We start from the raw sequence: 123528 nt of genomic DNA, 5'->3' as shown, positions 1-123528 counted from the left end.
TAGGGAGGGAGGGAAATATGGGAAGGAGGGAGGAAATATAAGATGTTTTAGTTGGGGGGGTTGAGAGAAATAGACTAGATATGTTTGTAATATGTTAACAATTGTAAACAGTTTTTGGTTTCTCTCATGTTATTATTTAAAATCAATCAATATAATTATATAAAAAAGAAATAATACGCTACCTTTCGTTATATTGCTTTTTTAATACTTTAAACAGTCACTATTTGAATTTAGAGGCGGGGTGAAGGGGAACTGCGTCCTTGCCACAGCCCCGCCCAGGAATGCCCCGCCCCTGGAATGCCTGGCAATGCCCCCGTCATGCCCCGCCCAGCCCCATTGGCGCTACACCACTGTTTGAATCCCACCACCATCGGAACCTGTTACTAAAATTTTTGAATCCCACCACTGTAACTCAGTATATTTCCCAATACAAGTAAGCAGTACACATGCAAGACACAGACGGGGCAGAAACAAAGTCCAGTGTTTGGCTTTTATTGAGACACAGCTTTCTTCCTTTCATATAACTTATCTAGTTAAAATATTCATCTCCATAGTTACCACAAAAAAGTAACATAGAAAATTGTTATTTACAGTCAGGGACCAAAATACAGCTGTAGTTCGGCATTACCTTTTCCTCATAGTACACCAAAAAAAATTGACTGTTTTTTTGTAGTGTAGCAGTGAAAACAGTACTTATTTTAAAATGTTCTGCACACCCAAAGGAGAATCAGCAGTGGAGTGGTTTCACTCCCTAATGGATCCCACTTGGGCACCGTCTACCCCTTAAAAGGAGGTTCATAATTCTTTCAAACCAATTAATTTAGAATCTGGCTTTGAGAGAGGAAGATCTCACCTTCCCAAGTAGTGAGGGGCACAACAGCCCCTTCTCCTGCCTCTGCAGAGGGCCTGCTTTATCCATTGAGAAAATGTTTTCCATTATAACAGTTAGAAGTCATAATATTTGCACTGCAAACTTCCCTCAGCAAAAAATCCACCACCAAACTAGTCCAAAATACTGACAGGTGGCTGAATTTTCAGATATCAAGATCCAGTTTCAGCGGAGAAATAGACCTAATGGTATTGATAATGGCAAGGCTGCACATTCCGCTAGACAATACCCAAATATTGACCTCAGACCAGAAACGTGGCACTAGCAACACTCAGACACTGGGGGAGGGCAACCTGGTGGAATAAGCCCAGCCTGCCCCTTGATCTCCATTGCTGAGTCAAGGAAACTTGAGATCCTGTCCTTCTAGCCTAGCAGCAGCTACAATATGCACTGTGAAGGGGTGGAACTATAGAAACCTTTGACCCGCCCCACCTGGCCCTTGTGTGGAATGATGACATTCCAAGAGCCAGGTTGAAGAGGCTTCAGTCAGGTAGTACTAGTTGCCATTTCAGGTCTGCAATCCCTCAGCTGGGGCTGCAAAGGTTTGAGAGACCTGACAGCTTTCTACTTGCAATTTAATGGGCAGGGAGGAGGGGTGTCTACTAGGGTCAGACCTTAGGTATCCAAATTTAACACAACCTGGGAATCCTATGGATGCATCCAAATACTCTTTCCTCCCTGGCCAACCCATTGGTTTCTGAACCTTTCTATTTCCCTTTCCCTATCCCAATTATAAAAAGGAGAAAAAACACCCACACACATTAAAAAGCACGACAGGAGGCAGATAATATAATTAACTAAATACAGCAAAATTAAATACAGCAAAAGCAAGAAAGGAGCACAATTTCTTTCTTTTTAAAAACAGCACGACATGCTTTGAAATGCTACACGATGTCATTTAAAGCTTTCTGGGGCCTTCGATCAGCTTGGAGCAGACCCCCGAGAGACCCATTTTCAAACACCTTTATTAAAAACTGATAGAAAAAGGAGTTGGAGTAGCATTGGACAAAGAGACATCAAGAGGACTTTTCCTACCTTGCATGGCACGTGAGTCACGGGGGGGGGGGGGGGAAGGAAAGAAAGAAAAAGGTCCCATTCTGTCCCAAATGTTGAGGGACTATCAGTGGAAAGGAGGAGGAGGGTCTTCTATTTCATGAACACCAACTGCCTCCTAGTATAGATGTGGAGCATTCTTGCAAAATTCAATGCTACAGGACTGGAAAATCACAGAAGATTTCCCCCCCTCTCTATGAATCAGTCTCTCCTTCATAAGTCTTCCTAAATTCCTTCAGCCTTGGCACCAGGAAACACAGTCATGCTTCCCAAGACACACCTCTCTACACCCATCACTATCGTGATAAATAGTGTTTTTATAACCCAGCGTCCCCTCCTCCAGAATTTTAAAGAAGTAGCCAAGCAACACATTTTCCTCAAGCTCTCCACAGATGGGTGAGACCAGAGGCAACTCCCAGCACTCTTGGGTCTCTTGTGATGAAAATGTTATACTGCACCTAATCCAGGGGCAGATGGTCCAGAGAGACAGAAAACTACAGTTTGCCTGCTGCTTCTTTCAACATCTGGCATCCAGGATTCCTGAGTAAGAGCGATTTCACTGGGGGTGGGGCGGGGGAGGAGATGTCTTTTTCCCATCAAGTGACCAGACATGACAAACTAAAATTCTAAAGTGACTGTATGACTCCCTTGAAGTATTTTACAAGGGATTTAGTGAACCTGAAGCAGCTGCATAAAAACAAACATCCTTTGACCAAAATCCAGGAAGGAGGGGAGAAACGACAAATCTAAAATCTTCAAAGTTATAAAAAACACAAAATGAACACACACAGACACAACCCCTCCCCCCAAACCTAAACACTAATGCCTTCACTATTCATTTTAAAAACAAATTTGGCTTCCAAATGTCATGATCCATTAAAAAACAACAGCCGAGTACTGAAAATTTAGATTTGTGCATATTTTTTTCTTCCCCTCAAAAGATTCAGGTGCTGTTTTTCCCCCCTATGACATTTAAAAAGGAGGGTGGGAGGGCTCCCAACCATCACACAAAAACACATTGTTTTCAAATGAGCAAAACACAGAATGGAGAGACATCCCCAGCAGCTAGATAAAGCCTACTGCTCCCAATCTGCACGAGGGTTTCAACAGAAGAATGTTTTGAAACGTGGGATTTAAAGGGAGAAGGAATCATGAAAGGGAGGTTCCGGAAATGGCCTGATAAAATGCTGGAAAACCCTTTGGCAGGATCTAGGGATTGCAAGGTGGGGCTTGAAAAACAACAGGCAGATTTGGAGTAAAGGCTTTTCTTCAAGAGAAGAGCTTCCGAGGCACAAGAGCTCTGGACCCTTAAATTGGGGTTGAGGAGAACACTGTAGGTGGGGGGGGGGGAGGTATTCCTCACCATTCCATCATTCAGGCAGGGAGGGGGAGAAAGAGAGATTAAAGGCCAAACCGCTGTCTGTGGACTTGCTCGTTTCCACACACATCCAGATTTCACATTTGCAGATCCCAGGCAACAGGAGCAGAGGATGGGACCGGAGGGCTGCTTCAAACAATACTGTGCTGTTGGTCTTCCACTGGGGTTGGGGTAGTCTTGCCCCCCCCTCCTGTTTGCCCACAAAATTCTGCTTCTGAAGAGAAGAGCTCTCTTCTTCTCCCTTGCTCATGGGTACCTTTTATCTTCGAGAGAATCTGTTTTTGAACGCTTTAATAGTCTTTGCCATCATGGGTGCAATTTCTGAAAAGGGGGAGAAAGAAAAAATTGAGAAGGGGGCAAGCATGCACAAGAACATCACACCATGACATTCTGAGTTCCTATCTGAGAGCAAGTTCTAAATTCCTATCTGAGAGCAAGTTACAAGTTATGAAATTAATGAGAAATTGGAAATTGGAAATTAATGAGAAATTTGGATCCTTATTTCCACTTCTACGATGGCCCTTTCCATTGCAGGAGCAGTCTACAGGTACTGGGTACTTTCACTCATGCCAGATAGATGGCTCTCAGGGAAGTAAAAAGGGCCCAATGTTAGAGGAATGTTGCCCATAGCAGAGGATCCTTCCCCCCAAAGGACAAAGGAGGTGAAGCGGAAAGGAGGCTTAGGATCCAAGCTGCTCTGTCCTGTAGGCAAGGCCTGTTGAAATTCTCAAACAAGAGAGGTGGGCAGAATAAGACTGCCTGGGGCTAGAAGGCGGAGCTGCTCCCTTGACTCACCAAGCCAAAATTAAACAAACTTTTACCATACATGTTAGAACCTTCCTCTGTAATTCCTATTCACACTTATTATTAACCATTAGTTATTAATATAGAGAACCATTTCAAGTTTCAAGGCAGATGACTGGATGTAAAACCATACAGTAATGCAACAGTATAAACATTGTTTCAAATATTCAATTTGAACGAAAAAGGATTTGCCACAACCCGAGACTTGCAACCCCATCAATCTTTAATACCGAACTCCCACTCCTAAAAGCCACTCCCCATCTCGGAGGCCCCCTTCTGAGGGGGTTACAGTTACATTTTAACTCTCTCTCTCACTCCATATTGGAACAAGATTAACTTCCTTTGGACCTTGATTCTTTCTCCACAAACTAAAGGGGAATAAGGTTTAAGATATCAAAAGGAGAAGGCCAAATCCTATTTCCCAAACTGCGTATGAGGAGTCAGCCTGAGGAAGACCACTTCAGCGTCACAGTTCAACTTGGGTCTCCCGAGATCACTGTATGTTGCTGAGGGTCTTGGGCATAGTCTGAACTGGGGCACAGACTTAAGGTCTTACATGTCTGGATCTTGCAAAAAAAAAATCTGCTAACACAAAAAGGGAGATTTTCAGCAACTCCTCCCCCCATACTGTTCTGGTCCCCAAGGAGCAGCATTTCAAAGATTAATTTGGGCTGCCACCGAGAAAGGAATAGGAAATATCCATCATTCTACTGATAAGACATCCTGACTGTCAGCACAGATATGCCGCAGGAGCAAGGCTAGACCAGCTTAAGGCTTCACTGTGCAAACTGAGTCCGTGTTTCAGAATGAACTACCCATCTCCCTACTGAAGAAAGCCACATTATAAGCTTCCAGGAAAACCTATACTAGGGCTCCCTGAAATATAAGTTAAAAGACACTGCTCTAGCCACTTGGCACTCGGTTTAGGATGGCTTCTCCCCACTCCCCACCCCCGCCATTGCCCCTTTTCTTCTAGATATGCAGCAGCTCTGATACAACCCCAGACATTCCATATCCCGTGGCAGGAAATTCAAGCCAGACACGATCGCCGGCAAAAGTGATACTGGAGTATCTCCAGTCACTTACTCTTCACGGGGGGCCTCCGAGGGTCATAGCTAACGGAGGAAGTGCTGCCTGCAGATGGACCCAAGTGACCGCTGCTTGTGCTGGGCCCTTCATAGGCCTGTTCCTCTTCCACTTGAACACTGCTGCTTTTTCCCGGGGAGAAGAGAACTGGCTTTATCCTGAGAAAGAGAGAGAGAGAAAGAAAGATCCTAAATGATAGAACCACTTGGCCCACGTACAAGGATGACCACTTAGCAGCTTCAGTAAATCTGAACATACATATGTTTTTATATATGAAAAACAGAAAAAGGAGATTCCTCTTGAACAAGATGCTTGACTTCCATGCCCCCCCCCCCCCCCCCCCGGGGGGGGGGGGGGCACTGAACAGAGTGGATATGGCTTGAGACTCACTTGATCTTCTCTGGGACGACTGCTCCTCCAGTGCCAAATTTCTCCTGTCTTCTCCGCACGTCCCGGGGGGGCTTAGCAGCAGAATTGACAAATGCCATCTTAGCTACTCTGCCTAGAGTGGGAGAGAAACTCAGGTTAGCCAAAGGAAGCTGGTCCATTCAAGCTTCAAAGACTGGCCAAGCTGCTCTTCCCATAGAATCAGTGAATGAGAGAAACTCAGGTTAGCCAAAAGAAGATGGTCAAGGCCTCAAAGACTGGCCAGAAAGCTTTTCCCCTAGTTCACAGCAGTCGGCCGACATCTTCACTGAAGGCAGGTACCCTCCCCACCCACCAGGCCTCATCTGCACCTTCTTTCTCCAAGTTCCAACAAGTTCCCTACAACAATTTCTTTTCTACAGCCAGCCGTGCATGGGCAGAACAGAAGCCTTTTCTAATCAGCAACAGCATGTCAAGGGCTTTACAGGACAGGTAACACATTACATCCAGTTGCAGCAAAGACAGGAACCATTAACAGGGGCTATTTGTCCCTCTGCCACATGGCATAGAAACAGCAAAACCTATGGAACCTCTGGTTATGCTATGCCCCAAAAGTAACAGGAAGGTTATTAGGAAGGTTGAGAATCACTGCCTTAAACACATTGTTTGTTTGTTTGTTATATTTATATACCGCCCTCCCCGAAGGCTCAGGGCGGTTTCCATCAACAATAAAAGTTTAAAACATCGTATATATAATTTATCTATATATACATGTGTTTGCATGTGTTGGTCTGTTCCCCCCCCCCATACCCCCTCCCCCAGTCCTATAATCTCAGCCCAAATGCATCATGTTGTCTTACTAGGAATATCTGCTGTTAGATTCAAATATTATCACATATTGAATTCTGTGTATTGATTGGCTGCAAAGTTTTCTTGATGTGCTTGTGATCTGCCTTGGAACCCACTGAGAAAGGCCAATTGTAAGTGAAAATATTATTTTTATTAAAATTACTGCTACTACAGTAACATATTGAGCCTGCTCTGTTGCTCTTAGCAACGGCCAGATGTGCAAAAATGTAGCAAAGCAAAGCATCCAACATAGAAGTACTGTTAAAGGCAAAGAGAAGGTCTAAAACAAAAGCTAGCGACCTGATCCCAACTGCCTTTCAGAACCAGCAGAAGATGAATGGTGCCTCTACATCTCATGCTATCTTTGGGTCCAGCTCTCCCCTTTACCTTTGGGCTTATTGGCTTGAGCCGAGCGGATGTTCTGGGTCAGCATGAGCAGCCGTTGCTCTCGGGCATCGTGTAGGCGCAGGTACATCTCCCGCCATGACTCAAACTCCTCTGGCTTCTCCTTCTTGAAATCACGGATGCAGTGATTGTGCCACAACTCATTGGTGTCCTCAATTAAAAACTAGAAACGAAAAGCACAAAAATGAGCTTGGGGGTATAAAGGAATCAGAAAGCAGCTCAGAACCATTGATGCAACCCCCATCAGATGTTCTGAAAAGCTGTTTTCATAACATGGGTTTAATCAAACTCCTGGTTAGCTGGAACGTTGTTTGTCAATTTGGGTTTTCTCTGTTGACACCAATTTGGGATTTCAAACTAGGGTTTGCAGCTGGCTTGTTAACCACGGTTGTTATTAATTGTGGTTTACGGAGATGTCTGAATGCAGAAACCACCCTTTGCTGAGTAGCACAGTCTCTCATTGGTGCCTGGCTAGAGATGACCCAGCAGGAAAAATGGCTTCAGAGCTGGAGAGGAAGCAAGAAGTAGACTTTAGAGTTCAAGCACCAGCCAGGATTTGTCACTAACATCCAGAATACTAATCAGTTTGTTGCATAAATACTGTGATGTCTGAATGCAGTCACTCTAAATCTCAATAGATGATCAGTCCTAGGTTCAGACTGTTCAGGAAACTGACACTGTTTTAATTACGAGATTAGATGATCACTCAACACTTTATAAAGTATACTTTGTTAGATGGACCTCCACACTTCAGGAACAAAAATAATGACATTTCCTGTACATATTATTGCTTCCTTCCCCATGGATGAGAGTCTTTCTCTCGCCAACGGACAGAATTAATGCTACCAAGGAGTGTGGCTTGGACAGTTAGTTCACATTTTGTACTGCTATTTTGAATGCTTCCTTTCTCAAATTGATGGACACCAATATTCATGCTTGGATTGATCCTCTTCTTTGGATATTGTCATATGAAATACCACAAATTGGTTCAAAAAGTAGTATTTTGCATTTTTTTAAGCTGCTCAAAATCTCTTCAGGCAGAGCAGGTAATAAACAATGCAAGAGAAATGATACAAAGATTACATCTGGCTCCTATCCTTCCTCTAAGGATGATATATAGCCTTTTTCTACCCTCCCCTCGCTCTTATTCTCTCACACAGACAACCCCCGCCCTCTCTTGCAATTAACCCACTGAGGCTGAGAGATAGAAATGGCCACCCAGGGATCTTACCAACCCCAGAGAATTGGAACTTAGATTTCCCAGGGTAGGCCACACACTACCCACTACAACTCACTGCCTCTCACATGTGAACCGCAGCAGTTCTGTATAATCTGTTTGGCAAACTGGTGAATAGCCTTTGAAGTCACACCCTGGCCTAATGGGTGTGAAGAGCCAACTGCCATGGGAAATCTCCATTTTTGCAAGCAGCGATTCCTAGCTCTCGTGGGCATACAGCAAGCTTCTACAGAAATGTTTCTGCACTCTTCCCTTCCTTCCATTTCCCCTGCCTGTGGCCAATCCACATCCTTGCCATGCATTTTTATCACACAAATCAAAACCAGTAATAACAACAACAGAAGAAAGTACATGAAATATACTGAACCTAAGCACTGAACAGAATACTGGTATGTTACATAGAATGCATAAAGTTTCCATCTTGCAGTCGTCCAGGGATTTGCCAAAGGGCCCTTAATGAAGAGCTAGGTGCATGCTAGCAAACCCTGCCAACAGAGTCATTGCTTACATAAAGTTCTCTTTCCTGAATCCCGCTGTGTGAGCCCAGGAGGCCATTTGCTCCAGCTGCTCCCAGGCTCTCTCAAGACAGGAAAAATTACACTGTTGTTCAGCGTGTTTTTCTTTCCAAAGACATGTAGGACCCCTGGCTTTTTCTACCCCAGAGGCTCATTTGCAACAGAAACAGCTGGCAACTGGTGTTGTGCTGATCTGCAGCCCACCTGAGCCACTGAGCATCACTCAGTAGACAATGCTCAGCTCCCGTTCCTGCCCACCTATAATTGTGGAGGAGCACTCAACCAGCTGTATTTTAAGAGACCTAGAAAAACAAAAGGATAGTCCTGGGATTCTCAAACTGAAAGCCTATACGTAGCACCAAGGATTCTTAGAACATACTTGGCATGACGTTGATCACAAATCTTGCTGCTTCAGAGTTGCACACATCCTGTTCAAAACTTTGTGCTTGAAAAAAAATGTTGATCAGCTCAGAGCAAACCCAGATGACACTGGCTTCTCTTCCCAATTCAAAATCTGAATCAGAAAACCTGACTTGAGTCCTTTGGCTTTCTTCAGCAGAAGCAGATGGCTTTGGGGAGGGTCAGTTAAAGCTTGAGGGATACTACTGGAGTGAAAGCAAGGCTTGGTCTTGAGTAAGAGGAATCTTGCAAAGGCCAGACTCCAAGCAACAAGTAAGATCTCTCTCTGCATACAGCTTACACACCATCATGAAGACAGACATATTTATAATGATTAATGATGCTTTTTTTGAATTGCTTCTAATTTTTGCAATCCTGGTTCCATTGCATTGTTTATTGGACGGCTCAGACTGTTTGATCACAGTTTCCCACTGTGTGATTCACCTCACGTCTCAGTGAGAATGGTGGGCTATACATTCAGTAATTAAATGCAAAGAAAATAAACCAGGCACTTCTTGTTCAGAGCTCAGCTGCATTACTGCTACACCAAACGGCTCTGCCAATCCGAAGGTACAACAGTGGACTTGCATCAGGGCCACAGCCAGGGATGCTGGAAGTCAGGCCAATAACAACAGAAAAATCCCCCATCCCATTCTCCCAGCACTCACATGATTACACTCCTCTATGCGGCATAACTGCTCTGGGGTGCATCGCTCCAAGACGGGTTCCAGGACAGCAAAAGGAACTCCACCCACTTCATAAATTGCTATGCAGAAAAGGGAAAAACATGTGTTGGGGCAAAAAAAACCCAGAGGGTCACAAATGTATCACGAGCAAGTATGGTATTAGTGGTCAGAATGTCCAACTAAGACCTGGGAGAATCTTGCTGCAACTGCTGTTATCTCACACCTACGGTAATGAGAGCTTGTCAGCTTCTAACAATGACTGGCGAGACAGTCTTAAGATCTTGACCTGGAAATTTTGCTTTCTTCCTCCTTCATTAAAAAAAACCCCATCTGGCCTGGGAAAGAGTTTTGATAAGCTTCTCACAAAAAGGTGTTACATGGATTAAATAAAAAGGTGTTGCATGAATTTTTTTTCTTGTCCTGGATTTTTTCAAGGGCCAGTATGGCTGTTTACAATGGTCTTCAGCCTGTGTGTCTCAGTCCAGAACCAAATATGGCTCCTTAAAAAAGAATATGAAATCCTGCAGGTTTATTGGAAAGGTGAGTGGGATGCTAGAAGAACCAACCTGTGAAAGGCAATGGAAACAAAATCTGAAGGGTTCTCTAGAGATGAAGGGGAAGGGGAAACGATAGACGTTAACAGCTGCCAGGAATTCAAAGGCAAGTCATGCGCTGATCTATGCCAGTGCACTAAAATCACTGAGCAGGGTGCTTCTGTGTATATTTATTACTACTGCATGACCCTGTGTGTACCAGTTCCGACCACCATTCGGGCTCCAGAAACATTATGGATTATGAATTACCATGTCAATCCTCGCTAATGTTACAATTAGTTATTACGAAATGGTCTTTCTTATACCAGCTCTTTGTTGACCACTTGCTCTGGTTTCCCATACTCTAGTTCTTCCATTGTCAAAGGTTGCTGACCCCGAGCGAGGGAAAAAGTGAGGCACGCACACAGACTTTCCCTCCCATACACCGCTTCTCCTCTCCAAATACCTGCATCTCTTTTGCCATTAGCTGGCAGACATAGGTAGTTAGAAAACTCACACTGCTGAAGTCTTAGAGCAACAGCAGTACAGAATTCAACCAACAATAGCCACCCGGAGCACCCAACAAGCAATACTCACAGTCGATATTATTGCTGAGGACTCGGATGCACTGTTCATACAGAGACATCATCTTTGGGAGGTAGGCGCTCTTGGATCCTGAATACACCTGCATCTTAGAATTCAGCCTGCGTCCTGTGAAACCTGCTTCATCCTCCTCTGTGGGGGAGGACAATGCTGCAAAACAAGAGAATAAAGTCTGTGTCTGTGTGTGTATGGAAGGGAGAGAGAGATGCATTACTGTCAAATCTCAAGATTCAGCACAAAGATCAAGTGCAGACAGTCAAAGGCAATCTGACAATGGCTGGATGACTGCATCCTCAAAGGATTAAAAAGGTTTCATTGGATGAGACTGAAATCTAACTAGTCCAGCAGTAGTCCGTTAAATGACCCCACGAGGCAAAACCCAACAACAAAAGGTTAAAGGAAGCAAGCTCATTTTTAACGGTCTTTTGAAAGCAAGCTCAAAAATTTCCATTCCAAGAGGCCTTTGCAAAGCAGCTGCACTTGGCCTTGCTATGCCGCCTCAGCAGGGGAAGTGCCATGGTAAAGGCCAGGCGCCTCCAAGCTTTTCGAGCCTGTGGGCACCTTTAGAACTGTGACACAAAACAGCGGGCACAGTCACAAAATGGCAGTCACAGGAGGTGGAGAATCACAAAATGACTGTTACAAGAAAACCACAAAATGTCAGTAGTGAGGTTATACAGAAACACATCCCTAACAGTAATTTGACATTTCAGGCAGAAGCCTTGTTTAACAAGATGCCTTTTCATTAGCATAGTCCAGTGGTGGCGAACCTATGGCACTCCAGATGTTCATGGACTACAATGCCCATCAGCCTCTGCCAGCATGGCCAATTAGTCAATGTGAAGCCCTCCTGGGCAAACGCCCCACCTAGCCCCTCCCCCTTTCTAAAAGCACTTGGTGGCACCATGGGAGAACCTTATCCGGTCAGATTTCAAAAGCAGAGCAGGGTGGGCCTCAGTCAGGACTTGGATGGGAGACTACCAGGTAAGACTGAGGTTGCTGTGCAGAGAAAAGCAATGGCAAACTACATCTGTTTCTTGCTTGCTTTGAAAACTGCTTGTTGGGGTCACCATATGTTGGCTGTGACTTGATGGTATTCACATGCATACGTACACCAACCTTTCTAGAAATCAGACTGTTACACATTACAGGAAAAGTCTGTACTTTAATGATGCCATTGTCAGATTCATTCAATATTTTCATTATTGTAAGCAGGAGTATTTGGTGGGAAGGGAAATAAATACATTCGCAAAAAGATTTTTAAAAAATCGATCCAACATCTCTCTCCTGCATCAAAGAACACTAAAAGAACTTGGTCAAATAGGTTCCATTTGATTCTCATCCCAAAAATTACCTTTCTTTTTTGGCTGGCTGAGGGGGAGCGAATCCAGTGAAGGAAGAGGGCGGTAGGAACTCTGGATCGGGGGCAAGGGTATGTCAGGGAGTGTTGGCACCACATCAATGGGGATCTGGAAGGGGGAAAAACAAGAGTTCACATTGTATAAACACAAGCCTTGCACCCACCTCCCAAAAAAGCTACCAGTCCACAAAAATATTTACTAGCCAACATTTCCTCTCTCACACAATTAGACAGTTTACAGGAAGGGGGGGAATCTCTTCCCATTTGCAAAAGTTTCTCAGCCTGATTGAACTGGGGGGTGGAGGGGGGGGGCTCAGAGGCAATTATTATTCACCTCAGGCAACCAACTGAGTCACTGTTTGCAAACATGGACAAAGGCAGCCAGGTACCAACAGATGATGTTCAGAAGAACAACACACTTCATTGGTTCAGGGGCAGGGGGAATTACAAAATCAACTTTGTTTTGCAAGTAATGATAGCCTGGCAAAATTTCAACAAATGCAGTAGAATTGAGCCATTTCCCAAGAATCCCTACTCAGAATCCAGGGCAAAGGTGTAACCACAACTATGCAACCATCAGGTTCATTCACTCTCAGGTGGAGACAATTTTATTGTAAGTCTGGTGATTTGGTTGCTTCTGCTCCTGGACCAGGGGTTGGAAAATATAACAGTCTACAAAATAGTGTTAAGGACGATTAAAATGTTAAGTTTTGAACAAGCATCAAATAAAAGATGGGATTGGGCAAGTGATCATAGTGCATGAATGTTGTTTTAGCCTTTTAAGGTACCACTGGACCCGTTTTGTTTTGTTACAATAGGGAGAGGAAAGGCAGCCTGGTATAGCCTGATCTTGTCAGATCTTGGAAGATAAGCAGGGTCAGTGCTTGGAAGGGTAACCCCAAGAACGACTCTGCAGAGGAAAGCAACGGCAAGCCACCACTGATTAATCTTTTGCCTTTAAAGTCCCTTGCTGAGGTTGCCATAAATCAGCTATGACTTGACAGCACTTTATGCACACCCAAGCTTTAGAGGCACAGATGTTACCTCGGCATCACCTTGAGCCTCCTTCTGTGTGTGTGTGTGTGTAAGTTGGACAATGAAGAAAGCTGACAGGGAGCAAATCAATTCCTTTGAAATGTGGGGTTGGAGGAGAGTTTTACAGATACCATGAACTGCCAAAAAGACCAATAAGTGGGTTCTAGATCAAATAGCGCCTGAACTGCCCCTAAAAGCTAAACTGACTAAACTGCAGCTGTCATACTTTGGTCACATCAGAAGACAAGAGTCATTGGAAAAGAAAACAATGCTAGGAAAAATCAAAGGCAACAGGAAAAGAGGAAAACACATCACGAGGTGCATTGACTCGATAAAGGAAGTCTCGATCCACAGCTTGCAAGATCTGAACAACTTATAGGACGTTTTGGAGGACATGATTCAGAGGGTTGCAATGAGTCAGATGTGACTTGACAGCTCCTTTCCTGCCCCACTCAGGTCATTCAAACAGCCATCCATCTTGCCGTCTTCTGGCAGCTGGGCAAATGGATATTTCCCTGCAGGAAGTTCATCTGTGCTCAGCTAGCAGTCTAAGTAGTTTATTACTCCCTTTTTCTAAGGAAAAGAGGATTTTCCTCTGAGATTTTGGTCCACTGGGTATAATTCAAAAGCATCTTACACTTCTCTGACACAATACCTTGAACAACCTGAACAGTCCCTCCCAAATGCACTTTCTCACACACACACACACACAGTTCTACAACCAAGCCACTTCTGGGCAAAATCTTTTCCCAGAACTCAGGTACACTGCCACGGCGCTTGGCTTACCTTTGTTGGTTTGGATGCCTCTGACTGCTTCTTCTCGCCCACCTGCTTGTGGGATTTTCGGCTGGAGTCGGAGCTCTTGGCGCTAGACTTGGACCCGTTCTGCTTGCCGTGCTCTCGGTCCTTGACAGGGGCAGATACCGGGGGCTTGACTGGCATCTTCTTCTTTTTCTTCTTGTGCTGCTGAGGCTGGTCATACATCAGGTAATTCTCAAAGGACATTGTCGGCTTCTCAAACTCATCTTCCCCTTCCCCTTCCCCAAAATCGGAGAGGGAGAAGCTGGCTCTTTTCTTGTTCGAATCAGATGATTTGGATTTGCCCTCTGTGGTTTTTACGCCGCCAGAAGCCATTTTCTCTTTATTCTTATTGGAGGAATCCTTCTCTGGTTTCCGCTTCTCCCGATCGCCGTGCGAGGCCTCCGAACTCTGCTTGGCTTTCTTGGGTTTGACTGGCTCAGGCTCCAGGAGCTTCTGCTTCTTGACGTGGTTGCCCAGAGCCTCCTCAAAGTCACCGTGCAGCGATTTCTCTTTCTTTGAGCTTCCGCCTTCTCTCTTCTTCTCTGGCTTGGTGCTGTTCACAGCCTTCAGCCTCTCCTTGCTGCAGCCGGCCAAAGAAGCGTCTCGGAGCGGCTCTTTGGAAGAACCCTTGTGAAGCCGCTCCGTACTAAACGCCAGGACCCTCTCCTCTGCCTTGGCCTCTGGCCTCTGCTTTTCCTTGTTGGAAGATTTATGCTCTCTGCCCCAGCTCAAGCTGGCTTTGTCCTGGGGCTCCCCGAGGGCCCGACTGTGACCCCCCTCTGGCCTGTCCTTGTTAGCCTTCCGGTGAAGGCCCTTCGGCTCCCGCTCCTCAACTATGCAGAGGTCTGGGGATAATTCCTGAGGGCTCTCGCTCAGCGTGGGTGAAACTGGGTGGCCGTAGTCAGAGCACTCCTGATCCGAGGAGAGCAGGGGAGACTCTCTGCCCCACGTCCTGCCCTCTGGTGTGCCACAGGTCACAGTCAGTTGGGGTCTCTCTAGCTTGGAGTACCTTTTGGGCTTCTTTGTCCCACAGTCTGGCTCATATGACTGGCTGCAGGAAGGCTGGTAGGCTTCTGGATAGTCCTGCTCGAGCTCTTCCTCTTCTTTGGGGGATGGGTCCCGCTGCCGTTTCCTAGAGCTGCTCCGGTCGTAGTTGCGTTCTTCAGGTTCAAGGTTATTCCTTGAGATGGGAAGAGAGGGTGAAAGAGACAAAGAGAGAGTTATTGGAACGAGATGGACAGGTCTACAGCAGGGGCGGTCTTGACGCTTCTGTGGTTCAGAATGGGCCCCAGAATCACTGCTGCCCCCACTAGGCTCAACCAAGGCGTTGCCCTGACTCCATGCACCATTGCTTCGATGGTAGCCGTAACCAGAAGCTGGCTGCCAGAGCCCTGGACAAGCAGTTGGCACTGAGCTGGCCACCCAAGTCCGAGATGGGGCAGGAGTAAGTGGCTGTTGCTGCAAGCGAGGAGTCCAAGCCCCAGACAGGGTGGGTACAAGCGGCGGCAGCAGGAGCCTGCTCTGTTGCGTCTTTTTCCCTCTCCCCTGGGAGTTGGGCTGTGGGTGGTTGAGGCCCGCTTCAGCATGGGGCCAAGGGCAGCTGCCCCTGTAGCCCACTGACTAAGACCCCTCTTAATCAAGAGAACCCAAAAGAAGGATTATGTGAACTCAGTGGGGAAGTTCATTCTACCCTGTTTGTTGGAGGCAAAGAATGCAGATGTCATCCCTCAACACAGAAGTCAGAACTACAGTCTTTGGATTTTTGAAACAAGGCTTCTAGCCCTCATGACTGAAGGTACACCTGGCAGATTTTCAAAAGTATCTATGAAAGATGCCAACCTTGATGAGCAGAACTTCCACCTTCCTTTACATTACCTAAAAACTGAAGACAGTCTATTTCTCCTACCCTTGAAGTTCCGAGTTACTTAAAATCTAAGAAACCAAGCTCTGAGTAACACTGGACAGCAAGCAAGTTTAAGCAAAACGCATACAAGTTCTATTGACTTGCAGAGCCAATGTTTTATATTATGTATTTTTTAAACTGTCTGGCACCACATTCTATGCATGGTCAAAAAAGAGGAAGTCCAGATGGCACAGCCCTATGTGGGTTTAGCTGTACAGCTACACCTCATTGATCACTGCCTGGAACACAAAGAAGGGGAGCTAGCCACAATTTCTGATATCCAACACTCACTCAATGCTTCTTAAATAGATGGGTGAGGTCCTTGGGAGGTACAGAGTAGACCAACATTGACAGGCACCCATCACCCAGCTCTATTTCTCCTTTATGTTTGGCACAATGTTGACCAGTCTATGCCAGGCAACCCTTGAAGATATGGGAGGCTTCTTCCATCTGATCCCTCCCATTCATTTCCATCTGATCTCTGTTCCAGGAGATCATCTGAACCCTCTATCCCATCCTAAGCTGCCTACTGAAATTCACAGAATCCAGATCTGACAAAAAGATCTTGAAGACCTGCCCACTACAGTCTGCTATGACCACTCGTTCCAAATATGGCAGGTATTATATGTCAGCCATAAACTGTAATGGTATTACTGATCTATTTTGTACCTCCTTTGAGAAACTCTGTTGGGGAAAAAACTGCCAGAGCCCTTATATAGAATGTGTCAGAGGATGACCTGAGAAACCCCACAGGTGACCTTGGATAAGTCGCACATTCTTGGCCTAATCTACCTTTTGCTGCTGTTGTGATAAAATGGGGAAAGAGATTTCTTGAAGAATGGGCATGATTTTAAAAAGTCTAAATATATAACACACATTTGATCAGGCCTGAAGCACAATGAAGAGAACACCAATCAGCTTCAGTCTTGTTTGCAGTGATTTTCAGTGCCTGCTCTTCTCTGTTATTTGGGAAATACAAGTTTCTGGACTTCAAAGCCAAGGATTTACCTGTCTGCTTCCTGGGCGACAGGCACCAGCTTCTTCCACCTCGCCACCAGATCCTTGGCAAAGTCTCCAACCAGTTCATGTTTCCGTAAACCATTCACAGTCTTCCCAACTCCAGTCTCCTGCACCAAGGTGTAGAAAACGTACTTATTTGAGAAGGATTGATACTTAAGTTTGAGAATAACTGATACCCAATATTAGTCTCTCTTTTAGCATGTACACTAAAATATCCCCAAAGGTTACGTTACATAAATGTTTTCATAAATAACCTGCTTGATCAGGTTAAACAAGGGGATTGGCTAGTATGGAACAGTTGTTAAGATCCTTCAAGCCCAAAGAGAGTTTGGTGGGGGCGGGGGCATAGCCTTTTTCAAGCTACTACTCCCACCCTGCTTCTTAATAGTAGCTTTCAGAGTGTCCTGGGCTGTTTCCACCTGGACCGCCTTGGCTTTCCTATGGCAACACAGTTTCGGGGTGCACTCACATGATATCATCCACTATTCATCCTGTTTCCACGAAACTAACCACCCCTCCGATGCTTTGCTGCAGTCTTTCCCAAACCTGGTTTGATGCAATCTGTTTGGAAAGACTGCAACTAAAGCTGAAGTCCATAGCATGAACAGGAAGGTCAGCGCCTACCTACCTTCAGTAGGTAGGGAGCCACAGTGGCATAGTGGTTAAGATCACTCTAATCTGGTGGAACCGGGTTTGATTCCCCGCTCTGCCACGTGAGCTGTGGAGGTTTATCTGGGGAATTCAGATTAGCCTGTGCACTCCAATGCCAGCTGGGTGACCTTGGGCTAGTCACAGTTCTTCTGAGCTCTCTCAACCCCACCCACCTCACAGGGTGTTTGTTGTGGGGGGGAGGGAAAGGAGTTTATAAGCCCCTTTGAGTGTCCTTGCAGGACAGAAAGGGGGGGGGGATATAAATCGAACTCTTCTTCTTCTTCTTCTTCTTTTCAAGCCCAGTGGCACTATTCTCTTCACATCACTGCCTGCAACAACCATTTCCCTCCTCCATCTATTTTTTTTAATTGGCAGTAGCTAAAACTTTATAATGTTAAGATTTACTGCAACAAATGTACTGCATATTTCTCCTTACAATTTTGTAACGAAAAGGGCTAGAGACTTTTTTTATTAAAAGAAAGCTGTGTGTGTGTGTGTCATTGTGTATAAAGTGCCACCAAGTCCCAGCGAACTTATGGCAAAGAGCTTTCAAGGAAAGTGATTAAGCAGAAGTGGTTTGCCATCACCTGCCTCTGGTGGTCTTCTTTCCAAGCAATGTTTCCTGTAAGCCACGTGGCCACGCAGACACTGTATTGGTGCCATGCAGCTTGGGCAGCTGCCAGCAGGGGGAGCTCCCACAGACAGCTCATTTCAGTGCTGAGGTAGGGAACTTCCATGCAGTTTCCTACCATGGTTAGAGGGACTGTTGATTCCAAGTACTGTACCTACTTAGATGTCAAGATCTGATAAGACTGGGCTATTCCATGCTGCCTTCCCTCTCAAAAGCTAGGTACTAGTACATCCTTGCAATACATTGTTATAATGCTATAGTGACCACTTTTTTAAAAAAAGCCTGAAGTCTCTGGTAGGGCAAATGGCAACCACAAAGTGCCAAGGCCAAGGGAGAAGAAAGCTTCCACATGGATGCTCCGCTACTGTTATGATCACCTCTGCAATTGCAGCAGCTACAAGAGACATACAGAGAATCATTTCTACACAGAAGTGACCCTGGACTCATTCAGATGCATCCCCTCTTCCTCGGCTAATTTTATTAGCCATGATGAGCAAGCACGAACAAGCGGGAAAGAGGACAGGGCTAACGGTTAAAAAAAGAAAATCATCAATACGGAAGTGCTCTTACCAGAAGGATATCAACCGTTATGGGCAGTTCAGACAGTCTCCTCAAGCTTTTTAGCAGCTGTAAAGACAAAGGAGAAAAAAAAATAAGTTTATTTTCTTTTTCTTCACAAATCACAAAACACAAAGAAAGAGCTCTTCCTGGGAGCAGACATACCAGAAGGGCATAAAACAAAATCAATGGAGTTATCAGGATGACAGCCACATGGGAGGAATTTGGCAATTTTAGCTTAGTCCAAAATATTGGTGTTTTTGAGCTGAGAGAAAAAAAACCCACATCCTCTTGCTTTGTTTCCGCTGAAGCAGCTTCTTGGGGGGAAAAACACTGAATGGCTGATGAAGAAATTAATGTTTAGGTGAGAAAGAAACATTTCCTTTTTTTAATGAGTACGTGAACCCTGCTCAGAAGAGGAAGACATGTCTCCCACTCAAGGATCTGTTGCCTCAGAGGCGCTTTCAGAGATACTGTATGCAGCGATGTCTTAAATGCAGAAGAAATAAAGTTTTTTTTAAAAAAATAGGAATAAGATCTAGGATAAAAGATTCCCTCCAAGATCTGTAACAGTGAGAGTCTTTCTTAAACAACTAATTGCAGAAATATTCAATTTTATAGATATGATGAATTACAGGCCTTTACAGCCCTGGCCCCGGCCTGGTGGAACGCTCCCCCACCAGCTGTTCGGACCCTGCAGGACCTTGGTGAGTTTTGCAGGGTCTGTACCAACAAACTGGAGTTGTTCCACACCCATGGAGCTTTTTTGGACGGAGGCTGGCTGCTTGAATCTCGGCCTGCCCCTGGATGAAGGCAACCCCTGCCATGTGTTGTCTTCTTTAGCAATGCCTTATACTGATTCCATCTTTTGGCATTGCTGCCCCTCCCAGCCTTGGGACCAGGCGCCACTTACAGGGAATCTGGGTTGATTCTGTTTTATGACTCTGTACGCTGCTACTGTTTTTAAGGTTTGTAATTGTGTTTTAAATTATTGTTGTAAACCGCCTAGAGCCCTTCGAGGATGAGACGGCCTACGAAATATATATATAATAACTGTAAAATGACTATATAACACTCCCAAAGATAACAAGGTTTTAGGACCTGGTTACTGCCGGTTCTGCCACAATAAACTTTCCAATCTGCATGATGGTTCTGATGTACAGACCATAATTTTTGAAGAGACAGTCGAGTCTAATGGTTACTATATTGAACCAGGATCAGAGACTTGGGCTCAAATCCTGACTCTGTCTTAAGCTTGGTGTAGTGGTTAAGAACAGGTGCACTCTAATCTGGAGAACCGAGTTTGATTCCCCAATCTGCCATTTGAGCTGTCGAGGCTTATCTGGTGAACCAGATTAACTTGTGCACTCATGCCAGCTGGGTGACCTTGGACTAGTCACAGTTCTTTGGAGCTCTCTCAACCCCACCCACCTCACAGGTGTTTGTTGTGAGGAGAGAAGGGAAAGGAGTTTGTAAGTGAAGGGAAAGGCGTTTGGGACAGTCATTCACTTGTGCCCTAACCTCCCTCACAAGGTTGTCAAGAGGATAAAACAGGGTTTGGAGGACACTTTGCCTGCTGCTCCAAACTGAGAAAAAACAAGATAAAAATGTACTAGACAGACAACTGTGATGTATAAATACGTCCATCCCATGTTATTTATTTAAACATAGAGATGACAAAAACAGCATTTAATGTAAATGTTGTTGTGATGACAGTTTTCCAGATCTTGAAAATCACAAAGCATCCCTTTGAGAATAGGAATGGTTACCAAAAGTCAGAGAAAGTGACTTTGTACTCACAGCTTATTAAGAATCTCAGGTCAGGTTGGTCTAACTAAAGGAGATATTACTATACCCTATATTACTATACATAAAGAACTCAGGAGATGTGTGAATTAATTTGCCACATCATCCTGGGTCTTCTTTATATTGATTGCTTTCCGACTCCTTCGATTCTCCAACCTTATTAAAGAGCCACTTCCAACAAAACTATTATTATCTGTACCAGGAAACATAGCACTTTGATAAAATAGCATTTATATTGTTCCAGACGCCTGCTATCAAGATTTCCCTTTTTGCAAACTCGCAGCCACCATTTTCTTTCCCGCGGCACGAACAGGAAAGAAAATGGCAGGCGCAACTTTGCAAGAAGGGAGGTCTCAACAACAGGCAACTGGAGCAATATAAATGCTATTTTATCAAAGTGCTGTGTATCCCGATATAGATAACAACAGTTTCGATGGAAGCGGCACTTAAATAAGATTTTAAAATTCTCCCAGAGAATCAGGCTACCTTACAATGTGGGTGCACGCTGCTCCAACTTCCACCGGAGCACGCACAACTGTTCTTAGTTCTTTTTGTTGAACAGAGTATAAACAAGGCCAAATGGTTCATCATTACATGAGCAAGGTCCTGGGGAATTCTGGGACTCATCCACCACTGCAATTTAATGTAAGATGTCTGCTTTGGCAACATATCACAGCTCACTGATACATTCAAGCCATAAACTACAGCTTGCATGCTTCCCTACAAACCACGATTCCAAACTCTGGTGTAAAATCAAGAGTAGAAATTCTGGTTTGTAGGGAACAGCAGAAACCACAGTTATGATCTGGCCACAACAACACAGTGCAGAATTATTTCATTAGATCACAGGGGATAAGGGAGAAGACTCCCCCCACCCTAGAACACGCCTGAGGTCTATGATCATCTTCCCTTTCAAAGAAAGAGGATTTGGTTTCCCTTATGACAGTTTGTATCATCAGGAATACTTGGTAACTTCTACTAATTATTGGGATTGCTCCTTGCAGCTTCTTGTCTGCTGCTCCTCTATGTGGAATGAATTAGGGCAGGGGTGTCCAACTCTGGTGCTTCAGATGTTCATGGACTACAATTCCCATCAGCCCCTGATAGCCAATTGGCCATGCCAGCAGAGGCTGATGGGGATTGTATTCCATGAACATTTGAAGCACCAGAGTTGGACACCTCTGCATTTGGGTCTATTTATGCTAGAGTGGATCCTATTCCTCAACAATTTCTGCAGCTAGGGAACACTGGTGCACAATGTCACGACAGTATCAATTTGATCCAGTCCACATGCTAAATGTATGCCCCAATCCAGACCTAAAAATTGGGAAGAAATCTCTTTTATGGAAAGGGGATTTTTACGTTGGACCATTTGATAGACTATAATGATAAGTTTTCATCATTTCCTCAACTGAGGTCAAGACATAACCTGTTGAACGGCAATATTTACAATTGCAACATTTATTGGTATCTAAATATGGTTTGGGTAATAAAGGCCTCCGATTCCCCTCTGCTCCTGGAAACTCGAATTGAATCAATACAGAAAATGTACACTATTTGTCTATAAATATTTGATGTTGATTAATAAATATGATATGCAGTCTCAGGACTGAATGAAATATGGAGCAAGATCACTCTATTTTGCCAAAGCAATAGAATATAGCAAAGTTTACACCTGCTCTCTCTATGGATCTTAAGTTGTGACTTATTCAGCAAAAAATTATGTTTAGGATGTACTGGATAACACATTACCTCTTTAGCAAAGAACTGAGTAAAACATCTAACTGTTGGCACTGTACGTCACAGGGTGCATCCCTTAAGCATATGCTTTGGGATTGTCTAGTCATTTGGTTTTTCAGGGAAGAAGTTAGCATTCATATAGATTGCAAATGCCTTAGCAGACCAGGTGCTCAGGAGCAGCAGCAGCAGCAGCAGGCCACTGCTTTCACATCCTGCATGTGAGCTCCCAAAGGCACCTGGTGGACCACTGCAAGTAGCAGAGTGCTGGACTAGATGGACTCTGGTCTGATCCAGCAGGCTCTTTCTTATGTTCATATCAGACTGTTCACTAATTTTTGAGGATGCTTATGTACTTTTATTATTATTATTATTATTATTATTATTTCGATTTGATAAACCGCCCTACCCCCGAAGGGCTCTTTTAAACTATCTGCCCATCTCTTGGAGGCTAACTAATGGTCAACAGAAGTGGATCCTCTGTGCCACTGCTACATATTACAACCCTGGAGAGATAAATGTCCACTTCTGATAAATCAATGGATTGATGACCTTAGAACTGACACCACTAATTTTATTTTTTTGTCTCTAAAAGAAAGAAAAACTTAAAAATCTTTGAAGGCCCTGCTCCAGGTGTCTCCCTTTCCTGAGATTAGGTTGGTGGCAACCCAAGAGAGGGCTTTCTTGATCATAGCACCAAGACTCTAGAACTCTCTCTCCAAGGATTTGCATTCACTCCCTTCTATTGCCATCTTCTACCAGTAAGTGAAAACTTTTTTGTTTCATTTGGCACTCACTTAGTGACCCTCCTTGCTTCCCCATGTTTTAATTGTTGTTTTTATGCTTTTGTATTTCAGCTCTGATTTTAATCATCTGGGTTTGGGGGGAGGGGGGTAGGTTTTAATTTGTTAGCCACATTGGTGGAGGGCAGAAAGGCAGGATATACATTTTGTAAAATAAATATAATGGAATAATAGTACAAAATGACATTAAGCAGGCATCAGTACTGTGGCAACAGAGTAGTCATCAGTATATTATTTGGGGGGAATGGACAAAACAAAGTTCTTTCAAAAAAGAAAAAAAGAAAGAAACAGACTGAGAATGAGAGAGAAAGAGTGCTTGTAAGTTCATTGGGGCAGAGATCTGGCTTCTATCATTCTGTCAAACACCAGGCACATGCAACGTTGTATTAGACAAATCTGCCCCCAGCTCCTGATGACTAGAATCTTGCATGAATGTCTGAAGATCCCTTCTCCTAAATCAGATCATTGGTCCCAACATCACCACTCAGCACTGGAAGAGAAAGGCCATTCCCAAGATCCAGCTAATTCAGCAAGTCTCAAACACTTTGCAAGGGACCCACATCTACAATTGCTGTCGCTTTGGGGATCTAGCCACAAGGCAACTCCACATTACGTTCTTCCTCCCCAATAGTCTTTGGAGGTTCTGGGGCTCAGTGGCAGGGCAGTTACTTTGCTTACCAAAGGTTGGAGCTTTGATCTCCCATTAAAAGGATCAGGCAGGAAATGTTGCAAAATTCTTTGGGGGACCACTGCCAGTTAGAGTATACAAGGTTGATCGTAATGGAGGAGGCAGCTTCATGTGTTCAACATGCAGAAGGTTAGTAGGTATACATATGCCCTGACCTGGATGGCCCAAGCTAGCCCGATCTCATCAGATTTTGAAAGTTAAGCAACATCAGACCCTGCTAGTACTTGGATGGAAGATCAACAAGGAGGTCCAGGGTTGTTAAGTGGAGGTTGTCAATAGCAAACCACCTCTGCTCGTCTTTTGCCTCCAAAACCCTATGGGGTTGCCATGAGTTGGCTACAACTGGAGGCGCTTTCCACCACTGGGTATACATATACATTACTGAAAAACAAGCTAGATTTCATAACTATTAGGCACACTGCCCAGACCTGGATAGCCCCAGGCTAGCCTGAACATGTCAGATCTCAAAAGCTGAGAAAGGCTGGTCCTGGCTAGCACTTGGAAGAGCGACTACCAAGGAATACCAGGCTTGTCAGGCAGAAGCAGGCAATGGCCTCTTGCCGTGAGAATTCTACTGGGTTGCCTTAAGGCATCTGTGATCTGACAGAACTTTATAACCATTTGACATATTGTGACGTGGCAAATATAATTTTGCCTTCAAACCTCCTCTGACAGTTTACCCTGATCTTCCTCCTCCTCCCTGGTCTTGGAATCCATCTGCAAAAAAGTCATGAACCTCTCCTGCAACCCAACCACAGCTTGAGTGCCACTGAGTTAGGTGAAAAATCGGGGAACTAATCCAGAGTCTATCTACATTTAAAATATGTTCCCCAACACAAGAGATAGGTTGTCTCCTGGTAAGATGTACAATCTTCTTTTAATAAAAAAAAAAGATTTCTGGGCCGTGATTACTGCACAGGTAAAACCTACCGTAAAATCCCCAGTGATTACCATGGATAGTAAAGGGAGGCCGAAAAACCAGAACTCACTAGATTTTCTAGCTGAATAAAGTCATCCACTGCTGAAAATGAGTGGGAAATTGTGCTAAGAAAACATTATTTTGCCAAGGTATGTGCCCACAAGAAACTGCCTTCTATTGCATTAGATCACAGGTCTACCATGGTAACTCCTGTCTGTTCTGACTGGCAGTAGCTTTCCAGGGTCTCTGACTGAGGTCTTCCACTGGAAATACTGGGAGTTGTCCTTGGGACCTTCAGCATGCAAAGCAGTCATTCTGCCTCTCTACCACAGCCCCTACTCCAAAAGGCAACTACAGCTGACGGTCCCCAATGAAGACAGATCAGGAATTTCCAAACGGCATGTCAGACGCCTGAAAATGCATTGCAAGATACGACAAGAAAAAAATTAAGTGCAAGGCCCTCGTGCATTCAGAATCTCCTCATACAGAAAGCAAGCAATCTGGGTTTTACAGGAAAATTTTCCAAATTCAAGTTTAAATAATTAAATGTAAACAACTAGCAAAAGAATGTGAATGCATCATGCACAAGCCACTGGGGTTTGTCCATGTTACCTATCACACATGTAGCTCATCTAACATGACTGATTTTAAGCACAGCAACCCTAACATTAAAGCGATTTTATTTACATATTTGGGGCAGGACATTTTCCACAAAAAATATAGCACTGGAAATTTTTCAAGGGAAATTTCTGCCCCGTATCACTGGAGGAGGCTGCCTGCTACTTCTCTGCACGATCTGGGTCTCCAGCCTTACCTTGTTCTAGTCCAATTCTTGTAATTATGATGTGCTTTTCAGTGGGTGCAATTAGATCGGTTTCTCCTGTTGCAGTCACACAGTAGAGCTTCCCCCTACCACATTCTCAAAGATGGTATCTGTTGCCTGTTAGCCTGAGCTACTTGCTCTGGGCTTGCTCCTCATTTCATTCAAGCCTGAAAGGCTTTGGGTTAAAGAAGGGATGAAAGATCAAGCAACATCCTGCCTCTGTTACTTTGAACGGGTGTCCATACCAGGGACTCTTAGAAACAGACCGCCTAACCTACTTCACAGGGACATTATGAAAATAAAATGGAAGAAAGCAATGGGCAGAGGGCTGAACCAGAATATCCAGGCTTAAACCTATGTATCTATAAACATCTTTTTTCCACTACTCCCTTCATATATAGAGTGCTTTGAAAGTGTTCAGTTTGGGAAACCCTGAATTAGATGAAAGACCTTTCTCCAAGGCCAGCTCTCTAACCCACTGACTGTGCCCTGCAGCACCAGGAAATGGTTTTGGAATCCACCAATGACAACAGCCAGCCTACTACCACGTTTTCTTATACGCATGAGCTTCAGATGAAAATGGATATAACAGATCAAATCACATCCCACAAACCCCATCATAAAATATTCATTTATATATACGGGGATGCAGACAGACAGAAACAATGTCACCTTTTAAAAAAATCTAATATAACATTCCCCTTCCTCTGCACGTTACCCTTCCACACAGACACACACAAAATAACATAAGCACATAAACAGAGCCTGCTGGATCAGACCAGTGGTCCATCAAGTCTAGCATACTTTTTCACTCAACAACCTACCAACTGCCATCACTCAAAATCATTCTTGGGGACAAGAAGAGAATTGGAGGAGAAGCTGAGGTTTGTTGAACAGCTGCATGAAAAAACAGTGCTCTGGAACTTGTTCCCTAGGATAAGACGATCCCCCCAATCCCATGCAAACCTGAAAGCATTTTTGAACAGCTGTCAAGTAGTGCATCTTTGCCTAACATAGTAGAGCTCCCAGAACCCCAAAGGAGTCTGTTTTTAATGGAAGCAAGTTCAGATGGCTCCTGAGCAAGCAATAAACCTTCTAAATACAAAAAGCACTTTTAGGAACGTCTCTTAGCTGTGTGGTTTCAGGCCACAAAAGAAAAAACAGCTTTCCTTCCAGCACTTGGGATGCTCAGTAAGTAATTAATATGCTAACTTCTATCTCTTTCCACACCTAAACATTTCCAGAGTTCAAAGGATTAGAGGAGGGAATAATTCAGACCCTCCTTTTCCTTTTAAGTTTTCTAGAGACAGACAATATGGCACAGTGGTTAAACTATTAAGCTCATCTTAGACACCTAACGGCTTCAAGTCCCAATTCAGTAAAGGAGTGCCTGCACACCTTTAACTTTTTCAACCTACCTTATCTCCCAGAATTATTTCAAGTGGGTGGCCATGTTGGCCTGAAGCAGCAGAAAAAAGTTTGAGTCCAGATTATCTGAAGAAGTGTGCATTCACATGAAAGCTTACACCAAGAAGAAAACTTCATTGTTCTTAAAGGTGCCACTGGACTCAAAACTTTTTTTTCTCACAGAAGTACTGTCAAGATGGGGGCAGGAATCTGCCTCTTTGAAGAGTAGGATAAAAGTATAACAAAACAGAGCTCCATTTAACCCACCCACACCTGTCCAAAACATCTTGCCCTGCAACCCTTCCGTATACAGTAAGGAAAACCAGTAAGGAAAACCACAGTGCCTGTACATACCAGTACATACAAAAAGAGATACTTAAAGAACAATTCCAGAGGCATTGTTAATGCACCTACTGTGGGTGTACAAAACCAGAGTGCTACAAATAATCCGGATTAATTAGTCCGGAAAATTTTTAAAAGAGTTTAAACCAACCAACCCACCCCCCAATTTAAAAAAAAGCCTTAAACGAGTACTTTGCAGACTAACATATTTATTGTGGCAAAACTTTTTCATTAAGTGGACTACGATCTTCAAGACTGAACACACATGAGGCAGCTATCAGTCTTGAGTTTAGTTTAAAAGGTAAAATCTTATGAATAGAGCTCAAGACTGTCCTTCAGATATCCTGAGGGAGACAGATTTTCCCCTTCCTTTTTCTGTTGTGGGGTACCCTGCATTATTTGGTTGCTGCAAAAATAAAGAGCACCCTGGCATCTTCAAGACCAACGCTTTTATGGCAAAATGAACTTTCAGGGACTGGAACACATTTTGTCAGATGCCATTAGCACACATTCAAAGTCCACAGAGATAATAATCTTAAAGGATTTTAATTCTGCCTTTCTCCACAAAGTTCCCAGTGCAGGTGGGTTGGGGGTCCATGGTAGTCCAGTGGCTTGGGCAACAGGGGAGGGGAGCTGTCAAGCCTACAACCAAGGAAGTGTAGACTGAGGTGGGGTCCTACATTAGGGTTCCAACTAGGGATGCTGTTTTCTATGCATGGGCTAAACAGGGGTGAGTACAGGGTCCAAGAGACACTACCTGAGAGACCCTGACAATCATCTGTATTTATATTGCCAACGGGCCTAAGGAAGAATCCCAACCGCAAACCTGCTCCCTGTGCACATCCGGGAGAACAGGAGCCAATGCAGAAGAAGAGTGAAAAGCAGGGCAATGAGGAAGGTCTTTGAAGGCTAACAGACGGATTATGACAAAATACTGCCACGAAATCAGTTTAATGCCCGGGAGTGGGCTCTGGACCCCACAAGCTTCTGCCCCTCCCAAACCCGCGTCTTTCACACACATACAGTAAGGTGAAAGGTGGCAGGAAGGGAGACCTTGCGAACAGGGCCCCCCTTCTTTTAACCCCTCTGCAGCCTCCTTGGCTCAAATCCCAGGGGGGCCTGAGAAAATTTAATCCGACTTAAGCCCCCTTCAGGACCTGCCCTTGGAAACTCAGATGGGGGGGAGTCACCCTGCTTTGGCAATAGCTTCCCCCTAATATTGAGGGAGGGGAGTGGAATTCACCATCTCTCTGTACTCCCCCCCCCCCCGCCGTCAGACTTTCAAGAAAGGGCCCCCCGCTACACCCCCATGTCTGCGCCCTCCCAGTTCACCAGACGAACATATCACAAGCGCTCTCGTAGGAGTATCCTTTTTCTCCTCTCCAGTCCTCGTCTCCTTTGCTGGGGCCCTCAGGGCCACATCGACCACCACCCGACCACCCCCACTAATCAATCTACCGGGCGACCGCCAACGCCGCGACCGACCGCCCCCCTTCTCGCTTCCCTCCAGGAGATCCTTTTACCTTCTTGGGCTCCGAACTGCCCGAAAGCCTCGATTGCAGCTTCCCCACAACTTCTAGTACCGACTCCGCCATTTTTACTGCTGGCGAGGCCTCTTCGCGGCGGAAGTGGCCGTTGCTTCACTGTCTACCCAGGAGAACCCGGGGCTTCCAAAATCGCTCGTCTCCGTTCTCTTGCTTTTCTCGTGTCGCCATCTTTGCTAAGGGAAAACGAAACGGCGGCGAAGGAGGGTGCACAGTCTTAAGGCTGTCGTACGCCATCTTGGAAGAGGTCAACAGCTTCCAAATCTGAGAAGGTAGTTAAGGACAAACATCGCCATCTCTGATAAGGGCAGAGGGAAAAAAACACATCAGCTGAGTGGAAAATGGGTTGGAACTTTCCCATTTTGAGTTAGGGCAGGAGGCTTCTTTGCTGAGGCGCAGCCGCCATTTTGAGAGCTGGCAAGACGCTGCTGACCCGAAAGCTTTTAAATATTGGTCTGTGTAGGGTTTTAAACCCTAGTCTTTCTCTAAAGAAGAGTGACATACATGTTCTTCGTTCCTTCATTTGAATGATGGGGCCAGAGAGACAGAGAGCGTTTGACTAGTAGTTTCCTCCATTATATCTTCATAACAACCCTGTGAGATAGGGTTACCAACTTCCATGTGGAGCCTGGAGGTCTCCCAGAATTACAGCTGATTTCCAGACATCAGCTTCCATGGGAAAACTGGTAGCTTTAGAGTCAGCCAGGTGGACTCTGGTAGGTATGCTGCTGATTTAGACTATTACTAGAGATTTGGGGACAGTGCCTGAGGAGGGACTCTATGATACACAATAGAACCCACCCTCCAAAGGTGTCATTTCATCCAGGAGAACTGATCTCTGTAGTTTGAAAATCAGGAGTAATTCTGGGAGCTCCCCTGCCCCCAAATATCCAGGAATGTCCCTCGTTGTAGATCAGGGGTAGGGAACCTGCGGCTCTCCAGATGTTCAGGAACTACAATTCCCATCAGCCCCTACCAGCATGGCCAATTGGCCATGCTGACAGAGGCTGATGGGAATTGTAGTTCCTGAACATCTGGAGAGCCGCAGGTTCCCTGCCCTAGTTGTAGATGGAAACCCTAAAGACCAGTGAGGCTGAGGCTCCTTCTGCACATACAGAATAATGTACTTTCAATCCACATTCACAATTGTTTTCAAGTGGATTTTGCTATTCTGCACAGTAAAATCCAGCTGCAAAGTGCATTGAAATTGGATAGAAAGTGAATTATTCTGCATGTTCAGAAGAAGCCTAAGAGGAAGTACTTACTCCAAGGCCACCTAGTAAACTTCAAGACAGAATGAGGTTTTGAACCCTGGTCTCCTAGATCCTAGTGTGAGTCTCTAACCCCAGTTTTGTGCCAGTTCCGCATTGGGTTGTTCCCATTTTCTTGGGTGAGATCAGCAAATAGTCCAGAAATCCTATTTTACTGGAAGAGATCATTTTATCCAGCCCAGATGTTTGAGAATTTTCAATAATGATAAAAATGATTGTGTCATATAGGTGTAGTCTAAAGTGGCATGGCTTGCAGGAATGAGGGCCCATGCGAAAAAGGGTGATGTCCTGTAACAATCATGGTTATCTACCAATAAGGCATACTTGTTTGGAAATTACTCAGGCCAAGCATCTATCAGTTTCTGATGGAAGTGGCATCCACCCTTCCAGAGGAAGGGAAAGAGCAGGCAGGAGTCTGCATTTTTAAAGCAGTATCATATTTTTAAATGCAAGATGCTCCCTCCCACCATATTGGATTGTACCAGAGACATACTATTCCTGTTATCTATATAGCTAATCCCCAAGTGTGCTCCCTGCCCATGGATACTTAAATTTGAAGATAGGGACACGCTCACCCCAATAGTTTTCTGCAGTTTTAGGAGACCCCCTAGATTTGCAGAAAAACCTGAAACATAAAAAGGGTCTTTAACTCCCCCCCACCATTTTAAAGAGTGCAAACAATATTCTTCAGCTGTCCCATTGCAGACAGTAGAGCTGAAATGGGAGGAGGAGGTCTCACTGGGCAAACTGATATGAGGATGGGGGGGAGGGGGGGAGAGACCTGAAGCCATGAGGGGGCGGAGATGGGATTCCATGTGAATTTTGTAGGGGGCCCGCTTGTTTAATTCTAATCTCTAGAAAAATCCCATCAATGAAATGTTAAGATTTAAAGCTTGAAAAAATCATACAAGAACATTAAAAATTGCAACTGGAAGCAGTACAGTACAGTCTCCCATTTAATCTTCCTGCATATGTACAACACACTGGCTTGAGTAATTCTTATAACAGCCCGGTAGGGTAGGCTAATATGATTACCTTCCCAAAAAAAGCAGAGTGGGGCAGGGGGAGAAGCTGAGTCTGCAAGAACCATGGCTTGAGTTAGTGACTCAGGGGAGATCAGAACCAGGGGAATAACTAAGCTACCCTCTGCAGTGGCAAAGCTGCCACATGTATTCTAGGCTCTACAGAACTGGCTTTGGCTGGCTCAGCTCTTCTCCCTTGCTTGGCCTGTCAGCCTCTTTTTGCGTCACTCCCTTTCAGCCAAGGTGATGGGGGATATGAGAAGGGCGGTCAGCTGGCCTGGCTGAATTGGGAAAGGGGAGGAGGAGAGCTACTGGGGGTCTGGCTTTCGGCACAGACTCCTTGACACGGACTCCTCGGTTCTTTTCACTTGCAAAGCATACAGACACCGTGGCTTCACCCTCCGTTAGATCAACCTCTCAACGCTGAGGTAGGGAGCCAAAGGCCACCTTTAGCTTCAGAACAACTTGCAACAGACTAATCTGCCCTTTCCACGAATATTTACCAAGTCCTTGACAGGTCAGTGGAGCGGTTCCAAACTAAGTACAGAGCCAGCCCAGCAGGTTTTGTATTTTCTTGTTTGTTTTTACAGAAGAAAGGGACAGCTGTTGTGATTGGAATGGGAAATGACAACAGAGATTTCAAGCCACTACATGGTGGGGTACCTATGTCCTGTTCCCTCTTGGTGCTGTTCTTTTGAGCCAGACAGAATAATTTTTTCTTCATATATTTAGGTACTTCCTAAGGGCCACAGCCTGGCAAAGGGCTCACTGCTAATCAGATATGTTTGTCTTCCCTACTGTCACCAGGAAATGGGAGACTGTACCAAGCACCTTGCTATATTGTAGGGCTCTTTACAACTATCTCCTGTTTTCTGGAGGGGAGGGGAGGGGAGCAGGTAGCATGGCTCTGTTTTACGTCCTGTTCCCTCTAGGTGACTTTCCCATCAGGAAACAAGTGTTTGTGTTACCACAGGGGCTTCTGAGACAATCTCCCATTTCCTGGTGGGAGGGATGCCAGAAGCAGGAGAACCATGTCTGGCTGAGGGAGCCAGTCTCTTCTACCTCCCCTAGCATTTTCTCCTTAAAAAATGGGAGCTCACCCATGAAGTCACAGAAGCCACTGGAGTGAGCTTCCATGTGTCTTGGTTTGGAGATGGAGTAGAGAAACAACCTTCGATTCCCCTAAAGTCTCTATAAGGGGGAGGATGGGGTGGAGGGGAAGGAAACTGGGTAACAAGCTTGACTTGACTTAGGGGAGGGGCACTAGAAGGCTTCATGCCCTGCACTTGAACACCAGCCTTGACTTTTATGATTGAAAAAAACCAAACACCATCCAATGGGGTTGCCAGCACTGGGTTGGGAAATGTCTGGAAATTGTGGGAATGGAACCCTGGGAAAGCAGGGTTTGAGGAGGGGAGGAACCTCAGCAAGGCACAATGCCATAGAATCCACCCAGCAAAGCAGCCATTTTCTCCAGGGAAACTGATCTCTGTTGGTTGGAAATGAATCGTAATACTAGGAGATCTCCAGTACTTGCCTTGGGGTTGGCAATCCTGCCAACCAAATTATTTTATTTGTAGTCAAAAAGTCACCATTCAAAAATGAAAATACAACCCACAAGCAACAGAGGAATATTTTGTTAATCCAGTGGCAGGCAGTCTTCAGTCTGCACGGCCAGCATCTGGTAGTTCTCAACCTGCCACCCTCACTGCTAGGAGTCTGATTCAGTGAGATGCTTCTTTTGATCTTGAAGCAAGATCACTGAGAATCCCGACGCACACATTCATTATGCTGACTTCTAACCAGTTGGGAGGATGCCTTCTTACCTACTGAGTAAATTTTTAAAAAGTGAATGAAAAGAATTCCAGGTGGATCGCCATGTTGGTCTATTGCAGCAAAATTTAAAAGAAGTCCAATAGTGTCTTAAATACTAGCAACATTTATTCCACTAACTTTCAATAACCCCTTAAAGGGATTAGTCCACCCCAGATCTAATCTACCTTGGTGGTTTAAAAACTTTTACAGCAGAAAAGCTTTTCTGCGAGAACTATGTAAAACACTTTGAACTTTCTAAAGCTAGAAATATTATTGTTATATAAAATATGCTGAGAATAAAGACAAAGATCTAGATTGTGACATGCTGGAAAAAGAGAGGATTTATGATGCATATATATATATATATAATGATGATTTTAGTATATGCTGTGGTTACTCCGTGCTAAATTCTGCTATTGATAGTAAATGGTCGGTAACATGATCCATGTGCATATTGCTTTCTGCAGGGTAAGAGGAATGTATGCATGTTTTCCGAGTCTCACATGTGCAGTCTGGTTTTGCTATTTTCCCCTCCAGAAACAAATGGGAACATAGCTTTGGTGTGTATGGCAAAATGTATTATCAATATTTAGCTCCACACAAGCCCAATTCTTGTGGGCTATGGACCAATTGAATTCTTAATTATTTTAAAATTATTTTTGATACTTTTCAATACCTGGAGAACCTCATGAGCAAGAAACAAACTTAAGCAAATCTACTTAGAATCCTGCTATTCAGTGGGGCTTACACCAGAGAAAGTGTTCTCAGAATTGCTCTTGGAATATTGCACACTTGCCCCCTTCCCCATTTGGGAGTGTTTAAGAGCAAAATATATGTCCAGTTATAAAATGGGAAAGAGGGGTTTGTTGCCTCATCTGTTTGGGAAAGTCTCCTTCATACCCCAAAAAGAAAGATCTCTGTGATGCCCATCTTCTTGAGAACATATTCATAATCCTCCAAAGATTTGTCATCAGGTGACTCTGGGGAAAAAACAAAATCCATTTTGTTGAAGTGCCTGCACAGAGACATCATAACCAACGAGTTATAGCAAATATTTTTTAAAACAAAAAAAAAGCACAACAGTAATCTCTGATTTGTTCATGACAACTAAGAGCCGTCAAAGTTTTCTCTTAGTTGGAACTTTCACTCGATATTAATATTTATGAAGGGGGAAAAAACCCTGCTGAAAGTTAGGCATATTGAAACTCCCTAAATGGAATAACGACATTGGCAGGGGTTGGGTGGGTTGTAATTTGGGCTTTTAGTCTGTTTTACATTGTAAACCACTGTGATTTGTAAACCACCTTGGGCCCTGAGAAAAGGTGAGATATAAATATTTTGATACATAAAATAAAATGTGCCCAGGATTAAGCCAGTGGTGGGATCCAAAAATTTTAAATAATAGGTTCCGATGGTGGTGGGATTCAAACAGTGGTGGCGCCGCACACACGTACCTCCAGTCCCTATTGGGCAGGGAGGTTGCTTTAGTAACTCCTTCTTGGCACTCAGAAAAAATTAGTAACCACTTCTAGAGAAGTGGTGAGAACTGGTTAGATCCCACCTCTGGATTAAGTTATTAAATTGTTCTAGTCATGTGTAACCTAGGATGGTTGCTGACCACAAAACAAAACAAAACAGCATGGCCAGAAATCATGTGAACCATCTGCTATGCATCCCATTCTGCCACGAGTACATTGGGGTGTTTGGGTTTAAAAGTAAACTTAGAGTATTGTGTGTTTCTGTAGCTATTATGCTATTGCTTACATAAGTGGAACTGCTTTAAGTGCGTTTTTGTTTCCATGTGCGCTCCTGGATCCAACTACGATTCTGCAGCAGTCAGCAGATGAAACTGCCCGTAACATGTTGAGGCAGAGCAGTACAATGGTTAGGGTGTTGGACTGGGATGTGGGAGAGCCAGGTTCAAACCCTGCCTCTGTCATAGAAGCACACTGGGTGGCCTGGGACTAGTTGCTCTCTATAGCCTAACGTTCACAAGATTGTTAATCCAAGGGGGAGGAGGACAGAACAATGCTGTAAATTGCTTTGAGTCTCTGCTGAGGAGTAAAATGGGTATAAATATCAAAGGAAATAAATGCAGATGAAATGACCATTTAAGGCACAGCTACAGGGGCTAGCTCAAAAAGTTGTAAACCTGAATCTGGCACAAGATCCGTGATCGACTTCTTGTCCTGGGCTTCTCCCCTTCCTGGTCTAAGAACGATCGATTGCTTAGCCTTCCAGAAACTTGATCCTGTTATCCAGCTCTGAAAGATGCAAGGCAGAGGTGCCTCAGCTATTTTTGTCCTGTAACAAACAGGTTTGTCACTCAGGGGCTCAAATCTTCCCTCCCCCTTCAGCACAGGGGAAGGGATGCTAGACAGAAACAGCTGAGGAACAGCTTGGTTTTCTCTGTCAGGGATTTAAAACTGTACCATGCTCAGTTTAGAGATCAGGTGCCCTCTTGCCAGGTCCCCAGCCCTTGAAGTTCACACTGCTGTGTTTCAGGCTGTTTCCCCACACCAGGCTGTATGTACCTCTTTATGTGTGTATATATAAAAAGGAAGTTGCCGCCTCAAATGGTCCACTGCGGACTAAATCCTCTGCAATTAACATGAATGCAAGAAGTAGAAAATTTTGTCCAGCCTGACTCCATGTACTGGTCAGAATTTCAGACTAGTATCCAGAAGGTCCAGGTTTAAATCCCTGCTGGGCCAGGGAAGCTCAGACACACACTCTCAATCTAACCTACTACAAAGGGTTGTTGTGACAACAGAAACAGAAGCAACTTTGTAACACTGAAAGCTGCTTTGCATCCTACCTGGGGAGAAAAGCTGGGTTAAACAAATCGATGTATTAGCTATATTAGTGAGAGCCAGCGTGGTGTAGTGCTTAAGAGCAGGTGCACTCTAATCTGGGGAACCGGGTTTGATTCCCCGCTCTGCCTCTTGAGCTGTGAAGGCTTATCTGGGGAGTTCAGATTAGCCTGTGCCTCCCACACACGCCAGCTGGATGACCTTGGGATAGTCACCATTCTTCAGAGCTCTCTCAGTCCCACCTACCTCACAGGGTGTTTGTTGTGAGGGGAAAGGGAAAGGAGTTTTTAAGGAGTTTTGAGTCTCCTTACAGGAGAGAAAGGGGGATATAAAAATGTGTAGGAAGCTCTGTTTACGCAGGGGACTATTCAAAGCCATATGCCTCCACCCACAGGATGCAATGATACAATACATTCTACACCTCCAGAATCTCACACACAAGTCTGCTGCATGTGTTGATGGAGCTTCGGAGGATGAGTTATCTGCCTTTTCCAGAGACCCGCTGTATGTGTTTCCACATCCTGCTAGCTACTTTATTGGTCAGGAGAGATTCCAGCAACAAAAGAAGAGGATGAGTGGTTGGGAAGGGGTTGACATAAAACTGATGCAATGAAACAGCAGAAGCTTGAGCTTAAAAGTCTCAGATTCGAATCACAACATCACTGTGGACTCTGACATTAGGCAAAGCCCTTGGGAGGTAGGGAAATAATACAACAGCCCCCTTCCCCAAGGTGAACATGTTGTGCACACTAAAATGCTCAGCAATATTACACTGTCACAATAATAATAATAGTAATAGTAATAGTAATAATAATAATAATAATAATAATAATAATAATAATAATAATAATAATAATAATAATAATAAAAGTTCCCTGTGCTTTTGATCCAATTGAAACTTTCTGCTTTTATTACTTGGATGTAAAGCATCCAGACATCCCCAGCCTTGAACAAGAACTACTAAGGGCTCAGCACCAGTTCAGAGCTCAGCAGAGGAAGGAATCAGGGCTGACAAGAGGGGAGAGGGTTTGAAAAGAGCTTGGATCACAAGGATCCCACGCACTAGAGCAGCATTTCCGTTCACGCTGCTTCGGATCCAAGCCAAAATGTCAGGAACTCGGATCACCCATAGAGCTGGATGAGTCATGGGATTTGCTTTCATACTATGTTTGGGTTGGCCTGAGTGAGGTGAGGAGCATTGCAGGAGAAATATTCGGTGGGGGAGCGGGGCAGGGAGAGCTCAGGGCAGTCCTAGAAGGTGTTAAAAGTAGGATAGTCCCACTACTAGGAATCTCTAAGCCCAACCTAAGATTCAGAAGACCAAATACTGTAACTCTTCAGTTGCTTGGAGTATTATAGGAATTTGAATGTATACATATTTGTTACTTGAACGCGTATATATTGGGGGGAGGAAGAAGAGCATTCATACTTTCTATTCTTATTACTCTGCAAGAGAGTTGCATTTCTACTCCTCTGTTGAACATCTAAGATGAGGCTTTACAAACGTTGACAATATCTGTTAATCACTTTTTACCCTCTTTCAAGGAGCTCATAGCAAAGTCCAGACAGTTCCTGCTCCCCATTTTATTCTTACAATAACCCTGTGAGGTAGGTTAGAGTAACAGAGAGAGCTATGGGCTGGGAAATTCTTGAAGATGGGGGGGGGGAGCCTGGGGGGTGGGGGATGCGACCTCAGAAGGGTCCAAAGCAGTCATTTTTCTACGGGAACTGACCCCTGTCTTCTGGAGATCCATTGGAGTACCAGGAAATCCATTGGAGTACCAGGAAATCTCCAGGCACTACCAGGAGGCTGACAACCATAGAACCCAGCAGACGTTACTCAGTGAGCTTCATGGCTGAGGACCAAACCAGATATACTCAGCGAGTTCTGTGTTCAGACCTTCTGTTGATTTTGTAAAAAACTTAACTTACAGGCCCAAGGGAGTCTTGTTTAGATCAGAACCAGGGCACTCAGGAAAGAGGAGGTTAAGCTTCTGCGCCCATGTTGCTTTCCTGAGCTGAAACCATACTGGGCAGCTACTATAAACAGGACACATATCGGGTTCTTGGGACTGTTTCAGATTGGGAAAACAATCCCTCCCCTGCATGCCATTGCAGCTATCTGAATTCGGCCCTCATACATCTGAAAAAGGAAGTTTAAAAAAACCCAGCCTTCAAGGCATTGTGAATCAGAACTTCCAGCAGATGTCTGGTTTGACATGAAGGGGGGGGGGGATTTGAACTCAGATCTGCTTGAAATCCAGCCTTCTAGCCTTTCACAACACAACACTGTAAGCCACCTATATGCTGTCCCTTAGATCAACACTTTTTACTGAGGAATCTTGGTCATCTTTGGGAACTTATCAAAGTAAAGATCTGGGAAAACTGCTGCCTTAAATTGAACTGAAGCTGCTCCAGTTTTGGTTGTAGTGTTTTGGTCTTCTCTGTAGGTGAGTGGATTGAGGTCAGTCCAAAGACCACTGTAGCTGACTTAGTAGTAGTACGGTAGTAGGAGTGGGAATTCTTCTCTCCCAAATCAATTCAACTATTAAGACCCATGTGTATGTGCGTGTAACCTAACATGACTTCCCCCTTAATGTTGCAATTGCAGGCATCTCTTGCACCAATGGCTCCCAAGAAGAAAACCCCAAAGAAGAGCAAGGCAGTGAAGAGAGAGTCTCCTGTTGACACCACAATGGTCGAAGACCCTTCCTTTGATATTGACCAGCAGCACCAACTGGAAGGGTTGTTTGAAAACGGTTCTGATGGGTTCCTCTGCACTGCTGTTGAAGTCATCGATCCGAGCCATGGAAACAGCGTCCTGCAGGTGATGAGTCACATGCGCCAAGAGCACTTACTTTGCGACCTCACAATCACCACCAAAACAAAGTCCTTCAGTGTTCACAAACTGGTGATGTCCTCCTGCAGCGATTATTTCAGAAGCCTGCTTACAACAGATCTCCAGCTTCAACAAGTAGACCTCAAAGAGATCTCTTCTTTGGGTCTGGCCACCGCGATAGCCTATGCCTACACAGGGAAGCTGAGTCTTTCCCTGTATACGATTGGCAGCACCATTTCCACAGCCAGCCACCTGCAGATGTATACTCTGCTCAACATATGCACCGATTTCCTCATCCAGGAAATGAATGTGGAAAACTGGGTATATATTGTCAATATGGCAGATACATACAGTCTCAACCAGGTAAAGGAGGCTGCAAGGAAGTTTATCACAGAACATTTCCTGGAGTTCTCTGACACTGAGCAGTTCATGAAACTTACTTTCGATCAACTCAACGAACTGCTGATGGATGATTGCCTTCAGATCCCTGATGAAGTGGTAGGCTTCCAGATTGCTATGAAATGGCTCGAATTTGACTCCAAACGGTTCAAACATGCTGCTGACCTCCTGAACAATGTTCGGTTTGGCACCATCCCTGCTCAGGACTTGATCAACTATATCCAACCTGTGCCATGTATGATGCAGAACCCGGAATGTCATAAGCTGCTGGTAGATGCTATGAATTACCACTTGCTACCGTATCAGCAAAATGGCCTCCAGTCCCGAAGGACCAAGATTCGAGGAGGCCACAAAGTGTTGATTACAGTGGGCGGACGTCCATGCTCAGCTGAGAAGGCCCTTAGCAGCGACGTTAACTACAGGGATGAAGAGGGAAACTGGAATAAGCTAACAGAGATGCCAGCAAAATGCTTCAACCAGTGTGTTGTGGTGATGGATGGATTTCTCTATGTGGTAGGGGGAGAAGATCAAAACGATGCTCGGAACCAGGCAAAGCATGCACTTAACAATGTGTGCAGGTAACAGAAATACCAATAAGGCTTCAAGGAGAGAGGTATTTGGGGAAGATATTACACATAGCTCTGGATTAACCATTAAGCATGTGCTCAGGGCTTCAAGTAAAGAGAGCCCCATAAAGCCTTTTTCTCCTTATTTCTGCTATTGAAGCAGATTTGTTACATCAGGGGACATGATCAAAGACTGCCGTTAAAAATGCAGGAGATAACTTTTTGTAGCATAGCGCTATGAGTAAGCAACAGTCAACATAATTTTGCATCTTTGATTTGTGCAAGTTAAGATGCTATGTATCTTCAAGGCAAAATATTAATGGAAGAATAGGTGTTTTGTTCATACAAATAATGATATTTATCATGAAAGCAAGCTATTCATTAGAATATATATTACAGTTTACTATTAGTTTTATTTTGAATTGCATATACAATCTATGGGGGTACCATAATCTTTTCAGTGTTTAGGGCCTGTAAAGGTCTTAATCCAGTCTTGATTACATATATAAATGTATGCATATACCGAGTGAAGGCATTGGCCTACCTAATTCAGTATTGTCTAGTTTGATTGGTTATAGATTCTTTTTCACCTTTGTGCTCTAATAACTGAGCTATGGTCTGTGCCAAATTTGTTCCTGGAATATATCCACTTGGAAATATAATCTGGGAGATTTAAGCACTTGGATTGAATCTTGACTAATTTAAAATGTGTTGTGAAGTCAAAAAGATTGTTGGTCCTAAGGCTGGTTGGAATAAGTCATGGTTCAAAGGCAGAATACTGAGGGTCCCAGATTCAGGCCCAGGTATCTCCAGTTATAAATAGGTCAGATCATAGATGAAAGACCTGTATGTGAGACCTTGGAGATGTACTTCTTATCAGACTCAATATAAGGCAGATAGAGTACATTTTTTTCAACATAGATCCTGCCTGTTTTCTGTGGAAAACTTAGCCTAGTCACAAAAATAAATATCGTTAAGGGTGGTGGGAAGGAAAGATTTTAAATCGTTCACTGTCTGCTTGAATGTGCTGAAGTACAATCATGGGAGCATACTGGGATTTCAAATGACAATCTTCTTTGCCTTGCAGGTATGACCCACGCTTCAAAACATGGCTGCACTTAGATAGCATGTCATACAAGAGAACTCACTTCAGCCTCAGTCCTTTTAATGGGCAGCTGTATGCTGTCGGGGGCCGCAATTCCAAGGGGGCCCTGGTCTCTGTTGAGTGCTACGTCCCTTCGACCAACAGCTGGCACGCCAAAGCCAACATGGAGCTGCCGCGGTGCTGCCATGCCAGCGTTGTCATCAGTGGCAAAATCTTGACAACCGGTGGCTATGTAAATAATGCCTACTCTCGCACTGTTTGCAGTTATGATCCCACCACAGATGCTTGGCAAGATTGCTCTTGGTTGAGTAGCCCAAGGGGTTGGCACTGTGCTGCCACCTTAGGAGACTATGCCTATGTCCTGGGAGGCAGCCAGCTGGGTCCCCGAGGGGAGAGGGTGGACGTAATCCCTGTGGAATGCTACAACACTCTGACAAATCAATGGAGCTGCATGGCCCCCCTGCCGATAGGTCTGAGCATGGCTGGTGTGGCCACACTTGGCGGGCAAATCTTGCTAGCAGGTGGTTGGAATGAAAGCGGAAAGAAGTATCAGAAGGGTGTCCTGGCCTACAACCCTGATCTGAATGAATGGACAGAGGAAGGGGAGCTATTGGAAGGCACTGTGGGAATTTCCTGCTGTACGATTATTCTCCCCCACTCAAGCACCCGCGGATCCAGGGCCAGTTCAGTGGCCTCTGCAACTATCAGTATTTAAGGATAGGAGGGCACAGGGTGGCATGAAGAGTGCAGGATTCATAACTGGCCTGATCAGGGGGTAACCTCAAAATGCCAAAGGGCTTTGGAAGTTTTCATGTACTTGTTTTGCCAGCTTCCAAACCATCTACCCATCCACAATCAGCTTCAACTCCCAGAATAGAGTCAGGAATTTTAACACGTCTGTTTCTTCCTCCCAGAAACCACGAACCATAAACAAATGCTGAGGTACTTACTCATTTCTGGCCCTTCAAGGAAAAATAATAAAAATGCCCTTCAGTGTAGAATGTCTAGCTACTGCTTTTCTTTTACAACATTGCCATGTTTTCAAAAGGTGTTCTTGACTTCCACGGTCTACCTTGAATGAAACTGCATTATTGACATCTAGGGCTCTGTAGTTCTATATTAAACATATGAAATACATTTTGAGGCTTTGGTATATTTTCTATACAGACCCATTGTTCAGAAATAAGGGATAGCGAGTTCTGCAGAGCAGCAGTGCTCTGAAAGACAGAAATCCATTCAAAGATGGACTTTAACATTATTGTGGTCTTTATTTGGAATTCCATGGCCTCTGTTCACAATGTTTTATATGTACAATCGTATAAAAGCCTATTTACTGTCACCCAGGACTGAGTTTATGTTACAGAGTATCCCGCATTTCTCCAGCCTTTACTGACGCAGGAGATACTGGGAACAATACCAGGTTCAATCACTGGATCGAAATGCAGTCATTATTTTCTCTGTGATGAATTAAATGATACAAGGAAAAGTCAGGGAAGAAGATCAGAGCAAACCCAGTTAACTGATGCTCAAGATTCTCTTCCACTCCATTTCTTATTTCAGGGGAAATGAAGTGAGCAGACTTGTTAGAACAAGGGAACTGTTAATTGGCAGCCTACCTTCCAGTAAATGTTATCATATCAGGGGTAGGGAACCTGCGGCTCTCCAGATGTTCAGGAACTACAATTCCCATCAGCCCCTACCAGCATGGCCAATTGGCCATGCTGACAGAGGCTGATGGGAATTGTAGTTCCTGAACATCTGGAGAGCCGCAGGTTCCCTACCCCTGTCATAGATCATACAGACATTTTCAAGGTGGGAGAGGGGGAGATAATGGCAAATCAGTTTGAAAATTTAAGAGTAGAGTGGACATCCTAACTACATGAACACAAACTTGTACGCATGAAACTGCATACTACTAAATAAGCCCTCTGGTCTATCAAGATCAGAACTGTACTCTGACTGGCAGCCGCTTTCCAAGGTCAAGGCCTTCTATGTTATCTGCTACCAGATCAAGTGGAGATGCTAGGGACTGAACTGAGATCCTTCTACATACAAAGCTGATGCTCAACCGCCGGGCCATGGCCTCAGAGCCCCGAGGGGCAAAAGGCAGCAGCAGAACAGTATGAACAACCACAAAGCTAGCACTCTTGTTCTTAAAGGAGGTTTGAGGCCTGCCAAGAACCACAACCTCTAACATCTAAAGAAGACAATTCTATACAGTTTTGCTATAGGTATATGTCAGTATTGTGGACGTTCATATAAAGAGATGGGGGGAAGTAAGTGAGAAAGCCAACAGTGAGATTGAAAGGCGTCTCCTCTCTTGTACCTGTAGAAAAATCACTCCTATCCTCAAGGGCACAAATAATGGCTAATTGGCCAACCCTTCTGGGGCTCGTCAAACCTGGGAGAGATAAGGACGTCCCAAGAGCTGACTTCCTGTTTTCCTTCTGGCCAGCTGAAAGCAAATTCCCTTCCCAGAGAAAAGCTTGGGAGCAGGCATAACACACACTGGCCTGAAAACCATCAGTATTGATCTCTAATGCAGAGAAAATATTGAGGGTGGCTGGCAATGATTCCTCCTTCAGTCATGAGTTTTACAACCATTTCTTCCAACTGAAGTGAGAGAATTGCAGATCTCTGCTGGCCTTGCAAAAAATGACAAGGTTTGCTTGATTGCAGCAACTTAGCAGCCAGAAAACAGAAGATATCACAGAATCAAGGAACCCCGCTGTGTATTCTACTGTACATTTTTCATCGCCCTAACACAGGCACCGTTTAATGCAAAAGAAGTATGTTGCTAAGGGAACAAAGCAATTAACAAGCCAAGAACTGTAATTACAGACTGAGCTGAAACTCAATGCCCCCTGCTATTCCTCCCAACACCTTAGGCAAAGGCAGCACCGTTGCTGGGATGTGTTTGTACCAATCCAGTTCCAGCACAGAACATTTCTATATTCAAAGTGGCAGCTTTCTTAGTGTTAATGAAGGCATCCTTAGTGACAAACCACTGCCAGGTGATGGGGGAGATGCTCCGTTTGACACCACCCAGCATGTCTTGAACAGGTCAAGGTGCTAACTTGCCCCTCTGGCCATCAGTGTGAATGAAGAGGTGTCCTGCCAGCATTTACTAAAACATTTACACCTCACCTTTGTGGCTCAAGCTTACAGATTTGAATTAAAACACAATAAAGGACCATAAAACCTTATACACCCCGCCCTCATACCTGCATTCTACACCTCATAAAAAGCCTTAGCAATAGTGATCTGGCATCTTATACCGACTCAGTCGATATTTTGCTCTGCACTTTTGACGTTGTTTGGCACTACTTACAAAAGGCTGCAGATACCTGATCTACCTACCCATTGAGAGGAACACAAGAGTTTCTGAAGCAAATCAAGGGCAGCATATAAAACCTGTGGTATGGTGGAAAGTGCTGTCATGTTACAGCTGAGTTATGACCAGGCTGTAGGGTTTTCAAGGCAAGAGACATCCAAAGGTAATTTGCCATTGCCTGCCTCTGCATGGGCTGAGAGAACTGTGACTGGCCCAATGTCACCCAGAAGCTTCTTGTGGAGGTGTGAGAACTGGGAGAGAACTGCAAGCGAAGGGCCAACCTCTTAAACCTCGACAGTTGGGTCCTCATTAGCCAAGCCACCAAGAAGCTGGACTATACAACTGCCTTTTTTCCTGCCCAGTTTAAGCAAAGAATAGTGAAGTATACCCATTTTCAAAGCCCCTTTCTGTATTCCAGAATAGCAGGGGTAGGGAACCTTTAACACTCAAAGAGCCATTTGGACCCGTTTTCCACAGGAAAAGAAAACACTTGGAGCCGCAAATAATGTTTGACATTTAAAATAAAGATAAAACTATATATATTGGGGGGTTTTTACCTTTTACTCCGCTCATTCTGAGAAGCGCATGGATGCGCCCGCCCTGCTGCCTGCAGGGCGGGCAAGGATGGGGCCAGCGGCTCGGCTCGTGGAGCCACAGTGCAAGGGCAGAAGAGCCGCATGCGGCTCTCGAGCCGCAGGTTCCCTACCCTGCACTAGACAAGACAACACAACCATGTGTGAGGCTTGTTTCTTATTATTAGCAAGCTGCCATCGTACCCATCCTCATCCAAGCGAATTAGGTACCAGGCCCTTCATCCTCGATTCCTTTCTTCCAGGATTTATAGATAAAACGTTTTTGACAATCGCAGTTGAAGAAAAAGGAGAAAGAAAACAAATGACAGACTTTGAAAACTTAGCATTTGTTGGAGAAATATATCTGATAAGGTATATAATCTCCTTGTTAGATTTAGACAGCAATCTGGAGACAAAAAATTATAAAGCTATTGACTAGGTATTTGGAATCGTAACTGAACCGGAGTTCTGGAAATCGGCATTGAAAAGTTGCTTAATTTTTTCAGCAAATCTGATTGCTGAAGAGAAAGCAAACCAGTACAAGTTTTTATACCCCACTTTTCTCTCAAGTAAGGAGTCTTAAAGTGGCTTACTAACTCCTTCCTTCCCTCTTCACAATAGGCACCTTGTGAGGTAAATGGGGCTGAGAGTTTGGAGAGAACTGTGACTAGCCCAAGGTCAACCAGAAGTTTCATTTGAAAGAGCAGGGGAACAAACCCAGTTCTCCAGATTAGAGTCCCCTGCTCTTAACCACTACACCACGCTGACGCTCTGACCCCTAATAAATTAGTTAAATTTAATATGGGAGTTAAACATGATTGATGGGTTTGTGGAGTTGCTGATGCAAACTTTTATACATATGTGGGGGAGACTGAGTAGAGCTGAAGAATATTGGGAAATGATTTCAAGAATTATTTTTCGAGGAATAGGTAAAATTACCTTTCTCACCTAGGATGTTTTTTGTAGGATGATGTAATCTCTGCAAGATTATTAGTCTCTGGGAGATACTGGAAAAGGAATGTAATAGAGTGGATGGGGAAGTTAAAGGAATGTAGTAGTAAATTAACTGGCATGTTGCATGGTAAAAAATTAGATAAGTTTAATAAATAGGACTATGCTGGTAAGTTCAACCTAGTAACATCTGCATTTATTGAACTTGTAAAGCTTCATATCCAACTTTTTTTTACTGTACTATATCATTTATGTATATATTGAAAAGCAAAAGAGCCAGGACACATCTTTCTTACTCCCTTTTTAACTGGAATTTTGTTGGTTAGGGAACCCAAGACGCCCACTCTGATTCTGGCAAATGTATCTGAATGTAATTCATACAGAAGAAATAGAAGGCATTTATCAATGTTTCAGTAATTTCACCCAAAGTTATCAATCGAATCAAAAATCATGGCCAGATCAACAAATGCCCCATACAGTGCCCTGGCAGGTTCTTTCATACCAGAGTTAGATTGTAGAGGGTTTGACAATGAACAATGGTAGATTGCCCCCTTTTAAAGCCCACTTGGTGTGAACATATGATATTGATACTGATAACCCAAGCCTCAAGTTTATGAAATAGAAATTTACCACAAAGTTTTGAAGCTGTATTTAATAAGCTTACTGGGCAACAGTTGTGGGGGTCAGTTTTATCACCTTTCTTGTAGATGGGAATCACTATGCTTAGTTTCCAGCCATCAGGAAAGGTACCTGATTCATTAATCTGGGTAAAGACCATAGCTAGGATTAGAGTTTACATAGATCAGGAGGAATCAAATCTTCCACAGGAGTTCCACCAGAAGCCATAGATGTGATAAGGTTTTCAGCTTCAGACACCGTAACTGAAAGCCAGAGGAAAAAACTTGTCTACTTGATCGCTTTCTACTGTAGAGGAAGGTGTGGACAGAAGTATATCAAAATTTTTGAAGAAATATATATGCCAAATATTTCCAGAAATTTGGACTTCAAACTGTTGGGAGAGATCTCCCTGCTCCAGAGGAAACAAGATCCCCAAAATGAGACTTTCTTTTCCTTTACTGCCTGATTTGTTTCCAAAACTGTTTAGAATGATCGAATTTCTTTCTTTCAATTCTTATATTGAGATTCCAGGATATTGAGCTGAGACATTCTGGGTTCCTCTTTACTGTACCAGATCAATTTCATTTAATTTTTTTCCTGAAGGATTTATGTTCTTGGTCAAACCAAACATTATTAGAGTGCGATAAAGATGTTAGGGATTTGTTATTAATAAATAAAGGTTTCAGTAAGTTGACCATCTCATCATAGTACTCTAAGATGTCATTGTCAAATTTCAGTAAAGCAGTGTGACATGTTATCAAGGTCTCAGACACTTTGAGTTACTTTGTTTTGGAGCTGGTCTGACCATGTGAGCATTCCTTGACCAGGAAAAGTACCTTTAGCTAATTCTGGTACTGGAGAGAGAATTGCACTTGTTATATTTTAGCACAAGCCTCAAGGGACAATGATCACTTAATAAAGTATCACTAACATCAAAGTATACCACATTGGTCAGTAAGGTGGGGAAAACCACTATAGTCAATAGTACTGGCAAGACCAGAAGATAGAAAGGTAAATGTAGTAGTGCACTGCCGACCCAGCAGTGCCGTAGTAGAACGTTGGGACGCCATCAGCGGACTCCGCGGCCTTGCCGAATGACGACGCACTCCCTTTACTCCTCATCCCCCCCCTATGAGTCATCGGTGCGTGAATCATTCAGAAGCTCAATCAATCGGTACGCGCAGGGACAATGGAGTCTTGCTGCCCCAGGTGAGGATTAGGCTCAGTGCAACGCGGCATCGCCTTCTCCGCCGATCGTAGCCAGATGAGATCATGCATCACCTGATGATCTCCCGACCTCCCGCTCTCCCGGAACTCCCCCCAGTCCTCCCTCCTACACGCCCCCGATAGAGTAACAATAAAAGGTGCCAGGAACCGGGCAGACGGAGATTCGCTTAGGGAACACGGGACCTCCGGTCTCCCAGCTGCTGGCGATCTCCACCCAGATGTTATCTCGGCGTCTGCGTCTCATTCTTCTACGCTGACCGCGTGGTTAGGACTTTAAGCTGGTGCCGAAAACCGGGGAACTTCCTCGAACCTCCACCCTGCTCTCACCATAAGCCTGGGGAAGGGGCAGCGATACCGAAGTCAGCTGGATAAGGCGAGATCCAGGGACCACCGTTTGATTATCGCCTGTCCACCTCTGGATCGAGCGCATCCAGAAGACATCGCAGCACGTCTGAGAGACGCTCTCAACCGGACGGAACACCGGTGAGTATGGGAGCTTGCAAAAGCAGGGCTTATGACAAGCACGTTTATGAACTGGAAGCGTTAGCGAAATGCGCGGCAGGAGGTCCCCTGTAGAAGAGAAGTTGAGAGCTGGCGCGAAATTGGTTGAGGAGATTGAAGAGCTCAGTGTCCATGGTACCCAGAGGGGGGGACATTGGAATCTTAAGGACTGGGAAAACGCCGAGGCGCCTCTTTTTCAGCGACAGAGACCTGGCTAGCGCCGATGTCGCTGCTACTGGCCGTGGAGACAATGTTTTGTAAGCCATCAGCCTGCCAGACCCTATCGCTCCCTTTGCTGTAGGTCAGCCCTCCTTTCGATCTTTCACCTTCAATTCTCAACCCCGAGAATTTCTCTATCCACTAGAAGGGTGGGCCTCGTCCCTCCTTCTGCCCCTCGCTTCCCTTTCACCCATTTCCAAACTCTCCAGCGGCTCAGCGCCCTCCTGCTCCGCCTTCCTTTTCGAAGCCACTGCACCTCCGTCAGCGCCCGCGTAGTAAGCGGCGGGTTTCAAACTCTCGCCAGGCGTATTAGCCCGCGATCTGCAGAAGAAACCCTGGCGGAAGGCGATGCCGATATTCTTGCATTGTGCCCCATCCACTTCACAGATACTGAGGAGGATATGGCATAGTTGGCCGGGTTGTCGAGTACAGCCCTGAGCTATAATATCCTTACCGAGCTCCATAAAGCAATGCGGGGCGTAGAAGTCCACAAGCCCCTCGTGAGAGGCATGCTGGAAGCCATCGCAAGGAACCACCTAATGGTTCCAGATGACTGGAAAACCACCTTTCGCATGCTCCTGAGCCCTGCGCAGTTGTGGTCTGGGAAAGTGAGTTCGCCAGCAATGCTTCAACAGAGCAGCCACCTGCAAAATGAAGCCTCACTACCGCCCGCCTTCAGCTGCGGTTGCTCGATGCTTTTGCCAATCCCAGCGATCAGATTATCCGCCCTTGCAAATACCCTTCGCAGTGCAGCCTTCTGGAGTCGCCTATAAGGCATTTTATCGAGATCCCCAATGCCGGCCAATGGCAACCCAGAGTTTCTCCTCCATCCGGCCAAAAACCCCCAGAGAGCCCCTATGCTTGAGATTTGTAAACAGGCTCCAGGGAAGCGCTCAAAGAGGCAGGTAGATGTGCGAAGGGAGGCCCAAAGCGGCGGAGCTCCTCATCATGGCCTGCGCCGCAAGGGAGGCAGCTTCCATGGAGTGCCAAGAGGGCAATCACGGACCTAGAGGCAAAAATCTGAACGTTTGGTCAGGGACATGCTTAAGGCTTGCCAGGACATTGGGTCCTCCAGCCCACCAAAGCTAGCCTCACCGCGCAGCACTCTCCCGCGGCGGGAGACAGTCTCAGGATGACTGCTTTTAGCTCGCGGCAGACCCGGACACTTCGAGAGGGGAGGCAGCGGTGGGGGGGCCTGCAACCCGATGGAGGAGGTCCTCCCCAGGAGGAGAAGGCCACCTAAACCCGGTGCCCACGTTGCCAGAAGGCTTCCATTGGAGAGCGACTGCCCGTCGGGAAACTCCGCCCGGCGTCTCCCAGCCAGGACCAAGGAGGAGAGTACTGGCGGCAGACCCAAGCGCCGAAGGCCCCCCTGCCAAGAACCACCCCCCCCCTCTGGTGGCATTTCTGCGGCCAAGCCATGCACCCAGCCCATCTCCTTTAAAGTTCCCCTTACTCCAGGGTTCTTGTGGCCCCAACTCAGTACTTAGCGCAGGCCCATCCCTACCAGGTTGGACAATTGGGCTGGGTGCGTTGCCTTGCCTGAAAGAGCCTCTGCAGCTGAACAGGGACTGTTTCGCCTTCGTCCCTGAGTGATCGACTCCACGCACCAGGGACCCATCCCACCTCCAGGTCTGGACAAACATCCCACAGGAGCTGCTCCGCCCGGAGCCAGCTGGCGGCTCAGCTGATTCTCTTGCCCCATGTCGCTGCCTCGCTGCCGCAGAGCCCAATAAAGACTCACCAGGCCCCAGCAGCCAACATGGGCGCAGCCTACCACCACCGTCGCAGGCGGTGGAGGCGCCCTATCGGGAGCTCCACGTCTCATATCTGGGCTTCATGCGCCATAGAAGGATGTAAGGTGCTCAAGGGCCTGGTGGACACCGGCGCTGATGTTGCAGGGCTAGTCAGAGCAGCCGAGTGAAACCCCGACCAGTGGCCCGACCCGAGGGCTTGCCGCGCATCCCAGAGTGGGGGGAGACAAACCCGGCACAGATGGCCAGACATCCGTAGCTCGCGGTCAACAGGCCCAGGCACTCGGAAAGGCAGCTCACAGTCCGCCTCATCGTTCTAGGACATCCATGTCAATCTCACAAGGAAGGGACCTCATGAGTCAGGTTAAGTCGACTCCTGGTTTCTGGGACGGGTAAGAGCCGTCACAGGCTCGTGATCCCAATCTTGCCCTCCTAGAATTATTTTCTAACTTCACAGAAGAGCTGTTTCCCTCTCCCTCCTCTTCTCCTTCTGTTTTGACCAGTAGAGGCGGGAGGGCCAATTGGCTGACTGGCCCTCCCTGGATTAAAATCTGGGCCCGTCCTGATGATGCAGCACTGTCAGGAATAGGCCTCTAAACTTAGAGGATGCTGTCACGCGAATTCACCCATAAACCGGCAGGCGCAGCCCAACAGGTTGCTCTCCGGTTTTCTGACTCTATCTCCGGTAGCATGGGTCGGTAGGCAGCTATCAGGGAGTGCCTCATGGCTGACATTTCCCTCGAGATAATTCGATCACAGATTTAGTTAACCATCCAGCTTCCGCATTTAGCCACCAAGGTCACGTAGAAATTTTAACTCCCTTGCAAAGGAAGAAAACCCCTTCCTTTCTCTCTTTGTGTATGCTGCAGGAATTTACCTCTATTTTTCGGATTGCTTCTATTCGGATACACCTTATCCCCAAAGATACTTTCCAAAGCCCCCCTTTGTGTTGCTGATTAAAGCATGCATACCCACAATCCCCTAGGACTCGCCTGTTCCTCCCCTCGAGGCTCGGACTCCTCGCTATGTAGCATCTCCTCTGATGACGCCGCCGAAGCTGTAATTCCCACTGACAAGGACACGCCTACGCCCTGCCCTCCCTGTCAAACAGCTAAAGAAGAAGGAGTGTAGAAGCGTGGCCCCAGGAGGGTTGCATTAAACCAACCTTCACAGGCTGCAAAACAAGCCTTCTTCCTTTACCAAAGAAATAAACTTCTTCCAGCTTTTCCCATATTAAATCTAAACTTCTTTCTGATCCCAATCTCCGCCATCGGCTCTAGGAGCCCAGGCTCTGGAGTGGACCGCCCGGCCGTAGCTTACAGAAGGGGTGTGTGTTTCAGTCCCTCTTCCTACAGGTTCCGTGGACTCCCGATTGCGCCATGACAGGCCAACCCATGGAATGGCAGTGAGGCTCCAACCCCATCCGGAGATTAGGCTGGCATCTCTCCCCTAGAAGGATCCCGCTTCATGCGCATCCCAGCAGGAACGCTGCCGTCATGCGCCCCAAAGACCCGGAATGACCGCAGGGGAGGCGTCGAATGGCGACTCACCAGCCGAGCTCCTAGCACTGCTGCGCCAATAGAACCACCCGAGACACTCCGAGAACCTCTGGCCTGCGCTCTCTTTGCGTCTGTCACCACCAACTCAGCAACCATGTCCTTTGCCTGCTCTGCTGCCTCCACCTGCCGATGGCGATCGGCCGCCCCTGTAAGCTTCCGCCAGACCAGCCGATCTGGGAGCAGTTTTGCTGCGCTGCCAAGCAACGCCTTCTCATCTTTTCTGCCTGGGCCCGAGTACCCGCAAGGAGTCGGGAGCCTGTTAAAGCTCCCTGCCTCTCGCTCCCCGTCTGCAAAGCGCGGGAGACTTTAGCCCTGGAGTCTGGGCTGAGCCCTTCATGGAATGCCCTCATCCATCAGATGTTCTATGAGCTCGACTGAGGACCGGCTCGTCCAAAATCCCTCCCGGCTAAGCTCTTTCCCGCCTTGTCACCAAGGCGGTCAAGCTAACCACGGAGTCCAGCCACCTCGCCCGCATCACGGCGCCAGCGAGCGGAACGAAACCTGTAATCCGGGCCACATTAAATCCGCTGCTCGGCCAGTTGGAACTGCACGCACATGGGAGGACATTCCCCGTGTTAGCCTGAAACATCCTGCTCCCCGGGGCTGGTTCTTGGACCTCGCGGGGAGAGAGGGGCGTTTAACTACATCCCATGCCCGACTTCCCTGCGGAACTCTTTGCTGCCTCGGTCGCCTCACCCATTTGTCCCTACCCCAGGCTCCACCCGGGAGCCCGAGACGCCCGCCGGGCCGTAGCTCAACGCTGACCTTCGAATTCTCACTGCTGGAACGGCCAGGTCGCCCTCTCCGGCGAGGTTAGTCTCCTACTTAGCTTCCTAATTAGGAGTCGGACGCAAAGCTTCGCCTGGCGTACAATGCTAAGACTATTGGCGGCTGGCCTGTGCTCCTTCTGAGAGTCCCATCAACTCCCTGACCTCCACCGCTCTGGATGCCCTGGCCTCCGAGGCAGCAGGAACTCCCCGTCAAGCGCACCCTGAACTGTCGTGCGGCTATTGATTATTTGTTGTTATTTACATCACCAAGGTTGTGAGAATGTACATAATATGTGTTATTTTAATCTTTCTGATAATTCTGTGTTGGGATCCACATGGAAAGTCATTGAGTTGCAAGAAGTTGTATCTAATCGGAAGTATGCGTCTTTGCTCCCATTGGTGGTCAGCTCCTCTGGAGCTGGCTGCCGGGAGGAGATGGTTGAGTTAACTTTGTGTACAGCTCTGCATTGGTTTAATTGTGTGCCTTGTTATGGATCTTGTTTAGTTCAATGCGTGTCTAATATTGCCTGTAGCGTGTGTAAGAGAGCCCTCGCGATTTCCCTTACCCGCCCAACCAAGTTCTAATGTTGCACAAGCAGCTTCGAAGTCAACTTGACCATCTGGTGAGGAGGAGACAAAGCTGTCCCTTTAAATCGCCCCTTGGCGTTTCGGCCCCCGTTTTTTTTACAAAATGTAAAGGGAGGGAGATGTAGTAGTGCACTGCCGACCCAGCAGTGCCGTAGGTAGAAGTGATTGGGACGCCAGCGGACCTGCATGGCCTTACCCGGTCGCATCGCGACCCCACTCCTCATCCCCCCCATAGATCACGCAGTCGCATTGAACTGTCACAAGCTCAATCACCGAGCGAGGGACAATGGTGCTGCCCCAGGTGAGGTGGAGCTCAGGCCTAGATGCCAGGCTCTTCTCCTTGACGTTAGGCCAGATGAGATCATGGCATCACCTGATGATCTCGACATCTCCCGCTTCTCCACGGAACTCCCCAGTCCTCCTCCTGCGCTGATAGAGTAACAATAAAAGGTGCCAGGAACCGGCAGACGGGAGATTCGCTAGGAACACGGACCTCCGGTCTCCCGCTGCTGGCGATCTCCACCAGATGTTATCTCCGCGTCTCGTCTCGTTCTTACGCTGACCGCGTGGGTCGACTACAGGTAAAAATACAGAATTATCATGCCTAGTCACATGAAAAAAAAATTAAAGACAGACAACATTTCAAGAAATGTTAAGCCTGGCTTGTTGATAGTTGGATCTTGCAAAGACTGTTTTAAAAGTCAACGTGCTTAGCAATTTGAGCACTGGTGCCCATCTGAGAAGTTGGGCAACCTGGACCGATCCTGGCATTAAAGTCACCACCTAAAATTATTTGAGTATTAGGATACTGAATTTTCTAACACATGAAACAACTGACCCAAAAATTTTCCTTTGCCCTGTGCTACTGAAAGTTTAGGGGAAATGTGTTTATACACAGAAGAATGCCAGTATGCTGACCCTTAATTAATAATAGTTGTATATAATTTGGGCAGCTACTTTCTAGTTATCTGGACTTCAGCTTGTAAGTCAACCCTAATAAGCACAGCTATCCCTGCCCTTAAGAGTGTATCTTAATTGCTGGTGTATCAAAGGCCCAGTAACTCTGAATATTTAAGGAGGCAGGTTTCTGCATCCATTTCCTGTAAAAATCTCAAAGTCGCATTAGAATTTAAAACATTCCTGATGATAAAATTTGTTTTTCCATCCACCCAGATTCCATGACAAGTCTTGATTGTCAGTCAGACATTGATATTTGGTTCAACTCTCCTGTTGAATCCAAATAGTTGAAAGCATTTCTGGGCAAGATCTCACAAGCTGGTTTGTTTGATTCTTGAGGAGGGGTCCACTATCCATTTCCAGTTCTTGAGCAAGTAGGTGATTGTTGGGTGTTTCTTTTAAGTGCTTCTTGATTCCATCAAGATTTGTGATTAAACTTGGACAATCTGTTCTAATTGTTGGAGAGGGGTCCCTTTGGCTGAGTTTTAAGTGTGGAAGTGAAACCTTGGTTGGAGCAGCCTCAAGTTGGCAGAAGTTTTAGTCTTAGATATTCTAGTCTGTCTGCCATGGTTAGTTGGTCAGTAGATGGAAGGGTAAAAAAGGAATTGATTTTTTATTAAGAAAGCTACGTTCACAATGGGACCCACAGCTGATATATATAGATCCAACAAATGAAAAGGAAGGAATGAGGCAAAACCCACCAGCTAAACAATGGAAAATTTTATTATCTCTTTTTGGGGCAGGGACTGTTTATTTGCCAGGAAGGATGATGCCATCGTACTGCAAGAGAGAAAAAAAGGGATAATCAAAAATAAACAAGAGGAGAAGTTCCATCAAAGCAAATAGTCACTAGATTTTTTTTTACATGTTGGGTGTATCAAACTGTAATCAACAATCTTGCAAACAACTCCATAGAAGTTAATGGTGGAAAGGGCCTTCAAGTCACAGCCAACTTATGGTGATCCCATAGGGTTTGCAAGGCAAGAGACATCGGGAGATGGTTTGCCATTTCCTGCCTGTGTGTAGTTACCAGAGTGGTAACCAGGGCCACCCCTGCTTCGCTTCCGGGATCTTGTGTGATCAGGCCAGCCTGGGCCATCCAGACCACAAGTTACCAGTCAGCAAAAACTGTGCTAGCCACGCAAATCTCTGTCTTTTCTTCCAGAACAGAATAACTCAGAATCAACTCTTGTAACATCTCCTTGCCTTGTGCTCTGCAAGGCATTTCTTACTCAAAGGTAGCTAAGCAAACAACTATGATATATCTTACCTATACCTATACAACTATGACCTACATAGGTCATACAGCTATACAACTATACCTACAACTATGATATATCTTACCTATACATCTATGTGCCAGCTCTTCCCCTGTACCACATGGTGAATCATATTAAGTTATTTGGAATCAGCCTTTACCCTATATCTCATGGTACACTGCTGGGCCAAAAAGCATTTAAGGGTCCAATTTACACAAGTCCCAAATTACACAAAGGAGTGAGCAGTTTGAGATGGTTCTGCTTACTGTTAGAGTTCCAGCAAAGGCTTATTACCCATCCAACCTTTGAGATTAGGAAAGAGTAGACAACACTTGAATGATAGTGCAAAGATGCCCTGAATTGATTTCTGCCTCCCTAACAGCGCCCCATGACAACTGCCTCTGCAGTATAGTGAGCAATTCGAGAAAAGCCCCTTGTACTGTTGATTAACAATGCTGACCAAGTGTCTTTTGTAAGGGTGTTAACTGTTCAAACACTCCTAGGCCGTACCTTCTGCTGGAACCAGCGCATGGCTTCCTCCTTGCTGATCCTGTGCTTGGCCCCAATACTGCCGGTTCGGCGCTTCTTGTCAGCAATGCTGAAACCTGGCCGGCCCAAAACCTGCAGCAATAACACAAGTCTTCAAATCACACCTCAAATGCTGGGACAAGGCAGAGGCCTCTGTTAAGTGCACCCTACTCTTCATAGCTGCATGACGCTGCCTGATCTTGAATCAGGTCCTTGGCAATAGCTGTCCAAGGTCTCACGCAGAGGTCTTTTTCATCACTTACTGCTTGCTCCTTTTAACTGGAGATTTGAGGGATTAAACCTGAGATCTTCTGCAAGTCACACAAAATGCTCCATCACCAAGCAACAGCCCCTCACCAAACCACTGGAGAGGCTCATTAAGAAATGAAGCTCACTGGATCATGCAAAAAAAGACATACAATTTTATCCCATAAGCTTTTGGGGAACAGAGCTCAATTTTTCAGATCCAATAAAAGGCCTCTTCCTTATGCAACTGTTTTATCTGAGAGCATGAAAAAGCCATACTAAAAAGTCAAAGGGCTATGAAATGTAGGAAGTAGAGGCTGAGATGCAATTATGCAAAATTCAAACCTACTCTTTTCCATAAAAAGATTACAGTAAATTTGTATATTAATCCGCCATTTCCTGGACCTTCTTTGTAGCAGAATGCTCTGTGATGCTCATTTTTTTGTGGAAAAGAGTACAGTTCAGAAGCTCCTTAAAGACCAACTGGATTTTCTTTTGAGTCTCAAAGCTCCTTTGTCAGATGCAAGTAGAGTTTTCTCAAAAGTTTATGCTCTGGAGATTCTATTGGTCTTTAAATTCTTATACACTCAAATCTTACTTTTCTACTTGAGAACATCCCAACTACCCACCTAAAACTAGGAAGAATACAAATACCTGTTGATAGTTATACTATTAATAACACATTACAGACATTAATTAGGATAGCACAACTAGTCAGGAGATGGCAGGAAAGCTCCCTGCGTGACATTCCTAAAGTCCATACATTATGAGTTATGGTTTACTAATCCTCCTTCTCGGCTCAGCTATTCATAGATAGAAATTCAAAACTACATATCTATCCTAACAAGCCTAGGACCCATCTGCATATACACCCCAGGGGAACCCACTGTAGAATTTAGTCAGCCTTGGTGGGGTAGAAGGGAGAATACCCTTCTCCTGGCAGAGCCCTCACAGTGATAACAACAAGGCATGGTATAGCTAAGGCCATATAGGGGATGGGGAGAACACTATACCTTTTAGGATAAGACTTTGAGACTGCCACCTAACAACACAATCAGGTAAGCATACATACCACATAGAAGTCCAAGCCATAGATTCCAATGCTGGGATCATATTTAATGCCCAAATCAATGTGCTCCTGGATTCCAAAACCAAAGTTGCCGGTGTCGGAGAAGTTGTTCTTCCTCAGTTCATATTCTCGCACCTGAAATATTTCCATCAAATATTTGTGCTTAGTTTACCCCCTTTCAAGTGCCAGGTTCAGAAAGCACCACGTTGCAAAGAAAACAACTCACTTTCAACCCCTTCTCCAGGATCTCCTCAGCTTTGGCTCCACGAACAGTGCAGTGAACGGCAATCTTCTCATTTCTCCTGATCCCAAAAGATCTGACAGTGTATCGAGCTGCAGAGGAAAGCCAAGTTCAGCTAGTCTGTCTGAAGTGAAAGTGACAATTACAGTGCCGCATATTTATTTTAACCCGCCTGGTGATTCACTGAAATTCACTAGGCAGGTAACAAAAGCCAGATTCAAGGTAACTAAAAACATGAGGCAAAAAGGCCACCAGCTGGGGGGCGGGGGGGGGGGCTTTCAAACATGGTAGTCTGTGCTTGCTTTTTAAAAAGCCACAAAAAACTTATCAATGGAAAGAATATAGTTCTAAAAGCTGGCAGGCTGGCAAAAAGATAAAACTTAAAAAATCTACAGGACAGAAAAAGATTTCCTTAAAACAGATTTTAAAACCACTGCCTAACACGCTACACATTGTTTTCTTCCCCAAAACCCCCGCAAACAGATTGCAGGACCCTGGTCCAAAATTTTTGAATGACAATCTCTTTAACAAGCTTTACCTTTTGAGAAAACAGGAGTCTGGCCTGTGAGCTGCTCCAGCACTTTGGCTGCTCGGGTAAGCCTGTCCCCACTCTCCCCAACACAGATGTTCAGGCAGAGTTTGCGGATGCGAAGCTCCCTCATAGGGTTCTCCTTTTCACCCTGATCTTGTTGCTGTGTGAGAGTGGAAAGAGAATGCACTGTTACAAACCAAGAAGGCCTAACCCTGTGCCCAAAACACGTGGCACAAAAGGAAGAACCAATGTTACAGTGTGGCACAGAGTTGGGACAAATCTCCAAATACTCATTTTCAACCCATGTTATGAATTCAGCATGAAACTGTTTAAATCCAAAAAGAAAGCCTTCAGATGTCAATCTCTGCAAAACTCATCAGGACCATTTTTTCAATGCTGAGGGGTCACTTTTTCACTCACTCACATCACCCGCTCTGCTTTTTGGCTAGTTTCTTTATGCATTTATTTATTTACTTCATTTATAACCTGCCTTTCTTCCCAGTGAGGGCCTAAAATAGCTTACATTGTTCTCTCGTCTTTATTTTTATCAAACCCTGTGTGGAAGAGGTTATCCTGTGAGCGTGTGACTGGCCCAAACTAGCAAGCCTTCATGGCAGAGTGGAGATTCAAACCTGGGTCTCCCAGATGTCAGTCTGACATTAAGCATTATACCACTCTACCTGTTTTTACTACAGTTACCATTCCCCATTTTCTCAGCTTAGCCCACTCCCAAATCTGCCCTAAACACAACATAAAAGGAGAAAAAAATCCAACTTGTCACTGTAGTAGATGCCAGCCCTTACCAGACCGTTCCTAAATTCCACCCAGAATTTTTCCTTCTCTACACACTAATACTCTATCACCAATACCTATACCACAGGGCTTGACAAATCCCCAGTGCCAGTGACCATTGTGCCTAAAAATGTATTGTGATGTCAGTATTTTTTTCCTGGAAGCAGCAATTATAAAATATGACAGATAATCCTGAAGGCTGAAATGTGGGTCGGGTTCCTACGTCTTTGAGCTGGCTTCTAGAGACAAAGAAAAGTAATCAAGACCTGCTGCATCAGCACTAACACTGCAAGCGCAGTCGCCTAATTATAAAGATCTACCACCTGAGTCAAACATGACACAGCCAGGCTACAAACAAACAAACAAACAAACAAACAAACAAACAAACAAACAAACAAACAAACCCTTAACCAGTTGGCTTTGCAAGTGTCAAGCATCCTCTTAACTAAATCAGACCCAATATTAGTGAAACAGCACATTCACTGCCTGACCTGGGGATTTCTAGTGGGAAAATATTGCACACAAAGTGGACCTGCACATGTAGTGGCCCAGGTTAAGCAAGATGCTGGCTACATGCAGAGTCAGCTGGATCTTGTTCCCCTACCATCACAGTTCAGGCCTATCACACACACAAAGCCGGCAGAGTAAGATGGTTCTTAAGGCTGACTTCTGAAGACTAATTTACACATGCAGAATGAAGTAGGTATATGATGGTAGAATACCATGCCCCAGTTTACAGCACAGGCAGAACACCACATTTTGAGATGCTGTCACCTGTTCTCGGCAAACAGAAATCCAGCACAACAATTAAAGGGAAGGAGCTCAAGTTTTCTCCCTGCTGTATTCAGTTTCTATTTCATTCAAAGGTGGAATCCATCATCTGCAGTCTCACGTGATCCATTCCTTTCTACCACCTCATCCTCCAACTTGTACAAGCTTATATAACCCACTGGTAGCCACACTAAGGAGGTTTAAGCAGTTGTCCTTAGCAACAACTACAAACTCTAAAAACTAAAAGGTAAGGACTCACAAGGTGGTAACTACCGCTTTTCGCTAAAAGTTAATAAAGGGGATGGATGACCAACCCCTGAAGATAAACGCCGCACCAACTTTAATGTACAGGTGGACTCTAGAATTGTTCCCACACTAAAAACCTCCCAAAGCAGAATGAATTTTAAATTGTCTTCACAGCTACAACCAGTAAGTCAAAAGCCAGAAGGTTCAATAGGCAACAGTTGATACTCAAAGATCTCCTACAATCAATTATGTGCTCTTACTCTTCCATTCTTTACAAGACAGCTAATGAGAAGGAAACAGGTTGTGGACCCTCTACTTTCTTTGATGACTGTTTAGGATGACTTCCACGCCCGGAGAAAAGTGTGTGTGTGTGGGGGGGAAGATGACATTCCACAATGCCAATTTTCAGTACCTACTCAGTGTGCTGGTTTCACTAGATCAGGGGTAGGGAACCTGCGGCTCTCCAGATGTTCAGGAACTACAATTCCCATCAGCCCCTACCAGCATGGCCAATTGGCCATGCTGACGAAACTGATAGGGAATTGTGGTTCCCAACATCAGGATATAAGACTAACCTGTATACAAGAAGGTACATGTCCTTCCATCAAAGATATGCACAGGATGTGACATCTCTATTTCCCTTACACAGAAAGCCAGATGTCAAGAAGGTGTCTAACCTAGTCTTCCCGCCAACATGCCAATTTTCTAAATGCAGGGATTTATTTTTAATGGCAATGTTCAACCTCAGATCCCCCACCCCTGGCCAAAGATACAGCCCAGCCATGGGTGGTTACCATCCAAAAGGGAACCAGGCCTGGACTGTTACATAACTGACTTTTTCCAGCGATCAAATAGGGAAAACTTCACTAACTAGATTTGTTAAGACTGGGTCTTTTTGAGGGGGAGTGACAAGTAGGGATCACCCAGACAGACAACCTAGATGAAAACTCCAGGGCTCTTCATTTTTTGGGGTGGGGGGTGGGGGGAGAGAACTGCTAGGAGTGACATGAAATAGGGTTATGCACAGGATGGAGAAAGTACACACATCAACTGCATTATATTAAAACTCTAGGGACACTCGGTAAACGTGATGAGCAATATCCAAAATAGATCAGACAAGGTTTTTTCCCCTTCACTGTCACTGAAGGCAGGGTTTTAAAAGGGGATCAGGCCGGTTCCTGGGGAAAAGGTTCATCAGGGTCTACTAGCCAAGATGAACAAAAGGAAGCTTCCACGCCCGGAGAAAAATCAACGCACATGAGCACTAAGAGATAACATTAGGCCGGGGAGGCCTAGCTCGTTCCGTTCGTCGGCCCTCCAGAGCAACTGGTTGACCACTGGGTAAAACAGGACTCTTGAGACGGCCCACTAGACTGACCCAGCGAGATTCGGATATAAAACAAACACAGACAAAAGGAATGAAGGGAAGACACCGGAAGAGAGCTCTCCGTCCCTTAAAAACGATTCTCAAAAGAAGGGGGGGGGGGGTTCCGAGGCCTTCCTCTAGGAAAGGGAGGCTTGACGACGCTCCAGCCTGGAGTAAGGAGTAAAGAGATCTACAAGTCTCTGGGACTAGAAGAACGCGCGCCACCTCCCCTAAGTGCCCGCGGCAGACCCCGCCACCCTTCGCCAAGCCGTCGCAACTCAAGCTGCGCCGAAAGAACTCGGGTCGAGGAGGATGGAGGCGGATTCCATTCAGTCCCTCATCGCATCTCCACAAAGTTCGGTTACTCACCGCCATCTTGGAGGCGTGGAAGAGGCCGAGAAAGCACCGGAAGTAGATCTTGTGAGGGATGTCGCTTTCGCCTGGCCATAGAGCAGGAGAGAAAGCCAGAGCGTCTGACGGTTTCGTTGAAGGGGACTCGGTGGCCCTCTAGAGGCAGGAAGGAGGCGCTGTGCACGGGAGTAATTAATACCTCCCGGAGGGTTCTTTAGAAGTTTTTGTCCCTTCCCGTTGCCAGAGGACTTTTGTTGTTTTTGTTTGTTTGGGGAGGGGAGGGGAGGGGAGGGGAGGGGAGGGGGTAGGAAGGTGAGGATAGGTACAGGGTGGAGAGGAGTGGAGTGGGGGGAGGGTGGCAAAGTGAGGGCTGGAGTGGAGGAGGATGGAGCAGAGTGGCTTGGGGTGGTGGGAGGGTTGGAAGGGCAGGTTTGGGATGGCAGATTTGGAGAGGGTGGAATGGGAGGCTTCAGGTGGGGGAGGTCGGAAATGTGAGGGTTCTGGTGGGACAGGGTGGCAAGATGAGGCATGGGGGAGGGTTGAAAGGTAAGGCTTAGGGTGGTAAGGGGGTAGAAGGTGTGGCTAGAGGTGGGGATGGTTGTAGGAGAGCATGAGGGTGGGTAGGGCTAGCAGGTTCGTGTTGGGGTGGGGCAGGGTGGCAAGGTGAGGGTTGGGGTGGGGTTGAAAGGTAAGGCTTTGGGTGGTGGGAGGGTTGGTAGGTGAGTGAAGATGAAGAGGGTTGGCAGGTTAGTATTGGGGTGAGGGAGAGTGGCAAGGTGAAGGCTGGGTAGTGGGAGGGTTGGCAAGATGAGGCTTGGGGCAAGGGAGCATTAGAAGGTAAGGCTTGGGGTGGGGAGGATTGGAAGGTGTGACTAGGGGTGGGGGAGGGTGGAAAGTAACTGGGGAATTGGTAGGAGAGTATGAGGGTGGGGAGGGTTGGGAGTTAGTATTGGGGTGGGGGAGGGAGGCAAAGTGAGGGTAGGGGTGGGGTGGGGGAACGTTAGAAAATGAGGCTTGGGGGGAGGCGGGGGAGGACCCACGGAGCTGCTCCACGGGCCTGGGCTTCCTTGTGGCGGTGGGGGGATGGGTGAGCCCGAGAGGGCTTGCAGGGGAGGGGGAGGGGGGGTGACAGGACTGTTAGAGCCCCGGAGCAGTAGCGGCAAGGCACCACTGCCTTGGGGCAGGGGTGTGGCCATGTGGGGGGCAATTTTCCACCCACCCATGTGACTGAATGGTGGTCGCCCGGTGCATTCGTCTCCAGACCGCCCCGTGGAAGCTCTGCCTCTGCCCTCACCAACAGTCCACTTCTAACAGTTAGGTTCAAATTCCTGAGAATGTTAGGGCGTAAACATTCTTGGGATCCCCTGCCTCTGGGCTACAAGGCACAAGAAGAATTGCTTTTTATATCCTGCTTTTCTCTACTGTAAGAAGTCTCAAATTCAAAACAACTTCTAACACTATAAACGCATGTATGCAATTCACAAGTAAAACATGACTTAGTGAAAGTAAACCAATGTATTGAGCTGTTTTAGCAGCATGAAAGGGTAAATTTGCATCTTGCCCATTATGTCTTTACAATTTTAATGGAATGGATGTGCTTGATGCGGGGAATCCAGGATATCAGCTTCTCAACATCAGGCTGCAAGGCGCTAAGGAAAACCCTTAGATCCCCACATTTAATAATGTTCAGTCCTCCTGCTGTCCTTCCACCAGCCAAAAAAAGAAGCAGGTGCTAGCAGGGCCAAGGCAGCAAAGAGCCCTCCTGTCTGGCGAAGCACCGGCCCACCCAGTTCCTCTCACCCTCTCCCATCTCTGGCCAGAAACAAGAAGGGTGGCAGAGAGGGCCTGAGCTGCTCTGCGGGATTCAGCTAGCTGAGCCCCACAAAGAGAATCGTTGCCTTTTCCATATTTCCCAAGCCAAGCAGGACTTGGGAAGCACAGAAGAGGCAATGTTCCAGGAGATCTGCACCCCGCCCCAGTTCTCTAGAGCCCATTGCATTCCCCCCTGCAAAGGGCTTTACTGCTCGTTTTGGTATAATGTTACAGTAATATTCACACAATACTTGCTAGTCCCCAGCTATCTTTAAAAACTGCTGCTGTGTAAGCACTAAGTACTTAACCTTTCCTTACTTTCCACTAAGTAAACCTTGTAAGCACTAAGTACTTAACCTTTCCATTTTACCACCTGTTCTTGTAAAAGGGAATAAAGCAGAAATAATGTGAATACCAACTGCATTTTTTATTTATTTACTCCACGTTAACATGGTTTGGAAATGCATTTGCTCCTGGACCTTGGGCCTCCTAAAGTGGCCCGTCTGCTTTCAATTTATTTTTTGCTGGCTTTCACAGCCGACTTTCGTAATTTTGCCAGCCACATTGACTTTTTTGTCCACAGCCTTGATGACACCAACAGCCACCATCTGTCTCATGTCACGAACAGCAAAACGACCTGCCAGAAAGAGAGGCCTTAAGGTAGTTTCCACTCCAAGCATATTTTGACTGTTGTTCTGCCTAACCTTCTACCACCTCCACTCAAAGTAGACTCTCCATACTCAGTGATATTATGCCAAGAAAACACCAGATGCAAAACATGAATCTGGATTATCACATTTAATGGTAGATCTGGATGTCAGTCTGGTGTACACAACCACCACCACCATAAAACCCAGCCATCACCAGCATGTCTAAAAGAAGTCTGAGTCTGAACTGAGCATGGTCTTCTCATCTGTGCAACTGAAGTTTCACTCTATTAAAGCTGTTTTGGAGAAACTCTCAAGCAGCTTCTCCAGGGTCATACGTCTGTGGATTAAAAGTGGATTTATGCACAGAGTGGATTTATGCATTGGAAGGAACAGTGTGAGTGTATGTCCTGCCCTTGAGGACTGGGGTCTGGGTTTAAAAGTACAATCCAGATTTACACAGAAAGGAACATAATAACAGTCCTGCTCAGTTGGACCAGTGGGTTATTTAGTCTAACCTTCTGTCTTGTGCAACGGCCAAGCAGCTACTCTGGAGGGCCAACACTGGAGCACAGTGTAAACTCATGAGGCTCCATGAGGATCTGTGCTTTGCAGCCACATTTTTGTGCCATTGTGGTATCACGAAACATTCAATGCATAACTATTGTGGTTCTGCTTATAGTGTGTGGCATGGTCTATAATCACGATTGTTTTATTTTGTTTCACTGTCAAAATCATATGAATTCATGAGGATCTGTGCCTTGGATCCATGTTGTTGTGCCGCGCCACACAGTGTTGGATCCATGTTTTTTAAATTCAAGCCCACAGTCTTGACTTCCGCATCCAATTGATACTGGTTTGGGGGAAATTCTCCTTTAAAAAGTGGAGGATCATCCATGAGAATCATCTGTGTAGATCCCCTTTTACCCTTTTCGGCCTCCAATGCCGCTCCTCTATCCTAGGGCAGTGGTGGCGAACCTCTGGCACCGGTGCCAGAGATGGCATTCAGAGCCTTCTCTGTGGGCACGCGTGCACAGAGTTCGTCATGTGATAATAGTAATTATTTCAGGGAGATTACTAGCATTAAACCTAAGACATCGTTTTGGGGAAGCAGTGTAGGTAACCCTGTTAAGAGCTATTAAACCCTACTGATTTTCATGGGAAGAACTAAAGCGTGATCAATGTATTGTCGAAGGCAATGTATTGTCGAAGTGTGATCCTTTACCTGGGAGTAAACTCGGTTGCTGGCAATGGGGCTTGCTTCTGAGTAAACCCTCCTAGGGTCGTGATTCACCCGTTTGAAGCGTTGCACATTTGCATCAAAGCAAAGCCACCGACTACCACCAAGCTTACTCCCGAGTAACGCGCGCCTTGGAGCCAACCGTTTTTTCTATACTAAAACCTCAATATTCAGGTTAAATTGCCATGTTGGCACTTTGTGATAAATAAGTGGGTTTTGGGTTACAGTTTGGGTACTCGGTCTCGAAAAGGTTCGCCATCACTGTCCTAGGGGCTCATAGCAAAACTAAAACGATACTTTCGAAAGTTTCGTGCACTTTTCACAAATCAAGCAGAAAACCAAAAATCTCCCTGTCTCTCCATTCATTCTGAGAAAACCCAATTGCTTTGCATGGATCATTTTTTTCATCTTTCTATCCCCCCCCCCCCCCCCCTTTGGATAGCCCTTCTTTTTAATGTCGCTCAGAAAAATTCGGGGCGGAGGAGAAAGTGCAGGACTGCAGAGATTAAATTTGTCGTCAGAACTACAATTCCCAGAGCTCTTTGTGGCAAAGGTCCAGCCTTTAAAGCTCTCCTGTGCAGAAGGCTGAGCTTTGCTCTGGGAAATGTAGTCCTGGTCGCAAATTTCTTCTCGAAAGCCCTGTGGTTTCTCGCCCCTTTGTCACCTGATCCTAGGGCGAGGCGGTGTCATGTCATATGTCTCATTCAAGATGTCGTCGATGAGGTTCCCGGTGGCTTTGCTCGGGCTGCAGCTGTTGCTGCTGAGCGGATCTTGTAGACTGAGTCTGGGGAGCACGGCGGGGCCGGTGCCGCTGGTGATATGGCATGGCATGGGTGAGTGGGATCGGGTCCTTTCGGCCTTGTCTTGCAGGAGGATGGGATACGTTGAGTGATGATGGGAATGCTTGGCACTCAGGTCACTGCAACCCTGTGAGGTAGGCATGCATGATACACCCGTAATTATTTTCATATTTCGGAGGGCTGAGAAAGGACGACTTGCACAAAGCGCCATGCTGTGCGTACTGAACACATGAACCTGTCTTCTACGTAGTCTGCCCAGCGGCTCTGTCGGAACTCAGAGTCAGGTAGAACTCAGGTAGAGAGCCAGGGTGATGTAGTGGCTAAGAGCAGGTGGATTCTAACCTGGAGATTCCCCACTCCTCCAGCTGGGTGGCAGAGGCTTATCTGGTGAACCAGATGCGTTTCTGCACTCCTACATTCCTGCTGGGTGACCTTAGGCTAGTTACAGTTCTCTCAGAACTCTCAGCCCCACGTACCTCACAACTTCACAAGGTGTCTGCTGTGGGGATAGGAAGGGAGAGGAGCTTGTAAGCCATCTTGAGACTCTTTACACGAGAGGAAGGTGGGGTATAAATCCAAACTATTCTTCTTCTCATCACCTGCTGAATGTGGAAAGTGCCATCAAGTTGCAACCAACTTATAAGCACAGTCTTCACTGCTTTTTAAAATGCTAACCACCAGTGTGGTGTAATTATTTAGAGTGTCAGGTGAGGCTTTGGGAATCTAGGAGCCTATCTTGTTGTGGAAGCTCACTGGGTGATGTCGGTCAAGAAGTCACATACACTCAGCCTAACTTATCTCAGAGGATTGTTATCAAAACAAAATGGAGAAGTGGAGAACAATGTAAGCCACTGTGTCTCCCCTGCTGGGGATAAAAGCAGAGTATCGATGAAGAAAATAAATAACACAAACTGCCCAGGCAAGCCTAACTGTGAATGCAGATTCATATGAAAAAAGGTTAGGCATAGTCCCTTGCTGAACCACTGAAACAGGCGGAGGGCCCTTCTAGATGATTGCAGTATCAGTTTAATTTGTGTTGAATGTTTATTTGCATACACTAGGGCCCACAGCCACATTATGGATGCTTAGGATAGTCACTGTGGTATGGTTGTGCCTGTGTTTATATTATAAACTCTCTGCTCTGAAGTGCAGATTTGTGACTGCACAGGAAGGACAGGTTTACCGGCGGGATCTTAATCTGTAGTTAACAAGTTTGTAACTAGAAGGGAACTGGCCCAAATTCTTTTGGTGAAACCATCCCCTGGGCTGCTATGTGGTACTGGCTAAAGCAAATTCTAGTTACTCAAATGTTGAATGTAGTGCTTATCTGGAATGATCCAGTGAGCTCCTCTGCCTTGACCACCTTTGTTGTTTGGTGGATTCCGTAAGAGAATTCTGCAAACTCTTGCCCCTCCCTATCTTGGGGGAGTGGTGGAATCTGAATGTGGTGCAGAGACAGACTGGAGCCTAAGTGCCTCTTATACAAAATGGTGGTTTGTGAGATTGTGAGGATTAAAGCAACAAGGATTGCGAGGGCTGGTTCAGAGGCAACACCAAACCGTAATCTGGCATTCCCCAAAGCTTTTCCGGAGGAGTAAAGCAGTTCCATACTTGGATTTTCGGCCTGTATTCTGATGGCATATTAAAACAATGCTTTTGTGCGCAGAATGAGTTTACCAGGTTTTATTGCCACTTTCAACAGTGGATTTCTATTATGATTAGATTTGTGTAAATGGAGAGCTTTGGAACAAGCACACTCCAGTACTGGAGAACCAGTCGTCCTGCCTGACCATATCTCTATACCATTCTCAAAATACAAGCAAAAGGGTTATGCCCACCTGCTGCTGCTTTCCAAGTTCCCAAGTCAAACGTTCACTCTCTCCCTGATAGTCTGTTTGGCTCTGTTTTCCACAAATGGTTAGTTCTCACTTCCCCTCCTTAAAAACAGGGAAATCAGGTAGGCAAATACTCTTTAAACACTTTTATCCCTCGCTCATAATTAAAAGTTCCCATGATGGTTTCTGTGCCTCTTTCACATTTATGTTGCATTTTTATCCCTCCCTGCCTTGGGAGGAAATGAAGGTATTGTCTGTGGAGCTCCAGGGGCGTTGGCTGAGTGGGCGCCCAAGTTGATGACAGAGCAGCTTTGCTATTAAGAAACATTTCTCAGGGAAGTTTGTGTTCATAGTCCCCATCCTTTCTTTCCTTCAACACCCTTCCTGCCCAGTCTGTTCCTGATTCTTCTCTTGGACCACCCTTCTTGTGCTCCCTATCTTCAGGGAAGATTTAGTGGCCGGGGGTGGGATGGGGGCAAGGATGGTAGATAAGAATTCTTGTCTGCAAGACTGTCATTTCTCTGTGAAAATTCGTTTTTGCATGTCTAGACAGCTCAAATGGATGTCACAAATTTGCCATAAGGCTGAGGTTAGCTGGCTTTCTGTAAAAAGTTATATTGGCATATGCAAAACTTTCTGAATGCCGTTTATGGAGGGATTGTCTGCAGGAAGGAACAAAATGACCTCCCCCTCCCCTTTGACTTTGGTTTTGGCTTATTGTAATTTAGTTCAAGTCATGTCAGTATCTAGAAACACATAGTCTAGGTCTAGGAACTCATAAAAACTCCAAAGTTTGTAAAGTGGAGTTTTTTTTTTAAAATGTACTGGGAGGAGGCAGTCTTTTCTCCTGACACTGAAGAACCATGTTTTACTACACAATTTTGTGGGAGCACCTGTAATTAGGTGGTTTTTTGTTGTAGGCAGTTAAGCAAACAATACACAGGGGAAGTTAGGTGAGCACAAGTGTTCTTTCTCTTAATGATTTTACAACTTGCCCTTTCAGTACCCTAAAAAGTTATGGAAGTTCTTGTATTAAGAAAGCTGATTTATTTTAACTGTAGTCAAGCCATGCTACCTAAGTTACCAAAGCAAGGGGACTGACCAAGGGGGAGTGGGTTTGCTGCCAGCTACCCCAGACAGACGTGATTTTGGGTCACCATGTATTATTAATTGCAGCTTTTATTTCCGCCTTCATCCAAGGAATACTTGGTAGCATACAACAGTTCTGTGAGCTAGAAAGAGAGCAACTGGCCCGAGGGCACCCAGGGAGCTTCATGGCAGAGTGGGAGTCTGAACCAGGGTTTCTAAGATGCTAGGCAAATGTTTGAACTGCTGTGTCATATTGGCTTTCCTGCTTCCCATATATATGTTTGTATTTTTGTCTGGTTTAAAAAAATAATAATGGCAGAGCGATAGTTTAGCAGTGATGTTGATTTCTGATCCTTAATTTCCTTTTTGTCTCCCCATTTTTAAAATCTTAGGAGATAGCTGCTGCAATCCTGAGAGTATGGGCTACATTAAAAAAATCGTGGAGGAGAAAATTCCTGGCATTTATGTTTTGTCTCTGCGGATCGGCAATAATTTAATTGAGGTAGGGTTAGTTGCTGCTGTCAGTTCTGTCCACAGGCAGAGGAATGTGCAGCCCCTTCAAGTGGTTGGTGTTAAATTATAACCCTTTCTAAAATTCCTTTCCCTTCTATGCCAATAAAGGCTTGCTGCTGAGACGTGATTTATAAATTCCTTTCCCTTTGTCCACCTGGTACAGACTTTCTGTTGTGCCAGCTGACATGCAGACATCCTTATATAAGGTGGTGTGAATGTAGCATGTTAAGATGAGGGCCTTTAGATACTGGAAGACAGCAGGGCATATTTCTTTCAAGAAGATACATCCACTGGTGGGATTCAAATAATTTAACAATCGGTTCCAGTGGTGGGATTCAAATAATTCAACAACTGGTTGTTTACAAGCACCATGTTAACAACCAGTTCTGCCAAAGTGGTGAGAACCTGCTAAATACCACCACTGGATATGTCGCCTGCATACTTCCTTTCTTGCACTTCCACAAGCTCTAGAGACTTAAATTTTTAGAACAAGAGAGATTAACATTCAGAGAAGGGATCTGAGACATCCCTGGGGGTGAGGGGGGATCTCACTTGTGTCTGAAGTTGAGTAGAACGCAAAAATGTGAAAACAGTTTGACACGTTGGCAACTTGCCCCGTGTTCTTCAGCGCTCTGTTTTCTTTCCAGGATGTGGAGAACAGTTTCCTCATGAATGTGAATGACCAAGTGAAGTTGGTGTGTGGCGTCCTCGCAAGGGACCCAAAGCTGCAAGGTGGCTACAACTCCATGGGCTTCTCACAGGGAGGGCAGTTCCTGTAAGTGTGTCGGGATGGGTGGGACAGAAAGTGTTTAGTCAAAGGCTACCCCCTTCTCAGGCCACAGAACTATTTTGAAGCTCAATTTGGCCTCCTGCCTTTAAAAAAAAATTAAGCTGAATTCATTACTGACAATACACCCATCAGTTTTCATGCCCTGTAGCATTTGGTTCGGAGAATGGTGGCTAAATCTCTCCTCCCACTTTTTTTTCCAGGAGGGCAGTGGTGCAGAGGTGTCCTTATCCCCCTATGCTCAATTTGATATCTGTTGGGGGGCAGCATCAAGGTAAGCCCAGACTGAGTAATCATCTGTTTTGCAGGCAGTTTGCGTGGATTTAGGTGACTGTCCTGTTAGCTGGAGGAGGGAGGCTTTTGGTTGGCCATGCATACTCCATTTTCCTTTGAGGCTTACACAATTTAAACCTCAGTCACATGGAAGAGAATAGCCCTTTCCTCACCGTGTAGCCATGCATCCAGATTCTTTACAATGTTTTTGATGTAAGTGCCAGAAGAATGAGCAGCTGCAGACTTGCTTGTCACAAACTAGCAAGCTGGAGACTCTGCCTCCCTTATTCCCTTGAAGGAAATATTTAAAGGGTGAGGGTATGGGTGGAACGGCAGTGGGCTATCCCTGACAGTGTGGTGTAGTGGTTAAGAGCGGGCGGACTCTAATCTGGAGAACCGGGTTTGATTTTCCGCTCTTCCACATGAGCAGTGCACTCTTATCTGGTGAACTGGATTTGTTTCCGTGCTCCTGCATATGAATCCTGCTAGGTGACCTAGGGCTAGTGGTGTAATGGTTAAGAGCAGGTGGATTCTAATCTGGAGAACCAGGTTTGATTCCCCACTCCTCCAGCTGAGTGGCAGAGGCTTATCTGGTGAACCAGATGCGTTTCTGCACTCTTACATTCCTGCTGGGTGACCTTGGGCTAGTCACAGTTCTTCGGAAGTCTCTCAGCCCCACCTGCCTCACAACGTGTCTGTTGTGGGGAGAGGAAGGGAAAGGAGCTTGTAAGCCACCTTGAGTCTCCTTATAGGAGAGAAAGGTGGGATATAAATCCAACCTTCTTCTAGTCACAGTTCTTCATACCACCTACCTCATGAGGTGTATGTTGTGGGAGAGGAAGGGAAAGGAGTTAGTAAGCTGCTTTGAGACTCCCTACAGAAAAGTGGGGTTTAAATCCAAACTCCTCTTTTTCTTAACTAGCACAGTGTGGGCCTGCAGATAGTCATTTGCCTTCTTGCCTGTGGCAGATAAAAATCACCTTTGGGTGACCAAGCAAAGAAGTGTTAATCAGCAGGAATTCTGCTGATTCTGGAGTTTGTGCCTTTGCTCCTCTGCCTTTCCATGTAGTTCTTTGGGAGCAGCCGGGTGCCACCTTTGCAAGTGATTTGGGGAGCAGTCGGCAAGGCCAGATAACTCTTCTTTTTTGGCATTTGGCTGTCAAGATTGCTTGTCAATGGATCTCTTGCTGCCCTTGCTGCCACAGGAGTGTATGGCTTCCCGCGCTGTCCCGGGGAAAGTTCACGCCTCTGTGACTGGATCCGGAAGATGCTGGATCTTGGTGCTTACACTGCAGCTGTTCAGGAGCGGTGAGTTTCATCCAGGGGAAACACTTTCCCAGAATGTGAGTGGGACCAAAAGCAGGTGTGTGGGGGGCGGGGGCGGGTTGGGCTTGCACTGTGAACATGAAGGGTTGTTTTGTTTAAACCACAGACTGGTTCAGGCTCAGTACTGGCACGATCCATTGAATGAAGAAGAATACCGGAAGAACAGCCTCTTCTTGGCTGATATCAACCAGGAACGAGTAAGTCTGACTCCTAAGATCAGAAGAAAGGCATGGCTGGGCTGGTCAGACAACTAATCCATACTGTCTAGTCTCTGGTCATTCACAGCTAGAATCTGTCCTCCCCAACCTCTCTTCCCAGCATCTGATATATTACCTCTAAATGTGGAGGTCCCATCATTAACCCCAAATAGCTAAGTCCAATCCTTTCCAGAAAAGCTGTCTGCCCAATACAGTCTGTTCTGCTGGAATTTTTCCAAGGATTTTTGTTCATTTTGAAGTTATGAGAGTTGGCTCTTTTGGTCTGTAAGTGGGAATGATTTTGCATTTTCAAATAATGAGTTAAGCACCTAAGTTTGCATCTTCAGCAATTGCTGCTCTGATCAAATATGCTGAAGACCAAGATTGTGCATAAGAACATGCATATTGTAGAGATTGTGGTATTGGCTCTAGGGCTAGATTTTTTTAAAAAAATATGAAACTGTTGTCTATGACTATGCAGATACGTTTGCAGGTATATAGCCTTGCGATCCATTGGGTAATGGGAAAGGATGGCTAGGAATTTTTAAAAATAAATAGGATGGCAGAATGAGCTTTCTCCTGCCTAGAAGGCACAACTTGATGTCGGAACAATTATGCACAAGAGCTGGCAGAATAAATTATGCAATCAAAACAAGATGCTGAATTTGCCTGATGTATGCAAGCTATCATTTTGCCATCTTTCTGTGAAATTGTAGTTGCGGCCTCTAGGTGGCTGATGTAGGCCTGGTTCTCACAGCAGTGTTTGGTGTGCCCGAGTGAGGGAATGTGCCTCAGTGACAGAACATCTGTCTGGTATGCAGAAGGTCCTGTGTTCAATCCCCAGCATCTCCAGTTGAAGAAATTAGGCAGTAGGTGATGTAAAAGACCTCCACCTGATGCCCTGGAGAGCTGCTGCCAGTCTAGGAAGACAACAAAGTAAACCAAAGATCTGATTCTGTATAAGGCATCCTCAAGTGTCCATATGAGTTGTGCTCCTTCAGAGGCTGGGTGAGGCTTAAACTATGAAATGTGCTTCTTTTGGAAGAAGCCCCATGGGGAACCAGGGTGTAGTTTTGCCTCCTGTGCAATCCAAGCCTAAGCAGTACCTGATTTGGGGCTGCTTGTCTTGTCTTCTGGCTATGAAAGGGATTCAAAATCCCACTGAGAGATGTAGGAATCATAGAATCCCAGGGATTGGAAAAGTCCTAAAAGAAAATCCCAAACTAATAGAAGGAAAGCTAGTGCACATGCACAAGCTGTCAGGAGACAGGACTTCTATCTGGAGCAAGAAACCGCGAATTCCACCAGATCACCCACACTGTCTCCTTCTCATCCTCCGCCCCCTTTCTAGTGTGTCAATCAAACTTACAAGAAAAACCTGATGTCTCTGAAAAAATTTGTGATGGTGAAGTTCCTCAACGATACCATGGTGGATCCTCCTGCCTCTGAGGTGAGTAGCTGAGGTCTGACCTTGGTGTGATGCTGGCAAGGGAAAAAGATCTGGCCCAGCTGATTTTGCGCCTGCCTGACATCTTGCTCCACCTGGGCTGCCACCCATGCAAAGCATATGTGTGATAACTCCACAAGAGGCAGCTCAGTGTAAAGGCATTACTGGGCAGACACATCCTTATGTGGGCCAATTTTTTTTGCTTGGCTTACATTCACTTTAAATCCGTGTGCATCGAAGTAATAGCTAACAGTGACACCTTGCTTTCGCGTGTTCAGAGTGCTTCACGAATAAGCTTATCAGATGTAAGTATGGAAGAGTAATAGAACAGTCACTTTGCAGGCAGTGACTAACTTTAAGTGCCAGATTCTCTGGCAGTTAAAGTTAGTGTTAAGTTAACTTTAGTATAGGTCATGGGTCTGCAACCTGCGGCTCTCCAGATGTTCAGGAACTACAATTCCCATCAGCCCCTGTCAGCATGGCCAATAGGCCATGCTGGCGAGAGCTTGATAATTCTAGTTCCCTGAAAACAGACAAGCACTATGTGCAAATGATATAGTGAAAGACTTCCAACTGAGATGCTAGAAAGCTGCTGTGGATCACAGTAGACAAGACTGATCACAATAGACCAGTGGTGGCGAACCTATGGCACGGGTGCCAGAGGTGGCACTCAGAGCCCTCTCTGTGGGCATGCGCAAATAGAGTCACACACCCCCCACACACATCTAGGCTGGCCTGGGCCGCTGGGCTCGATTATTAGCATTAAACCTAAGACCTAGTTTTGGGGAAGCAGTGTAGGTAACCCTGTTAAGTGCTGGTAAACCTCACTGATTTTCATGCGAAGAACAAAAGCGTGATCCTTTACCTGGGAGTAAGCTCTGTTTCTGGCAAGGGGGCTTGCTTCTGAGTAAACCTTCCTAGGGTTGTGATTCACCCATTGGAAGAGTTGCACGGTTGCTTCAAAGCAAAGCCACCGACTACCACCAAGCTTACTCCCGAGTAAAGTACGCCTCAGAGCCAACCGTTTTTTCTAAACTAAAACCTCAGTATTCAGGTTAAATTGCCGTGTTGGCCCTTTGTGATAAATAAGTGGGTTTTGGGTTGCAAGTTGGGCACTCGGTCTCGAAAAGGTTCACCATCACTGCAATAGACCAAAGTTCTGCTTAGTCTAAGACAACTTCATGTATGTAAATCCACCACCACCCTCTGAAGTGCAGTTCAGTCTGCCACTTCAGGATTCTGCCAATTCATTCTCCAATGTTGGTAAACTAGGCCTTGGGTGTTCTTTGCAGCAAACTTTCATCTCTGGATGGGACTGTCCTATTGCAAAAGAAGATGGAAGCTAGATTGTGGAAGGGAAGAGATCCCATTTCCTCTTGCGGCTTATCTCAGCATGCCTGGATTTCTTTCCAGAAGGCAAGCTGCACCCAAAGATAGATATGCTTTCCCCAGTTTTGGATTGAGGACCTGCAAATTGATTCCCCCTTTATCCTGCTGAAAAGCTTCATAGGCTATAAAAGATTTCCCATTATCTTGACAGCTTTATTATTAGACACGTGAAATGACTCCGGATGTTGAGCTAGGTACAACCAACAGGAACAGGTGCTGCGGGTGGTTGCTCATATCTGTGGATTTTTTTTGGCCAAGTCACAGCTGACTTTCGGCGGCCTTGTAGGATTTCCTAAGCAAGAGCCATTTGAGGTGGTTTGCCGCTGCCTGCCCCCATGTCATGCCAGTGTGGCTGCATTAATCTGAATTCCAAGTCAGCTATAAACGTGACATTCATTGTTCCATAGTATGAGATGTGTCAAGTTGTTTTGCATGCAAATAGCTCTGAGTTGATGCTCATCTTGCAGGAGGTACCGATGGCTGTCTGAAGCTGGGGGAAATGATGACATTCCTCTGTGTAGCTTCCAGTGGGGGGGGAGGCATTTTGTATATGCACTCCCAGGTGAAACTCTGCATGTTCCTTGAACAATTCTACTAACTCTTGCTTGATGTTGATGTAATGTTTTTCTCCCATGATAGCAAAACAGAAGCGGGGGGCAGGGTATATGATTTTGAAGCACAGAGGAGGGGACAAGAAAAGCAAGAACAGAAGTAGGTAGAATTTATCATGGGGCACTTTAAATGCTTGTGTGAACTGGCCCTTGTGTGAACTGCAAATGTTTTGCTTATGGCTTTTCCTATTCTTTTCCTCTTGAAGTGGTTTGGTTATTATCAGAGTGGCCAAGCCAAGAAGACTATTCCCTTGAAGGAGACCTCACTGTACACAGAGGTTAGTGTTTTGAGCAGTGTGAACAGGAATGTCTTTCTTCCCTATATAAGATTTGCAGGTGGACCCTAAGCATCAAAGTACAGGTCCCCAACGCTTGTTGCAATAGTCTAAATATCCCTTGTGCAGCCCCATTTTCTGATTGCCATCTGTTGTACTGCCCAGGAAGGTGAGGAGCAGTATTGGTTTGCCAAGTACTCACAGAGTATGAAATACTGTCAGGAAGCATGGCAGCTGATCAGAGGGTGATGGGTGTTAGGAAGGTTTTAGAACCCAAAGAAAACCCAAAGGAGGAAGGAAAGGATCTTCGGTACTGTGAAGGAGTTTTGACTGCTGGATGCCCCGCCTTCTCTGAACTTAGAAGTTAAGACCATTCTTTTTGTTTTTTAAAGAAGAATCAAAATGGCCCTGGTTTCTCTTAGACTTTGACAGTTGGAATTGGGTTGGGTTCTCCAGATCTCTTCCACTAGTTGAGATCCTTTCCTCCCCCAGAAGACTCTTTCCATTGGATGGAAACCCTTCTGTAAGTGGAGTGACTACATGGGACACAACTCAATAAAATACTAAAGCTGTCAAAAAGTGCACATTTAGATACTTTGTTGGGGGCAGATCTTTTATCCTCAGAAATATTTTTTCCGGGTAGGGGGTATATGATTTTTGCTGTCTGCTACTTGTGGAATTTCACAGCTAATTAACATTTTGAACGTTGATTTTTCTCAGGCCCAAATACACTTGGAGCGATGAGTTGGGTAACTGCAGCTCTCCACTTGGCTGTGGCCCCAGACTTTTCCATATAAATGAAATCCATCCCAGCAAAACTACAGCTATTTCCCCTTAACTGTAGGTGAATGCATCATTTACCACTCACAAACTTCTCATTTCTTTAAAGCGGTAAGCCACGGTTGTCACTGTTAAGCCAGTTTTTGATTGTTAAGATGTCTCCCTCTCCTGTTATTGTGTTTATTCCAAACGCCTGCCTCTAAATTTAGAGGGGCTTTCTCCTGAGAACATCTTGCCTTTTAATTTTGATGCGTCTTCAACTAGAACAATTCCACATTGGAGTGCATTTTAGTCTTTCTGTTTAGCAAAGCCAGTGTCTTAGCCAGTGAACTAGGCTCTGACATTAATTAACAACAGTGAGTCTTAACTATGCATTTGCACGATACACACGACAATTAAGACATTCTGGTGTAATCTAGGTTTAATTGTGGCCTGTTCAGTGTAGTGTCAAAGGCTTTCACAGATGGAATCGACTGGCTGTTGTGGACTTTCCGGGCTGTGTGGTCTGGTAGTGCTTGCTTCTAATGTTTCACCTGCATCTGTGGCTGGCATGGTAAGATGTGTCACTGAGAGAAACACATTCTACAGTGTCATGCCTCTGAAGATTGCCAGCCATAAATGCAGGCAATACATTAGGAGCAAAAACTACCAGACCACAGCTACACAACCTGGACAAATCCCAACAGCCAGTCTTGCCTGTTCTTTGGGAACTCCCTTACAGGGAGCAGAAAGCAACCAAACCAGCATTTGTTTAGGCAAACATCCGTAAGCAGCACTCTGGTATAAATAAACCATAGTTTCACATGAAGGCCAACTGGATCCTGCATGTAGTGTTTCTGTTAAGACCCTTACCTTTAATTTGAGTGTTCCCCCCTTTTTTTTAGGATCGTTTGGGTCTGAAAGAAATGGACCAAGCAGGGAAATTGGTGTATCTGGGAGCAGAAGGGGACCACCTCCACTTCTCCAAAGAGTGGTTCTTCAAGAACATTTTGCCCTTCCTGCACTGAAGCCTAGGCTTTGCTTTTCTACCAAGTTCAGTTGCCGGAACACTCCTTCAGGACATCTTGGCCTAGTTTGGCACCTGCTGCCTATATGTGCTTGCCTAGAGGGGAGTCCGTGTATTAATAACTCACTAGACTCTGGTCTCATTTCAGGATTAACAAAACACTTTAACTGATTGCTATTGCCCCCCTAGCTTTCTTCTCATGTGCCCTTTGCCAGCTCCTTCCTGCAAACAACTTACCAGCTATTGTTGTTGGGGAGCCTGTACGTTTAAATGGCCATACTATCACTCAATTCTCATTTTTCTCAATGCCCCTTTTCCAAATTAGGCAGCTGGCATGAGAACTCAACTCAGAATGCTGTTTGAACATATGCAGGTCTGTGTACTTGGAGACTACTCTAGTGTAATGGCTAAATCTCTGGCAGATTTCTCAGGGAACTGGATTTTTCTGGAACACCACTGAATAGGTGTTTCTGCTTGTTTGGGTTTCTTGGTAGCAATGGTGTCTTGATCTCAGATTTGCACTGAAAGCGAAGCTCCAAATGTAGCCAAGTAGATCGCTTGGCAGGTGACTGGAAAGTGATGCCAAACATTGATTTGAGCCAAGGCTGGATAAGGTACTATGGCAATACTTTCAATCAGACAACAGGGCAGCTCATCTATGGGAAGTTGCTGTGAAATTAGGGCAGGTGGAGCTGTTTGGCACTGGAGAATTCATCACAACAATTAGATGAACGTTTGGCACATTCCAATAAAAGAATTTCAACTAAGGCGGTGTTGTCACTATAACCATAACAGCTTTGTGTGTTTAAAAATGCCTATGCTGCTGGTAATATTTGCTTGCATTTACTGCCCTACTGAAAGCATGAGGCCTTCCAAGATTATTTTAGACACTACCTTTGGTTCTCAGGTACAGCACATGGAGTGTACCTGCCAAGATGTAACAAGAGGCTTGCGTGAAGGTCTCAGGCTTGATCACTGGTAGATCAAGTGTTAGACCGCCTGGCTGCCCCCTGAACTAAAAAAAAATATTGAGCTAGATTGCCAGCATTTGTATATTCCAGTGATGAAATGCAGAGTTCCATTCAGTTTTCTGCACTCACAGGCAGGACTACCTCAAGACAGCCAAACAAACCAACTTTGTACAGCAGGGTCTGTTTGCTGCCCACAAGCCCAAGATGGGAGTGGGGAGCAGCCATAGGTCAGTGGAGAATATCAGCTCGACATGCAGAAAGCCCCAAGTCCAATCCTCAGCATGTCCAGTTAAAAGGGGATGTGAAAATAGTTCTGCTCTGAGACCCTGAAGAGTTGCTTCCAGCCTAAGCAGACAACAGTGATTCAATGTAAGCCAGCTTTATCTGTGTGAGTAGATAAGTTTGCTAAATGGAGAAGTTCTTCCAAGAGGGATGTGTAACCAACAGCCTTCCTTCAAGCACAGCTTGCCCGCCAGAGCTTATTTCCCTTATTCTGTCAAAGAAACAGGCAAATACTGGGGTGAAACAAAGCCTTCCTGGGCTACACAGGTGACATCTGGGCCCTACAAAGTTCCCCAGGAACTTCAGCAACCTATCAGGAAAGTGCCTGAAGACAAAAGAAGCCTCAGTCATTTTGGAGTAACAGAAGCCTCAAGGTGGTATTTTTCAAGGGGTAGCTAGTCCTGTGGAAGCTTTGAGGAGTCAGCTGTGCCTAATGCTGGAATACAATTCTGTTAGTCTAAATTTGCCCATCAGCACCACAGCATACACCAAGCTCTTCACAAAGTGGGCAGGGCCATTGTAAGGCATAGCTTGTTACAGGCTGCCTCTCATTTAAATGAAACCGTTTACCACTGTAGGATCAGAAGAACAGGGAAGCACCTGGATGTGCATTTCTGGTCTCCCTTCAGGCTTTTCTTCTTCCCAGGGAATTGGAGCAGGTAAAGATTCCCTTGAGCTACACCTCCTGTGGAAGTCAAGTTGGGCTTGGCAGTCATCATCTTCCTTCCAAATTCCAAATACACCACAGACTCAAAGGCTGGGGGGACCTCTGGGCTTCTATTTTGTCTTGTGTGCCGATTTCCCTTTTTTGGCACTGGAGAAGCTTCCAAGCAGATGTCCCAAAAAGAATCACCATTTTAATGAGCAACTTGGCATTAATTTTATTCTATTTTCAGTATAATTTTTAAGTACATAAGAAAGTTTTCTTTTTTTTTATTTTCACAAGCCTCAAGAGAGAAATACAAGTCACAGGACAGTCTCAAAATAAGAAAAGATTGCATATCTTTTGGTAAGTTCCATTTCAGTGAAAAAAAAAGTGAACTTAATAAATGTGGCAGGAGAGGAAATAAGATATGCTATCCAAGATACCAGTAGTCAAGAGCAGAGGCAACTAGCTCCCTTTTGTGGTCAATACAGTACCATGCCTTTGGCGCTTTAGCGCATCTGCTGTGGTGCCCCTGCTAACACGCAAACTTTCTGCAGAAAGGAGTCAAGCAAAAAAGGAAGCAGATAACTTGGGGGGGACAAGTCTTCTAGCTTCTACAGCATAACTCAATTTGAACTAACTACACAACTGATTGCAATGAACTTGTGCTTACAAATAATGAAACAGTGGACTGGGAATGAACAATCAAGCCTCTCTAGGTGCAAGAGAGAGGCAGTTGTTGAAAAAAAAAAGTCCTGGCAGACTGAACAGATCAGAATGTCCAGGTGCTCAGAAGAGGGACCCTTTGGGCACAACTTTTACAAGGGGTCTTGAATGGAAGAAGGCTAGCGGAAGCTTTCTAGCTGCTAGCCAGATACCGGGGGGGTGGGGGGGGTGTCTGTTCCAATGTGGTCTTGTGGCACTGATAACCAAGAGGTCTCCCCAAACATCATGGCACAACACAGATTTTTTTTTCACACTGAGCACATAGGAAGAAAAAAATAGGGAGAAAGGAATGCTATCTATACATCTCATTTTTCAGCCTTTGGTCCAGCAAAGCCATTCCCGGAATCTTGAACACCCCTAATTAGAATAGAATTGTAAAATTTAGTCTGCTACCTTGTTTGCAAAACACACCTGCCAGATACACTTTTAACTGCACATATCACCGGGGACCCTATACCCTGATATATTTATTCTAAGAGGGAAAATCAAATCTCTCTTAAATGAAAGGGTCTCTGAAAGCCAACCACTGATACTGGCTCCCAAGGCAATGAAAAAAAACAAAAAAGAAAGATCAGACAAATCAAGATTGATTGGTGACGCAGTTTGGTCTGACAGGGGGAGGGCAGCGGGGAAATGTCGCAGCTTCCCCCACTGATCAACTACCAGAAGCAAACAGTCCTGCCACCACCCTACCCCAAATCCCAGTCTGAGGTAATTTTTAGTGAAGGCAGGTAGACATCTCTCAGGTAGGACAGAACCAGGTTGAAAGCGGGGGGAAGGAGGGGTAGAAGGTAGTATAGGAAATCTAAAAAAAAAGTATCCCCCCAAAGCAGATTTGTCCCACAATGATGGTGGGGTGAGGGGAGGATGTCAGGTGCCTGGTCAGCTTATCCAGCTATTTCCGTCACCGTAGTGACTAGTTTCTGCCCGTTCCACAGCGTTTTGAATTGCTCCGGGATCGGGAACTCGTTCTGAGGAAACAAAATTGTGGGAGTCAATACTGCTGATGTCTGTACTGTATGGAACAAAGAGGGGTTAGCAAGTGTCCTAAAATTATGCGGAGGCAGGATATCAGTAGTCTTTAAAGTTATCCACTGGTGCACAGTATGGAAGATATCCACACCAGGATCACCCCTTCATGAGATTTTGAGTCAAGGGATGAAGCTCATCAAGACAATTCAGGAGACTAAAATTCAAGACAGACACTTAGAAAGACACACCATGAATGGAATGCATTGGTTTTAAAGGGGGACCGGATGAATTCGTAGACCTCTGCTTATTTCTACAGTTATCAGCCATAATGGTTTAACACAGCCTCCATAATAAAAGAGGCAGTATACTCCCAGAAATACTAGTTACCAAAGGGCCAACAGCAAGGGGGTGCTATTGACTTCATGCCTTATTGTGAGCTTCCAAGATGCACCTGGTTAAGTACTGTTGAAAAACAATACACTGGATTAAATGGATATTTAATCTGATCCAAATAGGGCTTTTCTGCTCCTAGGCTATGCTTTATAAGGGGCACTGTTAAGCAGTCTCAAGGAAGGTATAAACTAGAAAAACTATTATAAAATTGTGTCCCCCCATTCTTGCTTCCTAATCTTAGGCGTGGCTGTGTTGTCTTCAGTCACAAACAAACATGTATGAATGTCGATTCTCCAGCTTTAGAGTTCTGCTAAATCTTTTAGCTCCATGGCCTTCTAGGCTAACTATGGGCCAATGAGTGATTTCTGTGCAACTGGAAATCTGTGCAACTGGATTTCTGTGCAACTGGAAAGCTAGCGAAACCCTACCCACCTCCACATGACTGTAAAAAAGACTTACAAAGTCGCCACTGTCCGTGGGAATGAGAACATTCATCTCTGAAGACTTGGCACTGACAATCTCGCAGGCTAATGAGTTCTTGCTCAGGTACACGTGACACCCGTCTGTTTTGTTGATGGATATGGTTGGCACTTTACCCAATACCTAGCAAGGGTGGCAAGGATGGTTAGAGCTTTCTGGATTCAAGAACCACTGGGCAACAGATAGGAAAGTAGAAAGATAGCCCTTACTTACTCAAATGAAAAATGGCAGTATGCAAGGATTTCAGGATCACTTGTCCTGGAGCCCAAAGGGCTGTTTCATATCCCTATTTTGAAACTAGAGCGATGAGATGCGTTGTTACCTGTACTTGGACGTCCCGGCTGTTTATAATCTCAACAATGCCCACAACATCATCAAACACCAGTCCCATCTTCTTGCAGTTATCTGCAGAAGGGGGAGGGGGAGAGAAAGTAGAGGAAACATTATTACGTTGTATCTTACAGCCCTAGCATGACCCAAGTCCTCAACCAAGATTTTTTCTTCCAGCAGGAAAAATGGCGAGTTTGCAGGAGTTATTCAAGCTCAATCATTACTACTGACAGGAAAAGAATGAGCAGCCAAGCTGATAAAAATTCTCCCCTTCTATGCAGAAGAGGTGGTGCTCTGCTCTTTTAAAGCATGGCCTAGGAACCAACACCCAAACCCCATTCACTGCATAGTCTTAGGCAAGTCTAGTAGCTCAGCACCTCCGATATGAAAGAAAGCTGGCCTCCAAAATCACGGGCAGCAAGTGCTCCAGCTGCTTGCAAAAAGCAAGCTTAGGACAAAAGAACCAGGCAAGCCTGCTGACTTCAAAGGATGTCAGTTCCCCCAAATCCCACTTTGCTGATACATTTGTAGAGAGAGTAAAGGGATCCACAACAGCAGCAACCCTCGGGGCTCACAAAGTTCACAAGGGTTTGCATGTTCTTGTTGCCCCAAAGGGTCTGCCAGCACAGAGGTTTTGTAACACATGCCAGGGGGGTGGTTACTCTATGGCATCTTACCCCACAAAGCTCCCTTCCCAAATGTGTCTTCTGAAGGCACCAGACCAAAAATTCCAGGAATTTACCACCCTGGAGTTTACAACTTCCAAGCCAAATAAGAACCACAACACACAATAATGCTAAACTCTAATGTCGAGACTTTATCAAAATGCAGCAAAAGGAACTGGATACTTTTAGCGGCTTCTCACGAACAGACTGAATGACCCTTTTTTGTCAGCAGCACACATATGCAAAAACCAGCCCACAAGTTCAGGATATAAAACAGGAACCTGTTATTGTGCACTTCCCCTTGTTTTCCCTAAAGATGGGACTGCAGAGAGCTTGCCTGTCTGCCTTGAGCAGCACACATCTTTTCCCCTTCCTGCTCCTTATGCCAGTTTAGAAACCTACAGGGAACCTACCAAGTGTGATGGAGTTGATCTTGCCTTTGATGTGGAGTGTACTGTTCACACACTTGTAGACATAGGCCACCTGCTTCAGTTCAGTGTCGCTGATTACCAAGTTGGAGGCACCCTCTTGGTTTTCCTAAAGCAGGGAAGGGAAGGAGGCTGTTCACCATGGCTGTCTTTAGGAGACAACCAGGAACAGCAGATACACAAAAAAGATCTGTATCAAGCAATATCCCTCCCATGTCACCAATGGACACCCAAAGAGACCCGCCTCCAAAGAGTGCGCACACTCACACTGACTATCAGACCTTAGCTCTTTTTCCATTCCACACCCCACACTTGATCTGTATAGAACCTTGTCAGTTGATTTTCCCCCCACCAAAAGCATACTTTTCTCCCCAAAAGCACTGTATATTCACCTTCCTGTCACCCCAAATCACAAACTCATGGCATTTGTGCAAAATCCCCCCGTAGATCTGAAGGCCTTCCTGCTGGACAAAGCAAACTTCATAGGAGACTGACGAGTGGCAAAAGGAATCAGCCCTTAAATGAGACCAGCACAGACTCCCAGTGAATACGTATTCTTGAGAGTCAGGAAAGAGGAGGCAGAGGGCTGTGTCCACCACTGCACTAAACACACCAAAGTTTTGAAGAAAAGCAAGTTAGGCTATGTTGTGCACACACATCATGTTAATTAAGCACATCTGCATGATTTACTTTTGCTGCCATGCACTGCGGGAGAGAGGATCGGATAGACATTGCAGGTGTGCCCCTGGCTGGAAGCCTATTTTGTACCTGCAACTCACACTTCTGAGAGATCACAGGGTATGCACTCAACCTATCTGAACAGTCATGAGGGTTAAAAGCCAAGATCTGCCCGACCACTCACCACTCTCCATTTCTTGCCTTCCAGCTCCAGGACAGGAGGGTCCTTCCTTAGCGGCTGTTTGTGAGAGGGATTGAAACTACAGGTGGGCTTTGGAGCCGCGAAGGGTTTTGGTCCTGTCCGCACTGTGCCACCTTGGCTCTTCAACCCTGGGTTCTTGTGAGTCTTCATGTCATCAGACACATGCTTCAAGCCTAGGACAGATGCTATGGTGAGCTCTCAGCACTGGGTCTTAAAAATGCTAGATAGAAACGCAAACAGCCTTTGTAGGAATCAAACCCTTGCCCAAGAACTCCTGCTTCATACCTGCATATTCCCCAGTGTAACACACCCCACCCTACCACTGTGACATTGTAGCACTGAGTGCATCTTCTTCTTGCAGCACCCCAGCAGCAGGGAGCCCCAATTGTTGCTCCAGAAACCCTCAATGTGGTCTGGGGTGTCTGATGTTACCTGAGCAATAAGGGAAGAAATTGTGCTGCAGCTTATCCCCACATGCATGAAAAAAAGAGCTTTCCACTGCCAATTTTACTCTAGAACAATTTTACTCTAGAACAGGGGTCTGCAACCTGTGGCTCTCCAGATGTTCATGGACTACAAATCCCATCAGCCCCTGCCAGCATGGCCAATTGGCTGATGGGATTTGTAGTCCATGAACATCTGGAGAGCCGCAGATTGCAGACCCCTGTTCTAGAACTACCCAAGACAGGACCTTCAAATCCTCACATGCCTAGATCAAAGTAGCTTTGATTTCAATCAAATCGATTTCAATCAAATCGATTTAAATCACAATTCACTATCTTGCAGTTATATAAAAAAATAACACAGATAATTATGAATTATCTTCAGTTTCATTCAGACCACCAGGCCTTGCATTTCTTTGTTGTGCACACTTTGCAGGCCTGCCTGCCTGATACACAGAGGAGCTTCACTCAAATATTCTCAAACTGGGCCTCTCATGGTCTGTTGCCATTTTGGATTTTTTCTTCCAGAGAGAAAATAATATGATAAACCTCAGGTTATGCACACAAAGATCCCAAAACTTGTTGAGTATTCTGCTAAAGGTGTAACTTTTATTTTTCCTGCTTGCCCGTTTCTCCTTACACTTAGCTCCTTGTGCCAATTTATTCCACTCCAAAAAATCTTCTATTGATTGAACTTCATGAAACTTAGGACTTAAGAGGTAAGGGGTTGATTCTGTGTACAAAGAATCAACACGTCTCTTCTTCACAGCAAAAATGTTATAAAATAAACATGCTGAGTAGACCTTAATCTCATTGTTCCTTTGCACATTTCAATTCCAAATCCCTAGAAAAATCCTTCCATGCCAGAGGAAAGTGCCTCCACCTGTGGAACAAATCTGTGTGATCCAACCCTCAGTCTACTCACAACTCTGTCACTGAAAAATTGTGCGAGCTGGCCAGAGCTGCAGCTGGGAAGTGAGATGCACACACACCTCCCTCACAGAGCTGCTGCAAAACAAACTACAGCTCCAGAGCTGCCATGATAAAACTACAGGTGTAAATGTACCAGCGAGACTGAAAAGTTGAGTTTTCAGGACCCTCTTATCCTGTGACTGAAAAGTCTCACACACCACCTCCTTTAACATCACTGTTGAAAACCAACGATAGATTTTTCTAAGCTCAAAGGACTGCAATTTGTATGCTAAGCAAGCTCTTTTAGAACACCAATCATGCACCCCTTGTGATTACCTACCAGAAGTGATGGCTTCTCCCTGGTTGATCTGGGCAAAAAGCGCGGAGCGGGATTCATCTGAGCTAGAATTCGCAGAGTTAGGAGCCGGAGGAGGAGGAGGCCCAGGTGGTGGTGGTGGTGGTGGGCCACCACGAGGAGGCGGCGGAGGAGCTGCAGGTCCCCCATCAGTTGCTATAGGTCCCTAGGGATAAAGGAAAAGAGAGAACCCAGGAATTGCAAATCAGTATGACTAACACAACAGCTTGACAGCTCAGTCTCATCAGCGCTCAGAAGCTAAGTAGGGTCTACCATTGTTAGTTCTTTGGGAGACAGCCAAGGAAGACGGTGGATGCAATGTAGAGGAAGCCACCACTGCTTGTTTCTTGCTTTGAAAACCCTGTGTGTTGGGGTTGCCATAAACCAGTTGCAACTTAACAGCACACAGTTATTACTATGAGTAACAGAGTCTCAGAGCATCTTCAAGAAGAGATTTATTTTACAGTTAGTTTTTATGACTCAGAACAGGGGCTTGAGATCTACAGCTCCAAATGTACAGAACCAAGGTTGGCTTGTTTAAAAAAAATCTGTGACTTAAGGAATATTGGAAAGGGTGGGTGAGAGGTAATAACCAGTAAGGCACGGAAAGACAGTTGGGAGGCCAAAGGGCTTCTTTCTTCAGAGATGCTTTAGGAAAATGATAGATGGGAACAGCTGCCAGGAATCCAACCATAATCCATGTGCATATTTAATCCAGTGTGCTAAAACAATGCCATAGGGTACTCCTATGTACATTTGTTTTTCTGTGAGACCTTGCTTGTATCAATTCGTAACAAAGGACTCACAATAAGCAGCACTTGGACTGTGCAAACTTTCATGGATTATCAACTGACACATCAATCATCATTACTGCTAAGCTACAAGTTTTCAAGTATTCCAGTAACACTGACTGCAACAGAGCAGGCCTATGAAGAAGCACATGTTCTATCACGTCCCTCCACAGTGTGCACTCACCGTTTTGCTCCAGGTCAGCCCGGTGGTGTGATGCTCCTTAATGTACGCCTGCAGCTCTGTCCAGATGCTCAGATAAGCCTTCACCCAGTCTACATGCTTCTTATCTCTAGGAGAAAGAGGAGCCAGGAAACTAATTGGTTCAAGTAAGGGGCGGGGGATATTTGAAACGCTGCCTGCAACTGGAGCCTTAGATTTCCTACTCCCTAGCTTGCAGATGGGCCTTTCTGTACAACCTGACTATTTTGACCTCTGCAATGATGAAATTCACTAGCTCACCTACATAAAGAGATCCTATTCAAGTTTGCTTGTATCTACCTTGTGTCTCTCATTTTCAGACTTGAAGGAAGGGTATTTCAAATTCGCACTACTGTCAGACTTTCTTGCATTTTATAGAAAGAATACAGATTTATTAACATTGGGATTGTTAAGGATGCTTTTGCAAATAGACTACAGCTGCAGTTAATGGATGCATTTCTTGTTTACTGCACAGTTTTCCAATTTCTGTAATTTAGCTTCTGAATTTCTTATGTCACATCTTACACTGTTTTTATTACACGATAGCTTTGTCAGCCAATCTTACATTATTAATTATATGTCACATGCTGTTCCTGTTGAATTGAAAAATGTGGTAATGTGCCTTGAGCCTCAGCAAGAAAGACAGACTATAAATACACCACAACCTCTTTTACACTTCAGTTAAGGACTGCTCTGGTAAGATATTACAAGACCCAAGCAGACAACCTGACCACCAACCACTACTGACTTGAGGCACTTCCACCTTTATGTTGGAGGCAAGCAAAAAAAACCCTCTCCAAACTTACACATCCTTGTATTCCTTGAGCACACGATTGCTATAAAACATGGCTGCATCTGTCATCTCCTTTACATAAGGGCCTGGTTTGGGGGCCTACGAGGAGAGAACGCAACATCAGAACATGATTTCTGAACTTTTACCCCAACTTCAGCCTATTTGCATGAGTGGAGAGCACACCTGCCCTGGTTTTGTACCAATGGTTCTGCCTCTCTCCTCCCACAAAGAATCCTGGGAATTGCAGTTTGGAGTCTGTCAACAGGTCCCCTCACAATCCTGCGGTTCCCAGGAGAGAATGACCTGGACTGACATAAGTTCACAGAATGAATAACATTCCATTAAAAGGCTAGTCCCAACAGTACCCAATAACAGAACATTCTAGTAGAGAATGGGAGAGTATAAAGTGCATAAGGCCATACCGTATTCACCTCCCAGTGGTGCACACAGCCAGGAAGTGATCAATTTTAAAACTATGTACACCCACTGGGGGGTGAATTCTGTATGGCATCAAGCACTGGGGGTACTCTCCCACTCTCAGCTAGTATGTTCTGGCATTTCTTTGTGCAACTGCTGGAGCCTCCCCAGAAAGGCCAGCTCACCCTTTGAAAATCTGGCTCTGGGTGGAAGGGACCCAGCTCTCAAATCCTTACCATGGCGACCCAGCCCAGCGCAGGGATGCTCTCACTAACTGCCGAGAGATGATTGAACAGTTTGCTGCCCCGGTTCTTCTCCCGGAAGCTCTGGACCACCTGGATCTGATCTGAGATTGGCTTCAGCAGGGAAGAGAAGTTGTTCTGCAATGGAAAGTTATGTCAGAATTAGTGAAAGTTTGTCTGGGTCCGCACTGGGGAGAAAAGCGTGGCATAAATAAAGTGAATTAAAAAATAAATATTTGCATAGCCAAGAATGCATCCTTAGGGCTGGAATCTTATGACAGGGCAGGAAATTCAAATGCCTGTCCCCACTCAATCTCAAATCACCTTTCTAGGCCGGAAGGAGGACTGGATGATATCTGGTACCCCACTATCTATGCTCAGAACTGACTTAAAATTTAGGCTTTGGCATTCTGAAAAACAATGCTTGGCATGGAGAAGATGGTGGAATTTTGACATCAGAGGTATTTGGAGGAGCAAAGGTGCCTCCCTCTCTTCACAGTTATTTTTGCACGCCAGGGGTTCTGCCACACTTACGGCTGCTGGTTGCTGGCACTGAGATGCCGTCACTAGGAGCGCTCGCTCTGTCATCAATCCCGAGTGGACCATCTCAGCCTTCAAGAGAACGAAAATAATATATCAGTTACATGAAACAGTTTTATGTCAAGCAAACAACAATTTGATTCAATAAGGGATTGGGATGCACACGCATCTATATATAATCAGTGTACTTGATCAAAGATGACTGGTAAAAAATCAAAACAAAGCCTGCATGTACTGTGAATGAAGACCACAGGGCAACAAGTGGACACATAACTGACACTAATGTCCCTACCATACTGTGGAAAAAAATATTTGACTCCAGCATCAGTTTGCTACTCTGTGGTCTACATTTTTTAAAAAGCATTTCATGCACACGCTCTTCAGCAAAGAACCCCAAGACTTACGTGTTTCTGGACATCGCTGCCAATTTCTCTGCTTATCTTCATGTATTCAGCCACGGGACCAGCCAAGAGAGAGTCGAAAGCTTGCACATACTCAACTACTCCTGCAGAGGGAAATAAAGGGAAGACTAGGAGGAGAAGCGGACAGGCAGCAGATGGACTGGACCTGAAGGACCTGCAAATTGCCTTCGCAGTAAGCATCCTCTCCCCACCCCCTCCAATCTTTGGCAGGGATCAGAAAAGAGTGGTCAGAATCACGCCCGCTCTGAGAACTGAGACTGTTGCTGCTTAAGAACTGTTGCTGCTTTTGTTTCAATAAAAAAGGCAAGCAGTTGGGTTCCCAAGGTGGGGGAAAAGACACTAGCCACTGGCAGCTGCATGTGGCAATCAATGTGCTAAGCTTAGTATCTTTCCTCTGGAAGAAGACAGATTGGTGAGCCAGGGTGTCTCTTACCATTTGGAGAGCCTGCTTTGAAGTCGCCATGCATGCCAGCGCCATGGGACACCATCTCCAAACGTCCTACAGCCTTCTCCAGCCGGTCCACTAGACTGTGCAAGTCTGTCATCTTTCACCGCCTGCTAAGGTAAACCGCACATTAAGGAGCCGGATGGAAGCTGGGTCAGCTATATGCACACAGATTCAAAATAAGGGCTGCCGTATTACAGTTAGATGCCAAATGTCAGACTTAAGCCCAAAACAGACGACTGACTCTTTCCCCTTGCTCCACTGTGGTAGCACCAGAAACTAGGGCTTCCCACAAGAAGCTCTGATGAAACCATCCAACAACTTCTCTAAACAGCAAGCTGGAATAGTCTTGGGATTTTACGTTCAGCAGGCCATGCGGCAAGCACTGGCAACACCAGCATTGGTGCGTCCCATCTTTGCGGGTTCTGACCCAAAACACATGGCCCTCTGTGTTCTCTAAGAAACTAGAAGAGATACTAATTTTAAAAATTTCCACTTCCCATCACTCTGCTAAAGGAGAATGTTCATCTGTGCACACATGCCAAGACAACAGAGTTCAGTCTTTGCTGGGGTTTTACCCTCGCTTCACTTCAGCCTCTGGCCTGCCTTGTTTGTTCACAGCTGCTTTCCCGACATGTGCATTTGTATGCGCAGAGAAAAACAGGAGTGCACAGTTCAACTAACATGAGGTCAACTGATGAATAGACAAGGGATCCCTACTGCCCACTCCTAATGCATACCCCATATACAATTTCCCTCCTGCCTTTCCTTGTCAGTTTACTATGATGAAGGGTTACATCCTCTTCAACAACAACAGCTTGAAATCTTCACTGGCATCAAATGTGGTGAAGTATTACCCCTGCACCCAAGTTAACACAGACAAGAAAATGGGAGGAAGGAATTCCTGAGGAAGAATGCACAAAGCTAAACCTACAGCAAGTTCCCAATTGCCAAGCCATGGTTAAGAGACCAGTGCTGATTCAGATTGAGTGCAGAAGATGATAAAGGCCTGTTCAGACCACCCTTGCTCTTGTAGTATGAAAACACAAATGTACTGCTTTGGGCTGCTGCTCAGACTCATCGTAAAGATCAGCCCTTAGAAGTCATCCCTTAGCTGTTGCCATTCCCACTTCCAGAAACCTAGTAACTGATGCTTAGTATTTCTATGAATTAGATGGCAGGGGCTGATGGGAATTGTACATGAACATCTGGAGAGCCGCAGGTTGCAGACCCCTGTCCCCCAACCAGCCATTTGGGATTCTTGTGGCATGTTCCATGAATACAACCCCACTCCCCAAAATCAGCTAAAGGTAGATTTCCCAAATCCTGTTCTGAGACTTCAGAAGCACATGCAGATACGTGTTGCTCTAGCTCTTGGGAGAGGAAGGGAAGGAACTGTAAGCTGCTTTGAGACTCTTCACAAGAGAGAAAGGTGGGTATAAATGCAATCTCTTCTCTTCTGCTCTCGTGGACCAAAAGAATCACGCAAAGGCAAAGGGGATAAGGTGTATTGTCAACAGTACAGACACGGTACTCAAGAAGAGTTAAAATCATCTGCCTGCGTTGGTTGTAAAACATGGCAACACACCCTATCCTTTTTGCCTTTGACTTTCCCCAGCAGTGCCTGCAGCAGCGCCTAGGTATAATGGAATGCCAGGCAACATTCCTCTCTCCTCAACCGTTTCCTTTCTCCCACAATCTCCTAACCAGAAAAGCAACTACTTAAAAAATTTTCCTATCCAAAACCACCTCTTCTATTCAGAAGTCTGCGAAGGAAAAGGGGCTTATATGCGAAAGATGAAACACAAGGAATGCTAAAAAGACACCACAGGCTGCAGTAGGCTCCCTTGAGAGGAGAAGAGCTCTCTTCTGTTCCCACTAGGAACAGGCAATCATTGTGCTTACCTGAGGCCAAGGTGACAACCGCAAAGCCCATTTAAGCAACACAAGCCTGGTGATGGCAAGAGTTAAATCAGCGCTTCAAACCCAGACTCGTGCCAAGACGAGCAGCTGCCCAAGATTAGGGAACAACCGTGTCCCTGTTCATGCCTTTCTCTGCATGCTCTTGTTTTCCAAGGGATGCTGAAGAAAAGGATTGAGGCATGTGAGTTTTCTTAGCTGCCTCCCTCAGAAGCAGCGAACAAAGCCTGCCATTAGCCTTCTAAACGGGAGATTGCTTAGGAGTTCGCCCACAAGCAAGCGAAAGTCAGGGGAAGGCAGGGAAGGGCTGGCCAGCCACTTTATTTCAAATCGCAGCAGTCATCCGGAGGATGAATCAGAGTGCCAAGTCAAGAACAAAATTCCCTTATATCGCCTCAGAGCTCAAAACGAAGCCGGCCAACATTTTTGCCTCCGCTGGCAGCAACACTGGGCCTGAAGAGGCAAATTAAGCTTCAGCCTCCTTTACTCTTTTAATTCTGGTGCACACAATGAACCGCATACAAATTTTGCAGCATCCATGTAGCCTGTTTGTGAGTTTCAATGGCAGATTGGCAGGAACTCAGCTGTCACCCCAAAATTTGAGGGGTGCTTTTGGCATAGCCAGAGGCTCAAGGCAAGAGACCCTCCTTCTCCAGGCTTTTAGCCCTGGCTTGAGCTGTGTGGCCTTGCACAAGCTGCCCCCTTGGACTGAGCACCAGTGTTCGTTCGTTCTCTCTCTGTTCTAGCTTATACTTCTTATAACCTATGTAATTCGCTAGCATGCAAAATGTCACGATGACAAACCCACAACCAATGGGTGTGCCCACTGGTTCAGGATTCGTCATTGCAACCAAAACAGAGCGAGGGGCCAGCTGGTCTCCTTGGGGCCAGCACCCTGTCCCTTGCCCAACCATCCTCTCTCTGCCCCAAACAAGAAGCCCAGCCTGGTGAAGCAGCAGTGGGAAGCCACCCTCTTTGCTGGGCTCACCAGCACCTTCCCCTAGTGCTCTCCCTCCGCCACAAACAACCGCGGCCCAGTGGAGCAGCAGCTGGAAGCTCACCTTCCTGCTGGCCCTGCCAGAAGCCTCCCCCTTCCCCAACCACACTTCCTTCACCCCAAACAACTCACCACTGTCCCACCGGTCTCCGTACTCACCCCAAACAATTCACCCCATCCCACACGACTCACCGTTTTCAAGCAGGCTACCAAAGAAGTGCCTTACGCAACCAAGGAGTGGGGGGGGGGGGAGACCCAGCGGCCCACCAGGAAAAGTGTCACCCCTAGCACCAGACCTCCCCCTTCCCACACCCACCCTCCTCCCTGTCTAGAGCCCACTTTATTCCCTTTTGAAATGGGCATTTATCACTATTATATCTATATCTATCAACAAATACACACACTCTCCCTCCCTCTCTCTCTCCTGTGCGTCCCTTCAGAGAGAAAAGCAAGGAATGAATATTTTAAGTCTAACACTGAGTGCCTTCAGTTCAGTATGATCCACATTCATTTGCAAAAGCATGTATCTGAGATACAGTCCATACTGCCCAGAGGTGTGTGGCATAAAGAAGCCACATGGGTGGGGACCATGTTGTCATTCCTTCCAATGCCAGGGTCTGCCAGTTAATAGAAATGAAGCCTCCCTGCCACCATTAATGGATTGATTGAGCGGCATGGGGCTGCGGTATAAGAAGGCCTTTCCTCCACCTTGGTGGGCAAGTGTCAACAGCTGATCCCAAACCAAAAATAAGGTACACAACATGTTGCCACAACATCAATCAAAACTAAAAGGCTCAGAAAGTTATGTGGTTTGTATAAGGACAGATTTTTGCCTGCAAGTTCTACTGAACAACATAGTCCTCTGCGCGCAAGCGAGAGAGACAGAGAGATGCAAGACTGTTCCACATAAACGATACTGTTAATTGGGTCTTCTGATGATGCTTAAATTAGACAGTTGGCTTGGGGAGGACTGCCTGATGCAATATTCTGCTCCCACTCATCACACATACTGCCCACATGAAGAAAAGCACAGCTTCCTTCCTGGAACAGACAACTCTCCTCAACTTCCCCTTTACAGGAAGGCCAGCATCTACTACTGAGAGTTTCTGCTATGCCAATTCAGATTAAACTCCTATTCTCTCCCCTCCATTTTAAAAATAAAGTTACTGGTGTTTATATCACATTCTTACATGTGACTTTCAACAGCATATGTCCATAACTGTGGCATCAGACAATTTATGGCATCTGACACCAACAAGCCCAGTAAGCATTAATTTTGCACTGCAACCCTGCCACTTGTTCACACAGCAGAGGGCTGGTCATTTCTTCAAGATGAAAGACCAAGCATAGAAATACATCCACAGCAATCTCCCATTCCCTTGGATCCTGGCTGCCAAGCAGAGGAGTGTCATTCGAAAGTAAGACTGTTGTAAGCTACACTTACTTCGTGAAAGCTAAGAACCCAGGGGTCAGTTAAATTTTTTAGAAACAACCCCTTCAAGTCTTCCTTCTCAGCACAGCAGAAAGGAGATAACTCCCTGCTTTTAAAAAGGCAAAAACATGATACAGTAGCACTTTCCTCTTATAAACCCGACATTTCAAATGCACTGTTCTAACCTCCAGTCCTGGAAAAATAGCCAGGTTTTGCCCTAACAGTTTAAAATATGTATATTTTGAATACTCCTTTTCAACACACCAGAAACTGATCACAACAAAATTAAGGAATCCCACCATGAAAATAAAATGTGCAGTAAACTACTAAAACAAGCTTCCAGTGACAGATGCACAGAGTTACACACACATGCATATATAGCAACAGCAACCAGGGGAAATCAGAAAAAAAGACTATTCAAAATATCCAAAGAAAGCAGAAATTTGTGTCTGGCCCTTAGAAGTGTTCAGTTGGGCAATAACGGCAAAGAAAGGTTGAGCTTAAAGATGTCCACATCTGGCAATGGCGAAACCAACACCATCAGCAACTTTTTTTAAAAAAAGAAAAAGGCAACTGAAATGTCATGACACAGCTTTGCAATATACGTCCACAAAGTTGTTCGTCCGCAAGCTTTCATGCCACCTGAATAAGAGAGCGCCTTCCAATTTCCAAGAGCCTTCCTACCCAAAGGCAGTTTAAACCGAAAGTGGCCAATAGGTTGCACAGGTAATCCTGGTTATCTCAATCACCAGCTCTCATCACCTTCCTGCTGAGACCTACGTTGCCTCAACCCATTAACATGGCAGCAGAAACGGCAGTCCATTGAATTTTGCCGGGAGGCGTGGGCCTGTCTCTGCCCAATTTAGGTTATAGAAAGTGACAGTCAGGAGTTCAAGTTGGCTTCCTTGAGGACAGTCCAGATTGACTAGCTGGGATATAAAGTTGAGGACTACCTCATGACTCTTCATCTCCAGGCCTTTTTCTGCTGACTGACAGGCTTAAATTAGGTCTGGTGGTTACTACCGTAGTATGATTTTGGACATACCTTTAATGTTCTTTGTGATCTTGCCCTAAGCCAGTTACAAGAGTGCCTGCTCTGACATCTACTTGCTCACTAAGAATCCCTTGGTACTCCCCACTATTACTAGGTCACTGCTGAAGGGAAATGTTTGGCGGTAGGCCTATTATAATGGTGTTTGTTGTGTGAGAGAATAATGCTGGGGAAAATTGAAGGTGGTGGGAGAAGAGGGTTAGGGTTAGATGGACGAGATGGACACGAGATGGACTGATTCCATCAAGGAACACACAGCCTTCAGTTTGCAAGACCAACAGTCAATGATATGATGCTTTGGAGGGCATTTCTTCATAGTGTCACAGTAAGTCAGAAGTGACCTGACAGCGCATACACACAAATGTGTATGCACATTTAACAGATAATGAGTTCTGGACAAGGCACACAGATTCCCTGGATGGCCATGATGGTTACAGGGTGAGCCTTAGCACTGCCTGCCTTGAAGAATTTTGAGGATCAAATGGGATATCTCAGATAACCACCCGTGGAGAAATACTAGAGCAGGGGTAGGGAACCTACGGCTCTCCAGATGTTCAGGAACTACAATTCCCATCAGCCCCTACCAGCATGGCCAATTGGCCATGCTGACAGAGGCTGATGGGAATTGTAGTTCCTGAACATCTGGAGAGCCGCAGGTTCCCTACCCCTGTACTAGAGTGAAGCCTGCAAATTCACCACTCAACAGGAGAGAAAAATTACTTCTGAGCAACCAACGTGCCATAAATGACAAGCAGGTAGAGCAAGCAGCTGGGATAGTAGGCTGGATTTGTTTTTCTGTGGCTGGACATGGAAACTTAAACAATAAATGCAAAAAGGGCAGGTTTTGAATCCAGCAAGTTGTAGCAGTAGCTCACTAGAAACCATCCTCCATGCTCAATTCAATACAGAACAAGGAACCTCAGCCAAATATAACGCCATAGAGTTCACCCTCCAAAGCATCTAGGCAAGAGGGGCTAGCCCAGTAGCCACTACCACACAACCAAGCCATAGTCTTCCCAAGTTGAGATTTCTTGAAGGGGAGGCTGAAAGCAGAGGGCTGGCTGTTGGATCTCAAGAACAGAAGGAAGGAGGAAAAGGATATAGGGGCTTTCAGGAAAGGGAAAGAGGAAATAGTGGGTGAGAGGGAAATGAAATGCCTTTTGCAAGTCCTTGTGGGTTCTTGCTTGTTATATCACATTCTGAACATGACCAGCTTAATGCACGATACTTGGTAGGATGGACAGTTATGAAGAGATGATTAAGACAACAGGGAAGAGGCAGCAAAATGTGTGGCAGAAGCAAGCTGCCGAAAAGGTGAATGAGAGAAGACAGAAAGAGGCAGCATGACAGAGCAAGGCAGTGAGACAGAATGAGCAGGTGAAGAAGGTGGTTCAGTAAGCAGCAGTGAATGCAGCTATGGCAGGGGTAGGGAACCTTTAACACTCAAAGAGCCATTTGGACCCATTTTCCACGGGAAAAGAAAACACTTGGAGCTGCAAATAATTTTTGACATTTAAAATAAAGATAACACTATATATAGGGTTTTTTTTACCTTTTACTCCGCTCATTCTGAGAAGTGTAAGGATGAAGCCAGCGGCTCGGCCTCGCTGGCCGCCGGGAAAGCACCTGCCCCGCTCCAACGGGGCGGGCGAGAGGGGAAGCCCGCAGCGCGGCCCAGCCTACCGTGGGCAGTTGGTGCACCCGCCCTGCTGCCTGCACGGCGGGCAAGGATGGGGCTGGCAGCTCGGCTCGTGGAGCCACAGTGCAAGGGCAGAAGAGCCACATGCGGCTCTCGAGCCACAGGTTCCCTACCCCTGAGCTATGGGGAAGCTGGCACAGGCAAGCAAGAAGGGCAGCTGTGATAGAGGTGAGGGGGGAAGGAAGAAAGCATTAGGTGGTGAGGGAACATGGAAGAAGAAAGCTGTAGTAGGAAGCAGGGATCAGATGGTGGATTTCTGCTTCACTACAAGTTCCTCTGCATGTCCCTGCCTCTCAGTTCTATTCTACTGCATTAATCTCCTTGAAGAGACCATGAAAACCAAAGCTTTGAATAAGAGACAAAATGCAGCTGACCACATTTGTCATGAGTTCTTCCTTATGCTGGCAGAATCTGGCAAGTTTCTTCAATTTTAATAGAATTCTGTTTCTGATTAATGGAACACAGACTAAGGTGACACTCTGAACCACTGAGCCCACTGCGCTCCATAGGGGCCTGATTGGATTAGAACACTATTACCTCTGTCCGACTGTATTTCAGATACAGGATGACTCACAGCCTGAAATCTCAGCCACAGAACAGCTTCTAGCCGTGTAGGCATTTAACAAGCTGCTGCAGGCCTGGCTCCTAGCAGAATGCAGGTTTTCCCTGGAGCTGGGCCAAAAAGAACATGGCTTTGGAACATCAGGAAGATAGCATCTGCCTCTAGAATGTCAGATTTCCCAATTACCTGGATATCCGGCAAGAAAACCCCAACTCTTTCTGAGGCAAGTCTTGCAAATGCAGAACTCAGCTGAATGCTCTGAACACAGCCAAACTGAATCTTCTTGCTACAGGTACTGACCCATAAGCAAAGCAGTCCCTGTGCGTATGTCACTGTCCTTGCCAGCTCTAGGTGAAGAGCCATTTTAAAATATGCTAAGCATCACATTTCCTTAACCCTGCTTAAAATCCTATGGGTACTCTGAAATCCAGCTGGAAATCCTCACCCATAGATAGTACCAAAGGAAAAGTGGGGATTATTGAAGTGGGACCTTATTGAAAAGAGTTTGTTTAGTGCCAACCAAACATCTGATTGTAATAAATGCAAACCCTGGCTTGCAAACTCACTTCAAAGCATGTTTCCACACGCTGGTTTGCAGCCAATCTTTAAACTTAGTTTATGTTTTATTTAGCAACAGCTAAGGAGGAAAACTAAGGCTGAACTGTCTTTCAAAACTGCACTCTGTGATGACCCCCTCTCCCCCCCCCCACAAAAAAATCCCACACACACAACTTTATTATTTCATAATGTGCCCTGTTCCCATAACAAAGTCATAATGAAGCCTTTCCTTTTAGGGGAGTTAAGCTTCCATTCACTCCACCTACCAAGTGGCCTTCAAACACATGGTTCATATGCCAACATGCTCCTCAAGTGCTTCTTGTACACTGTTAGGTGCCTGAAAAACAAGATGCTCTTTAGAAGGGTTTACGCCCTTGGTTCTTTTATTATGGCAGAACAGAATAGGAAGGGGAAGGGAATCAAGCCACTTAGGTTCTGCTTTCCTATCATAGCAGACTTTTAGGACAGACACTTCAAAAAATCTTAAGGCAGACAGCCACAAAGAGCTCAACAGTATTGTACACTTCAAAATTAAGTGAGAGCAAGCTGGAGGACTCTAAGGAACCCCAGGAGAGAGGGAGCAGCTTGGAAAACCCCACCCTCCAAAATCTCCCTCTCCAGGATTCTTTAAACTATCAAGTGTTTGAACATCCGGTTTCTTTCCATCGCTTCTGGAATTTGCTCAGAGGCAAATTGTAAGGGACGGTGTCCTTGTGGCCACCATGAATAATTTTGAAATGTCCAGACCACCCTGAGCCTGCAAGGGGAAGGGCAGTATAGCAGATGCATAAATAAACAAATAAAATGCTTCAAGGGCCCAACATTGACCAGGCCTGAAACAGGCTGAGGTACTCATCCCCTTCAGGGCCTTAGCAAATTCTCAAATCCCATCTGCTTCCCCATGGCTGTTTAAGCACGTGAAAAGGTTCGGGGTGAGGGAGGAAGATCAGGCCCTCATGGAATGTTTGTATGACTTTAAAATGGCGACAGTGGCTGCATGACAGCCATGAGGATGCTGTCACTTATAGTTTGGCCCTCAGTTCTCATCATTCCATTCCCTTAGATCAGGGACTACAATTCCCATCAGTTCATGAACATCTGGGGCCCCAGAGTTGGACACCCCACCTTAGATTCTCTAAGTTTGCAGGTTCTTGCTTAATTGTAGACAGTGTTGTTTTGTTGCTTTTCTTATCTACCAAGAGGCCAGAGATTTTATTATTAGACACACAAATACAGGGGGATCCGTAAGGAGGAGAAGTTTAAGCCTACCCTGCCAGTTCCTGCTACCTCTCCTATTGTTCTGCCTGTTCTTCCCCCTTCCCAAGAAAGGTTGGTCTGTTTTGGCAAGCTCCATAATGCACAGACATTGCTTTATACTTTTTTTTTTTTTGCAATATTAACTCCCAGTTTTTTTGCAGCTTTCATTTCAACCCTGATCATATATACTACTACTGTGGTAGGAGGGCGGGATACAAATTGAATCAATCAATCTGCAGGAAAATATGCCCTACTTCTGAGCAACTCTCCCACCTTGCAGATTTTTTGGGCTGTATGGGAGAACCACCCACCACTGTTAGATATGTAACTTATCAGCATTTATGTTCTTGCAGGAAAGACATAACTGCACTCCTTCGCTAGTCACCAGCTCTTAATGTGGCACGATAAAGGATTTTGTCCAGCCACATCATTTTCATTTGGCAAACAGCCTCTGCTTCAGTTTCATGACCCTGAAAATCAAAGATCACAGAACCACTCAGATACATTTGGCCCAAAAATAATTCAATGCACATTTTGCTGCCAGCATGGTACAGTAGTTAAGACCAGCAGATTCTAATCTGGCGGACTGGATTTGGCTCCCCGCTCCTCAACATGAGGGGTGGAATTCTAATTTGGTGAACCAGGTTTGTTTCTCCCACTCCTCCACATGAAGCCTGCTGGGTAACCTTGGGCCAGTCACAGTTCTCTCAGAACTCTTTCAGCCCCACCAGCACCAGTACGGTGTAGCAGTTAGGAGCAGTGGACTCTGATCTGGAGAACAGGGTTTGATTACCCACTCCTACACATGATAAATGGACTCTAATCTGGTGAACTGGATTTGTTTCCCCACTCCTACACATGAAGTTTTCTTAATGACCTTGGGCTAGTCACAGTTTTCAGAACTCTCTCAACCCCACACCCACCCACCTACCCACCCACCCACCTCACAAGGTGTCTGCTGTGAAGAAAAGAAGGGAAAGGAGTTTGTAAACCCTTTTGAGACTCTTTACAAGAGAGAAAGGCAGGATATAAAGCCAAACACTTCTTCTACCTAATAAGGTGCCTGTATTGTAGAGGGGGGAGAGGCAATTGCAAGCCTCTTTGACAGTCCGGTGAAAAAAAGTGGGGTATGAAAACCAACTCTTCTTCTTACAAATAGACAGCAAGGAGTGGCAGAGAAGAAATAAGAAGACTGTAATGAAAAGCTATTATACAGAGGGAAACAACAACCTTTCAGCTGCCTTTGAATGCCATTACTTGATCACTCTGTTGGCACAAAAGTGTGAAAGGCAGATGCTTACCAGAGCCAGCAACAAGAGCCAATACTGAGAGCCTTGATGAGCTACTCAGGAAGTCCTTATCTCGTTAGTCTATACCTGTAGCTTGCTTGCCAGCAGGCTGACAATTGGGTTCTAAGGAAAGTCTCCATTCTAAAAAAAAATACTTTTGGAATTTAGACAACCAACAGCCAAAATGCACAAACTAATGCCAACTGCATAGAGAAGTGTGCAAAGATATTACTGACACACAATATGTCACCCATTCATGGCAAATCTTTTGAGGCCACTGTCAGGCATATAAAAATGGGACCACAGGAAGCAAATGTTTTGTAACTCCATGAAAGTGAAGCAAAAACACAGGAAGATGTCTTGTGTGCAGAAGGCTCCTTGAGGTCCCGAAACCTTTTTGTGCCTGACTTTTCCTTTGGAATTCTGACTCAGCGCAGTGGATGCAACCCCAAAATGCTGCCACAGGAAACAGAACCAGCCAGAAATATCAGGGAATGAGGCTCTGTTTAACATGAAGCCTTTTTAAATGAACATATTGTTTTCAAATATTTTCCAGCATTATCTTCAGTCATGTAGAAGAGTAGAAGAAGAGCTGGATTTATATCCCCCCTTTCTCTCCTGTATGGAGACTCAAATGGGCTTACAAATTCCTTCCCCTTCCCCCCTTACAACAAACACCTTGTGAAGTAGGTGGGGCTAAGAGAGCTTTGAAGAACTGTGACTAGCCCAAGGTCACCCAGCTGGCACGTGTTGGAGTGCACAAGATAATCTAGTTCACCAGATAAGCCTCCACAGCTCAAGTGGCAGAGCGGGGAATCAAACCCGGTTCTCCAGATTAGAGTGCACCTGCTTTTAACCACTATACCATGCTGGCAAATACCCCTTAACTGTGGTGGCAGCGGCTACGAAAGCAATTTTAAAAGATTGGATAGTCAATCAGATGTCCAATGACCAATCACAAGGCTGCTGGACAAAAGCCCCACTGTCTTTGTGAAAACATTTGGCAGGTGCTGGGAAAGGTGTCAGCAGGTGCCATGGCACCCACAGGCATCACACCAAGGACCTCTGAGCTACTCTTTCTATGCCTGCAGAAAGCCTACATTATATTAGGCATACTGAACAGCTTTGCAAGTACATTAATAGTGCAAAAAAACTTTTTAAAAATGACCCACCTACTGACATTTCTGTTCGGCATTTATGGCACAATTACAACCTAAAACACAAAAGTGAACCCAGTTCCCTTTCAGACTACAGCTTTGTTTGCCATGGATGACCAGGCACACACACAAGCTTGATTCCTGAGTCAGGAGTCTGATGCTAAAAGACCCAGTCCGGGTACACTGTCCTGACCATAAACTTGTCCTGGACATGCCTCTCTGACCTAAATGAAACATGTGCCTTTACTCTGTACTGCATTTTCAGGGCACTTGGTGCTTCACAATCAAATAGCTAACTGCCCTTACTCTGAGAAGCCTACATTCAAAATCTGGCCATTTGGGGAGGAGACAGGAGGTTGGAGGGGAATTATAGGAGAATGTGCAATTTTGTAGAACTCAGCTTTATTTCAGATGAGGACAAGGACCAATGGGGCAAAGCCAATAGAAAAGGTGAGGGATTTGAAGGTGTCACCATGTAGCTGTTTGGTGGAGAGTTCCAGGCACAAAGAGAAGCAACAGAAAATGAGACAGTTTTTAAAAAGGGTACAAATTGGTCTGGACCTAAATAATTATTCAACAGACGTTCCTGCCACTTCTCTAAGGAGCTACACATCTTGGATGCTTTCATTTTATCTTAACCACCATACAAGATGTACTAGGCTGAAACGTAGCAAGAATCACACAGGTTCACCAAGTGAATATTATTTTTATGTAGCTGCTTCACACGCTCAGCGCTTTTTCCTGCCATTGAGTCACAGCTGGGATTATGGCAATCCTGTGTGGTTTTCAAGGAACAGACATTTAGCAGCGGTTTGCCATTGCCTTCACGGTCTCTCCTCCAAATACTAACTAGGGCTGACCCTGCTTAGCTTCTGAGATATAATGAGATCAAGCAAGACCAGGAAATCCAGGTCAGGGAAAGAATACAGAATTCCAAAATCAGATGCATTTAAAATGATGCAAGGTGAAGCAGTCAGCTAAGCAATCTGCAGACTTCACTAAAAAGAAAAGCATTAACCAGCTTTACGCTGCTTAGGAATGGCCTGGGCAGATACTGCCTCCGCTCCTGGAGTTTCAGAAAGAAACTACTACTACAGAGAAGTCCCAGGACTGCTGTGCAAACCTTGCTTCCTTCTTTGGCAATCAAGGAAACTCCTAAGCAAGGTTTGTTCTCACAAAGCTCAGCAGGTATCTGAACTCAGGTTTCCCTCCCCACACCCATTAACCTTGCACACTATGAAGGACTGACTGCAGACACAATTCTGACGCAGCATTTTAAAGAGAGCAGAGTAATCACTTGCCTGCAGCCATCAATCCAGGAAGTTGTCAGAAAGACCCAAACCTTCAGTTCCTGCCATAATGGAGCACATCTGTAAGTAAAGCTGTCCATATTGAATCAAGTTGAACACGGAAAGTGCACCTGGGAACAGTTATTGCTTCTCCTTCAGCTAAATAACTGACTTACTTAGCTAAGTAACTGGCTCACTCAGCTCTATTGTGCCTAGTGGAAAGACACCAGAAGCAAACTCTCCCCCACCTCCTCAAGATTTTTTGCAAACTTTTGAAAACATGCACCTCATAAAGTGTCCTAATCCAACAAATTTCTGACAAACTTGGAACACATAGCATTTTGGAAGAGAAACACTGTCTGTACCAGATTGCTTCAAAGAGCAACAGACTAGAGAAAACAGCGGCTTACTTAGACAATCAACCACTAGGACTGTGAGTGAGACACAATACTTAAGTATTTAAGCATCACAATACTGTTGAAGCAGGGGGGCAGGGTTTCAAACATGGGGCTCCTGTCCCATAGAAGAGGTTAATACCACCTTTGTACATGCCTAGCTGGATCCATAGCAGAAGAGGTTAATACTACCTTTGTACATGCCTAGCTGGATCAAACCAAGATCCAGCTAACTCAGCATTGTGTTCCAAACAGTGACCACACACATACCTAGATGAAATTCAAGTAAAGCATGAAGGTGACTGCCCTTGTTGGGCGGTCTCTTAATTCTTGATACCCAAATATACTGCCTCTGAATATGAACATTCCAGTTAACCAATATGTTGAGTGGCTGCTGACAGAATCATTTTATCTTCTTAAAAGTTAAAGCACTTGGCCATCCTTCCATCTTGAGGTAGTGAATCACTTAAGTTATTTATTGAACCATGTTGAACAATATTGTTTTATCTCCGTGCAGAACCTACAGCCAATTGATTTCACTTGGTAATTCCCAAGTTCTTGAAGAACACTGAGGAAGGCTGAAACATTTCTACTGACAACTACACATGCCCCTCTCCCCACCAATTGTTCAGCAGCAGTAGGCACATGACAACAGTCATAGCTTCCAAAAGATTCTGCCTGTGCCACTCACCAAAAGGAAAACTGCAAGGCCATATAGCCATGTTAGTCAGCAACTGTCACAACTCTCTTATCTGTGTGACTTCCAAAGTACACCAGAATCTGGAAGCTTATACACAGCGAACAATGACAAAACTCATGAAGAATGGTGAAAGATCTTCCACAAAGAGGTGGCGCCAGAACTTCCCTGTCTAATACACAGCCACCAGCTGAAAATTTACCTACCACCGTGCAGCGTGCAGCTAAACATTTACCTACTACCAGGGTAAAATACTGCTTTCAATCTCAAAAATTCCTCCCAAATCAAGGAGAGCCCATATCCAACCTCCCAGCCTTGTTCAGACTGTGCATCGCACATATCCTCAAACAAAAACTATCTGGCTGTTTTCCCCCATGGAATTGGGGGGAAAAGTATCTCCCTATTTCTATCCAGAAACCAACATCCCCACACTGTGTGACATTTTTACATCAAACTAGCCCTTTCACCCACATGGCTCTTCAATTCACAATTTAACAAAATACACAAAATAACTGTGATAGTAGCTAGATCAGGGGTAGGGAACCTTTAACACTCAAAGAGCCATTTGGACCCGTTTTCCATGGGAAAAGAAAACACTTGGAGCCGCAAATAATTTTTGACATTTAAAATAAAGATAACACTATATATATAGGGGTTTTTTTTTACCTTTTACTCCGTTCATTCTGAGAAGCGCATGGATGCGCCCGCCCTGCTGCCTGCAGGGCGGGCAAGGATGAAGCCGGTGGTTCGGCCTTGCCGGCCGCCGGGAAAGCGCCCACCCCGCTCCAACAGGCCAGGTGAGAGGGGAAGCCCACAGCGCAGCCCAGCCGACCATGGGCAGTTGTTGCGTCCGCCCTGCTGCCTCCAGGGCAGGCAAGGATGGGGCCGGCGGCTCGGCTCGTGGAGCCACAGTGCAAGGGCAGAAGAGCCGCATGCGGCTCTCGAGCCGCAGGTTCCCTACCCCTGAGCTAGATAGAAGCCCTGTGTGCCCACTTTATCAGCCATCTTTATCAGACAGCCAAGGTACCTGTGTGCTCAAACAATGCATCCTTTTTAAAAATCTTCCTCTTCCACAGTGCATTCATAAACCCTTTCGCCCCACCCGGTACATAAGCTGGCTCTCCTAATGTATCATACTGTGTTCCAATTATATTCTCTCACCATCAAAGTGCTTTATAAGCAAAAACAGATATTCTTTCTTCTCCACCCACACAAAAGCCAATGCCCCTCACATCCACTCCAATAAAAAGGACACAGCATTTAAATACCACCACTCCTAACTCCTTTCATCCTTTCCAATAAAATAATAAAATGACTGTGAACAAGAATTGTACGACTGCTTGAATTCCCAAATTGGATGCACAAGGTAAATGTAAAAAGAAATCTGCAGTTCCTCAAAATTAAAATAATATTTTGGGATGAAAAGGAGATGCCTCAGGTTTCTTAATGCATATTTTTTGTGAAGGTTTAATTCTGTCATGCCAAAACACTTGGGTGATCCTGCCCATTTTAAACTGAACAGAAGCCTTGGTAGGTCTTCAAAGACCCAAAACCTTTCGTGAACAATGACTTCTGCACAAATGAAAAGCTTGCCAATCCACCCCCGGCTCTGCCTGACACAGCAATACTAATTCAAAGATCTTATTCTAACACGCACAGAAGGCTGCCAAGATCTGTATCAGGAACGAAACTGTCAAGCACATGGCAGATTGGAACGGCCTGGCTCCGCTCCCCTCCCCCTTACGGCTCCAGCATTATTCTTCTAGGAAAGGAACAAACTTGCGAAAAAGGAACCCCCTGCAAAGGATCCCACCCCTTGTATGAAAGAGAAATCAAAATCTCATTCCTTACTCCCACCCTCCCTCTAGTGCTACTACCTGCCGTTCTGTATAGAAGCCCAGCCGTATAAGGTCTGTTGCAGCCAGAGTCCAGTGGCATCTTCCAGACTAACCAAATGCACAGAATTCCAGCAGAAATTTGGGTGAATCAGAGGTCCCGTCCTCGGAGACAAGCATGCCAATGGGCTTGCAATTTGGGCAGGGCCTCCCCTGACAGAAAGCGCCCCCCACTCACCCAGTGACTGAAACCGTTATGATTACTTTTAACACACATTCTCCCCGCACCTTCTTATCCCGAGGTGTTCCCTGCTTTTCTCTAGCCCTCAGCTCGGACATGCGTCATTTCTACTCATCAAGGCCCCTCAATATTCAGTCACATCCCCCCCCCCCAACTCCTCCACCAGCCCAACTCGCCCCTTAGTCCAGCCCAAGCTGAGCGAGGCGGCGGGCCGCAAATGCCAGCCCCCTCACCTCGGAGTGCAGCTCTCGCAACCCCGCCACCGCCTCGGCTCGCTCACCTCAGCCTTTTCCCGGCTGCTCCACTTCCGCCTGGAGACGCCCAGCGACTCTCGCTGCTCCGCTTCCGGCCTGGCCGGAAATACGTGCGGTCGGACTGAAGCCGAAAACGGACGGGGCGCGTAAGGCGAGCGGCAAAGAGAGGCAGGCCACGCCCATCTCTGCCGCGGGAGGGCAGGGAAGGGGGCGTGGCTTTGGCAGACGGAGGCTGTCCAAAAGGGCGAGGCTTGGAGGTGTAACGAGCAGCGATAGGAATGAAAAGGCCCAAGGGAACGGTGCGACACTGGACAGGCGGACATGTAACTAGTGTAGCTTTTATGCTGCACCTGCTGAATTTCTGACTGACATGGAAATACACGGGAAGGGCTGCATTGGCTGACTTTCTGGCTGCCGTGGTATGCAGAGCAAAGATGTTCTGAGTGAGGACGGGGGCGGAATAAAAGATTGTCAGGTTCTGGCAGTATGATCTGAGTTGCCTGGGATATCTACGCCCGCGTGTTTAGAAAATGAAATGAAATTACACCTTTTTAATACTCAAGCAGCTGAATCAAGAGTTAACAATATTACTAATTCAGTTTGGCTCTGGGGCAAGTCAGAATCTGTTTCTTTCCTTTTTAAAGGAAAATAATGTGATTCTCACCCATTTTTGTAGTAATCCTGATTATTGTGCATTCGGAGAAGGCTGTGCTTATTTACCATTCCCAAAACAAGGGAATAGATTCTAAGAGAGGCCCATTCTGCACAACACAAATAACATGTCTTGCAAACATTTTAAAATGATCCTTTTAGCTTTTTCTTTGTCTGTTTAGTGCAGGAGAAAAAAAGCATTTCAAGGGAAAACATTTATTTTTGTCTGTTTTCCCACCCCAGCTCTGACGTCCATTTTCTGAGTGGCTCATTTTCTGCCATTACAGGATTCTCCATGCCCCTGTATTTGCAGAATGTTCCCACAGACGTTTCATAGAATAAAATAGTTGGAAGAGACCACATGGGCCATCAAGTCCAACCCCCGACTACCAGGAATACACAATCAAAGCATTCCTGAGAGATGGCCATCCAGCCCATTTTTTAAAACCTCCAAAGAAGGAGACTTCAGCACACTCCGAGGCAATGTATTCCACTGTTGAACAGCTCTTACTGTCAGAAAGTTCTTCCTAATGTTTGGGTGGAATCTCTTTTCCTGCACCTTGAATCCTAGGGCCTTTCCCCACTTACCTTAAGGCCCGCGCTACTTGAGGAGAGTAGCACAGGGTCCCCCAGCACTCCCCACGAGAGGGGTGGTGACAGCACAGCCGCCCCGACGCTGCCACTGTTGCGCCCCTTCAGCGCGCGGCATCCCTGGTGCTCTTGCAAAGGGCGCCTTTTGATGACCGAGCGCGGGGTCGTGGGGATGCCCAGGCGCGCGGCGTGAGGGGGATCATGCTGAGTGGGGAAATGCCCCTAGTCAGGTTCTGATGGAGGAGCAGAAAACAAAACTTGTCCCATCTTCAACATGACATCTCTTCAAATATTTAAACATGGCTATCATGACACCCCTTAACTTTTTCTTATCCAGGCTACACATACTTAGCTCCCTAAGCCATTCCTCATAGGGGTTGGAATCCAGACATTTTACCATTCTGGTTGCCCTCCAGATTGTCAATATCCTTTTTGAGCTGTGGTGCCCATAACTGTCACAGTATTGCAAGTGAGGTCTGACAAGTGCAGAATAGAGTGGTACTATCACATCCCTCGATCTAGACCACAGGTTGGCAACCTTTAATACCCAAAGAGCCCTGCCCCGCCCCTGCCCTCCCCAAGGCCCGCCTTCAGCCTGCAAGCCAGCCATGCAAGCTGACAGAGTAAGTTGCAGGGATGACTGCACTTACGGAGAACGCCCCCAGCCAGGGAGGTGACAGCAGGCGCCAGATGAGGGAAGGAGGGGAAAGGACGCCGGAGGGAGGGAAGGAGGAAGGAAGGAGGGCGGGATAGACGGCAGTGGCGGCACCAATGACGGCAAGTTGCACTTGGGACACGGCGAGCGCACCTCCTTCCCCGCCCCGCTCCGCCTTCCTCCCTCCCTCCCTCCCTCCCTCCCTCCCTCCCTTCCTTCCTCTCTTCCTCTGGCGTCCTTTCCCCTCCTTCCCAGTTATCTCTTGAATTTCCCCTCCACCAGACGAGGGAGCCGCAGTACATAGACGAAAGAGCCGCATGTGGCTCCAGAGCCGCAGGTTATCGACCCCTGATCTAGACACTATACTCTTATCGATGCAGCCCAGAATTGCATTGACTTTTTTGGCTGCCGCATCACACTGCTGACTCATATTCAGTTTGTGGTCTACTAAGACTCCTTTTACATGTACTGTTGTCAAGCCAGGTGTCCCCCATCCTATACTGCATTTCATATTTTCTGCCTAAGTGTAATATCTCACAGTTATCTCTTGAAATTCATTTTGTTAATTTTGACCCAGCTCTTTAATCTGTCCAGGTCATTTTGAATTCTGACACTGTCCTCCAGGGTATTAGCTACCCCTCCTAATATGATGTCTTTGGCAAATTTGATTAGCTTGCCCTCTATTCCATCATCCAAGTCACTGATAAAATATTGAATAGCATTAGGCCCAGGACAGAACCCTGTGGCATACCACTAGTCATTTCTCTTTATGATGAAGATGAGCCATTGGTAAGTACCCTTTGGGTTCAGCTAGTCAACCAATTACAAATCAATCTGACAGTAGCATTGTCTAACTCACATTTTACTAGCTTGCTTGCAAGAATGTAATATGAGACCTTGTTAAAGGCCTTACTAAAGTCAAGGTATGCTATATCCACAGCATTCCCTTCATCTACCAAACTTGTCGCACTATCAAAAAAGAGATCAGATTAGTCTGGCATTACTTGTTTTTGAGAGACCCATGCTGACTTTTAGTGATCACAGCATTCTCTTCCAAGTGCTTACATACTGTCTGTTTAATGATCTGGTCTAGAATCTTTCCTGGTATTGATGTCAGGCTGACTGGGCAGTCATTGTTTGGGTCCTCTTTTTTTCCCTTTTTTGAAGACGAGGAAAAGTGGCTTAAGCCTTCCCCCTCCCATGCCATTTCCTGACCTGAAATTCCCTCAAGAGGACTGCTGTTTATCCTTTTAGGGAACTTAATGTCCATAAACATGTAGCAGCAACTGTTTACTGGTAACAGCCAAACTACGCCAAAATTCAGAGCAAGAGATCAACAAAAGAGCCAGAAATGATGAACGCTCTTTTGCATAGCTGGTGATTTACAACTGAACATTACTCACAATGGACATGTGGATGAATAACCCATACAGTTTCCACAGCCCAAACACTGGCTGTTGCATGTCCTTTATCAGGATGCAGCACACATATGGTCTCACAATAAGTAATAAATATACATAAGAGCACCCAGCACGATGAGTTTAGGGCAGTGGCATATATCTGTGTATGGTTTGAGCCTGGATTTCTGTTAGCTGGTCACTTCTATCATTTCCCTTTAGTTCCATTTGGTTCTAGAGCCATGGGTCACAGGCCCCAGTTCCCTAGATCATCTGGGGCTACCAACTTCAAGTAGAGATGTGATTCCCCTGCAATTACAACTGATTTCCAGATAGCATTATCGTCTACCTCCTGAAGCTATGGTACACCATAGATCCTAGGAGAAATTGAATCCTAGAGTGATATAATGTCCCTGCTCTGCCCTCCCCAGGTGCTAACCCCAAATCTCTAGGCATTTCCAAAGCTGAAATGGGTAATTGTAACCCCATCAGTACATACAAGTGGCCAGAACCCAACATGAAAGAGGCCTGAATCTTCTGTCAAAAATCGGTTTTGAAAACTCTCCTGAAAAACGTTATTCCCAAACACAATCTTTGTCTGCTTTGAATGCTAGCACAGCTATAAATTCCCACCAGCCATTTGTTTCATCCCTAGTCTTCCAACCTGATAAAGCAGATCACTTCTTCAGAATCAAGACAGCTTCTTTGGGAAGCAGTTATTTTGAAGAGGAAGGAGTAGACACCCTGTGAGGTTGATCGCTATTATCACCACTTCCTGCTGCCTTCTCTTTTTTTACCATAGATGGTAACATACACAGTCACAGCATTCCCTGCCATGTGGAAACTGGAAACAGAACAGACGTAATACTCAAACTTCTCCAGAGAGACGGCTGCTCTGTTTCTAGGATTTTTTGCATTCAGGAACGGGCAACAGGAAGGGATTTGTTTTGTTGCTAAGACAGAAAGGAACATCGTGAATTAATAGGTCATGCTTGTATGTGAGCCAATGCGGTAGAATAGCTGATATGTAGCTTCTTCATTTTTTTGTTGATTGTATGAATAAAATCATAAAATGGTAGGACTGGGAGTGAACCTGGAGCAGCACTCACAGCCAGCCAACTTTTTAGAAAGAGCTGCCACATTTTTCCACTGAGGGTTCAAAGAGATTAGAGCAAAAATCTGTTACTTCCTCACAATCTATAGAAACCCTAGATTCCTGTTGCCAGATCTAAACAGTTTCTATGCATTTTAGTAACTATGAAAAATGCTAACCTCACAAATATATACATTGTTTAAAAATAGTTATTTTAAAGTGCAGCAATTATCCTTTACCCTGTGTAAGTATACTGATGTGTTCATGAGGATAGAACCCCCCTTTTAAGGTCAAATCCCCACTAAGAAATCAAAACTAGATACAACCAGGTTTCGAAATAAACTGCACCTTTTCATTGGGGTTTCAACCTCCCCACTGCAGCATGTATTCAGCGAAGACATGTAGGCCTATCTCGGGTTGCAGAAATACAGCAATCCCCACTACCAAGTGATCTTCTTTGTGTGACTCTCCTGATTGGCTGGTGTGCCATGTTGGGGTGGGACCTTTTCCCCCCGCAAAAAAGTGATCACATCATGCCGCGATGATGTCATGACGTTAGAATGGTAACACGTCTACCCCGCTTTCTGGTTGGTTATCGTTTTCTCGTGTTCACCAGTTTTCATGTTCTCGCGAGACCATGTTTTCGTTAGCGGCTAGTTTTAAAAAGTTCTTAAAAGGGTGAACAATTAATCGTTTAAACGGTTTCTCGATCTCCTATGGCAATGGTTGACTGCTTCACGTTTTCTCGTGCACACGCTCGCCAAGACCAAAGGCAAAATTGAAACCCAGGCGAGGTTGCGCTCGCATCACTCAGCGCTTGTCGATCGCTGATTGGTTGTTGGCATTTGCGTCACTCTCCACGGCGGGAATTTTAAAGAAAGTTTAGACCCCCGTTCCTCCCCTTGAAACTGGATAGAAAACACGCTAAGAGGAAAAGTTGTACTTTCAAGCAGGTTCTGCCAGGACGCGGGATAAGGAGCGGGGGCTAGCGCCAGAAACTGGAAGAATCCCTCTTCATCACTCAAGCAGTGGGGAGGCATTCCTGAAATCTGTTTATTTCGTATGAGTACCACGCGATTAATTGCCTGTGGGGAATTGACCTAAGTGTTGGAAGTGAAGGACTGTACACTGTTTCCTGCCTCAGAGACAGAGGGGGACTTACCAGTAAGTCAGATAGTTAGCAAGAGTCAAGACACTGACACCTTTCCTCTCTAGCATGCTTGAGGATGCTCTGCTGTGCTTTGCCTCCATGCACTCTGCTTATAATGCAAAGGTATCTCTCACCAGAGAGATTACCAACATTAAGGAGGGCAAACCGGACTTTATGTGGGGCAGCATACCCACTGGGGCCACCCTGTCTATAGCTGTGGTCAGAAGACTATGATGATACCACCATCTCAAAGCATTTAATGTTCTGCTGCAGAACTACCCTTAGATCCAAGGCTAGGTGTGTATCTCATAAAGGGTCCCCCTCCCCATGCCCATCACAAAAGCAGAAAAATTAGACTGCCAGGGTTAGAGAAGGTTACTAAATATTACTAGGAAAATTTTGGGGGTGGAGTCTGGGGAGCAGAGGGACCCTCAGCAGGGTATAATGCTGTAAATCCTACCCTTCAAAACAGCAATTTTCTCCAGGGGAACTGATCTCTATAGTCTGGAGATCAGTTGTAATTCCAGGAGATCTCCAGGTGCCACCTGAAAGCTGGCAAGCATAGTTGATCTGCAAAAGAGAAAACAATTGCTTAGCCCTCTGAAGTCACTGCAGGCCAGCACATAGTGCAAGAATGGTAATAAACGATGGAACCCTCCAGAAATGCCTTTCTTCAGGCTTCTCTTTGCTGCTAATGCACACATATGGAACACATCCATTGATGAGGGTAAAGCACCATCAAGGCACGGCTGATTTATGGCAAACCCCATAGGATTTTCAAGGCAAGAGATGAGCAAGAGGTGGTATTGCCTGCCACTGCAAACAACCCTAGAACTTCCTCAGTGTCTCCCAACCAAGTACTAAACAGGGCCAGTCCCTGTTTAGTTCCAAGATCTGATAAGATTGTGCTAGCATGGGCTGTTGGGCTGGTTATTTAGCTCCAAGAGGTGCTTCTGCTGCAGCTGACTCTGTCTTGAGGACCAACTCTTAATCCCACTAAATAAAAGTAACTGAAAATGTGCAGCTGTGAATGTATAGGGGATGGTTTTATTGTACAGGTTTGGACAACAGAGGCATTCTCTTAGGGGCACCGCAGCATATGATTTAAAAAGTAATTTCTTAAGTATAAATTACCTCTGATTAGGCCTTGTGTTAGGTAATGGCTCAGTTCAAGCACACGTTGGGGCTTAGAGGAGGTTTCCTCTGTCTGCTGCCCTCCTTTTCAGGCCCACATACACAGCTAAAATGCTGGATTCAGGGGCGAATCTAGGCAAACTGGAGCCCGGGGACAAAATCTGAGTTTGGTGCCCCTCCACCCCCACCCAAGGTATGGACGACCACCCTCCCCCACAATGACCAAACAATGATTTTTTGCACCAGCTCACAAAACACCTCCCACCACCAGCAAAACATACATGGCTTTCTCCCCACCAACTCTCTTTCCTAATTGTGTCCTCACACCAACCCTATGAGGTAGGTTGTTAGCCTCAGAAAAAGCTCCAAGCCAGTGCAAGTGGGAATTAACTTTTAAGCATGTAAATCTCTCACAAGTCACCCCCCATCTGAAGGTTTACCAAGCAAACATCAGCATCATCTCTCACAAATCACCTACTACCCCCAGCAAAACATACATGGCTCCCTCCCCACCACTTTCCTAATTGTGTCCTCACACCAACCCTGTGAGGTAGGTTGTTAGCCTCAGAAAAAGCTCCAAGCCAGTGCAAGTGGGAATTAACTTTTAAGCATATAAATCTCTCACAAGTCACCCCCTATCTGAAGGTTTACCAAGCAAACATCAGCATCATCTCTCACAAATCACCTCCTACCCCCAGCAAAACATACATGGCTCACTCCCCACCACTTTCCTAATTGTGTCCTCACACCAATCCTGTGAGGTAGGCTGCTAGCCTGAGAAACAGCTCCAAGCCAGTGCAAGTGGGAATTAACTTTTAAGCATGTAAATCTCTCACAAGTCACCCACATCTGAAGGTTTACCAAGCAAACGTCAGCATCATCTCTCACAAATCACCTCCTACTCCCAGCAAAACATACATGGCTCCCTCCCCACCACTTTCCTAATTGTGTCCTCACACCAACCCTGTGAGGTAGGCTGCTAGCCTGAGAAACAGCTCCAAGCCAGTGCAAGTGGGAATTAACTTTTAAGCATGTAAATCTCTCTCAAGTCACCCCCATCTGAAGGTTTACCAAGCAAACATCAGCATGCTTCTGGGCTCCCTGCTCAGCTTGCCTTTTCCTGTGCCGGCGCCTGGAGAAGGCTTCTGAGAAATGCCACACTTAATTTAAGGCGAATAAGGCACGCTGGGTTAGAGGGAGGGGAGGCGGAGCTCCCCAGTCCTGCTCCTGGGAGCCCAGTGGGACTTCTCCCCCGCCCCCTGGACACTCCAGGCCACCGTACAGAGTGGGCGGGGCTACGACAGGCACTGGGAGCAGTCAGCTGCTTCAGTGCCTGCTTTCTAGGGCTTGCTCAATCCCTCCCTGTGTAGGAGGATGTTTTGGTGCCCCCCACGTGACCTCAATCGATGCGCCTGGAGGACAAGGGGTACCCCATGTCCCTAGGCAGGAACGCCAGTGACTGGATTTAGTGGGTTTTGTGACACTCCTGTTTGACTAATGACAAGAACTGGGACAGGGAGGACTACCCCTCCTTATACCAATGGGGCAGTTGCTGTGTTTCAGAGACACACTTCTGGAAGCAGAGCACTCATTTAGTATAAGAGCTCCTTGCATTTGCAAGGTTGGAAAGAAAAGGCCAGGGATGTTACATCACCAGATATTGATGTTGTCTGCTGCATTTCAAAAATTGTAGTTTCCTGGTCCTTTCCATGAGTGAACCAGAAAACTACTCCTGTCGTTTAATTAAATTACAGTGCAAAGATCCCATGGTGGTCTCATTTCATTCTCACAACAATCTTGTGAGATAAGCCAAGATTCTTAGGGCTGGTTCTTGGCACAAGCAACCTCTAGCGGAACCATGGCCACAGGGGTAAAACTTTCACCCAAGGGCCCCCTAGCTTGCTTGCTCACCCAACAAATTTAATTTATTTATTTGTTCCATATATATCTTGCCTTTTCTCCCTAACGAGAACCCAAATCATTTTACACTGTTCTCACCACTGCTTTATCCACACAACAACTCTGTCAGGTTGGTTAGACTATGTGTCATCCAGCAAGCTTCCACTGAAGAGCAGGGATTCCAACCACAATCAATCTGATTCTAGTCCGATTGTCTTTAATCACTACACAACACTGGCTTGGATTCCAGAGTGGGGATTGCACCAGCCCTGGGTCACCCTGCAAGCTGTACTGCAGAATGAGGATTTGAACCTTAATCACCCAGGACCCAGGGCAACACCCTAATCAATACACCAGACAGACTTCCTGTCACACTGATGTCAAAACATCCTTCAGTGCAAGAGTTCAAGGAAAATAGATTAAATTGAGGGATGATTATCAGCTCAGAGTTACAGCTGAGCAAAGATCTGAACCTCCATCTCCCTGGTCTGGGTTTATTCACTACCTTTCAGAAACAGAGGTTAACTGGTCTAGAGACTCATTAATCCATCTTTCTAAAATGCAGTATATGGTCGCGTGGCCCTAGCCTTAGGAATGCCAGCCTCGAGGTGGGATCTCAGTGGGGTACATTGCTACAGACTGCACCCTCTAAAGCATCCATTTTCTCCGGGGAACTCAAAGATGAGTTCCCCACTGAGGTCCCTGTCTTCCCCAAACTCCATCCCCAAATCTTCCAATCTAGCATCCCTACCCCCACACCCCACTGATGACTGTACCCCTATTTCACATTATTCAAGGGTTAGGGGGTAGAACTGAGATCTGGAAGAACTAGGGTCGATTCCCCACCGAAAAAATGAATGTAGATACAAACTGGTTTGGGGAAAACTGGCACCTTTTCAGCACGGTTTCAGTGTCTCCACTGCAGCTTCTGCCCCACAAACGATCCTTGTCCCCAGAAACGCAGCAGAAACAAAGGATTCCCCACTGAGGCGGATTGAACACGCGATCTGCTCAGGGGCTATCCTGATTGGCTGTTGCTTTGTGTTGGGGCAGGAATTTTTTTTCAAACTTCTGGATCTACGTCTCTGCGAGCATGCGCAGAATGACCCTATGCGGAAACGAAGAAACGTGCAATTAAAGCGAAGCCCTGTTTCTGCGCACCTCCATGTAGTCAGATCCACATGGATACGACGTGTAACACTGCTTTGTATTGCCTTCTACTCAGTCAATCAGTCAAAACCAGCCCCATGTTGCTTCATATCCACGTGGATCTCTGGTCTGTGAAAAAAAAAAGGCTGTGTGCACATCGTGCACAGCCCACTGCGTTCTCATTGGATGAGAGGCTCCATGTCACTACCAGCGGTGGGAAAAATGAATCCAGATTCACACACACACACACCAACTTCCCCACTTCTCCAGATTGCCCACATGTTTTTTGAAAAGGTCTACTTTCTTGCAGGCTCTAAAATAACACGTGCTGAGCGGTGGGGGGAGAAATGGGATGAAAGCATGTCCGCACTGGTGAAGTGGGGAGTTCTGCTGGACACCTGGATATTTTGTGTGACAAGCTCGCATCTAATCCTCAGTGGGGAATCGACCTAGGTTTGTGTTCCCCCTTCTTCAGTGGTCATAGGGTTGCCAACTCTGGTTTGGGAAATTCCTGGAGATCTGGAGAGTGGAGCCTGGAGAAACTGAGGTTTGAAGAGGGGAGGGACCTCACCAGAGTATAATGCCATAGAGTCCATCCTACAAAGCAGAAGAAGAAGATGAAGAGTGTGGATTTATATCCCCCTTTCTCTCCTGTAAGGAGACTCAAAGGGGTTTATAAACTCCTTTCTCCTTCCCCCCCTCCCCACAACAAACACCCTGTGAGGTGGGTGGGGCTGAGAGAGCTCCAAAGAATTGTGACTAGCCCAAGGTCACCCAGCCGGCATGTGTTGGAGTGCACAAGCTAATCTAGTTCACCAGATAAGCCTCCACAGCTCAAGTGACAGAGTGGGGAATCAAACTCGGTTCTCCAGATTAGAGTGCACCTGCTCTTAATCACTACACCACACTGGCTCTCAGTAGCAATTTTCATCAGGGGAAATGATCTCTATAGTACAGCTATAACTCCAGGAGATCTACGGGCTCTAGCTGAACACTGACAACTTTAGCAGAGAAAGGCACTGGTAATTTTGAGCTAGTCACTCACTCTCAACCTAACCTGCCTCACAAGGTTGTTGTAAGGATAATATGGTGTTGATTGAAGCAAAGTGGGGTACAAATTATGAAAATAAATAATTTTAAATCATATTTTTTCCTTGAAAAGAAGTGGAGCAAGCAGAGGGCTGAAACATAGGAAACTATCCCCTAATACTAAGACTTGGAGGCACCCAACAAAGTTGATGGGCAGTAGGTTCAGAAAAGATAAAAGGAAATACTTCTTTACTCAGTGAGTGGAATTTGCTACCAGAGGATTAAGTGATGGTTGCAAAGCATAACTGGCTTTAAAAGACAGATTCCTGGAGGAGAGGTCCATCAGTAGAGGTTAGCCATGGCTACTAAAGCAAGCCTCCATAGTCAGAGGCAGCAAACTTTTGAACATCAGTGTTAGGAGATAGCATGAGGAGGAGGCTTAGGCCTCTGTACCCTGTTTGCTGGTGGTCTTCTACAACAATTGGTTGGTCAGTAGGTAAAGAACCTTCCAACTTTTCAGGCACTGACTAGTCCTGATTTCTGCAACGTTGCAGCACAACTAAGGGTTGGAAAATTCCTGGAGATTCCTGGAGGCTGTGCCTGGCTGGGGATAGAGTTTGGGAGGAGAGGCAGCTCACCAGGATGTGATGCCATATAGCTCACCCTCCAAAGCAGCCATTTTCTCCAAGGGAGCTGATCTCTGTAGTTTGGAGATAACTTGTAATTCTTGGAAATCTCCAGGCCTTGCCTGGAGGTTCATAGTGTATACATTACAAGGGGTGTGTGCAACTAGAATGACCAAACAAGCAAATATTTGCACACGACGCAGCTAGCAGTCATAAACTGTATATCCTGTGTGAGCTGACTAAATCTACAATACATACATTAAAGAGGCTGTGTCTCAGTACTGCCAAAGTACATTTTCAAGTCAGTCTCACATACAGACAAGGATGCATTCATAGGAACTAATCAGCACTTTTACAGTTGCTTCCCTGATCTTTACAGGGATAGCTATTCACTAATATTGAATACTGAAAACCCAACATGAGTGACCAGCTTCCAGATATAGTCTGGCTTCGAAAATCTTCCAAGGCTTGTGAGTGCATGGTATTTTCAATGCAAGTCAGTGAATCATATATAAACTTGTACTTACAATAATCAAGTCGGATTTCTTTTGGCTCTGCAAATTCTCTTGCTGCAAAAACACCCACTCTTTAAATTTGGAGTTGACTGCTGCCTTGATGCAGTGAACTGTTTTTGGCATTATCAGTTAAATTTATGCCTTCTTTTTATCCTCCACAAAGAAGAGGGCAGTTCTAAAATTATTTTTGCAACCTCAGTCAAAAATATATTTGTCAGACACTACCGTAGGTGGGAGGCACATTCAAAAGTGACAGAAGCTGTTATGGAAAGTTATAGGGCGTTCACTGGTGCCCTCAATCATTTGTACTCTGATATTAATGGCTTTAGGATACCAGGCTTCAGTCTTTTGCAGAAAATAGAAGAACTCACAGACAAGGTTTCTCCACCCACCCTGGACACTCCAACAGATATATACTCCACTTGCTTTCCCAACATCAGATCCTCTGAAGATGCCAGCCACAGATGCAGGCGAAACGTCAGGAGAGAATGCTGCTAGAACACGGCCATACAGCCCGGAAACCACACAGCGCCCAACTGGAATTTGTGTTTCTGCTGCAGTTTTGGACCCGTGTGCTAGGTCATTTTCACAGGATCAGCAAAGCCATTCAGAAATCAGAACTGTTATGGAGTACTTGTTCAATTTTGTACAATTCACTTCAGTATTTTAAAAATAAAATTAGGGAAGATTTTGATGAGCTTGAGCAACAAACAAAAGTCTCCTTGCCAAACGTTAGCTACAGAAGTTCACTAGGTAACTTTGGGCCTATCACCCTCAGCCTAACCTACCTCCCAGTGTTGTTGGGCAGATAGAATGAAGAAGAGGAAAATCCTATATTGCCCTGAGCTTGGAGGAATGCTGGATGGAAATTTACTTATTGTCTAGGTTTGGGGTCCCCAACTTTTCTTAGCCTGCAGGCACCTTTGAAATTCTAACACAGTATGGTGGGTGCAGCCATAAAATGACTGTCACATAACAGCTGCTATAGAAAGTGGTGCCAGTCACAAAATGGCTGCTAAAGCTTACTTTCAGTCATTCAGTCAAGATTCAAAAACGCAGCAGTCACGCAGGAGTCCCCACTGCCGGCGGATCAAATGTGCGATCCGCTCAGGGGCTGTCCTGATTGGCTGCTGCGTTGTGCTGGGGCAGGGTTATTTTTTTTACTTTCCAAAGGACGAATCCATGTCTCTGCGAGCATGCACAGAACGAGCCTATGCAGGAACGTGGAAGCGGGCGATGGTGTCCTTTCCCCTCCTTCCCAGGCACCAGCTGAGGGAGCCGCGAGGCTATGTAAGGATCAGAAAAAGAGCCGGCCATGTGGCTCCCATGGCCCAGGTCGCTGAACGTTAGCCTGCCAACCCCTAGGCTAGTCACAGTTCTTCTGAACTCTCTCAGCCCCACCTACCTCACAGGGTGTTTGTTGTGAGGGAGGAAGGGAAAGACCCTTTGAGTCCCTAAAGCTATCAGGCCCTAAAGCTATCAGGCTGGCCTTTACAAGGGCCAGGGCTTTTACAGCCCTGGCCCCCTACCTGGTGGAACAGGCTTCCAAGGGAGATCAGGGCCCTGCGGGACCTGCAGAGTTTCCGCAGGGCCTGTAAGACGGACCTGTTCCACCAGGCATTTGGCCAGCCTGGTTAAATACATCGCTGCCATTTCATCTGGCCTCCCATGGGCATAGGGAGGGGGGGGAGGGTGGAATGCCATCTGACGTTGTACGGTTCCGGGTTTTGCCAATTAAGCTGCTGATCAGTTTTATGTTACATTTTAAGCTGTTTTTATCATTGTTGTTCACCGCCCTGAGCCCCTAGGGCAGACCTGGGCATTATACGGTCCACGGGCCACATCCGACCCACCAGATGACCCTGACTGGCCCCCCTGCCGTGCTGGGGAGCGAGGCGCCTTTGAAAGCCCCGCAGAAGCCAGTTGTCTTGGCTGCCTGCTTCTGTGGGGCTTTCAAAAGCTCCTCACCCCCCTGCCTTTTGGCCTGGCCCGGCACAATATTTTCTGTTTTTTATGCTGCCCAATGGAAAAAATAATTGTCCACCCCTGCCCTAGGGGGAGGGCGGTTTAGAAAACAAACAAATAAATAAATAAAGTCTCCTACAGGAGAGAAAGGGGGGGGGGTATATAAATCCAACTCTTCTTCTTCTGACTTAGGAATTCTTTTTCTACATCCAGAAGAAATATTCCTTTCCCTTTTATTTATGGTCACCAGTGGAAAGTCTCACTACTATTCCACCTTCAACCTTGACCATTAAATAAAACTCCCAGATTTTTTATATGAGTATGTTCTGCTTTCAGCACTTGCTGACACTCAGTATATTTCAAATCAGTTCCACTCCCTGACTGAAATCCCCTCAAAGTATAAGTTTAACACATGTAGTTAAGGTACTTGATGTTAACTCACAGGAATCCCTTTTCAAAAGCTCACAAAACTTTTCCTCTCTGAGATATCTCCTCGCTCTCTGAGTGAGCTGGTTGCTTCCCTAGTCAGAGTGCAGGTCAGTTTACCCAATTAGGGTGCATTCCCATTCCTAGGAAGTTTCCACCACTCTGTTGTGATAGCACCTTGTTCCACTGACAGACTTGCTCTTTTAAACCTCTATTTTTCTGTGCAGTCCATCACAGTGGCTTACAACATTCTCTCTTTCTCCATTTTATCCCCACAGGGTTTATTCTCACAGGTAGGTTAGGTTAAGTGTCGCAGGTCCACAATCACTCAGCAAGCTTCCAGTGCAGAGTGGGGATTCAAACTTGGGTCTCCAGATCCCTAGTTTGACCTTCTAACCACAACACCACTAATATTTTAAAGTTTAAGGTTCCTTCACACCTCCTCCAATACCAAAATAGCAGCAATATTCAAGTTTTGGTCATGTGCATATTTATTCAAAGTGAGCAAAATAATTAGTTCAATAATAAATTAACTAGAGATCTTGGTTAATATTGGCTGCCAGAACTAGTTTGTACAGCTGCCATTTTTTCTGTTGTCCAATAGATGTCGCCATTCTTCTAATATCTGCAGCGAACATTCCAGTTCCTAGCATTGATTTTTAGCACGATTGAGAGCATTTTGCTACTGGAATGGTTACAAATAGGATAAATGGTTTGGAAACGGAACCTGATACATGAGAACTACTTCAGCTATACACAGAGAACAGCAAGTTCAGTGATTAGATGATTCTGTTAACACAGAGAGCTCTTTCATGAATACAAATTCCAGAGGGAAGAGTCATGTTAACCTATTAAGAAAACAGAAAGAATCTTTTGATATCTTAAAGACTATCAGATTTACAATGCAATTGTAAACAGAGTTGCCCCCGGTGACCACTCCGTCTCAGATTTTTTCTGAGTAGGCTCTAATTATAGTATAATAGTAGTCTTTAAAATGCCAAGAGATTCTTCTACAGAATATGTGTGAGCCAGGATGGTGTAGTAGTTAAGTTCACTGGATTTGTATCTGTAAGATACGGTGACCATCCGTCCCGATTTTCACGGGACACTCACGCTTTTGCGTAGAGTGTCCCGTGTTCCGCCGGGCTTATGCCATTGTCCTGATTACGGACAATGGCCCGCAGCAGCACACTGCCTTTTGCAGTGAGCAGTCCCTGAAGAATCAGGAAACAGGGAAGCGCCCAGAAGGCCTCGCCTGCGCTGCCGCGAGTGCGCCCAGCTCTGGGGCGCCTTCCCTGTTTCCTGACCGGGGAGTGTCGCTGTTAGCAGTTGAAGGCTGCCTTAGTGCGGCGAGTAGCTCCCCAGTCAGAAAACAGGAAGAGCACCCAGTTGGTACCTTCTGGGGCGCTTCCTGTTCCCTGACTGGGGAGGTTTACATAAAAAGGCAGTGTGGTGCTGCGGTGCGCGCCCCGCTTTCTAATACAAAAAATCTGGTCACCTTACTGTAAGATCAAGGTTCAAATCCCCACTTATACCAGGGAAGCTTACTGGACGATGACCTTGGGCCAATCACACTTTCGAAGCCTAACCTAGCTCACAGGGCTGTTGTGAGGATAAAAATGGAGGAGAGAAGAATGATATAATCCACACTGGGAAGAAAGACAGGGTATAAATTAAATAAATACTACTGTCCACTGAGATGCTTACATAACAGCCATTTAGATAAGAATTGTTAAAATTTGTTAAGTGAATTTTAGGGGAGAATTTGGATGTTATCACTGGCAACTTGTTGTGTTATGGCAGGGGTGGCCAACCTATGGTGCTCCAGATGTTCATGGACTACAATTCCCATCAGCCCCTGCCAGCCAATTGGCCATGCTGGCAGGGGCTGATGGGAATTGTAGTCCATGAACAACTGAAGCACCATAGGTTGGCCACCCCTATGTTATGGTATTTACCCTGTTGTTGTCCTGCCTTTCTTCAAATTTGAATTGTACCTTAAATTTTTAGTTTTAGTTTAGTTTTCATGAAATACAAATAACTATTATTATTTTATTTATAGAATATATTCTACATTCTAGAAGAGGCTGCCAAATTGTTCATAATTTTCTGGATTAGTTTATCCTTCAGTAAATCTTATATGATGTGTACATGTTTCCATTACTACTGTTTACATAGCTCTATAATTGTATTACAAAATTCTTTTTCATTTCCATAATTGAGTAATGACTAATAAACTGCTAACATAAAGAAATATAAGAGTTTCTTAAGTTGTGAATTGTTCCAGTGCAGTTGCACTACCAGTCTATCCTGTGTACAAACTTTCACAAGAATACTACCCTTTCATTTTAATTTATTTTTATTTCTGCTTGTAGTTTTATTAAATGAATTCTATTCTAAACTGGTAGACTGGTTATGGCATTTCTGAATCAACAACAAAATTACTAGTTCTTGATTGAGAGGGACTGTTCTATCACATTTCACTCGAAATCCAAAGCCATTGATCATTATTTATTTGAATTTTTGAATTATTGTATTTTTGACATTGTACTAATATGACAATTAAAAATAGTAGTGGCTTTGACTGCAAACTGAAAAGCTGCAGTTGACTGCCCTCTCCATAGGAGAACTGATAATTTACAATTGATTCATGAATTCTGTGGCCATAAATGGATTATAATTAATTAGATTATAAAAACCTACAAAATAAATTAGAAGCAGAACCTATTTTGAATGAGGCTTGAGTGTACGTGTTAAGTGCCATGAAATTACTTCCAGTTTATAACAACCCTATGAATCAACATCCACCCAAATGTCTTGTTGCTCAGTCTTGCAAACTGAGGGCTGTGACTTCCTTAACAGAGTCAGTTCATCTCATGTTGGGTCTTCCCCTTTTTCTGCTGCCTTCAGCTTTTCCCAGCATTATTGTCTTTTCCAGGATTCTTGTCTTCTCGTAATGTGACCAAAGTAGGATAGGCTCAGTTTAGTCATTTTAGCTTCTAGGCAAAGTTCAGACTTGATTTGATGCAGAACTCACTTACTTGTCTGTTTGGCAGTCCATAGTACCTGTAGAATTCTTCTCCAATATGACATTTTTTTTAAAAAAATCACCTTTCTTCCTGTCAGTTTTCTTCATTGTCCAAC

General features: G+C 45.5%; 5 protein-coding genes across 11 annotated transcripts; 2 read left to right on the top strand and 3 right to left on the bottom strand.

Moving 5' to 3' along the window:
• Positions 1-476: 476 nt before the first annotated feature.
• On the bottom strand, positions 477-28992 carry ELOA (elongin A). The gene is made up of 11 exons (XM_048500878.1): positions 28811-28992; positions 18775-18831; positions 16911-17029; positions 13985-15179; positions 12158-12272; positions 10798-10953; positions 9650-9747; positions 6813-6993; positions 5601-5712; positions 5211-5368; positions 477-3641 (listed from the first exon to the last, which is right to left on the bottom strand). Exons 1-11 carry the CDS (start codon positions 28880-28882, stop codon positions 3580-3582), a joined length of 2325 nt encoding a protein of 774 aa, XP_048356835.1. The 5' UTR covers positions 28883-28992; the 3' UTR covers positions 477-3579.
• A 2410-nt stretch (positions 28993-31402) lies between these two features.
• Positions 31403-41798, top strand: LOC125434452 (kelch-like protein 31). Of its 4 annotated transcripts, none has more exons than XM_048499859.1 (3): positions 31403-31552; positions 38364-39568; positions 40644-41798. In XM_048499859.1, the coding sequence occupies exons 2-3, from the start codon at positions 38379-38381 to the stop codon at positions 41374-41376; spliced, it is 1923 nt and encodes a 640-aa protein (XP_048355816.1). In that variant the 5' UTR covers positions 31403-31552; positions 38364-38378; the 3' UTR covers positions 41377-41798. The 4 variants fall into 4 exon arrangements, with proteins under 4 accessions (XP_048355816.1, XP_048355815.1, XP_048355817.1 ...); XM_048499858.1 differs by having other exon boundaries at positions 31403-31641; XM_048499860.1 differs by lacking the exon at positions 31403-31552 and adding an exon at positions 35187-35256.
• A 12618-nt stretch (positions 41799-54416) lies between these two features.
• Positions 54417-61247, bottom strand: RPL11 (ribosomal protein L11). The gene is made up of 6 exons (XM_048499862.1): positions 61131-61247; positions 57593-57746; positions 57040-57146; positions 56817-56948; positions 55481-55591; positions 54417-54491 (listed from the first exon to the last, which is right to left on the bottom strand). Exons 1-6 carry the CDS (start codon positions 61134-61136, stop codon positions 54462-54464), a joined length of 540 nt encoding a protein of 179 aa, XP_048355819.1. The 5' UTR covers positions 61137-61247; the 3' UTR covers positions 54417-54461.
• Positions 61248-65395: 4148 nt separating this feature from the next.
• PPT1 (palmitoyl-protein thioesterase 1) lies at positions 65396-77277 on the top strand. Its single transcript, XM_048502139.1, has 9 exons — positions 65396-65644; positions 68928-69037; positions 69696-69823; positions 70039-70109; positions 71314-71416; positions 71541-71631; positions 72983-73081; positions 75285-75356; positions 77018-77277. The coding sequence occupies exons 1-9, from the start codon at positions 65500-65502 to the stop codon at positions 77138-77140; spliced, it is 942 nt and encodes a 313-aa protein (XP_048358096.1). The 5' UTR covers positions 65396-65499; the 3' UTR covers positions 77141-77277.
• A 1970-nt stretch (positions 77278-79247) lies between these two features.
• CAP1 (cyclase associated actin cytoskeleton regulatory protein 1) lies at positions 79248-106261 on the bottom strand. 4 transcript variants are annotated; one of them, XM_048500620.1, is made up of 13 exons: positions 106131-106261; positions 89460-89581; positions 89009-89109; positions 88599-88676; positions 88059-88202; positions 87419-87504; positions 86598-86703; positions 85608-85788; positions 83895-84085; positions 83018-83141; positions 81932-82014; positions 81589-81732; positions 79248-80735 (listed from the first exon to the last, which is right to left on the bottom strand). In XM_048500620.1, the coding sequence occupies exons 2-13, from the start codon at positions 89569-89571 to the stop codon at positions 80652-80654; spliced, it is 1434 nt and encodes a 477-aa protein (XP_048356577.1). In that variant the 5' UTR covers positions 89572-89581; positions 106131-106261; the 3' UTR covers positions 79248-80651. The 4 variants fall into 4 exon arrangements, with proteins under 4 accessions (XP_048356577.1, XP_048356579.1, XP_048356576.1 ...); XM_048500622.1 differs by having other exon boundaries at positions 89460-89584; positions 106131-106197; XM_048500619.1 differs by having other exon boundaries at positions 106084-106179.
• Positions 106262-123528: the final 17267 nt, after the last annotated feature.

Source organism: Sphaerodactylus townsendi, linkage group LG06 (genome assembly GCF_021028975.2).
Source record: "Sphaerodactylus townsendi isolate TG3544 linkage group LG06, MPM_Stown_v2.3, whole genome shotgun sequence".
NCBI classification, from domain to species: Eukaryota; Metazoa; Chordata; class Lepidosauria; order Squamata; family Sphaerodactylidae; genus Sphaerodactylus; species Sphaerodactylus townsendi.
This window is presented reverse-complemented; position numbering and strand designations above follow the sequence as displayed.

Excerpts from the sequence above, each read along its gene's own strand:
- ELOA (XM_048500878.1), bottom strand. The coding sequence starts at position 28,882 with ATGGCGGAGTCGGTACTAGAAGTTGTGGGGAAGCTGCAATCGAGGCTT. Across the intron at positions 6,994-9,649 it reads GCATAGAGGAGTGTAATCAT|TTTTTAATTGAGGACACCAA; the intron begins GTGAGTGCTGGG and ends TTTCGTTTCTAG. Across the intron at positions 3,642-5,210 it reads TCGGAGGCCCCCCGTGAAGA|AAATTGCACCCATGATGGCA; the intron begins GTAAGTGACTGG and ends CCCCCTTTTCAG.
- LOC125434452 (XM_048499859.1), top strand. The coding sequence starts at position 38,379 with ATGGCTCCCAAGAAGAAAACCCCAAAGAAGAGCAAGGCAGTGAAGAGA. Across the intron at positions 39,569-40,643 it reads GCACTTAACAATGTGTGCAG|GTATGACCCACGCTTCAAAA; the intron begins GTAACAGAAATA and ends TTTGCCTTGCAG.
- RPL11 (XM_048499862.1), bottom strand. Across the intron at positions 56,949-57,039 it reads TCCTGGAGAAGGGGTTGAAA|GTGCGAGAATATGAACTGAG; the intron begins GTGAGTTGTTTT and ends GAAATATTTCAG. Across the intron at positions 55,592-56,816 it reads ATGGCTTGGACTTCTATGTG|GTTTTGGGCCGGCCAGGTTT; the intron begins GTATGTATGCTT and ends TTATTGCTGCAG.
- PPT1 (XM_048502139.1), top strand. The coding sequence starts at position 65,500 with ATGTCATATGTCTCATTCAAGATGTCGTCGATGAGGTTCCCGGTGGCT. Across the intron at positions 65,645-68,927 it reads GGTGATATGGCATGGCATGG|GAGATAGCTGCTGCAATCCT; the intron begins GTGAGTGGGATC and ends TTAAAATCTTAG. Across the intron at positions 69,038-69,695 it reads TCGGCAATAATTTAATTGAG|GATGTGGAGAACAGTTTCCT; the intron begins GTAGGGTTAGTT and ends TTTTCTTTCCAG.
- CAP1 (XM_048500620.1), bottom strand. The coding sequence starts at position 89,571 with ATGACAGACTTGCACAGTCTAGTGGACCGGCTGGAGAAGGCTGTAGGA. Across the intron at positions 82,015-83,017 it reads GATCAACTCCATCACACTTG|ATAACTGCAAGAAGATGGGA; the intron begins GTAGGTTCCCTG and ends CCCCTTCTGCAG. Across the intron at positions 80,736-81,588 it reads CCACGGACAGTGGCGACTTT|AACGAGTTCCCGATCCCGGA; the intron begins GTAAGTCTTTTT and ends TTGTTTCCTCAG.